The sequence below is a fragment of the Oryza sativa genome, chromosome 1 (assembly GCF_034140825.1).
Source record: "Oryza sativa Japonica Group chromosome 1, ASM3414082v1".
Classification (NCBI taxonomy): Eukaryota; Viridiplantae; Streptophyta; class Magnoliopsida; order Poales; family Poaceae; genus Oryza; species Oryza sativa.
Genome location: NC_089035.1, coordinates 21,663,177 through 21,802,246, shown reverse-complemented (window position 1 = coordinate 21,802,246; position 139,070 = coordinate 21,663,177). Strand labels below are relative to the sequence as shown.

The window sequence follows — 139,070 nt, the reverse complement described above, 5'->3', positions numbered from 1 at the left end:
CTACAGTGAAAAATAGATGATAATAAAGTTAAACGGAAGGAAAACCATGGAAAGGGTTACTTGTCCATTAGTCTTTCCTAAGAGGGAGTTGGTTCAGCTGAGAGATGTTGACATTAGTTACAGTTGAGCCTATGTTAATTAAGTATATTCTTTCCTTGTTGCCTCCAAATTGTGGTGGACCAATCCTGCCTTTTCTTATTCACAACAAGTTGCCAAAAGACGTCAAGATGGACGAAAATTTGGGCATTCTGTCCTTTTCAATGATGTACTAGCTGCTAGTGAAATCTTTGGTGCCAAAATCTTATCGTCACACTGTAACATTTCTTTAGAAAGGTAACCGAAGAAATTATAGCTAGCATCAATAATTCTCCTGAAGAATGAACATGCACGGTTACCTTCGGGACCCCAGCATAGACATCGCCACCCTGGGGATGGTTGATGATGACACCAGGCCTCGGATTCTCCGGGTTGTGCGCGATGTCATCGTACATGAAGACGATGATGTTCTCGTCCTTGAGCCCGCCCCTCTTCATGATCTGGTAGGCATGGCAGACATCCGCCTGCAAGTTTCAAAACCCCAAGAAACACAGGACATATGTTACTCAAGTATCAACCATGCCCAATTTCAAGAACCATCATGCTATTGCCAGCAGTAAATTACCAGTAATTACAGCAATAGTAAACTCAAATCATGCAGAAACAAGATTGGCCATGAACCTCAAATAGTGCAATAAATGAGAAATTATCGTCGTCGTACTGATCTAGCGAGGTTATCACTAGTAACAAAGAACCGTACATATCAGATGTCGCACGGGCTATACGTTAGTGGTCACGAACGCGTGCAGCGGACGCAACAGTCATGGCCCCCAGAAGTCAGCTGGAGTAAATATCAACCCCCACCCGCCCCCACCATTATTTTTTTTCCCATTTTGACAAAAAAAATAACATGGTAAAGTAGGGAGGAACACGCAAATGTCCAAAATCCATCCGCCGGATGAGCCGCGCACGTAGCATTTCCTCGACGAATTCTCTCTTCGCCGCAGTAATCTCAACTTAATTGTGGATTACACTCGTCATAAATCAGATTAGCGAGAGATTTATAACAGATGTTTGGGATTTGCGGCAACACGAAACGGCGCAGGATTTCTACTTCAGCGGCGATTGGGGCGCATCGGAGGAGATGGAACCAATCCCGCGAAACCAACCAAACCAAACCAACGAAGAGCGCACGCACGCGAAGGATCAAACCAAACCAAACCATACGTGCCGCCGCGCGCGGCGAGGAGCGTGGTTTTCGAGGGGTTGCGGGCGAGCAAAAGTCTCACCTGGTGGCGGTAGTTGTAGTAGCCGTTGGAGCCGGCGATGAGGACGGCCCACCTGGTGCCCTCGGCGGCCTCGGCAGCGTCGTCCGCCGCCGCGCCAGCCGCCACGGCGCGCTCCGACGGCAGGCGGAGGTTGCTGCCCTCCTCCTCCCACCGCGGCCGCGCCACCGCGACGGCGGCGAGGTGCGCGAAGAGGAGCAGCGCCGCGAGCGGGGGCAGGACGAGGCGGAGGCGAGCGCGCGCCGCCATGGCTTCGCGGCGAGTCGCGGCGCGGCGCTGTTCCGTGCGGAGGAAGAGAGGAGAATTGGTTCGTTCGCTTCGCTCGGGGGGTTTACTGGGAATTTGGGAAATTTGGTTCGTTCGCCTTCTCTCCAACGTCTCCTTTTTATTGCTGCCGTTCCGGCGCCGGAGGCCCTGGGGGTGGTGGGCCCCGCCAGCTGTAAATGATTGTTTTTGTTAGTGAAATAAAATATAAGAGATTTTCGCTCTATTTTTTTTCACGGGAAATGTATTTTTTTTGTCCCTGGAAAATTGCACCTTAATAGTTATTTTTCGCAGTAAGTAATGACTTTTCGAATTTAGTTATCGATCAATTATATTATAATTTGTGAAGGTGCTTTTGTGGAGCATACCTTTGGTGCAACAACACACAAGTTGGGCAAAGGCCAAGGCATGTCAAGTAAGCAGTGTATATGCATATTATTGGTACATACAATCATTTTTTTTTTCATAGTGGTATTGGAACTTTTAGGTTTTATAAAAGAGAGTTGAGTCTCCAACTTCATGGTATGCTTCTATTTTGATGTAATATTTATGCATGGTGAAACCAAGTTATTGTAATTTTAATAGTACAGTCGATTGCCAGCTGTATTTTTTGTCGATGTTATCTTAAAGATGTTTGTACAGCCAACTCATACAACAAATTAACTCTACCACCCTTTTCAATGTATTTATTGAGAGATTTGGCTATTTATACATTGATCGCTCCTTTCTTCGCCTCATCTTACATTTACAGTTGTTCTCTACGCTGGCACACAACGGTACGCACTTTAGCATTTCTCACCACCAGCATATGCCTCGACACTATCTCCATGATGTAACTGGCGCTTAGCCTCAACGCTACATTGCGATTGTCACCAATAAGGTCGATGAGACAATACCCTCGTATAGTGGGGCAACACCGAGCTCATAGTCACGCCATAGCCATAGACATATATAGCAACATGCATGTATCACGCGCCTTGCTACATTCACGTGGGCCCTATAACCGTGGAGAGATAGTTTCTACCGCTTCACTTACCTTGTAGCGCATGTATAATCCACTATCTTAGCTGCCATCTCACACACACTCTCTCTCATACTATACAAATAACTCATCAACGAACCAATGCGAATATATATATTATCATCGATAAAAAACCGCTTATTGTTTTTATTGTACATGCTCTCCTAACCACATCAAGTAGGTAAGCAAGGAGCTTAGCCATATACACGCTTCCTTCCCACCTCGATCTCACCCAACTCTAAACCCTTGGTAATTACAAATGATGATGATGTACGTACTCTTTCTAACAGCAGTCAGCAGCACACCTATACTACTACAGTGCTACCTACTTTTAAGGGGTTGTATATATATTATAGCAAAGATGCAAAAATATCTTAGCCGGTAAACAAAAAGGCCATTGCATCCAATTTCATATTTTGGAAACCGCTCTCTCTCTCTCTACTCCAAGGAATTTTTCTGTTGCAACGGAAGAGGTAGGAAGGGATGGCCCTGGACTAGATGAGCTGTACCGTGGCCACCCTGATTGCCTGCCCTCCAACTAATAATCCGTTTGGTCCGTCCTAGATTTCTTGTCCCTAAGCCAGCTTCCCTTTGTCCCTAATTAATCTGCGTGCGTCCTCCCCTCTCTCTCTCTCTCTGGTCCAGTGCTAGTACTGTGCTAGCCGATGTAGGGTTTAGGTGGGCCCCACGGGTCAGTGAGTAGAGGGACAACCAACGGCGACGACGATTCTGAGATTTCGCCCTCTCGCTGACCACTGCGGGCCCACGCGCAGCCGTACGTACAGCCAGCTGGCTGATTGCCAGCCGCCAGCTTTATACCTTGGCCGTTCGTTTGTTCGCGGTCGGATGGGAAGAAGAATATCTGACGTCCGTCCATTTAGCCAGCTCAGCGCGAACAAAATTTTTTTCTAAAATTTTGTTTATGGGCTAAGAAAGACAGATACAAATTTAGAATTTTTTTTGAAAGACTGATAGAACTAGTTTTATTTTAAAGAACACTTACATTACGACTCCTTTAAGCAGAGTTAAGAAAATATAGAAATAGAAAAATATAGTAATATGATACGAATGCAAGTGTAAAACAGGAAATAAAAACTACTAACTCCATCCCAACATATAACATATTTTGGGTAGATGTGACACATTCTATTACAATGTCCAGATTCATTATAGACTCCCTGTTCAGATTCATTTTGCTAGAATATGTCACATCTATCTAAAATCTATTAACTTAAAGAAATAGAAAAATGAGTCTCCACGTTCGCTCTCACGTCCTAGAAATTCTCATATTAATTGGAAAAAAGAAAAACAGGGTCCATATAAAAATACAATTTAGAAATAGTTGAAATTCGAAATTAAAAATAAAAAATATTGGAAGAGCAGACTATAGTCCATATAGAAATACAATTTAGAAATGACTGAAATTCGGAATTAAAAAAATAAAGAATTTGAGAAGAAGAGTATAAAGTCCATATAAAAATACAATTAAGAAATAATAGAAATTCGAAATTAAAAATAAGGAATATCAGAAGTAGAGTATATAGTTCATATAGGAATTTAAAACTAACTAAAATTCGGAATAAACATAATAAAATTAAAAGTAGAGTTTAGAGTCCATATAAAAATATAATTTACAAATAACTAAAATTCAAAATTAAAAAAAAACATGGGAAGAAGAGTCTAAAGCCAATATAGGAATACAATTTAGAAAGTAACTGAAATTCAAAATTAAAAAATAAAGAATGTTCAAAGATGAGTTTAGAGTCCACATAGAAATAAAATTAGACATAATAAAAATTCAGAATTGAAAATAAATATTGGAAGAAGATCCTAGAGTCTATATAGAAATACAATTTACAGACAATGAAAATTTGGAATTAAAAAAATATTGAAAGACGAGTCTACAGTCCATATAGGAATATAATTTAAAAATAACTAAAATTTGATATTGCAAATAGTTAATAACTAACATGTATATAAAATACAATATGAATATTTCACATTAGTAGTTTCGTAAAGTTAGTACAAAATTTAAAATTTTGTTGTCATTTTAATATATTTTAATAATAAATTGAGAATATATATATATATATATATATATATATATATATATATATATATATATATATATATATATATATTATTGTATGCGAGAAAATATAATGATACTAATCACGTAATCTGCGAGAGCCACCATGCTAGTTTCTTATACGTTAGGAGGGAGGGGTACCAAGAAAACTCTAAACCCGTGCTCACCTCTCTCATCAATTCTCTTCATTGGTAGCGCCTCATGCTAAGCTTAATTTTGATAATTATGTTAATTAAAAAAATAAATTTCGGGTAGCGTGTCACGCATAGCCAGTCATCAGTGTGCAACGCACCTAGTAGTAAGTTCTGGACTGTGGGGGGTGTAGATGGAACGACCGATTGATTGGCTGACTAGCTAAGCTAGCTGTCCCTGTGAGTCATCATCTGTTACAACTGATTAATTTTGTTACTACGTGTACGTATGCAACCGCATAATACAAATATATTACTACTAGTAGGTCGTAGAAACTAGCCACGAAATACACACCTGCAAGCTCCGCACCAAACGTACGTATACCTACCTAGCTACTTTGCCAATGTTATAACAGCTAGCCGTGGCGGACTTGCACCTATTCTTAATTTATTTTTGTACTAAAGCAGATGTATTTAATCAACCTGTAATAGTAGTACGTTGGAGGAAAGATGCAAACAACATACTCTTTTCATTTTAAAATATAAATATCGACATCGTCCTGTCATTTCCGCCGGCGCCGGAGCTATTTCTCCCGTCGCCGATGTTGTCCAATCTTCGCCAGCCCGCGCACTACAGCGGGTGAGTATCCAAGCACCATATACCCACATATGCATGCACGGGTTTGCACTAAAACGGGCTAGAGTTCGCCATGCACTAGCATGCCAAAGCTCACCGCCGACACTGATTTCGGTTATCACTGTACACGAGACCACCACCATTAGCTTCGCAATCCTCCACTCTACAAATCCTCTTTGGCCGCACCTCACGAAACCCCCACTCTACAAATCCTCTTTTGGCCGCACCTCACGAAACCCCGTTCACCGCTGGCGCCGATGACAAGCTTGCCGACCACCACTTCCTCTGCTCCTTCTCACGCCGAGTCATTGCCATGTAGGTCTAAGGGCATTCCTGACATTTCACATGATTTCTCTCTCCTCTTCAATCGGAAATTATTTAGTCAGCACGGTGTCCACTGGCAAAATACCATGATTATGAAGTGTCCCCCCAAAAAAAAGTTAGTATTTTGCGTTGTCTTAGGGTTAAAACCATATAATTTCAGCGTCCTGTAGCAAAATTTGTCTTCTAGTAGTAGAGTCAAAGTTTTCATCTAGGGTCCGTTTATCATAGATTTCACAATTCTTAGTTTAGATGGTTAATTTGTCGATGATAGCCGTGTTATAGTTTTCACTTTTTTCTTTAAAAAAAGATTAACCATTTTATTGTAAATGTTATTGTAAAGGCTGGCAAAATACCACGATTATAGATTGTTTTCTCCCAAAAGTTAGTTTTTGCGTTATCTTAGAGCTAAAACCACATAATTTTAGTGTCATGTAGTAAAATTTGCCTTATAGTACAATCAAAGTTTTCAACTGGGTATGTTTATCATAGATTTCACAATTCTTAGACTGCATGGTTTGGCAATGATAGACGTGTTATAGTTTTCACTTTTTTCTTTAAAAAAGATAAATCATTTTATTGTAAATGTTATTGTAAAGACTGGCAAAATACAACGATTATGAAGTGTTTTCTCTAAAAAGTTACTTTTTATGTTGTCTTAAGGCTAAAACCACATAATTTCAGTGTTCTGTAGCAAAATTTGTCTTATAGTAGATTCAAAGTTTTCATTTAGGGTCCGTTTATCATAGATTTCACAATTTTTAGTATGTATGGTTTGTCAATGATAGCCATGTTATAGTTTTCACTTTTTTCTTAAAAAAGATTAACTATTTTATTGTAAAGTTTTTAGGTCTGATCTTACATATGAATTAGATTATCTCTATTCTTCTCTCGAAATTTCACAAACTGGAACTGGAAGTACATCCAAGATAATGGCCTCAGTGATAGTTTCCTGTTCATCATGGCCATCCACTCAAGTATAGGGATGAAACCGGAGCGGATAGTTTCCGTCCGCTCCGGATAAAAACGAATACGGATACCTCTCGGATCGGATAATTCTCGGATAGTTCGGATACGGATACGAATACGGATATTTTCTCTCGGATACGAATACGAATATGGTATCAGGGTTTCCGTCGGATACGGATAATAATTCGGATATCCGGTGAACAGTGCTATTCGGATATCCGCAGAAGCCACAAGACATACCCCATTTCTTTATAACTCTATGACCTTCAATATACCTTTTTAGATTTTAATAGTAGTTCATCTCTTAACACTAGTCCACATTATTAATATTATTTAAAATTTTAAAAATATTTATAAATTATACTATATTTTATATAAAATGATCTAATTATATATGTTGATATTTGTTTCTATTAGAAGTTGAATTGGTTTTCGTGTTCCGAGAAAAATTTGTTTCCGTATTCGTGTCCGATCATATTCGATTCTTATTCGTATTCGAGATAGTCCGTATTTGTTTCCGTATTCGAGCCATCCGTATTCGTTTCCGTATCCGGCAAAAAATATGAAAACGAATATGGTATGAGCATTATCCGTCCGTATCCGCTCCGTTTTCATCCCTACTCAAGTACCCTTGTAAAACAGAGAGGGCAAATCAGAAATCCTCCATTCCTCCCCACTCCCACTCCCCACCATGACATGTGGGCCAGGGTAGCTGGCAGGTAGGTCCCATCTATCCGTGGAGAGAGTCCTCAGTGCGCTCGGCTGGGCTGAAATTTCTACCAAGTCCTCTTCGCGCAATGAATGAATGAACGAAGGAATTAAGGGTGAATCTTTGAGATTACTCCTCCCCTTTTGGATGGGGATCGAATTAGATAGGAGAATCTCAACTCTCGCAGCTCTCACAAACGTCACCCGCGACATCACTCCCCGAAACCAACCCATCCTTTTTGGCGACGGCGACTCGCATGGGGGTTCCTTGCACCCGTACGTGCAACCATCGCGTGGATCACTTGGTTTTGCTTGGCCGGCACGACCGTATTAATCACGTTCCTAGCCTCACTAGGAACTTGGGAAAGTAGGATCGAGTACCAAGTTCTGTGTGCAGTGTCTGGATCAACTATCAACGTTTTGAAAAGCTGGCGTATTAATTCATACGTATCCCATGATGCACACCTGTTACCAGTCGGGGACGCACAGATATATATAATGAAACTTGGGCTAAAAAAATGTTATTGCTGTGAAAAGTTAACAGTTAAATTTAAAGTAGCTAGAGTAAACTACATGGCTAGTCCTTAAATTTGTCACGAGATATTTTAGTACTTGAACTATTTAATCCATGGTTTACAAATTTAACAATGTGAGGTACAAAGTGCAATTGATAGAGCCAAAGCGTTGGCATGGCCATCCACCCTGGCAGAACCTTTTCATTTAGCCCATTCACTATAGTAAAATCGATCATTTAGTTGTATAGGCCACATCAGTGTCACACAACCATGGTGCGCCACCGATAAGGCACTGGATCTCCCACCAGACAATCTTTGTTATAGTTCAAATTTAACTTGAGGTTGTCTATACCTTAAAACTTGGAGGATCATAGGGATGAAGAGACCGGTCGACACGTTGACGCCATAGGTAAGAGGGGTCGAGACAACTTAAAGCAGTGGTGTAGCCAGCTAGGTGATACCGTGGTCTATGGACCACCTAAAAATTTGAAATTATAGTATATATGTTAGTTAATATAATAAAAATTGTATAGTGGACCACCCTTTAAATTGACATATTACATATAGATGAACCACCTTTACTTTAAATCTTAGCTACGCTACTGTCTTAAAAGACCGGTCGTATATTTACTCCTTAAAATATTCTCATATAGTCATTTTATTTTGATAATGAACGTTTTTTTTAACTCCGGTTCGGCTCATGCATATGCTATAGAGTTGGTTTGCGCTTGAAATAATCATAACTGTTAAGCAAGAGAAACCTAGAGGATGTACGTATTAGTAATAAGATGTTTTTGTTAGATGGATCTCCCTCCCCTTGAGCCCAACGGCTCAAGGGGGCCTTGACCCGCGCCCTGATCGGGGGCGCCCAGCCCAATGGCTGGTGGGCCCCCGTCACACTGTGCCATATAAAGAGGGGTGGAGGACGGGACGGCATAACGACACAAGGAACGAGGTTCGTCGCCGCCGCCACTCCACCCCATAAACCCTAACCGATCGAGGGGGCGCAGCCAGTGACGGGAAGTCCATCGCCGCGCCACGCCTCGTCGTCGACACCGTCGCTGCTGCAACCGCATCACCGCCATCGGAACCGAGCACATCGTCGCCGCCGTCCACGTCAAGTCCGCGACGACAACGACGATGGCCGGCCGGACTTCCTCTTCCTCAACAACGACTGGTCACAACCCTAAATCCTCTCACTCCCTCTTTGTTCATTCATCTATTGTTGTTCATCCATTGTAAATAGAACCACCCGACTAGATCTAAACCTAGGTGATCCAATAGACAACCCTATCAATGGTATCAGAGCCATCCTAGCGTTTAGTTTGGTTCGGGGATAGACATCCACAGAGAAGAAAGAAATCCAAAGAGAAAAGCAAACGATCCAACGGATCAAAAAGATCGAAACCCTAACCCTAATCTTACCTCGTCGCCGGCCGTCGATGACGCCGGCCACGGAGGGGGGAGGGGCAAAGAGGCACCGCCGAGGAGCCACTCGACGGCCGCGCGCGCACCCGCGGGTGCACGCGCGCGCCGGTGAGGGGGCCCGCGGCGGCGCCGCCATCTCCGTTTTTCGGCCGCCGCTCTCTCTCACACGGTGGGGGCTAGAGACGGTGGAGGGAGCGGAGAAGAGAAAAGGAAGAGGGCGCAAGGGCCGCTGGCGGCGGCGACGCCGCTCCGCTCGGCCACTCCGCCCGGCGGCGCGCTAGAGAAAAAGTGGGCGCGCGGCAGCGCGAGGTCGCCGGCCATGGCGCGGCGGCGCAAGGGTCGCCGGCGTAGATGACGCCACTCGGCGCGGCCGCACCCGCCCGCAAGAGAGAAGAGGCTAGGGTTTCGGCCGGCCGGCGGCTGGGGTCGGGTTTTTTTTTTGTCCCTCCGATCTCAGCGCCCGGCCGTCCGATCGAAACCCTAGCGATCGGACGGCCGACGGCGGCCGGGCCGAAAGCGGCCCAAGTGGGGAGCGCGCGGCGGCGGCTTTCCCGGCCCAGGCCCAGGTTGCGGCCTGGGGGAGGGGAGGGGGCGCTCGCCCGCGCGCAAGGTGGCCATGGACCGACCGGCAAAGGCCGGAAAAGTTCAATTTAGGTCCCTCGGGGCCGAAAGAAAAAGAAAAGAAGAGTTTAATAATAGGTCCTCTCAGAAGCTTTTTCAATTATGTATAATTATTGTGATTATTTCTAAGCAATTTGAACCAACGTGAAAATTGTTTAGAGAATAGATAAATGTGAGAAATGCTTCTGAACATGTATTTTGTATATTTTCATGCAAATTACAATAGAATTTTGAATTGTTTTTGCATGTTTTAGCTCTGTTTAAATTTGAACCAACGGGAGAATTTTACAGAGAGTAAATAACAGAGTTTTTGTTATTGTTTATACGAATTGTACATAGATCTTCCGCTGCAAATAGATGAAATTGATGAAAATTAGTGTTTCTAAAATTAAATTTCGAACCAACGGGAGATTTTAATTTTAGGAACATTAATTATGTGCTATGATGTTGTAATTTTTCTGACCAACGTTGATAATTGCAATGTTATAGTTATGGCTTTATGTGTCATGTCTATTTTCTGCCCAACGGTGATGTAGACTTAATACATAATAATTTTAATGTTAATTTTGTTCTCACAATACATGATTATCTCAGGTGGCTACTCCTTGATGGGTTACATTAAAGATATTCCGACCCTGAAAGGAGATAACTACGAAGAATGGAAAAGAGAACTCGACCTTGCCTTTATCTTGGGAGAGGTGGACTGGGTGTTGACTACCCCATGTCCTATAGAACCTGCTGAAATTTTCAGAGGTGAAAAAGAGTCAGATGCTAAATGGCAAAAGAGAGAGAGGGACAATGCTTGCCTCATCATGTCGTATGACATAGAGCATGCGAAATGGTCTTCAGCCAACAAGAATTGTTTGGCTGCGGTAAAGAACACGATTGAGCCAACCATATTGGGCTCAATCCCAGAGTATGACACTGTCTCTAAATACCTCGAAAGTATAAAGAGCCAGTTTACTGGTTCTTCAAAGTTTTATGCGACACAGCTGATAAAGCAGCTTGTTACAGAGAGGTACCATGGAGGTGGTGTAAAAGACCACATTCTTAGGATGAGCAACATGGCTTCCAAATTGAAGCAAAAAGATTTGGGCATCTCAGATGACTTTCTGGTCCATCTGGTTTTGTCCTCATTGCCAAAGAACTTTGACAACCTTGTTGTCAACTACAAAATAAGTACAGAGAATTGGAATATTGAAGAGCTCATCTCTAATTGTGTGCAAGAGGAGGAAAGACACAAAGAGACCAATGGTGACTCCATTAACCTTGTCAAAGATAACAAGGAAAAGAGCCACAGGTCACCCTCCTCAAAAGAAAAACAGCCTCAGCATCTGCCTCAGAAACAACAGTTTACAGTTGAGACAAGATCAGTGTCTACACTGTAAGAAGACAAGACATTCCAAGAAAGATCATCCTGACTTCCTGACAGTGATCATGGCAAAGAAAGGTGAGAACATTATTACATTTGTAAAGAATCTCATTATGATTGGTTATTCTAGATCCACATGGTGGATTTATTCTGGAGCAACTATTCATGTGTGTAATTGTTTAAAGGGATTCCATTCAATGAGGACTACGCAAAGAAGTGAAAGATCTATTAGAGTTGCCAATGGAGTTGAAGCAAAAGTTGAAGCTGTTGGAGATTTTCGCCTAGAACTCGCGAATGGCTTCACACTTTTACTTCCAGATGTTTTTATGTCCATTCTTTGCAAAGAAACTTGATAATAAGTGTATCCAAATTGGATTCTGATAGATATGAAATGGCAAATGTGAACTATGGTATAATAATGAATGTATTGGTCTTGTGTTGCAAGATCAGCTTTATTTGTTATCTCTTTCTGAGAATGTGAATGTTGTGTCCTCGTTGACAAAAGAAAAGAAAAGCGAACTTCTGATGTCTCATCGAAATTATGGCACTGTTGTTTATGCCATATTTCGAGGGGGAGAATTGAGAGACTGGTTAAGAATGTAGTTCTTCCTCCATTGGAGTTCTCAGTTTTAGAACGATGCATACAATGTATAGAATGCATCGGTGCCCAAAACACCGTATGAGCTATGGATCCTCCGTGTGTGGGGAAGTCCTGCAAAGGATAAAGTATTTAACCCAAAACAGTAAGCTGCCATTTTATTGGCTATTCTGAAAGATCAAAGGGTCATCGTTTCTACTGTCCAAACAGTTATACAAAGTTTGTAGAAACGAGACACGCCGTCTTCTTGGAAGACGAAATGATTAGGGGGAGCTCGGTAATTCGAGAAATTGATCTTGAGGAGAGGCGGGTGTCTGTACCCGCTCCGTCGACTCAGGAACCTTTCTTCTCTCTACCTGCTAATGTTGTGCCAGCAATGCATGCCGTTGCGGTACCAACACCTGTTGTTATCTCTCCTGTGGCAACAATGAATGAAAGTGAGGAACCTGTTCTACAGGATTCAACAGAAATTATTGCCACATCAGAGGAGGAGCTGCAACAGCCTCAAACAGATAATGTGCCAGAATAGGAGGCCCCTAGAAGGCCTGAAAGAGTCGCATATGGAGGATGATCCCATCTCATATGAAGAGGCCATGAGAAGCCATGAAAGATGAAATGAAATCAATGAAATTAAATGATGTCTGGGATTTAGAAGAAATTCCTAAAGGAGCCAAAACAGTAGGCTGTAAATGGGTCTACAAAACCAAATATGACTCCAGAGGGAATATAGAAAAGTTTAAAGTGTGACTTGTGGCAAGAGTTTTCACGCAAAGAGAAGGCATTGATTACAATGAGACTTTTCTCCAGTCTCTTGTAAAGATTCCTTTATGATTATAATGGCACTAGTGGCACATTATGATTTGGAATTACATCAGATGGATGTAAAAACGGAATTTCTAAATGGTGATTTGAAGAAAAAAAGTATACATGGCACAACCGAAAGGTTTCGTCATGAAATGAAACGAAAATATGGGATGCCGTATAAAGAGATCCATTTATGGGTTAAAGCAAAGCTTCGAGACAATGCTACTTAAAGTTTGATGGAACAATAAAGAAATTTGGGTTTTCAAGAGAATGTAGAGGACAACTGTATTGATTCAAAGTTAAGAATGGGAGACTCATTTTCCTAATTCTGTATGTAGATGACGTTCTACTGGCTAGTAGTGATGTCAATCTACTGCAGGAAATAAAGAAATTCTTGTCCTCAAACTTTGACATGAAAGACCTCGGTGAGGCTTCATATGTTTTGGGCGTAGAGATTCACCGAAATAGAACAAAGTATGCATTGGGATTTTCTCAAAAGGCATTGTCGGTGATATGGGACCGGGAGTATCATGACCAGAGGCTTGAGGCAGACACAATCGCCCACGTGGCCTGGCACCTTCGGGGACGTCGGGCCCGAGGGTGAGGTGTCCGCCCTCCTCCTGATTTCCCCCGAGGGGGGGTCGGGGTGCGCTTGCCCCGACCCCGAGGGCCGAGGTGCCCCGACCCCCTGAGGGGTTTGCACTATGTACGTAGGTTGGGTGAGCACAGCCGGGCTCACCTAACCGCATTTATTGCGCATCGGCTAAGCGTGTCACGCCGCACGGAGTGCAGTGCAGTGCACTCGATTATCCGGTCTGTGACCAGTCACAGACCGGTCAAATCGCAAGTTAGGTGGCGACAGGCGGTCTGACGCACGCCTTGCCCCATCACGTCAAGGTGTGAGCTTCTAAGCACTCGTCCCCAGCTGGAGCTAGCGTGTTACATCCCAGAGATGGCACGTTAACCCCGATCGATATATACCAGGCTTCATCCTAACCATTACAGGCAAGGTGTTACACAAAGAAGGGCAAACATGCATGTTGTTAAACTGACACGTGGTGGACAAGAATGACCGGTCTGGCACTGATCACGTCAGCAACGGGCAGCCACGATCCCACGTTGCGCCTGTCTCCGCCGGGAGTGGAGGTAGGTGTGGGCTGTCCCATCGGAGTGTCATTCGGACAGCAACCACACCAATCTCCGTCCATAAAGAGAAGAAAAGTCCAGTTTAGAAAGAGAAGGGGGCATGTGGTATCCCCTTGAAGTATAAAAGGAGGACCTTGCCCATAAAGAAGGGGTTGGTTGATTCTTGCCAGATTTAGAGCCTAGAGCGGGGGAGAAGTGGGCTCACACTTTGTAGCTCATTCATACACAAATCCACAAAAACACAGGAGTAGGGTATTACGCTTCGCAGCGGCCCGAACCTGTATACATCGCCATGTCTCATGTGTCTTGCCGGCGAGTAATCTTTCCACATACAGAGAGAGCTTGAGATCTCACCCTAAGCCCCCGGCCGAACCGGCAAAGGGGGGCCTGCGCGGTCTCCCGGTGAGGAGCCACGAGCTCCGTCATCTGGCGCGCCAGGTAGGGGGCTCAGCGTGTGTTTTCTGAGCTCTCAGACTCTTCCGTGTGCGCCAACTTTTTCTTGTTCAGCCTAATGGCCGAGCAAGGAAAAGCGCACGACCTCTCTCCAAGTGTGAGCGGCGACGACGGGGAGCCGAATCCACGCCGTCGAGCTCGTACTCCCCCACCTCCTCCGCGCCAAAGCCCTAAGCAGGGGGAGGCGCTTGAGAGGGTCGACAAATCCGTGGCATCACCAGTCGCAGGTGATGCAGGAGAACGGCGAGATGGGGAGCGTCGCCTCCTCGTCTACGGCGACGGCAGCACGCCTCAGGGTGCGCTTCAGGCTGCTGGCGCGCTCCTACGACACCCGCCTGTCGTCCATGACCCGGAGTCTCCAGCCCAACGATGGCTGGAAGACGTGGCCAACTTGGTCATGACGGCACAGCAGCGCCTGGGTGCTGGTGGACGGTCCGCCACCACCAAGACCTCCGGCGCCGCTACCACCGGCTCCGTGTCGTCAAGGCGGAGGGCGCGGCGAGCGGCGGCGGCTGCACGTCATTCGGTTGCTACTCCCTCGTCGACACCTTCGACTCGGGAGGATCAGCATGGGGAGCCGGATGCCCGCCTCAACATCGAGCGCCGGCGTAGTAGCCGGCGTACCCCCCGTGCAACGGAGGGTGCCTCCTCGTCCAGAGTGTCACCTCGACATGGACGTGAGGACCAGCCCTCCGTGCCTCCGGCTGGTGGTGTTGGCTGTAGAGCCTTTGTGGCGAGTCTTCGGAATGTCCGTTGGCCCCCAAGGTTCCGGCCCACCATCACCGAGAAGTACGATGGGAGCGTCAACCCCACCGAGTTTCTCCAGGTCTATACGACCGGGATCGAGGCCGCTGGGGGTGACGACAGGGTCATGGCGAACTTCTTTCCCATGGCCCTAAAAGGACAGGCGCGGGGTTGGCTAATGAACCTGCCACCCGCGTCGGTCCACTCCTGGGAAGATTTGTGCCAACAGTTCACCATGAACTTCCAAGGCACATATCCGCGCCCAGGCGAAGAAGCGGACTTGCATGCAGTACAGCGAGGCGATGATGAGTCGCTTCGCTCGTACATTCAGCGGTTTTGCCAAGTCCGCAATACTATACCATGCATCCCTGCACACGCGGTGATCTACGCGTTCAGGGGGGGCGTGCGGCACAACCGCATGCTCGAAAAGATCGCTTCCAAAGAGCCCCAGACTACCGCGGAGCTTTTTCAGCTCGCGGACCGAGTGGCTCGTAAGGAGGAAGCGTGGACATGGAACTCCTCCGGTTCCGGAGTGGCAGCTTCGGCCGCCCCCGGATCCGCCGCTCAGACAGGGCGGCGTGACAGGAGGAGGAAGAAGAGGTCGGACCGTTCCGGCGACGAGGGTCATGTCCTCGCCGTCGAGGGCGCTCCGCGGGCCACCCGAAAGGGGAGGCCTGCGAGCGACAAAAAGAAAGAGGCTGGTACTCCCAGCAAGGAGCGCCCCGCCGGCAGGTGGTGCTCCGTCCACAACACCTCCCTCCACGATCTCGTGGACTGTCGCGCAGTCAAAAATTTGGCTGAGCGAACGAGGAAGTGGGAGGAGGACAGGAGGCAGGAACGCCGTGAGGGCAAGTCCCCGGCGGTTCCTTCCGGCAAACGGCGAAGTGAGGCTAAGCAGAAGGCCCCCGCTGTTGACATTGATGATGGTGATGATGACCTAGGTTTCCAAGAACCTGGGGCCACCATTGCCACCGTCGATGGAGGAGCATGTGCTCACGTCTCTCGCCGGAGCTTCAAGGCTATGAAGCGAGAGCTTCTGGCCATGGCCCCTACCCATGAGGCGATGCGTCGGGCGCGGTGGTCGGAGGTCGCTCTCACTTTCGACCAGACCGACCACCCACCGTGCATTGCCCGGGGAGGGCAGGTTGCGATGGTGGTTTCCCCCACCATCTGCAACGTGAAGTTGGGACGTGTCCTCATAGATGGAGGAGCGGCTCTCAACATTCTTTCCCCCGCGGCCTTTGATGCTATCAAGGCCCCGGGGATGGTGCTCCAGCCGTCTCAACCGATCATCGGTGTGACGCCGGGGCACACGTGGCCATTAGGTCACATCGACCTACCGGTCACCTTCGGTGGACCCGCCAACTTCCGCACGGAGCGGGTGAACTTCGATGTGGCGGATCTCAGTCTGCCCTACAACGCGGTCCTAGGGAGACCCGCGTTGGTGAAGTTCATGGCGGCGGTCCACTACGCCTACCTCCAGATGAAGATGCCGGGCCCCGGTGGCCCCATCTCTGTCCATGGCGATCTTAAAGTCGCGCTCGCTTGCATGGAGCAGCGCGCTGACCGTCTCGCTGCTGCGTCCAAGCCCGAGGGTGGTGACGAGAGGCTTGGCCCCTCTGCCCCCACCGCCCCGAGGCAGCGGATGGCCACATGCGACGAGGTCCCGGTCAAGGAGGTTGCCTTGGGCGACGGCCCATCCAAGACCACACGGATCGGTGGTCTTCTGGATGGCAAATAGGAAGACGCGCTCGTCTCCTTCCTGCGGGCAAACGCTGACGTCTTCGCATGGAGACCAGCGGACATGCCCGGGGTCCCCAGGGAGGTGATTGAGCACCGTCTCGCCGTGCGGCCGGGCGCAAGGCCGGTCCGGCAGAAAGTGCGGCGGCAAGCCCCGGAACGTCAAGCCTTCATCCGCGAGGAGGTGGCTAGACTTTTGGAGGCCGGGTTCATCCGTGAGGTCATCCATCCGGAGTGGCTGGCGAACCCGGTGGTCGTTCCCAAGGCGAACGGCAAGCTTCGGATGTGCATCGACTACACCGACCTTAACAAGGCATGTCCTAAGGATCCTTACCCCCTGCCTCGCATAGATCAGATCGTCGACTCCACTGCGGGGTGCGACCTTTTGTGTTTTCTAGATGCATACTCTGGTTACCATCAGATTCGCATGGCTAGGGAGGATGAGGAAAAAACTGCGTTCATTACCCCCGTAGGAACCTATTGTTATACATCAATGCCCTTCGGGTTAAAGAATGCAGGTCCTACTTTTCAGCGTACTACTCGAATTTCTTTGGGTAGCCAAATAGGACGTAATGTTGAGGCGTATGTCGATGACTTGGTTGTAAAAACGCGCAACCAAGAAACTTTACTTTCAGATCTAGCGGAAACTTTTGAGAACCTCCGCTCCGCCCGCATAAAGCTGAACCCCGATAAGTGTGTGTTTGGTGTACCTGCGGGCAAGCTTCTCGGGTTCTTGGTCTCTGCCCGAGGCATTGAGGCCAACCCCGAGAAGATTCGAGCTATCGAGCGGATGCGCCCCCCCAGCAAACTTAGGGATGTGCAATGCGTCACCGGTTGCATGGCCGCCCTAAGTCGTTTCATATCAAGGCTGGGAGAGAAGGCGCTACCCTTGTTTAAGCTCCTCAAGCGCTCGGGGCCGTTTACTTGGACGGAGGAAGCTGAACATGCCCTCACTCAGTTAAAGGCATATCTCAGCTCTCCCCCGGTTCTAGTCGCCCCGGAGCCAAATGAGCCCCTGCTACTTTACTTAGCGGCGACCCCCCAAGTAGTTAGTGCAGCGTTGGTTGTGGAGCGCGATGAGGACAATCCTCATTCTGCGCACCCCCACTCTGTGCCGACTAGGCCCGGGAGCAGGCAGGGAGGAGAGGCCCCCGAGTCGAACGGTGGCCTAAGGCCCCCGACGACCGGAGTCGGCCCTCCGCCCGCTTGTCAGACGGTGCTAGGTGCCCCCGACCCTCAGGAGGGCCCCAAGGCCACTGCGGGAAGGCCGCACTTAACGCCCTTTGACCCCGAGGCTAACCCTGTGCTGACTCGACCCGGGAAAGAGCAGGGAGAAGAGGCCCCCGAGCCGAACGGAGGCCAGAGGCCCCTGACGACCGGAGTTGGCCCTTTGCCCGCTTGTCCGACGATGCCAGGAGCCCCCGACCCCCAGGACGGCCCCGAGGCCACCGAGGGAAGGCCGCCCCTTTCATCCTCCGACCCCGAGGTCATCGGCACAGAAGACAAGTGCGCCCCGAAAGGCCACTTGAACGAAGAACGCCCCGGGGATACGGCCCCTAGCAGAGAGGATCGGCCCCACCGAAGGGTGCAGCGGCCTGTCTACTTTGTTAGTGAGGCCCTCCGGGACGCTAAGACCCGATACCCTCAGGCCCAGAAGATGCTTTACGCTATTCTGATGGCCTCGAGGAAACTGCGCCATTATTTTCAGGCACATAGGGTCACTGTGGTTACGTCTTACCCCCTCGGTCAAATCTTGCATAATCGAGAGGGTACAGGACGGGTGGTAAAATGGGCAATCGAGCTTTCTGAATTCGATCTGCACTTTGAACCACGCCACGCTATCAAGAGCCAGGCCCTCGCCGATTTTGTGGCAGAGTGGACCCCGGCTCCAGAGACCGTCTCAATCCCCGAGGCCAGCACGAACCCCTCGCAGCTGCCTCACACCACCCACTGGGTAATGCAGTTCGATGGTTCTCTGTCCCTCCAGGGTGCCGGTGCGGGGGTCACGTTGACCTCCCCGACCGGAGACGTCCTTAGATATCTGGTCCACCTCGACTTTCGAGCGACCAATAATATGGCAGAGTACGAGGGACTCCTTGCCGGACTCAGGGTGGCAGCCGGACTGGGGATCCGCCGTCTCCTGGTGTTAGGCGATTCCCAGCTGGTCGTTAACCAGGTCTGTAAGGAGTACCGGTGCTCTGACCCGCAAATGGACGCCTATGTACGCCAAGTGCGGCGTATGGAGCGCCATTTTGACGGGATAGAGCTTCGGCATGTGCCCAGACGGGATAACATGATAGCTGACGAACTCTCACGGCTCGCGTCCTCGCGAGCCCAGACCCCACCGGGCGCCTTTGAAGAAAGGCTTACCCAGCCGTCGGCGCGACCCGACCCCTTAGGGGAGACGGATGCGCCTGACCGGCCCCCGAGGCCCGTCGGAGTCCAGGCCTCGGGACCCGAAGGGAGCGCTTCAAGCTCCCTTAGATTGATTGCTTGGATCTCTGAGATCCAAACATACCTCACAGATAAGACTCTACCTGAGGACCGCGAAGGGAGTGAACGCGTACAACGCATTTCCAAACGCTACGTGTTGGTAGAAGGGACCCTCTATCGGCGCGCGGCTAACGGAATCCTCCTGAAGTGCATTCCTCAGGAACAAGGCGTTGAGCTTCTTGCTGATATCCATGAGGGCGAGTGCGGAGCCCATTCCGCCTCGCGTACCCTGGTTGGCAAGGCCTTTCGTCAAGGATTTTATTGGCCGACAGCTCTCAATGACGCAGTCGATCTGGTCCGGCGATGCAGAGCGTGTCAGTTTCACGCCAAGCAAATCCATCAGCCGGCCCAGGCCCTGCAGATCATACCACTGTCATGGCCATTTGCTGTCTGGGGGCTTGATATCCTGGGACCGTTCAAACGGGCCCCGGGCGGGTTTGAGTATCTGTATGTTGCGATCGACAAGTTCACTAAGTGGCCCGAGGCTTATCCGGTTGTCAAGATCGATAAGCACTCTGCTCTTAAATTCATTAAGGGCATCACGGCCCGTTTTGGAGTACCTAACCGTATTATTACGGATAATGGCACCCAATTCACTAGTGAACTCTTCGGCGACTACTGCGAAGACATGGGCATCAAGCTCTGCTTCGCCTCACCTGCCCACCCCAGAAGCAATGGCCAAGTGGAGCGCGCCAATGCAGAAATCCTTAAAGGCCTCAAAACCAAGACCTTCAACATTCTCAAGAAGCACGGCGATTCATGGATCGAGGAGTTGCCAGCGGTGCTCTGGGCGAACCGAACCACACCAAGCCGAGCGACCGGGGAAACGCCTTTCTTCCTCGTCTACGGCGCAGAAGCGGTTCTCCCATCTGAGCTCACCCTGAGGTCTCCTCGGGCCACCATGTACTGCGAGGCTGATCAAGATCAGCTTCGTAGAGATGACCTCGACTACTTGGAAGAACGAAGGCGGCGCGCGGCCCTCCGAGCTGCGCGCTACCAGCAGAGCCTGCGGCGCTACCATCAGCGCCACGTCCGGGCCCGATCACTCTGCGTCGACGACCTCGTCCTACGCCGCGTCCAAACGCGTGCTGGACTGAGCAAGCTCTCACCAATGTGGGAGGGTCCGTATCGAGTGATCGGCGTCCCCCGGCCGGGCTCCGTACGGCTGGCCACGGGCGACGGCACTGAACTGCCGAACCCGTGGAACATCGAACACCTTCGTCGCTTCTACCCCTGAAGGGGGGGGTCGGGTGTCAGGTTTTGGCTCGGGCCAACCCCGCACCCCCCTCGGGTGTGCAGGGTTGGCCGGGGGCTACCACACATGCACAGCTTTACTTTTCTTATTTCAGCATTTCAATAAAAGAAGTTTCAATTTCCTAGAGGTTGTGTCTGTGCCGTTTTTCCTTCTGAAGAATCTTAACTTGAAATAAGGTCACTCGTGCTCAACCTTGCCCTCGGGGGCTCGGTTCGGTCAGCTAAAATCGCCAAACGGGGCCCAGAACCGAGCCGTGCCCCGGGGCGTGGTGAACTCCGGGGGGGAACCGGCAAAAACCCACAATCGGGTCACCCATACCCCTCGGTCACCACGTTCCCGGCCTGGCCAGTCTCGACATGCGGATCTCCCCAGGCACTAGCCCCGACCCGAGCCATTCGAGGACCGGGACTTGGGCACGAGCCCTTATTTCAAGCTAAGGCGCGAAAGGACCATGGCACAGATCATCCTCATCGTGTATGTATAGCAAAATAAAACTAACACAAAAATTTTTTTTTCGTCATTTCTGATTGCAGATTAAGTTAATTTATACAAAAAAGAGGCATGAAGGCCTTAGAAGAAAGAAAAAGAAAAGAAGATTGGCGGGGGCCTGGGGGCTCATTCCAATGCGCCCGGGTCGCCGGCCTCGTCGCCGCCGTCATCCTCATCGCTGGCGTCGCCCTCCTCGTCGGAGCTGGGGGCGAACGCGAGCAGAGGGGCCGACCCCTCGAAGCCGTCGACGATATGGTCGGCAGCATCCCGGACGCGCGCGCGCGCGTCGTCCTCGGTCCCGGGAGGGAACTCCTCCAGCGCCATCCAGGGAGAGAAATCGGGGTCCCGGGCCTGGTAACTCGCTAGCACGAGTTCGACCGCCCCCCGGGCGAGGTCCCTCGAGGATGACTTGATGGTCTTCTCGAGCTCCTCGGGGAGTCGTTCGAGGACCCAGGCCATCCTGTTGAGGTGCGGAGCGAGGCCTTCCAGGTTGCTAGGGCGCGTCCTCGTCTGGCCTTTCCAGAGGCCCGCTTGCCGACCGGCGCGATCCATGCGGGAGACCGAGTCCCAAAGCATGTCGGGCCCCATCTCGCCCGCCAAGCGGAGGGCCTCGGCCTCCCCGATGGAAGAATCCAGCGCGCGCTGCATGTCAGCGACGGTGTGTTCGGCAGCCGCGAGGCGAGCGGCTAAGTCGCTTTCGCCCGCAGCCGCCCCGCCGATAGGCGCCCTCGCGTCCAGCTCCTTTTCCCGCGCCTCGAGGTCAGCAGCCCGCTGCTCCAGTGCGGCTCTCTCGGCGCGGACGCATTCAAGATTGCGGCGCGCCTGCTCCTCCTGCGCCGCCTCGCGAAGGGACAGGCTGTCCGCCAGCCGTTTGGCCGTGGCCTCAGCCTCCTCGAGAGCTCGCTCCCGCTCCGCGAGTGCGTCCTCGCGGAGGCGGAGCGCGCACTCCTCCTCGGCGCAGGCGGCCTCGTGCGCCGCCAGCGTCGCCTCCCGGAGAGCAGCGGCGGCCTCGCGGTCCGTCAAGCCCCTCTCCACGGTGCCGGCGTGTTCTTCCAGCGCCATGGCACGGGACTCAAGGGCCTCCTCGCGCCGCCGAGACGCCGCTTCAGTCTCTGTTACCCGCCGCGCTCGGGCAGCGGCGGAGTCAAGAACCCCTTGGGCGGCGTCGAGCTTGTTCTTCAGCTCCGCCTCCCAGCTCCCGTGTTGAAGGCGGAGGGAGTCCTGCGCCTCAATCATCGCGGTGGTGGCGACAAGGGCGGCCTCTCGCTCCTCCTCCACCTCTCGGGCGATCTCCGCCAGCGCCGCCTTGCGGGCTTCAAGCTCCGAGATGTGGCGGCGGTGAGCCTTACGGCCCACCTCCACCATGGCGTCCACCGAGCGCCGCCCCTCCTCAACACGCGCCCATGCGGCCTCGAGCTCCGCTCGTTCTGCACGCAGGGCCTCCACTTGGGTGTTGAACCCATCCAGCACTGCGGTGTTTGCGGCGGCCAGGGCCTGCAGAAGGGGCTCGGCGCTCAGCGGGGCGACAGAAGATGAGGAGAAGAGCCGCCTTGGAGAAAAGGCAACGCGGCTTGGCCCCCCGGAGGATGCGCTGGGCTCGGGGATGTCCCCCGGGCCCGTTTGATCCTGGGCGTCGCCCGGTGAGGTAGGCCCAGGCGATGCGCCCGCGGCCTCGTCGCGAGCCGCCTCGGAGGATGTCGCCTGAGGGCCGCCCGAGGGAGTAGGCCCAAGCGACGCGCCAGCAGCAGCTGTCGCCTCAGCCTGGCGAGCCCGGGTGGCCTCCTCCCGGGCAGCTTCTTCGGCTTGGCGAGCCCGGGCGGCCTCCTCCCGAGCAGCTTCCTCCGCTTGGCGAACCCGGGCGGCCTCCCGGGCGGCCTCTTCAGCTTCCCGAAGGCGGGCTGCGGCTTCACGCCGGTCAGACTCTCGCCTCCGCTCCTCTGCGGCCACTGGATCTTCGGCCTCGGACTGGCCGGACTTGGGGTGGCGGGAGGAATGCGACGGGACATCGCTGAAGCAGAAGGAAAAGCCAGAAGACGAACAAAGTGAGCAAGAAAAAACTTCTTTTTGGAGAAAGATGGTTGCAATGAGAGTGAGACGAACCTGCGAGGGGGTCGGTTGAATGACCACCTTGGAGGGGAAATCAGGTTTCCCCGGCATGGTTCCGTCTCCCCCGTCTTGCGGAGCCGCTTCTTCTTGCGCACCCCCTCGGGCTGCGATGTCGGCGCGGCCCCCTCCGGGCGCCGACTGCTGGCACGCGCCGCCCCGCCCCCTCGGGGAGGAGATGGGGGAGGTGTTCCTCCCAGCTTCCTCTTCCCCCGGGCGTCGGCAGGGCGGCTGCTCCCCGAGCCCCCGACGCGGGGCCCAGAAGCACGACCCCCTCCTGGGGCAGGTTGTTCCCCTCGGCGGCGCTCGCCCGCGCCGTCGTGGCCCTTAGGGGCTCTCTCCTCTGAGGCCCCGACCCCCATCATAATGGTTAGAATGGAGACGCGGTCGGGATCGCTGCAGAGGGGGAGGATCTCCTGAGGAAGGCGAGACGCCTCCGCGGAGCTAAGATTCAGCACCCTTTGGACTACGATCTTGAAGTCCTCGGGAGCCCAATCCCATCTGGCTCCCTGGTGGGTCCGCATGTAGTCTTCAGGCCCAGTGTACTCCCAGGCGCTCCGGGCGCGCCGTTGGAGCGGCGCAATCCGGCGACGGAGGTAATCGCCGTACACCATGGCCCCGGTGAGCCCTTGGGATCGCAGGCCCGCCAGGCGGTCGAGGACGGCGTCGTACTCCTCCCCCAGATCTACCGGCGCCCGCCAGCTGGAGACCTGCGCCGGGGGCTGGCTTGGAAGTCGGAGGCGCGCTTCGTCGGCGAGGGGGGTGTAGAACCAGTCGCTCTTCCAGTCGTCCCACTTCTTGCGGAGGACGCAGGGGATGTAGCGGTTCAACACCGGCCCCCGCGGCTGGAAGTAGCAGCCGCCAACCACCGACGGCGGTGACACCGACTGCACGGTGAAGAACCACTGGAACAGCTGAAGAGAGGGGCGCACCCCAATGAACATCTCGCACAGGTGTGCGAAGATGGCCAATGTCATCACCGCATTGGGGGTGAGGTGCGCCATCTGGAGATCGTAGAACTCCAGGACATCCATGAAGAAATGAGAAAATGGCGGGACCAGCCCAGCCATTGCGAAGGGGAGGAAGAAGATGGACCACCCCGGGTAGTCTGGTGCCGGGCGCCCCTCGCCCAGCATCACTATCTCCCGACCGGTGGCGGACTCCGGCATGAAGCGGCGCGGCAGTCCGGCGTGCCTCTCGTTCACGATGCGGGAAGGCGGCAGTACACTGCCGTCGAGCAGAGCAGAGCCCCGTGCCATGGCGGTGGAGGAAGAGATGATTGGGAACGAGCGCGTGTGGCGAAAGTAGGGCGTAGCAGAGAAAGAGTTAGAGCTCAGGCGGCGAAGGCAAGAGGAACAATGGCGAAAGGAAGGGAGCAAATCCTTTCCTCGATGCTTTTATACCCTTGCCATCGCTGGGCCTGGCTCCTCGTTTCTCGCGCCCACTACCTCGCTCCCTCGTATCTCGCTATCTCGCTCCCTCGTTTCCCGTGCCCACGCTTCCACTAATCCCATTCGCCCGCTTACGGCGCATGAAGTGGATATGCGGTTGTGGCAATCGAAACGGATTGTATCGTGCGCGCGTTAATTACGCTCGCCAACCGAAGCGGCGTTACCGTATCTCCAAGCGAGACAAATCTGCTCACCCAGATTCGCGCGCTGCTCAAGTGATGTGGCGGTCTTGAATAGACCACCCATTATGGACAACCAAAGTTACCAATACCAATATGCATGGATTGAGACCGTTGGGTATTTTGCCCAACTATGGAGACCGGTCCCACCTGTCACCAGGCTTTAGGGGTGGCGTCACACCTGACCGCTCCCCTTGGGAAGGGAAATTGCTCTGGCATAACGCCGGGGGCTACTGTCGGTGATATGGGACCGGGAGTATCATGACCAGAGGCTTGAGGCAGACACAATCGCCCACGTGGCCTGGCACCTTCGGGGACGTCGGGCCCGAGGGTGAGGTGTCCGCCCTCCTCCTGATTTCCCCCGAGGGGGGGTCGGGGTGCGCTTGCCCCGACCCCGAGGGCCGAGGTGCCCCGACCCCCTGAGGGGTTTGCACTATGTACGTAGGTTGGGTGAGCACAGCCGGGCTCACCTAACCGCATTTATTGCGCATCGGCTAAGCGTGTCACGCCGCACGGAGTGCAGTGCAGTGCACTCGATTATCCGGTCTGTGACCAGTCACAGACCGGTCAAATCGCAAGTTAGGTGGCGACAGGCGGTCTGACGCACGCCTTGCCCCATCACGTCAAGGTGTGAGCTTCTAAGCACTCGTCCCCAGCTGGAGCTAGCGTGTTACATCCCAGAGATGGCACGTTAACCCCGATCGATATATACCAGGCTTCATCCTAACCATTACAGGCAAGGTGTTACACAAAGAAGGGCAAACATGCATGTTGTTAAACTGACACGTGGTGGACAAGAATGACCGGTCTGGCACTGATCACGTCAGCAACGGGCAGCCACGATCCCACGTTGCGCCTGTCTCCGCCGGGAGTGGAGGTAGGTGTGGGCTGTCCCATCGGAGTGTCATTCGGACAGCAACCACACCAATCTCCGTCCATAAAGAGAAGAAAAGTCCAGTTTAGAAAGAGAAGGGGGCATGTGGTATCCCCTTGAAGTATAAAAGGAGGACCTTGCCCATAAAGAAGGGGTTGGTTGATTCTTGCCAGATTTAGAGCCTAGAGCGGGGGAGAAGTGGGCTCACACTTTGTAGCTCATTCATACACAAATCCACAAAAACACAGGAGTAGGGTATTACGCTTCGCAGCGGCCCGAACCTGTATACATCGCCATGTCTCATGTGTCTTGCCGGCGAGTAATCTTTCCACATACAGAGAGAGCTTGAGATCTCACCCTAAGCCCCCGGCCGAACCGGCAAAGGGGGGCCTGCGCGGTCTCCCGGTGAGGAGCCACGAGCTCCGTCAGGCATATATATAGAAAAGGTGTTGAAGAAATTCAATATGTACATATGCAGTGCTACACCTGCTCCTATAGTCAAAGGCGAAAAGTATGGGGCATCACAATGTCCTAGAAATCAGTATGAGCTCAATGAAATAAAAATAAAGCCATATGCGTCAACTGTAGGAAGCCTACAGTACGCTCAAGTGTGCACACGACCTGACTTGGCATTTGTTACCGGGTTATTTGGCAGATTGCAAAGTAATCCAGGCCTAGAACACTGGAATTAGTAAAGATTATTTGCAAAGAACAAAAGCCTTATGCTGTCTTACAGAAAATCAGAATCGCTCCACATAGTGGGGTATTCGAATTCTGACTTTGCAAAAGATAATACAAAGTTAACATCGGGATACATGTTTACCCTGGCAGTAGGAGCTATTTCATGGAAAAGCTCAAAACAGACTACCACTGCAGGGTCTACCATGTATGCCGAGTTTATAGCATGCCATGAGGCTACGGGGCAGGTGAACTGGCTAATGAAGTTCATACCCGGTTTTAAAGGTGGTTGATAGTATTGAGAAACCACTAAAGTTATACTGCGATAAAGAACCCACAGTAATGTACTCTCACAACAATTAGTCAAGTGGTGCTGCCAAACACATTGACATAAAGTACTATGTTGTGAAAGACAAAGTCCAGGATCAAACAATCAGTCTCGAGCACATAAGAACAGAAAGGATGCTCGCGGATCCGCTCATGAAAGGCCTACCTCCCAACATGTTCAAGGAACATGTAGCATGCATGGGTTTTAAGGGAAGCCTTATGAATCCTGGACTATAGGGCCCAAAAGTTAAAGTATCTGTTTCTGAATAGAGATGTGTATAGTGGCTGTCGAATCCATCGGTAATTAACCGTGATGATGAAACATGCTCTATATGTAAATCTGTGATGGAATAGAAAAAGCTAAAGGAAATAGTGAGATCAAGGGGGAGAATGTTAGATGGATCTCCCTCCCCTTGAGCCCAACGGCTCAAGGGGGCCTTGACCCGCGCCCTGATCGGGGGCGCCCAGCCCAATGGCTGGTGGGCCCCCGTCACACTGTGCCATATAAAGAGGGGTGGAGGACGGGACGGCATAACGACACAAGGAACGAGGTTCGTCGCCGCCGCCACTCCACCCCATAAACCCTAACCGATCGAGGGGGCGCAGCCAGTGACGGGAAGTCCACCGCCGCGCCACGCCTCGTCGTCGACACCGTCGCTGCTGCAACCGCATCACCGCCATCGGAACCGAGCACATCGTTGCCGCCGTCCACGTCAAGCCCGCGACGACAACGACGATGGCCGGCCGGACTTCCTCTTCCTCAACAACGACTGGTCACAACCCTAAATCCTCTCACTCCCTCTTTGTTCATTCATCTATTGTTGTTCATCCATTGCAAATAGAACCACCCGACTAGATCTAAACCTAGGTGATCCAATAGACAACCCTATCAGTTTTTTTTTAATATAATGGATATTTCCCTGAGAAAATCAAGAAGATAATTGTCTCCATTTGAGAGTTGAAAGAATCATGGGTTTTGTGGTTATTTCACACGTAAAGGGTTGAACTGAACGTCTAGCTTTGAGTTACTGAAACTCTATTTTCTGAAAGAAAAGACAAATACTCGATTCTATCCTCAGCGCTTTCGCAATACTCTATTATTGAGTGCTATATGCCTTCAAGAAGCTATTAAGAACAAGATAGGAGTGATTCAATTGGAGGACGTATATACGATCGAGCTCTCTTGCGTGCTTTGTTCACTGACCTGCTTAGCATGATGGAATCACAACAGTGTTGCATAATCAAGCACGTCCTAGTAGTGTAATAATAATACCAATTGCTTAATTTCGTGACTAATTGGATGTTGCTGTCACAGGAAAAAGAAGAATTTCCAAGCTGAGATTCTCCCCAGGAGTAAATGCACACCCACCTGGTCCCACAGGTCAGCCACACAAAGAAGTGGATAGTATTTTCATCTCATCTCCGTGGATGGATGGTGTTTGCTTGTGAGATTCCTCCCACTTGATTACAGTGACCATTGTGACAGTGAACGGAGACCGTGACGGCAACTGAGAACGAAGGGTTGGATTGGATTCCTCCAACTTTTGAGATAGGCAGGCAAAGTGAGGAGGAGGAAGAAGAAGCCGACCTTGGAAAAGTTGGGAAGTGGACGAGCTGTCGTGCATGGGGCCCATGGCTGATTGCAATTGCCCTTGTTACCTGCTTTCGGCCTCTTTTGTTATTGGTTTGTTAATGCTAATCTTCTCTCTTTGTTTTGCCGTGCATACCTTCTACAGTTCTACTACTATGTGTTAGTATTTTCTTTTGGTGATTTGTACTACTTTGATAAAGATGTTTTTGCCTTAATAGTTTATCTTATCTCGTGATCAGGAAGTCACCACTGACCAATTGAAAAATGGATGGATTCTTTGATTTCTTTTCTTTTGATTATTTCAAAGCTGAGGAATTCACTAATGGGGGAGCAGATGGAACAATCTTCTCAAATAAAAAATACCAAAAAAGTATCTGCAGTATGGCTAGCCCTTTTATTTGGGAGTATGACTTTTGTCAAAACCATAATCACAAAAAAAATGTTCCTGATTGCGTAGGGGCATAGTGCAACTTAAGTTTATTTTCCCCCATCCGTACAAAGTCCAAACAGCATGAAATAGATTGTTTAGGGGGAAAAAAAACTACTACTAGAGGACAAGATAATGCCTGCAGCATTAGAAACCCAACATGATTATTGGAAGCTATTCTTGCCTGCTGACACAGAAATGATGGCCCACTCAAATAAATATGCCGATAATTTTCTACACAGAGAATTCGTCCTGATGAAACGAACTTATCTGTTGATGGCTGGGTGCAAAGAACTGGAAGGAAGCTGAGTAGAACAACTTGGAACAGCCACTGATTACCAGATGATCATAGCACAGAGAATCAGATAGAGGACAAATACACAGCACAAAATTTTATAGGTTACCTAGGTACTCCGTAGACAACAAGATTGTACTAACAAGCTAAAATACTACTAATACATATATGCAGGAATCTAATGTACATGTATCGAAATATATGTGGACTCAAATTGATAGGATAATTTTAATCAAAAGATCTTGTAACTGGCAGTTAGTGTGAGGACAATCATAGAGTAGCCTCTGTCGTTCAGCTTAGCAGCATGAAAAGAATATCTCACATTGAAAGGGACGTGTGAATTAGCAGATACTCTGGTCCAGTATTTCATCTGACAAAAAAAAAATCAGCTATTATTTTACATCGCTGCCTGCCAATTCTTGCCTTAGACGCATCTACGAAAATGATGTCTTAATGTATGAATTGGCCAAAACTGAGTTTTTTCAAGCAAAAGAACAAATTGACATCCAAGTTTACCTCGACAATGATACCCAATGATCCACACCCATGAAGTAATTTTAGTTTAAAACTCTCCATAATACATTTTACAGTACTATTAGAAGTTATAAGGTCACACACAATAAAAGGATCATTTCACATGGCAATCCCCTACAATAGCAGTGCTTTTAACTAGAAGGTGTTCCAAAATTTAATTTGCATAGCTAATCTAATTGTAACTAGAATCCTCTGGTTCTAAATAGGTTCAGTATCACATGCATTGCTGGACTCCAGATGAAGCTTAGGGTTCTTTCAGCAAAGCAAGGAGAAAACAGCATGTTATGAACATAATTTTCTAAAGAAAAGGATATCAGCTTATTGATCAATTGACTCATTCCTGATCATAAAATGAAAATAGGAAAAAATAGCAGTAACTGGACTTATTCTGCTCCAAACTCAAGATTTCTCACCGTACACCCTTTCCATACCTTAGTCTGCCTGTATGGATTGTTGAACCTTCAAAGCAACACCTTGCATTCTAAGTAAAACTGCTAGCTAGACAATGGCCACACTCATTATCTAATTGTTGGGTGTAGCATCCCATGACATGCTATTATAGATGAGTTAGTTTTTAATTAAGGCAATGCCAAAAGGACGTGTAATAATGTAAATATGTTTACTGTTAATCATATATGTTGGTTTTACAACAGAATGTGATTCTCCCTGACCCTTTATGGATTTTATGTGGCATGCATTGCATATTGTTAAAAAATGCTTCAACACTTGAAGTGTATACTTTTCATAGCAGGTTATACAAACATTTGAAAACATTTTTATTAAATAGTAGAAGGTTTGCATGGGCCATATACCAAAACAGTATTTGTGAACCCATGGTCCTTGTTCTGAACCAAGACTTGGTTTCATGATGACACCAAACCGAAGAAAACAAACTGCGACCATATTTGTCCAAACTGAAGTTCTACCTCTGACTCTGAGTTCCATTGAATATTTGCCAATCCATCTTATTCAGCGCCTTAGCAAATTGTTCCTTTCATGTTTCAAGGCACGTAAAAACAAGTATGTACAACCAACAAAATTTGAAATCTGCTCAGGTTTCCAGATCTATGTAGCATACTAGTTCCTTCAAGAAGGTTCATAGTGTTAACTGCACAAAACACCAAACTCAATATACACTTTCTCTGATGTTGCTGTAAAGAAATGCAATGAGAACTTACTTGTATGCCTGTTTGCAGTCTTGAGCAAGACTTGCCTACCACTTACTAGTCCCATCTGCAGCTCTTGTGGAATCTCACCCTGAATAGCCTGACTAAAATGGACAAGCTCAAGCTCAGGCATTACAACATAACATGGGTGCTTTACACCACATGCATACGAAATACCAGATCTGTAATTCTGATGAATCTTGATTGGATCCTGGGACACATGAGGATGAGGGTGAATAACTTGTTACCTGATGATCTAACCGATCCCTACGAACATGTTAACACTGATCATCAACAATGGTTTACTAAAGAATATTCTTGGATGAATCTGAACAATTTACATATATTGAATTCTACCTTATCAACTATTTTTGGTGCCTTTGACTTGTGATCCTTGATGCTCCCTGCTGCTTGGAAAGGATTTCAGCTATAAGTTGCTTTTGGCCAAAGAGTTGGGCATTTCTCAAAAGCAAGTTCCTTGATGATGAGTCCACAGAATAGCCTTGACCAGTCATCCAGTCCAAGAGGCAAAGCAGTAGCTGCTTCTTATCAGGTTTCTGAATGTATCGCTGAATTGCTTTCCCAAAGATATCCTGCGTGTGTAATGGTTGTGTCCACCATTTGAAGGGGTAAGTACGTAAGTTAGCACACCATCCAGCAAAAAATGGAAAAGGACAAAGAACAAAGAAAGGAAAATATCATGAACTAAAAATATGTGGTGTGCAAATGAACTCTTTTAGCTAGCTTATGGCAATCACTTTTTTTTTTGCATCCCTCTGTCCTAGTCAGCTCTAAAAACAAAATTACCAGTTTGAACATCCAGAAATCTGGGGTTTCAACTTCAACTCCAAACTATAACAAAGTGCAAGCAAAGAACAGTCACCTGGCTAATACGCCATCCTGAACGGTGTACTGCTTTCATAACATCGTTAATCAAATTTATGTTGCCTGATGCCATGAAAGATCTAGCAAAATTCCCCAGCGAGCGTCGAGATATGAACTCGGAATTGTCCTGTTCAAATAGCATTCATAGTGAACAAGGTAACAACAGAGATGTCAACACTGAATTGCATAAGTATAGTACCTTAACAACTACGTATGCATCCTTGAGAAGTCCAGCTGGAACTAAGATACATAAAACCTTCTCATGAAGAGATTTACACACTGTTCTCTTTCCATATCTCAACATATTATACACAGAAAATGCTTCAGAAGGAAAACCCGCTTCTCCTAGCTGCATCATTATCTCAGAACAAAGCTCCTGGAGAAGATGTATAGCAATTTTGGTTACTGATATAAACTGTCTATTACTGAAAGTTGATGCAAAGCATGTTGCAAGGAAATGTGCAACTCTCACCCACTCTATTCTGCACATATGTAATAATAGGTAGTCCAAATTCCAATCAGCGGAAATTACCAAGGATGTAAATATGTAGTAACCATGGTTTAATCTAGCATAGAGTTAAGCAGCGATATATTAAATCGGTCAAATACACAACAAGCAACATACCTCATTCAATTGATGGCCCTTTGTATGCATATCTTGAATTGTCTTGTATGCTAGGTGATAGACCTTTGCCATGCAGAAGTACCTTATTAAGGTATTAAATGTGATAGCATCAGGCGATATGTTCGATTCATCCATTTTCCTAAGCATGATCATTACACTTTCCATATCATTGGTGCTGCAGTAAGCACGAAGTGATGTATTAAGCATAACCAGATCATATGTTGCATTCTTGGCCTCAAATTCTTTTGCAAGTTGTTTTGACTCTTCACGATAGCCACCTCGATGTAATGCTGATATCATGATACTGAATGCATAGCCATCTGCAGAAATAAGAAGATAAGCTCCTTAGGCAAGGACAACAAGACACAAATTCTGGGTAATAGCAGGCAGCAGCACTAGAAAATACTCCAGGGAAAAAAAATCAACATACTACTCCCACCAGTTTCATAAACAGGTTGTTTTATCATGCCAGTCAACACAAGTTAATTTTGAGCATAAAAATCATTAAAAAAATAAATGTTAGGTATATGAAAATAGCATAATCAAGTTTTTCAAAACTAGAGATTTCATTATATTTCACTTATGTAACTTCTTTTTTTAATGAGTAAATTTCACAAAACTACATGTTTTATGGTTCAAATTGCAGAAAACCACACACATTTTGACACTTAGCACTTAAGTACATATATTTTGGTAGTTTAGTTTCACAAAACCACACTATCGATGAATGGATTCACCGGTGAGATGACATGGTTGTTCCATCGACGTGGCATACTATTAATTTCGTGCGATGGCTGGTAATAGGATGTCATGTCCTCGTCCTAGGTGAAACAGCCACGTCATCTCGCAGGTGAATCCATTTATCGATAGTGTGGTTTTGTGAAACTACACAACCAAAATATATGTACTTAAGTGCCAAGTGTCAAAATGTGTGTGGTTTTCTGCAACTTGAACCACAAAACATGTAGTTTTGTGAAATTTACTCTTTTTTAATTGATATTTACTCTTTTTTAATTTATGCTAAAGAGCTAGGTGCTCAAAGTTGTGTAATGTTGACTTTGAAAAGCCTAACACAAATCATTTTTTAGACTGGAATGAGCATGCTACAAAAGATTCTTTGTTTACTAAAAGGCTACATAACAAAATTAGAAATAAATGTAACCATAAAATAAATCTTCTGTTACAAAGCACACAATAGATTTTGCACACTAATTTGCATACAGTAAACAGATAATGTGTTGTTAGGAACCAGATATTGAACATCATTATATGCCATCAATAGGAAGCCAATTCCATGATTTTCCATCGACAAAACACATTTCTATTCCAATCATTGACAAGCCAACTTCATTCCTTCCACACCATTGCCTCCGTGTTCCTCCCATTAGAGTGACATTGGTGGAAAAGATCAACTTGCCCTGCTCAACATTGTAAAATCATGCTAGTAGCAGCAGAAACACTAATATTCCCTTTCAGAATTCAAATTTTATTGCAATCCAATCTTTTTAAAATAGAACTCAAATTTTAAATCCTACAATCCAAATTTTAAAATCAGGTTGAACCTGAACAAATATTAAAAATTTTGAAAATAAACTTTTATATTTGTGTATTCTAACATTTTAAATTTCGAATTATAAGGTTTGGTAATTTTAATTTTCAAGTTTTCAGGTATTCATTTTAATTACAGTAATTTATATTCCAAAAATCGGAATGGTGAGCAAGGTAAAATTGGTCATTTTGCAACCTAATGGCAATGGCATGGATGGAATGAAGCTGGTTTGTCAGTAGCATCAACGGAAGATGTGCTATGTCAATGGAAAATCGTGGAATTAGCTCCATGAACTTTCCCAATTACAACAAAAAATCAGAATAGTATCAATAGAGGCACATCAATTTGTTACATTGTTAGATACCTTACCAGATTTGACACCTTTTTCTTTCATATCATTAAATAGAATCATGGCTTCCCATATCTTCCGTTCTTTGACAAGGCCATCAATCAATATGCAGTAAGGCATCTGGGCATAGTATTAAAGGATTAAGGGATTATGACAAGACAGAATAAAGTTCAATTAAAGGAGCCATTCATACATGCATATGAAGCAGCTGTTTTGTGTGAGACCAAATATTTTACCTCATCCTGTGCGAAGCCTGAAGCTTCCAGTTCAGTTAGCAGTTCCCTTGCCTTCTCAAAGAGACCACCTTTAGAATACACCTTTAACAAAGTGGTGAGTATAACCTGCAAATTTAATTTAATTTACAAATTAGAATGGCAACAGTAGCAGAACATTTTCGGTGAACAACCAAAGAGCAATATATGCAAGTTCAGTAAAGAAACAACCAATCAAGATAACATGTAGTTATAGTTGATATGTGGAGACTTAAGAGGCTTTTTAAAAAAAAAATTTATCCTGGAGCACTACATTCCACCTTAACCCAAGCTATCGAAAGCTCTATTCAATACATCACGTGCCAAGCGGCAAGTAAACATGGTACCACAACTTTGATGGAATTTGATGTGCAAGCTTTCTCTACTTAGTGTGAGAATGTTCTTTCCAACCATGGCATTTGTTTAGTGCTTATTGATGGCTATCATAGGGCAGTATTTGTTTTTCATATACATCGACAGGCATCATTCACAGACATTACGCGGTGAAGTTAGAAGGCACTACCGCACTAGTACCAAATAAATTATGCAGCTGGAGAAACCAACTTTTGCACCAAAACACCAACACCATATACTATGCAAGCTACAACCTGTATGTGCTATCTAGCATTTCAAGTCATCCATAGCAACAAACTATCCAACCTGTGGTGTAGGTATGCATTATATCTAATGAGAAATCAATTCTACTGCCATAACCAAAAAGTGAAATAACAAGACTGGGGTCTCCTGCAAATCATAAAACTCAGCAACAGAGTTAATTAATACTCCCTCTGTTCTACATTATAAGACGTTTTGGCCTCTCCATTCTTCGTCTAGATTCACTAACATCCATATGCATTTAGACACATATGAAGTACATATATGAATCCATGCATAAATCTATTAGAAAACAAAATGTCTTATAATGTGAAACAGAGGAAGTAAATAACAAGAATAAGAAGCAAACCTTGTTCGGTGTTAACCCTGAGGACCTCAAATCTTTCATCAACAGATCAGCCTTTTCATAATTAGCATTTTCTGAATATGCATTCAACAGAGAGCTATAATGGAATAGATTAGGCTTGTGTCCTTCGTCCTTCATTTTCTGAAAATATTCCTCAGCCTTCTCGCAGCAGTTATGTGACGCGCATATAGCCAGGAGAGTGCCATATATTACACTATCCATCTGAAAACCACGGGAATTCAGCTCATTAACTAATTCCATGGCCTTAGTGTAACCCTGCTTCAACTTCATGCACCCTGACAGAAGCTAGAAGTGACAAGAGAAACAATTGAAATGCTACACCAACCAAAGTACCAAACTAAATGCTAATCAGAGAAAAAGAAAAGGTCATAGTCCCATACGGTACTGTAGGTGAACAGATCGGGTGATAGACCTTCTCGTATCATCTCATCATAAAGCTTGAAGCTGCTATCGAACCTCCCGTTCTTCACCAAGCACCCGAGGACCGAGTTACAAACGGAGACATGGATCCTTGTCGGGTTTTCTCGGATAGCACCGTACACTTGCAGCGCTCGGGCAGGGTTGCGGCTCAACCCAAGGTACTTGAAGTAACTGCTGTAAGACGCAATGTTGAGCATGTCGTGCTCCTGCATCCACCCGAAGACCTGAAACAAAGTTCAGACTACTCATGCCTCACTAGTCCCATCAATCTCCACTCGCCTGATTGAACTTGACAACCACTGAAGACTACCTTAGATAGCTCATCCCAGCGCCTGGTTTCACCGTAGTGGCGCAGGATTATGTTGCAGTCCTGTGTCTGCAGCACATCCTCGAACCTGTACAGCATCAAAGGTCAGAATTCGCAGAACTAACAACTCCAAATCGAGCAACAATAATCCTACCCCAACACCTCAGTTTCTCTTGTTCCTCCCTCTGAATCCACGTTTCGATATATCCAATTCGCGCGAATTACTACTACGAAGACGAAAATGTAGAATGCTCCGATAGAGCTACGGAGAAGCATATAGTGGGCGGCGCACCTGGTGAGTGCGGCGACGGGGTCGGGGGCGGCCTTGACCTCCGCGACGGCGCTGCGCCGAGGCGACGGCCGCGGTGGCGGCCTCGAGGCCTGCGGGGCTTCCAGCGCCCGGGGGGCGGCGCGGGCGCAGGAGATGTTCCGTCGGGAGCAGCACGCCGCCGCCGCCGCCGCCGCTGGCGTTGGATGAGGAGGAGGGGAGAGGAAGCGGGAGGCGGGGAGCGGCAGCGACGCGGCGGCCTCCATCTCGCCGCCGGCGGGGCGCTGCTGTGTTCGCGGCGCGACGCGTCTCGTCCGTTGGGAATTGGGATAGGGCCCCGAGGCGGAGGGAATCGGGGGATTGTTTTCCCCTTCTGGGCTTGCTTGTATTTGGGAAGCGCGGGACTGGGCTTATGGAGGGATACCGGGCCCGATCCACGTGGAATATTTCCCCGGCCCGACCTTAATAATATTGGTATAAAGACAACAGTTTTTGCTACAGCATATAAGAGTATTTGCCAATATTTTTTTCTCCCAAAAATTCGATGGATATAAATATAGTGCAATCGTAATGTAATTACATCGTAACTTGTATATAACTACAATATACAAGTTGAATGCAACTTTCAAAAATTTTGTGATATCATGCTATTTTCGCCAAGCGGAGGTCTAAGAGACCAAATCCTCTCGCTTGTGTGCGTGCTGTGACTTTTTTCATCTCCTCTTGCATGAATCTTTAAGCAAATTTAAAGATTTCAAAATTACATAAAAGTTATATACCAGTTACGTTGTAATTATGTGTAAGTTATAATATAATTACAACTATTATTGTATTGTATTTACATTTTACAAATGTTTAGAAGAAAATTTATCAACAAATGTATAGATATTCTAAAAACCCCAAATGCTGATTTTCACGGAGGGCGAGAGCTGGGCGATTTTAGGGTTTATGGCCGGATCCAATATGCTTGATCTGTGTTGATCCGCTCGTGATTGGTTTGGTTTGTTTTCTTGAGTTGATTACCGCTACGTATTGTATACGGGAGCGGATCTAATTCTGTTTTTGACTGGGACTTGACCTGTGGTCTTGGGCCTGGTATCGACGTTTTCCTGTTGACTCTCCGGCTGCAAACCCTAGTTTGTTGCAACTCGTCTTGACGGTGGTGGTCTGTTTTCTTCCACAAACTTTTCTCTTCCTGACGGTGGGGGCGACTAAGGGGATTCCAGTGAGGTTTCTGCCTGCCCGAAGCCGTCGGGAAGTTTAGGGTTTTGGAGGTACATACTGCGGCGGCTGTTCTGAGTTTGGATCAATGGCATCGAAGGAGAATAGATCCGAGGCTATGGTTTCGGGGGCTGACGGGATAAACCAAGGCGAAAACTTGGATCCAATTGGTGAGGGCTTGGATGATCATCATGGCAACCTAGATCAGGGTTTGTCGAGCGCCATGGTGCTTTTCAAAAAGAAGCTAACTGATGGTGAAGAGGAAGATGACGATGTCTTGGATGTGGACCTTGGTGAAGAGGTGGAGGAGATGAAATCTAAGTGGCTGATCATTGCTCGCTTCTACTCAGGACAAAGGTACAATGTCAAAGGCTTGTTTGAGGAGATGAGTATTGCTTGGAACCTGACACAACAGAGAAAGACTCGGTTCTTTGGGGGATAATAGATTCTTGGTTGAGTTTGCTTGCGAAGCTGACTACAACCGAGTTGTGTATGGGGGCCCTTGGAAACATAAGGGTGATGCTCTTCTTGTTGTCCCGTATGATGGCCTTGCTAGACCTTCTGAAATCTGTATTGAATCGCTCCCTCTGTGGTTACGGATATACGATCTTCCTGAGATTATGATGACTACTGGTTTCGCTAGGAGTTTGGGTGGAAAGATCGGGGAGGTACTGGAGGTAGGAGGAGCTATACACGACTTCCTGCGGGTTAAAGTTGCTTTTCCGCTATCCTCTCCTTTAAAACCTCTGTTGAGGATTTGGATTAAGGATAAAGGTGTTATGTCTTTTCCAGTGAAGTATGAAAATGTGCCTTTTTTCTGTTTCTCGTGTGGACGAATTGGTCATGCAGAGCGGGAATGCCCGGAGGTGGGATCGTCTAGCGCTCAGGTGCGCTTTGGGAAGGAGCTTCGAGCTTCACCGTTAAAGAGGAAACTTCAGAGTTTTGCTCCCTCTTCAATCTCTACCCCAAAAGCTGCCAAGGTGCTGAATTTTAGTGGTGCCCAACGGGAGAAGGTTCTTACTGCCTCTAGTTCTTCTAAAGCTTCTGTGCTTAGTAATCCAAAGTTGAACAGCGGTGGCGCGACTATGTTCTTGGTTGGGGAGAAAGCGGATCAGGAAGAGAAGGCGGCCAGTGTTGAGGCAGAAGCCTCGTTGTATCCATTGCCGAAGGGAATCACCGCAGCTCTAGAGGAAGGTGTCTCTCAGATGAAGATGCAGTTAGACGATGGTGAGCTGAACTTGGCAGCTCGGGGGCCATGCAGTAGAGAGCGAGTGTCCATGAGTTCAGATTATGGGCTGTCGGGGGAGGAAACACCGCAACATAGTGCCGGGATTGTCTCTGGTGTGGTGAACCAAGATGTAAAGTCCCCTGGCGGGCAATCCAAAAAGAAGCAATGGGTGCCAACTAGGGAGACTGATCGTGCAGTTAAAGCTAAGAGCCTATCCATAGGCAGGGATATTGGCAAACCAAGGAAGATAACTGTCAGATTATCAGCAGATGCAGTAGAAGCGTACGAACGGGAGGCCAAATCCTAGAGATCGAGTTCCGAACGGTCTGGTGGAAATCCTCCTACAGGAGTCCCGGCTAGTGTTGACACTGATATGGTGATGGATAATGGTGTGAAGAAGGAACTGTATGCAGATTCGGGAACAGCTACCCTGGTGGGCGCTCACGGCGAGCCCCACCAGGAACAATGAATGCTCTAGCCTGGAACTGGTCCGTCTTGTGCGGATGTACAGCCCGAGGCTGGTGTTTCTCTCAGCAACCAGACAAGATCAGGAGAGAGTTCAGGGTCTCAGATGGAGGCTAGGTTTGAAGAATTGCCTGGCCTTGAAAGGAGAAGGATCAGGTGGTGGAGTGGCACTTATCTGGGATGAAACTTTATCTGTTCATCTTTTGTCTATGAGCTGCAGGTATATTGATGTTTTAATAAGTGAAGCAAACAGCGGTTTCCAATGGAGGGGCACCTTTGTGTATGGGGAACCAAGGATGCAGGACCGCCACCTTCCAATGCTCCCTAGTTGGTGATGGGTGATTTCAACGAAACAATGTGGTCTTTCGAGCATTTTTCGGCACGACAGCGCCCTGAGCCTCAGACGAGGGATTTCCGTGATGTGCTGTCCCAGTGTGATTTACACGATATTGGTTTTGTCGGCCTGCCGTGGACATACGATAATAAGCAAAAAGGGGACCGAAATGTTCGGGTGCGACTAGATCGGGCAGTAGCCTCTCCTAGTTGGTCTGACCACTTTTCGGGTGCCAAGTTGACGCATTTAGTGTCTTCGAGGTCCGACCACTGTCCTATACTGCTTCGGGTGGAGAGAGAGAAATACCGACCTGTCAAATGTTTCCGCTATGAAATCATGTGGGAACGAGAGGATTCTTTGGGGGAGGCTATTAAGCTGGCCTGGGAGCAGGAAGGTACCGCTTTGAATCTTGGGGAGTGGAGTGTCAGGGTTTTTGGTTCTGTGTCGCAGGAGATAAAGGAGATCAAAGCTAAGGTGGAGGAACTATCAAGTTTGGATCCAATTAACCATGACGGTGAGATTAGGAAGTTGTATGCCCGCTTAGATGAGCTGTTGTATAGGGAAGAAATGATGTGGCTCCAACGATCGCGGGTGTCTTGGTTAAAGGAGGGAGACCGCAACACAAAGTTTTTTCACCGCCAGGCAGCTTGGAGAGCGAAGAAGAATAAGATCAATTGTCTTAAAGATGAGGATAGTAGATATGTCGAGAACAAAGGAGATATGGAAAAGTTAACGAGGGATTTCTTTCAAAAGTTATATGCAAGAGATGAGGGAGTGGATCCTGGTGAGTTAGTGGACTTGTTTGATGTCCGGGTTGATGCAAGTATGAACTTGGAGCTTTGTAAACCTTTTTCGGATGAAGAAATTTCGGATGCACTCTTCCAGATTGGACCTCTAAAGGCGCCGGGCCCGGTGGTTTTCCGGCTAGATTCTTTCAACGCAATTGGGGAGTTTTGAAGCAAGAGGTTATAGGTGTTGTCCGTAGTTTTTTCTCCGAAGTGGTGATGCCAGTTGGTGTCAACAATACCTCCATCATCTTGATTCCAAAGATCCCTCAACCGGAGCAGCTGAAGGATTTTTGGCCGATCAGCTTATGCAACGTCATATACAAAGTGGTTTCTAAGTGCTTGGTTAATAGGATGAGACCCTCTTACATGATATCATCTCACCAAACCAGAGTGCCTTTATTCCGGATAGAATGATCACGGACAATGCGTTGATTGCTTTTGAGTGCATCCATAACATTCAACGGGAATCGTCGATGGGGAAACAATTTTGTGCTTATAAACTTGACCTAAGTAAGGCCTACGATCGTGTCGACTGGGAATTCCTAAGGTGTGTCCGGATTAAAGTCGGCTTCTGTGAAACCTGGGTGAGATGGATAATGACCTGTGTTACAATGGTGAAGTATTCCGTCTCTCTCAATGGTAATCTGCTGGAACCGTTTTCGCCAACCCGGGGCCTACGGCAGGGAGACCCATTATCGCCATACTTGTTTCTTTTTGTAGCTGAAGGCCTCTCGACGATTCTGAACCATGAAGTGGTTGCTGGGCGACTTGAGGAACTGAAAGTTTGTCGAAGGGCGCCGGGGGTTTCCCATTTACTCTTTGCTGATGATAGCCTGTTGTTTGTCAAAGCATGCCCGCAGCAGGTTACTGTGGTCAAACAAGCTTTGTCGTTGTTTCAGCGCTGCACCGGATAGCTTCTGAGCCCAACGAAGTGCTCTTTGCTAACAAGTGCTCACTGTCCTAGTGATGTGATCGAGGAAATCAAACTGATCTTTCAGGTTGAATCTGCTACCTTCGAGAGTAATTATTTGGGTCTCCCTACTCTAGAGGGGAGAATGACGGCAGACAAATTTAAAACAATCAAGGAACGCTTGATCAAAAGACTGAATAGCTGGGCAGAAAAGTTCATGTCGTCGGGAGCGAAGGATATTCTTATCAAGTTCGTGGCGCAGGCAATACCTACCTATGTGATGGGGGTTTTCAAACTTTCGGTGTCATCCTGCGAAGCTTACACTAAACTGGTGAGAGACTTTTGGTGGGGTGACGAGGAGGATAAGAGGAAGGTACATTGGACAGCCTGGGATAATTTGGTTCTCCCTAAGTGCATGGGTGGACTCGGATTTAGAGATGTCAGAATTTTCAATCAGGCGCTACTGGGGAGACAAGCCTGGAGATTAATTCAGTTCCCGGAGAGTCTATGTGCTCGCATTCTAAAGGCCAAATACTTTCCAAACTGCGATCTGATTGATGCAGTGTTCCCAGCTGATACATCGCAGACATGGAAAGGAATTGAACATGGACCGCAACTTTTAAAGGAAGGACTGATCTGGCGCATTGCTGATGGCAAGAGGGTCAAATTCTGGAAGGACCGTTGGATCCCAAGGGAGTCCTCTTTTAGGGTGTCAGGTATGAAAAGTCGATGTCGGCTCCGATGGGCATCACAATTCATCATCCCTGAGGGGAATTGTTGGGACGAACAGCTAATCAGGCGGGTCTGTCATCCTTTTGATGCCGATGAAATGTTAAAGATTAAGTTGCCCCAATTTCCTACTGATGATTTTCTGGCATGGCACTTTGAGAAGTATGGAATGTACACAGTTAGGAGTGGATACCGTGCTGCTCTGATGAAGCAAATCAATACGGACTGTGTCTCTTTTAGCTCGGCTAACTCTGGTAAAAGGCTACTCTGGCGAGCCTTATGAACTGCTCCTGTACCACCAAAGATCAGAATTTTTGCTTGGAGACTAGCCCGTAATTGTCTGGCAACTCAGCTGAACCGGTTGAAGAGGAAGATGGTGAGGGATGGTAAATGCAGCCTGTGTGGTGTGGAAGATGAGGATGGTTTTCATGCCGTTGTTTCTTGTACTCGATCTACAGCCCTGCGTACTGAGCTTCGCTGTGTCTGAAATTTGCCGGATGAGCAACAGTTGTGAAATGATGGTCCAGACTGGCTTCTGATTCTGCTTGATAGACTAAGCCCTGAAGAGCGAGCAAAGCTCCTCCTTGTCCTGTGGAGCTCCTGGTTCTTAAGGAATGACAGCTTGTTTGGTTCAGGTTCATCGACTGTCCATGGCTCTGTCTTGTTCTTGCAGAGCCTGTGGGAATCCATTAGTACCACAAAGGTCAATCCTGTTACTGATATAAAAGGGAAAGGCCCCCAGATGGGTACTAAATCTGCTACTACGGTTGCCCGGAGTAGTCCCAGTGATTTGGTGCGCTGGGAAGCACCGCCGCAAGGATGGGCTAAAATTAATGTTGATGGAGCTTTCGTGCAGCAAATCGGAGAAGCAGGTACTGGAATTGTCATCCGTGATCATGTGGGTGATGTCCTCCTGACTTCATGGAATGGGATCCGAAGCTGTCAGTCGCCTGAGGAAGCTGAAGCTCAAGCGTGCAGGGATGGGCTACGGCTAGCAGCAGACTGGATTCAGATGCCGGTGATCCTAGAATCAGATTGTGCGAATGTGGTGGCTAGCCTTACGTCGGGAGCTAAGAACAGATCGCCTTTGTGGCAGGTCTTCCAGGAAATCAAGTCGATTCTTCCACTTCTTCCTGCTTTTAAGTTTAATAGGATTAATAGGGGAGCTAACGAAGTTGCTCATTGCCTTAGCCAGTTGGCTAGGCGCCTGAAGCAATCTTCGGTGTGGCGTATCTGTGCGCCTGAGTGTGTTAAGGAGAGCTTAGCCAAAGACTGTATCCCTCCTAATCTTTAATTAATAAAGCTCCCCGTTTTCCTCGAAAAAAAAAAACAAATGTATAGATAGACCCGATTCTTGCATTCCTGCTGAATTATTGCCTATCAGTTTGCACCCCCAATGTGCAGCCGTCAGATGCGTGAAGATTGTTTATTAGCTGCATATAATGTTGTCATGTTCCATTTCTTAATCGAAATCAGTAATGCCTGCATCAGTGATGAAAAAAGATACTACTCCCTCCCTAAAAAAACTCAATCTAGGAGGGGTCACTATAAATCTGGACTACCCTTTATCTAGGTAAGTTTTTTTTGGACAGAGTTTTTTTGACAGAGAGTACTCCTTATGTCCTGAAATACGAGAGATTATGATCGGACGAGACGTAATCAGGGTTGCATTTACCGCGGTAAACCGCGCGGTTACCGCGGTTACCGCGCTTACCGCGGGGGTACGGTAAGGGGTAAACCGCGGTAACCGCGTCAAATTCAAATAAATTTGAAAAATAATTTGAATTTTTGATAAATTTTGTACGGTTTGTCGCGGTTTGTCACGGTTACCGCGGTTACCGTGCGGTAACCGTGCTTACCGCCGGGGCGCGGTAACCGCGGCCCCGGCGGTAAATGAAACCCTGGACGTAATATGTTGAGATGGATGGAGTAATTGCAAAGGGCCCTGCCAGGATGCCAGAAATTCAGGTTCGCACAACTTGAGCATGAAGCTGAGGGCCTGTTTACCTCAATTTTTACACCATCAAGTATTAAACATAGTTTTAAAAAATAACTAATTACACAGATTGCGACTATTTTGTGAGACAAATCTTTTAAACCTAATTGCTCCATAATTTGACAATGTGGTGCTACAGTAATCATGTGCTAATGACAGATTAATTAGGCTTAATAAATTCATCTCGCAGTTTACTGACCGATACTGTAATTAGTTTTTTTATTAGTGCGCGAACACCACATGCAACACCCTATATAATATCCGATGTGACACGCCAAAATTTTACACCCCTAGATCTAAACACTCCTTGAAGTAGGATCATGTTTTGATGGTGCAGGATGTGCAAATGAGACTGACGGTGCCAGTAGTTGATGAATCAGACCATATGGATGCCGTTGAGGATGGGGATAGGAATTGCACCCCTGAAGCACTCTGGTGTCATTGACAAGCAACACAAAGGGCAAAAGGTGACCTAAGGGAAATAAGCCGAAGAAAAATTCTAGATATCCAAAAAGTCTTAACTCAAGGCAGAAAGATTTCTGGGGCTCTGCTGGTAATAGAGTGGTTAATCCTGTCACAGAGAAGAGATTGCTCAAATGATGGATGCTACATTAACCAAAATAATTCCATTCAAAGATGAAACCTGTGAATCTCCATTGTTTAGCAGTAAACTAGAAGTAGATGAACTCTAAGCTATACCGGGAGTTAATGAAAAGTGCAAACCTATTACATGTATAGATACAACTAGCCATATTCTCCACACTACAAGGCCTTGTAGTTATACATGTAGCTCCTCAAGGTGTTGATATCTTGCATTGACTCCAGCATAGAGTGGTCCACATAGAGGCTCAATGCAGAAGCACTGCCCAACAATATAGATAAAACGAACAATGTTATTAACAAGAAATGATCCTCTTGGTCTGTGAAAAACAGATAGAAGGAAGCAAGAAAGCATACATCAAAGGGCCAAACGGGAGCCATGCTACATCCCATCGAATTCTCGGTAACCTGTAGCACAAGAGTAAAACCAATCAACCAATCAAATTACAAGTTCTAGCCGTTGATGGTTGGTTAGTACTGTTTATGTGGTCATGCATAAAAGACCATTATCATAAAATGGTAATAACAATGCACAAAGCAAATAGTTACTAGTAGATAATGTGATACCTCAAGAGGTAGTATGTCCAGAAGAGGGCTACTAGTATGCTGACATAGAATGAATACCACATCCACTTCTTCCAGGAGTGAAGTAATCCTTTAATTGAGAATAAACATGCTAGGGCAGCTATCCAATCTGCAATATTCAAGGTAAGGTATTAATCATATCACAAGGGAAGTAATTTTGATTTAGCAGGACAAATTTTATGCCTGTAAGTTCCACATTCTTTTATTTGTTTTGGTATAAAGTAAAACAAGAATTACAGAGGGAATGAGTTTAGATGATGATTAACCAACAGGATCAATAAATGCATCTTGTGTAATACTATCATGCTATAAGTGACATGTTCCCTAAAACTCCGAGTAGAAAATGTTTGCAGACTGCTAAGTCATTGGAAAAGAAAATAGTATGATAAAACAAACAAGAGCAAATTGTAGTTTGCGCATTGCCTTTGTTGCAATTTGGACCACCCCAAACTTATCTTTTCAGCACATCAACGACCTCGAGCGTTTTGGCTCCAACGTGCCAATGAACTCTCACCCATGCACAAGGCATATTTTTGCCATAGGAGTGGTTAGACATGAGAAGAGAAGAGAGTTGGGGTGGTCCAAAGTGCAAAAAAATATAGCAAAGGCAAACTTGCATTTGAAGTTGCTAACTTGAGCAAATAAGAAAGACACAGCTGGCTCAGTGCCATCAGCTATTTCAATCCAAGTAACATGTAGACATTTCATTATCTGTACTTGTATCTAAAACTTCCACCCTCTCTCTCTATTTTTTTTTTACTTTTGTAACAGAGAGAACCTCTGGTTCATTTATTGTGTGCAATGCAAATATGATGTAAGCATAATTACCTGCAACTACGACCATCGGTGATGACAAATCTTCCATGAAATAAGCATGATACCGCTGTACATTAGAGAAGCATGTGTCAAACAACATGACAGAAGCACAGCGCAATGCAATCGCTAGACAGTCATTACAAAGAAAATCATTAATACATGGTATAGCAGATAGCACCAGTTGTGAAGGTGTAATAGTTAGAGTTGTAGTGCTGAATGTCGCAGAATTCAGGCATCGCTGAAATACATTATCCAGCAATGTATGACACATGGATATAAATAAATGCATTCACATGCATATGAAGGACCCCCCCCCCCCCTCCCCCCTCCCCCCTTATTTTTCAACTGCTGGTAAATTGGCAATCCTCAAGGAAACAATTTTGTAACTAATCCAACGCAACCGAACTACGGCATGTGTGCTACCATATGCCAATTCCGAATCTTATGCCAATCAATATCAAGCAATAACAATGAGCTCAACCAAGTGATGTCTAAGCAAAGCGCCATGAAATGGGGAATGGGGGTGACGGACAGTAAGTAAACCAACCAGTTCCCACGGGGCCGCCGCATGGTGAAAGCCGGAGTAGACGAGGAAGGCCGCGTAGCCGAGGAGGAACCCGGCGAAGACGCGCTGCACAACACAACACAAAGGGAACAACAGGCCATGGCCGGGTCCGGGCGTGAGCAGGGAGGACCACCAAACCGAATCGAATCGACGAAACAAAACCCTAAGCCGAACGAGATCGGGGATCGGCAGTGGGCGCGCACCCTCCACCGGCGGCTCTGCTGCGCCTGCTTCTGCTCCAGCGACCGGACCATCTCCTCCTGGTCTGCGCGCAGTCCACGAACGGGGGTGATGACAACGAGAGAGGGTTGGGGAAGGAGAACGGCGCGCGCGTGAGATGGTGCACACCTTGGATGTCCATCGGGATGAGGTCGTCGCCGTCTTCCGCGCCGTCGCCGCCGCCGCCGCCGCGGCGCTTCCACCACCTCCTCGTCGCCGCCGTCGTCGTCGTCGTCATCCGCTCCGATCCTGGGTTGGAGGTCCGAGGTTTCTGATTTGGAATGTGATTTTTGTGAAGTTGGCGTTTCCTTCTCTTGGAAGAGATATTGTCCGGTCGACAATTCAGGTCGACTTTGGCTCAAACGAATTCATATCAATTTTAGAGGATTTTAATTCTATAGAAATTTTTCTAATATAATTTTTTAAATCCTATAAAATTTCTATGGAATACCTCTTATCGTGCAAGTTTTAGGGGAAATTTAACATCAGGTAAAATTCATGGAAAGAATCAAGTGATTTTTTTATCTCTCATCAAATTCCTTTGTTTTTCCTATGGTAATTCTCTGTTTTACACATGTATTTCTATCTGAATCCGTTTTTCACTTGTATTCCTATCTGAATCCTACCCTTTTTTTATTTCTTTGATTTTTTTATTCCTGTGATTCAAAATAGCCCTCAATATACACACCGTGGCAAACAGTAATGGTCTATTCTCCTTTTTTTCCCCTCTTTTAATAATTGATTAATGGAAAATAGCTGCTTCTAATGCATGTTTTGTTGTGTTCACAATATAGACCACCAAGACAGTTTGTCATGCACATATTTTATTTTTTTCCCAGTGTACTACTAATGCACTCCATCAATAGAAAAATAGAGTTTTATTTTTATTTTTCCGATTACACGGAACAAGCACACGCACACATATCACATACCCACGAGTATCCTTGATCCCAAATCCTATTAAAAACACATCTGCATGTGTATAATATTGTCCCTAATATTTATGAGCACTCTGATTTAACCAGAATCCTACTGGAAGCCCACCTACGTAATATTCATGGGCCCTCCTTGATCTCACAAATAAGAGTATGTTCGGATAATCCCCTTCACAAGGTGTAAAATTATTTCCAATTCAATCCCCTCCAATTCCTCGCTCTTTGGATTATCCAGACAAGACAAGCCTTTAAGGGGGCAGAAATTGAGATATGCAAACGCATAGACAACCCAACATACCGCCGTAACTTTCCATTAATATTGAGTTTGTTTCAGCTCACTGCTCTCAACAAAAAACTCATCCGCTGCCTTACTGCCCAATCAGGCACATATAAAGGCAAAATTGGAAAAAGAATTGCCTCACTGTAATGTCGATTAATACACATGCCCTTTTTCCCATTCGGTGATGTTTGCTTCAAGAATTAACGCTCAAGAGGGGTTGAAAGGGCAAGACTTTCGAAATACTTCATGGCGCATCCCCTTCGTGTATCTCTCCCTCTTCAAATAGATCATCATAAGCAACAAGAACACGAATCCTGTCTGCTAATGGTTTGCGTTCAGCTTTGTTATTATCAGGTACATGTGGTGACTTCTCCGCGTCAATTAACCGCTCAGGATCATCCGATACTTCCTTTTCACCATGTGGTTCAATATCCTCGTCAATTAGCGCACTTCCCTGTGAGCTTGCATCTTCATTTCTGCTTGTTTGCGGCCTGCCTTGTTTGTACCTGAATTGCTTCTGAAAGGAGAAAGCAGGTAAATCAATTAATTAGTAATTAAACAGTGGTAGTGGTACAAAGACGTAAACTTGTGATGAATTATTAACAGCTCATAATACAAAAAATACCATCAATAACAATTTACGTAAAGGAGGTTTAGAAATGACTCATGATCAACATAGTTGGCTTGGATAATATAAGTTTGATGGTTATATTTATTTTACGTAAAGGATAGTAATGAAAGCACTAAAAGCATCCAAATGGAAGGAATGTTAAGAAAAACAAGCATGTTCATGACAGTGTCATACCTCAAGCTCCCTTCCCTTCGCCATAATTTCCTTATATGCCTTTGGCTCCCGTGACTTCAAGATGTTCCACAGGATTCCACCACCGGTGCGGAAGCGACTTCCATCAGCAACAATCTGGCCTCCACACTTCTGGATGGCCTCAACCTGGAACCCAATGGCTTTAATAATAATAGATAACAACTTCAGAAAAGTAAAACTAAGAATATTACATACTATTCACCACAACTGTGATTTAACATCACCTACACCAATTTATCCATAACTCGAATGATTTTTGGGCAATCTAGACATTTCATGTTTTTCTTACATACAATCTGAATTATATAACATATACATAACTATGAACAGAAACTTAACTGCAACTGGATTTGCCACCAATCAAGTACGCAGATTGCAAATATTATTCAGACTCTTCTGAGAAACGCCAAACTTCTCAAGTACACTTAACAAACTAATCCATGTAACTGCAAAGAATCAGGGCAGTGATATTTGTAAGAGTAGTGGGCAAACAGATGTCCTATGTAAGGCCATTTGGCCAATACCTACCAATCTAGGAGTATCATGGAGGCATGATGGGACATTTGAGAGGTTTAGACAGTAGCTTACACCAAAATAATGTTGCACCAAGTTTTAACTAGTCTAAACATTGATCAGTATACTTATTTAACTATTCCGTGTAAAAATTGCATACCTCTCTAACAAGATCACTGATAGCAGAAACACCAAGGCAGCCAACAGCATTCCAAACAAGATAGGACTTCTTCTCCTTCAAGCGCTTGCAAGTTTCATTAACAAATCTGCCAGAACCATGCAGGATAAGCAGTTAGGACAAGAAACAGAAACCATGACAGTAAGAAGCAAATGCAATTCTCTCAGCAAGAAATAATCATAAGAGAAGCCAAAACTCATGTATCTTAGCAAGCCTAGCCCTCTTAAAACTCCAGTTTTTTATAGCCCTCTTACAATTTTTAAAACAAGGGATAGACGTTTTCTCGCACAAAATGCAAGTATCAGTCTGAATCTATTTTATATCAACTAAATTAAAACAGAAAACTGCAGTAGTAGGGGGCATAATTGAGTTAACGTCAGTAGGAAGTCTCTTTCTCGCACAAAAAAATTCACATTAACTATCATAGATACAATTGTGGCACAAGTCGATTTGGGTTTACTGCTCCCGACGATTGTGGACAAGCCAAAGTTAAAAGAGCTCATAAGCATCAACCCAAACTAAACCCTAGGTTAGCAGAAAAACGAGGGTTTATACCTGTTAATGTCGGCGATCTTGGGCGGCCCGTCGGGCTTCCCCTTGTTCTTCGTCCTCGCGGATTTCTTCCTCTTCTTCTTCTTCTTGTTCTTGTTCTTCCCCGCCTGCCCCACGCCGCCATCGCCTTCTCCTCCTCCTCCTCCTCCTCCGGTGGCGGCGGCAGTGGGGGCGGTGATGGCTACAGGATCCTCCTGCGCCTGCGCCTCCTCTACGGCGTCGTCCGCGTCCGCCATCTCGACGTCATCGCCGTCGTAGTCTAGGGCTTCCTCGTCGAGCACCGCGTCCAGGACGCTGTCCCCTCCCTCCATGCCGGCGCGGGATCCTCCACCACCACCACCACCACGATGGGGCGCCCCGCTAGGGCACGAGGTGACCCACACACGCTCTCGGTGACCGTCTCCTCCCGTCCTCTCCTCGCCGCCGGGCGTAGGGCGAACAACGATGGCGATGAAGGAGAGCGCAGCGGAAGCGGCGGCGATGGATGGAGGGGGGAGGAGGCGCAGCGCAGAGTATGGAGGCTTTGCTCCACCTTTGGTTAGGCCTTGTGGGCCTGCTACTGGGCTGCTCGACCCTGATATGGACTATGGAGCAGGATACCGACTTCAAGATTTAAGCTGGTTCCAACTCCCTACTCTTGTTTTCCACACACACGCTTTTCAAACTAACGGTGCGTTTTTTATAAAAAGTTTTTATACGAAAGTTGCTTTAAAAAATCATATTATCTATTTTTGAAAAAAATTAACAAATACTTAATTAATCACGTGCTAATGGACCGCTTCGTTTTTCATGCGCGGTGTTTGGGTTGGGAAGTGGCTCTAGCAAACACGCCTAATAGGATATACATCTCCCGCTCCAAGATTCATTTTACATAGTATGTCAAAAATAAAATATTCATTTTACTTAGAGTTAGAGCTCAAGCAAACAATTCAAATTCATCAAAAATTAAAGCAGAATGGAGTGGATCGCTCCCAAAAAAAAATTATACTGTCGAGTTGGAGCGGCGAAAATGTGGCTCCACGGCTCCACTCCGAAAATAAATAGTGCTACGCATCACTTTTCATCAAAATTACATGAAAACCCCTTTTCCCACCATGAATTTGCTCAGTGGCCGCTGGCATCGATTGACAGCACAGGCGTCTCTCCGATGGAGGTGGTGACATAAAGATTTGGAGGTGGTGACATAAAGAAAAGAAATCACAGCTTAGTGACAAAAGTTATGGGCGGAGGGGGTAAAAAGTGTCAACAGGTGACGGTAGAAAAATAAAGAGCGATTCGCACTTTGGACCTACATTTATTACCTAAGTTGTATATTGGACTAGGTGATATCAAATCTTTTCATTTTAGACCATATTTGTTACCACGCTTTGCACCTTGGACTAGTGAGTCCACACCCCAATAACATGGTCCTTACATTAGTTCATCCTCCTCTAGTCCTTGTACCTGATTCAAGGCTGCTCCTGCAGCCTCTCCATTGGCCCAGCTTATATTTTCCTGGCGTTGGTGAGATCTTTCAAATTCCCTGGGTGAATGAGCAAAAGCCCCCGGGTTAATGAGCAAAGCACAAAGATCTCTCATTTTCCAATTTTTGCTTCCAGCCTACAGTGAACAAGCAAAGACAGACATCTCATTTTTCATTTTTGTTTCCAGCTAGTAATGAGCTCGATTTGCTCTGTGTCACGGTCACCCTGCTCAGATCATATGCTGGCTCTTGGAGACGAAAGACATGAGATCTGGAGTAGAACGGGCCTAAACTGAAAAGTTATGCAAAGATAACTAGTCTAAAGTGAAAATTATAGTTCAATCCTAATCCAATATGCAACCATGGTAATAAAAACTGGCCCAACATGTAATTCACTCACAAAAAAATGTTGCTTTATCAATATAAATAACTAAGGTTAAGAAATAGGCTACGCTGAAAAAGGTCGCTAAAATCAATTACAAAATTAAGTTCCAAAATTTAAATTTTAGCTGTAGCTAATAAACCAAATGCAGAATGATACTTTATCAGCCATAAAAGCCGATAAGAACAAATATTAAGACAAGTAGAGCTTTACTGTATGCAACAAATTAGTATAGGCACTAAAGGCCATGAAAATGAATACATCTTTTACGGCAAATTAAGCGCACATGTCCAAGATAGCCAGACATTCTACGGAATATCACTGTGCAAGTACATGGTCAGACATTGTGCTAATCAATACACTCAAATGAGAGCCAAAACTGTAACATCATGATCATTGATACAAGTTCTGAACAAACGCATTTTTTAGAAGTATGAATAACATCCAGTAGTGTCTGAAAGCAAGAAAATCTTTGTTGATTCCTCATCTAGCTCAGATAGCATCTCCCTGTCAAGAGAAGACCCAAATAAAAATAAAATCAGATTATAGTTTTGCACGTGTTAGAGAAAGGGGATTGCTAGAGCCTAGAGGTAGAGACGGACCTTTGAATTTGGATTATTTGATTTGGAGTCGAGCAACTTGTTTGCTATCCAGCTTGAAAGGAAGGAAATCGATTCCACCCATGTAAGGCTGCAATGCTTTTGGAACTTCGACACCATTCTCCTTCTGGAAGTTCTCCAAAATACAGCAAAGGGTCCTCTCAGTGGCAGTCAATGTTGAGTTCAACATATGAACGAATTGCTTGGATTGCTCATCATTCTGCAATTTGAACATCAAATCAGTGGCAATAACAGATGACTTTTAAGATAATTTGATCTACCAGCATCCAAGTGAAAAGATACCTTTTTCTGGCCATAACCTATACCAAGTCTCCTTGCTTGAAAATCTGTGCAATTTGAGCAGGACACTAATTCCCTATAGGTTTTTGATGCAGGGAACCATGCTTCTAAATCATACTTCTTAGCTGCAGCATCATTAAGAGCACCAGACACAATGGAGACAAGTTGGTACGGTAGGCCAATCTGTATAATAGACAATGAAGAAATGATTAGACATCAAAAGACAGTTCCGCATGTAACAAGGTGCTTAAGATGTGTGAAGCTTCCGATGTCTACCTCCTTGTAGAAATCTTCTGAATTTTTTATCATTTCTTCATGCATCTCCCAGGATTCATTGTCATTTGGACTTGTAACACAGAATTGCTCAATCTTTTCGAATTGGTGGACTCTGAAGATACCAGCCGTGTCCCTTCCATGTGAACCAGCTTCTTTCCGGAAGCAGGTGGAATATCCAGCATATCTAAATTGGCAAAACTATCATCAAACTGCTAGCGCACATCAACCAAACCAAACTACCTAAATTTAGACATTACCCACCTAATTGGCAATTCAGCAGGATAAATTCGATCACCTAGATGATACGCACACAGCGGTTGCTCGGATGTAGCGATGAGATACTTTTCCTCTCCATCGCCTGTTAGCTGTCAAATGCAACTATTTGTTATGAACTTGTTACATTAAAGAAAAAAAACTGACCTCATACCACTGAAATTACACTTGATCAGACTGAATGTATCATTTCCGGACTGCTTAACTATAATTACTGCAAATTCGTGAACATAGAACAGCAAAAGAATATATAAAACATAATTTAATTCATGAAAACATTAGAAACCACAACCACGATTCTCAATACCAATGATGTATAAAACCAGAGTTTCATTTGACTTGCCTTGTAAAGCTCTTCGTCAAATTGGGCCAACTGGGCACATTTTCCCATGGTTTCCTTTCTCATGAAAAAAGGAGTTTGCATTGGCTTGAAGCCTCGCTTTCTCAGAAAAGCGAGTCCAAAATTTATCAATGCCAAGTTCAGTAGGACACCTTCATCCTTTAAATAGTAACCCCTTCCACCTGCTACATCAGCACCTGCAAAAATTGGATAGGCAGTAAGTAACCTATAAATTTGAGAGACCAGGAAAAAATGGCAACAGTGGGATTCTGTGAATAGATCAAAGATCATTTTTAATTTTAATCAAAGAGTGAGCAATTATCCATATTTCTAAATGTTGGTATTCTACTATTCTCCCATCCTTGGAGAGGTATATACCTCCCTATTGTTCTAGTGACAAAAAAAAATAAATTGATTAAACTGATTAGAAGATAAATTCATGATTGGTAATGACAAAGCATTTCTGATTCTTGGGAAGAGTACATAGAGGTATATATACCACATATTGTTAATTACTCCCTCCATCCCAGTTTAGAGGGCACATATTACTTTTTTGTTAACATCCCAAAACACAGGACATGCTGGGGCTTTCAGCCAAAAGTGCCCGGCTAATTTGCATGCATGCATGCGAGCGAGGAGGTATTGGTCGAATTAGTTGCGTGTGCAATCTGACCCCGGTTAAATTGACCTATTGGTTTCATGCATGAGGAAAGGAAGTGCTTGAACTATCTAGATTTAATAGGGGTAGATCAGGAAGAAAATAAACTGCATGCAAGCTTCTTGGTCTTAGCAAAATACTATGTGTGCCCTGTAAATTGGGACAGGGGGAGTACGAGGTATATACCTCCACCTTGCAGATAATATACCTCCCGACTAACACATGTACATGTTACAAAATAAAAATTCAAGAATATTTACAAAGATGAGTTTTCAACCTTTATTCCAACTTTTAGCATTAATTTTGGTAACCCTGTTGTATATATCAAGTATGAGGTATATACCTCTCCAAGGATGGTAGAAAACCTCTCCTAAATAACAATTCATTCTAAGATTTTGGGCTTTTATACTCTAAACAGAAAATAGAAGTATATCTCAAGGGAAATGCACAGACAAGCAATCGACTATATCTTCAGATACTCCATATTATGTTAACTGGAAATGATAACAAAAGAAGAACAAAATCACAAGCAACTATAATGGAACCTCCAGCAGAAACAAGCTATTCTGGTAACTATCATCAAGGAAAGTATTATGCTTTGAACTTTGAAAAAACCAAAACCAAGCAACCATTTTAGAATAAAAATAATTCAAATGAGAGAGAATTATTTTACCATATACCTTTCTCCAAAGCTACTATGTCAAGCATCTTACAAAGATCCACGTGATTCTTCAAATTACCCTCCAGCCTCCTCTCTCCCCATGTCCGTACAATTAAATTGTTAGCCTACAAAGAAAGAATCAATCTCTATATCTAGATATATAATTTCAGAGGAATTCAGGGCATCTGTTTCGAATTTCTACAATTGGACATAGAAAAACCACAATCGATGAACCTAGCATATCTCAATCAACGCAATGTTGTTCGTGTTACTAAGCCATACTAAAATGGAATAGCAAAAACTTTTTAATCCACACAACTATAGGGTTTGCGCTGAACAGCTGTTCTACTGTCTCTGCATTATAAACAAGTGCCGGGAAACCTGCAAATCTAACAAACTTAACAGACCAAAAACTGTGCTAATGATCAATAGTCACGAAATCTAAGCATTCCACTTTTCAACACACCTCGTCATCGCTGACAGGGACGGATTCATGCACAATGTTTCCAATCGTCACGAGCTTGGCATCGAGCGTGCCCTTGGCCTCCTGCACCTCCGTCTCCTTGGCAGCCAACCTCTTCTTAATCTCTTCCGTGCTCTGAATCAGAGCCGACGCGTCCTCCTTTTTCTGCACAGCGGCATGCTCACCGTCTCACACGCAAATAAAAAAAAACCGCAATGTGGCCACGAAAATGGATCGGATCGAGAAGAACGTACAGCCTTGAGCTTGCCGATTTCCTTGCTGGTTTTGTTGAGCTCCTGCCGGATTTTGTCGAGCTCGAATTGCCCTGCGGCGAACAAGCATAACTAGTGGTCAGGGAAGGGACGGCGGATTCGCAAGGGGTTCGATCCCGCCCGGGTGAGTGAGAAGCCCCCTCTCTCTTACTCTGGCGCCACTGGTCGTCGAGGGCGATGACCTCGTCGACGAGCTCGACGGAGGCGGAGCGGTTGCGCTGCGACCTGCGGATCAGCTCCGGGTCGCCGCCCTTCTCCGTGCGGAAGAGGTTGATGTCGAGCATCTTCGAAGGCGTGCGGCGGCGGCGGCGGCGGCGAGCAGAGAGGGAAGGGTAGACGAGGAGGGTTTTGCAGCTTGTGCGGCTTTCTAGGGCTGCACACGGTTTTGACTTTTACGAGGCGGAGGCGCTCGGAGACGGCGGCGCGAGGCGATGGCGACGGCGCGAGGGGGAGGAGGCGGGAGAGGGATAGGGAGCGGCGCGGGGCTAGGGTTTGGGTGGGGATTTTCTTTTTCTTTTTTTAATACCGGCTAGAGGAAAATGAAGAAAAATAATTCCACGTCCATTCATAGGGTATGTTTACTTCACACTAAAATTAGTTTGGTTGAAATTAAAACGATGTGACGGAAAAGTTAGAAGTTTATGTGTAGAAAAATTTTAATGTGATAGAAAAGCGGAAGTTTGAAGAAAAAATTTGGAACTAAACTTGGCCATAGAATACTACTCCCTTCGCACTTTTTCTTCAAACTTTCAACTTTTCCATCATATCAAAACTTTCCTACACACATAAACTTCAACTTTTTTCTTCAAACTTTCAATTTTAGTCAAACTTTCAATTTTGGCGTGAAACTAAACACACCCTAAATACCTATGATTTGGCCTCAACCCTCCATGTAGGAGATTCTTCTCCACGTGCACATATATTGTTTCCCCCGATGCTCTTCATTACCCTGTGATAAACAGATGGCTTTTATCAGAAAGCATGCGAAAAGCATAAGAGAGAGGAAGGTTGACGATGATGACTTGGGAAGTGCTGTCGAGCTCCATGTCGTCCCCGCCCTGCCCCGAGCTAGATAGAGCCCACAAACAGACCGGCGAGGGGGAAAGGCACGGCGGCGGCTGGAGTGGGGACAACATCGTCGGATTGAGGAGAGATGAGGTCTCGTGACTCGGGTTGGCAGCGACCTTCGCGAGGAAGACAAGGTCACACGGCTTTGGTCGGCAACGACCTCCGCAAGGAAGACGCGAAGGAGGCGAACCGGCGGCGGAGGCGGTGGCGGTGCGTGAGAAGAGGGGAGGCCAAGTCTGTTACACCAAGCTCCATGTCCGTTGCCACCCCGAGCGCTAAGTCCGCTGCCGCTAAGCTTCCATGTCCGTCTCTGCCGAGGCGGGTAGGAGGGGGGGTGCCGGCGGGAGGAGGAAAAGGTGAGGTGGCGCCAGCGCCGATGGAGGGAGGATGGGAGAGGTGGTGCAGATGACGGCGTAGCCACCAATGGAGGTCGCGAGGAGGAGAGAGGAGAGGGGATCGGGTAGGGATGGTTGGGAAAGGGGGATGGGTTGGGAAAGGCAAAAAAGAGAAGATGAAAAAGTGTCTGCTAGTGGGACGGTGAGTTGTTTTATAGGAGTTTTATCCAATGTAGCATCTGGGTTCGATTTTGCACCATGACACATTGTGAATGGTCTAAGGAGTCCACGTATCTGATATTTTTTATATTTATTCTGTTTCTAAGATTATTATTGAAGTAGCTTGGGATAAGGTTTATAAGTTACTTCCTTCATCTCAAAATATAAGAACCATAATACCGTATGGGACATTTCTTAGGCTGTCCAGATTCGTAGTACTAGAAAATGTTCTATCTTATACTTGGGTTTTATATTTTGGGATGAAGGTAACAGTACTTCCTCTATCCCATAATATTAGACATGGTCAAACATGGTATGGTCTCTAAAACTAATTTTTGACTCATAATTTCTTATATATTATAAGTTTTGTAGCAACGAAATTATAACTATCTAAAAGTAAATTCAAATATCAATCCAATAATATTATTTTTAGAAAAAAATAATTTATATTATATTAATTATTGATTAATGTTTTAAATTTGAATCTTAAAATATATGCATGCCTTATATTACGGGGTGTAGAAAAGATGGCAAACATCAATTTGATCAATAACAATGACGTGTGGATATTCGTTCTCCATTTTTATTGCCCATGCCCATACATAAGAGTCTTAAGCAGATGTTTACATGCACTTGTAAAACACACATGTACACAACTGCGCCACTCGCCATCTGATCATCATGGCATTTTGTTTTCATGCATAATGTTGGTGTGCTCATCAATCGTGGCAATACATCTACCGCAGGATCAGAAGGGAAATAATACCGCCACAGGCCTCCAGCAGTAGCATGAACCCACTGCCCTACCTGATCCTACTACCACATGCTCCACCATTAACTGCCGGGACTGCATAGTTGAAGACTTGAAGCTGTCCTGGACTCTAGGAGGTTTAAATTAAACAGTTGTGACAATATCCAAAATAACCCTCATTGCCGTAACCCTTATCTCCGTAGGGAGCGTATCCTATGCACACAGGCCCTCGCGTGTACACACTGTGTACACCAACTAAAAATTATCACAAAAAATTCTAGGAAAATTCATACATGTACTTTTAATAGTATTACATCTACGTGCAAAGTCGCATCTTCAAATTCATTCTACATAGAGAATAACAAAAAAGATAAAATTCTGACAAAATTGCAACCTTAAAACTGTCAGATTTTTTTTTGTTACGGCTAAAATATAATGAATTTGACGTTAAGATTTTAACCCTAGGTGTAATACAATTGAAAGTATGTGTATGATTTTTTCTAGATTTTTTGGTGACATTTTTTAGTTGGTGTTCACGTGTGTACACGTGAGGGCCTGTGTGCATAGGATATGTTGCCATCTCCGTAACCCTTATCTCTAGTGTACTCTAGTCTTTTTTTTTTACCTCACCCCTTAATCTCCATAAAAAAACACCCGACATTGCTATATTTCGAGACGTTTTTATACCTCACCCCTTAATCTCTGAAGTAGCTATATTTTGAGACGGATAGAGTAGTTGGCAATTATTTTTTAATTTGAGAGTTTATATGCCCAAATGTATGTTAGAAGTGCTTAGGTATGTTTGGATAAAATATATTTTTGAAATTTCATAACAACTTTGGATGGAGATAAACTTTACATAAAAGGTTGTACGGCTCGATGAGAGCTACAACTACAAAGGTTGATGCCATTTTCATCTGAAATCACTTATTAGAATGTCAAGTTCTCAAACTATTAACTATTGAGAGTCTAGTATAGTATGCCAGCAAGAAGTGTCTTACACAGTGAGACGATAAGGATATTACATATGGAGAGAGGGTATACTGGATTTGAATCCCATGCACCATGCGTATTTCACAAGATTGCGTATTCACCTAAACGACTACGAATTCAATCTTGCAAGCACCAATTTCTCCGTGTTTACTCTTTCTTTACCTCGTGAAAACAGGCAATCACACGCCCTGCTTCTGTCTACAGCATGGTTACCCAGGTAGTCAGGTTACGACGGTAGACACTCGCATTTCGTTACCGCCTTGCAAAGTGAATTCACGTTCAAACTGAACAAAATTAGCAAGTATCACATTACCATTGAACTGAACGCAATATGGACATGAAGTACAGACAGTTAAGACTACGGTAAAATTGCACAAGCCATCAACTTTTGACGATGTAGTCAGTATCGACAGGTACACGAGTTCTGCACTCAGAAGTCAAGCTACTACTGGTCTCCAAGAGCTGGATTGTTTTATTAGTAGAGCTGAAGGTCATCACAGCTGATAGCAGCATCCAACACCGATCTGCTTTCCATGCTCTTCACCGAAGAAAAAATTGCATGTAGAGTTATTACATTGCCATAGCCTCAAAAGGAACAGTACGAGTTTGAGTGATTTGGGGCGTTGTCGACTAAGATTTATCTCACCTGACATGCCTACTCAACATGCGAGAAACCACCTCCAGTCTCAGACTTAGTTCTGCATCACAGAGGGAGATATAAGAGCTGCCTGATATTGGAAGCGGGAGATGCTAAAGAATAATGACAATGAGTTCAACAAGACATTTGCATGGAAACAGAGTGTTAGCACTCAGGAATTGGATGAATTAACTTCAAGTACTAAATAAAAGTAACTCCCTATTCATTTCGTAAAAAGTTTATTCATTTCGTAAAAAGTTTTTGAAGACAAAAACTCCTGGTTATAATTTAGAATCAGAAAGGAGCTACAAGTATCAATGAAAACATTGGTTAAGTATGTAATGCTGTTCAATTAGCAATTCAAGCTTTCAAACTGGAACAATGCTAGGAACATAAAAAATCTTGATATATTTATTGGGAGGATGGGAACTACATTAGTTAAATCACAACCTTCAGACTCGTTAAAAAGAAAAGGAGACCAAAGCGATGATGCAACTATTAGAGTGATACACTGGCAAAAACGTTGCTGTGTGAAGCATATAACAATATGCAGCCCTTTCATAATTTCACTATTTTAGAAATGGTAGAAATAACAAATAGTCTCTTTTTAAAAAAAATAAATGACATGAGTAGTTTCAAATCATAATAACTTACTTGTGATCAGATGGATTAGGCATTATTTCATACACAATTGTGGCCACAACATCCCTTTTGTTCTGCAATTGGCAGAATTTTGAAATCAAAGCATCAGCACGATATCCAATTACCTTTTTAAACTAAATAAGCAAGGCTTTGGTACCTGAGTAGCTTCACCACGCAACCCAATGTAATATATCTTAGTTGTGTCACCTCCAAAGTTCTCAGGGAAATGTAGAGTTAGGTTAGCCACACCCTGGAACCTTGAATACCTGGAAAAAGCAGCAAAATCATATAAAAGATAGGGCAAAAGTTAAGCCAAGCTGCTACGCGTTGAGCATACATAAAGCTTAGCAGTTAAAAAAAAAAGCAAGAAAGCAAAGCAATCTGGTGCATAACTCTACTACCTTATTTGCAAAGTGTGAAATTTCACTACCGTCAGTGCAAAATAACTCTACTAGTATCGGTTCACATTACCATCAATGAAAGCATATAATGAATTTCAGAGTGCCTAGCACCAGAGTATTGCGTATACCCACTAAATTTTGCCCGCCTAATGGAACAATATTCAGAAACACACTTTTTTAGCTTGAAAATTACAATTTGACTGAACGATTCATGAATGTTAGCAAGACCAGCATACTAGACCAGAACAAACGGGAAATGGAAAAACCTTGTTTGGTACTCAAGAACTCCCTGCAAATTCTCTGCCAGCTCCCATTCCTAATCAAACAAATACCACCTCAAATTACAGCTGATATCTTCTTATTATGGCATGGATAAGACGAGAAGAAAATTAAAAACCACACCTGCACAGGTTGCATATTTTGAGCATCATTGAAGTCAATGCCTTCTCGGTTGATAAACCTGTAACATATGTCAAGGTATTCTTAATAAATTTTGTACCATTACATTCTGTTAAGAGGGACAAATAGATGAGTCAAGTAACAGAAAAGATAGAGCTCTGAGACTAACGCTCTCATTCTAGAAGGGCTTGTTCCATCTGCACCACCAACAACAGAGATGCTCTTGATCTTGACGTCTGATGTAAACCTACAACCAAAGGGTACAAAGGATTACACAGATTTATAAATTCTGGATAGGCATTATAAACAGAATAGAAGGGGTAAAAACCCAAGTCTTACCTCATACACAAGTCTACACAGCAAGCTATGGAGAGCAAAAATAGATGTATCAACAAAACTAAATGTATCTGGACATGAACTTTCTGCAAAAGTAGAGCACAAGAAGCACTGACAAGCATATTGAATGATCGTTATCTCTGCTTTTTCTAATTCGGACCGAGCACTACTTGTTTTTTCCAGGATAATATCCTAATGGAAGGGGGAAAATGTTTTGGATGGGTCTATAGCATCCAGTTTACCTATTGAGGACTACCCTTTCACAGCATATATACAATTCATGGTGTGCAAAAGCTGGCTTGCAGTTGGCGCAAGCATGTTTAAAGAGCATTGAAGCTTTCGCACAAACAATTGATAGAAGGATGTGCAAAAATAATCCAAAGGAAGCGCAAACAGACTGATAAATGACTGCTGGGAATATCTATCAATTCAACATGCACAAGATCTAGCCTGGAGTGAGAGCTGAGTACAATAACACTAACCAACAGGCCTGGAGTGAGAGCTGAGTACAATAACACTAACCAACAAGATGGATGTCTATTTCCTTCACAGACATCTTTTTAACTTAATGGCTGCTGGGTATATCAATCAATTCAACATGCACAAGCTATACCTTGTAGTGAGAGCTGAGAACAATAACACAAACAAAGGATGAAAACTAAAAGTCCATATGCTACATGTTCTTACTAATGAAACATCAAACAGTTTTGGTCTAAACACTACTGCAGTCCTGCATTCAGAAGATGATTGTACGAAAATAGTTCAGGATGTGGTTGTGTGTTCCTTTCGAGCTTGTACACAAAGCACCAATTGATTGGAGTAAGAAAAACAGTGGGGAAAACACAGATATATGATATATCTAATTAGCAAGTGGCATACTTACGGGATGAAAACAAGTAACTCAGGGTCACCCTCATTACTCTCCAGAAAACCCTGGTGCAATAAGGTTTCTCGTAAGAATGCAGCGCAGAGATATGAAAGGAGTGTCAAGAAACAGGATCTATGTTGAAATCAATACCATGGGCCAAAATTTCCAGCTCGCTACTACACAGCTTGCAGAATTAAATAATTTTGAAAAAAAAAACAGAATTAAATGATGAAACCTTATACAAGCAGAACGCCGATATTGAAGGTCTCATGCAGAAGAAAGGGTTTGTTTTCTCCATATCATACTATAATATACATATCAAAATATTTTTATACCCACCCTGCTGGCCTTCTAACACTACATTCCTGCTTGCTTAATCATTTATGAACATATAGCCTTTTTTTTCCTTCCCTAACTATTTTATATCTATTTTATACTGTCTTTCTATGTGGAAAGAAGTGCAGAACTGACTAGTATCTAGTATTTAGGAGGACAGCTAGTTTCCTTCATTGAATTTTAACACAAGAAAAGAAGTATATCATTCTCACTGAGGCGCAGCAATCAACACTTAAAAGTAATGTGGTACCGCAGCTAAACTATAAACACCTTAAGCTCATGCCATCTTTGGGATATGACCCGAGAGGACAATATATGTTAGAACACACCAACATGTGTCAACGAAACAGAAGGGTTGCAACTAGAGTACTAGACAACTCCTACTGGCAGCTGAGTGGCAGTTATCTAGAAAAAAAACGCTGGACACCAACGAGGAACTTGGTGTCAATCAATTAAGAAGAAATGTCAGCATGCGCACGAACCGAACACAGGACTTGGGGTTAAGTCACATCTGCCACTGCACTAGCAAGTGCTTCTCACAGTTTATGTAGAAACATTTGCTAAAATCCAGTCAGCGAGATCGCTGGCCTTCCCAACTACTATTTTTTCAAGATAATACACTCATTCCAAAAAGAATAATACTACATTTGAGTTTATGAGGGTTATGTTCTAAAAATGTTTTTGGCAGCTTGTTGTTACAGATTTAAAACCCTGAAACAAGCAAGATTCTTCATCTCCCGCATCTCTTAGTGAAACCCTACGCTTCGCCGATTACTGCTGACATGGGTAGGCAGAGACATTGCTACTGCTACATTACTACATACCCCAGAGGTGTCGAGGCGCTGCTCCCAGGGCTTGAAGACCGACTTGACGCTCCCCGCCACAGATTCGTTCAGAGCCACCACCTGTATATATGTATATGATGATGCAGCAGTATAAGGGCAAACACCATCAAAAAAACACACAAAAAAAATCAAACCCATTGCCCTAACATGCCATCTCTAGATTTCGTCTTTTGTTTTTCATCCGCACGATTAAACGCGGAATATATAGATGAACTAATAGGGAATCAACATCAACAGCAATTTCAAAGAGGAACATCAAACGAAGTGAGTGATACGGGGGCCAATCCATCTGATCAACCAGGCGAGCGAGGGGCAGAGAGAGAGAGGGACCTTGGGGACGTCGATGTGGTTGAAGAGCGACCAGTCGGCGGCGCAGTTGTGATCCTCGCAGCTGTGGTCGTGCAGGCACGCCATCCTCTCCCCTCCTTCTCCCCCACTTCCCCTTCCTTTCTCTCTCCCTCCCTCCCTCCCTCTGAAATCTGAATGACGCTGGCGATGGTGGTGGTGTTTGATTCGCTCTTCACTCCCTAGTCGCGGATTAGCAGGAGGCGGATATATAGCAGCGGCCTGTTGTTTCCTTTGCTTTGCCTCTGGTTTTTATCGCATCTCTCTCCTGTTTCTCTTGGTCTAGTCTATCCGTGTAACGCCTTTTTCGGCATCGTGACGAGTGTTCTAGAGGGATTCTTCAATGTCTCGTCACATCTTCTCCTCTTCCCTTGAGAAATCTCTCGCCCATATATACTAGGAGTATCCAAAAAAAAAGAAAAAAAAACTCGCAAGGGTGCCAAATCACACGTTTGGTCGGTGCTGCTCGTGGGACGGTGGGGTAAAAAGGCCCTGCGCCTGCTTCGATCGCCACGTCTCCCCTTTTCGATCCAAATCATGGAGTACTATTCATCAGGATAAGTCCATTATCATCCATCGTATCAACAACAGAAAGAAAAAAAATAAAGCAGAAATCTAACTTTGGACTCAAAGAGCACATGGAACAGAACACGGAAAGAATAGGGGTGAAGGTAACAAATACAGTGCATACAAATGTCTGCATCCTTACTCCTATATTCTTTTATCATTCTGGGTTTTCCCACAAACACACATCCAAAGCTCACCAAGAAACAAAACCGCTACTACTTCAGCTAATAGCATGCAACCTGCCGTTTCCTACTTGCAGTCTAGAGGATCAAATGAAATGGGAGGTGTCAATATACATCAGTGGCTGTTACGGGGCACGTATGCTGCGACAAAAGAATCGTATGGTGTTGTGTTACAGGCTTAGCGCACGCATGCGGCAATGAATCTGTTAGCTACCAATTTCTGTATACTTTCTTCTGTGACGGACAATCACCACATCCACTCTCAGATAGGAAGCAGCATCCCAGGAGGAAACCAAAATCTTGTCGTCAGCTCATGTACCTGGAGTCAAGCAGATGATTGTCTTGACAGATCCATTTTTGGATCTTACTAAAACAGTCGAGAGCGTGATAGACGTGCTATGATCTCAATGTGCTACGTGAGTATCTCCACAAACTGACCGCTAACACTATTGCGCCAGCCATGCCAGCCAAAATCTGCAGGAAAGACGGATCTCAAAATGGTGAGGTGAGGAAGAGCCATGGGTAAAGACTAAATTGAAGCAAATGGCATGATAAATGAATGTCTAACCTTTGCGTCTCTGCTAAATCCACCAGGGCTCCAAGTAAGCAGTGCCTTAAACGAGTTCCAGCAGGATGACTTCGGCATAAGAATAACTACAGTGAACTGTTTTCTGCAAGGGAAAGGCACAACTCTTTGCAAGGCCATTTGCATCGATTGTGGTGTCAAAGCCTCTCTAACCTTTAGACGTCCCTCATCTTGGATCTGTAGAAATAAAAGTAATGGATGTACTCAGCAACTCAATGGGGGCAATTTCAAACACTAATAATGACAGACTGACAAATACGGGCCAAGAACGCAACTAAAGACCTACAAGCATATGGGTGTGCTAATATGTATATCTTTAATGCAAGGATGTGCTAATATATTTATCACCACTTAAACGACAAGTCAGTAAGTAACTGGAGAAGTCATAAATTAAGCAGCATTGAACCATACAAAAAGTATCACACTGATACCTCAAAGGTGGATCCAACATCTCCAGAATAAACCCTTGATTGATAGCTCCGCAGAACTCGATCCAGCCAGTAGTAATTTTCCTGTGGTTTCTCAAAGATTAGAACACTATGCACTATATTGGCACGAATTTGATAAAGATAAACTTCACTAAACCTGTAATCCATTTTCATGAGCTCTTTGTTCAATTTCAAGGATAGTTAATACGTCTTCTTCAGAAGGGCCTTCATTTTGTAGAAATGATATCTCTTCCAGCACAAAGTCAACCTGAAGAAATTCGAAGTGACTCAAGATTGAAACTGCTTACAACAAAATAGCATACAGGTTAACCAGAGGATATAGAGCATACAAGTTTGGATGACATGTCTGGATCGCATGAAAAATTCACACTTATATCTCCACGAATATCTCCACTTCTTGAAGGTTTGTTGCCACCTAAGAAGACACCTACATTGACTGAGTAAACCTGCAAAACAAAAGGATGTATTTAATGGACAAAAAATGTTACACAAAGTTACGGGAATGGTCAATCCAGACAGTGTGCAGGATCAAGGCACTCTACCTGTCCATATTTGAAACGAAGCACTTGCATGATTTTCGTCTCCAGAAGTTTACTTAGAAACCCAACATAGTGAATATCCTCTGTCTATAGATACAGCAGAACACATATTTAAGGTGGTGGGTAGTATTTCCATGGTACTTTATAAAGAATTTTCTATGAATGGGTACATACCATTGTTGTGCTCTTTAAAACCACAGGAAATCCTAGTTGCACAAAGCATTGAGCTTCAACCATAGGGCTGCGAACAACTTCTCTGGAAAAATGACACACTTTATAGTAAGACTATAATAGATCATAAGGCAACTTTTTTTATCGAACATGCGGGAGAGCTGCGTATCATTGCATTAAAGAAGGGTAAAACCCATACGGCACACACCCAACTTTATATCTAAAAAAGAAAACTGTATGGTTTCTTAGTCCTGCATACACATGAAGGACATAAAACGAATGCAGGCAAACTAGTGCAAAAGGGGCAGTAGCAAACCTAATAATAGTCTCCGGAAACTTGAATGGCAATCCTTTTAGATCATCACGAGTAAGTGGCAGAACTGCATTCCCTACGTTAGGTATTCCACCCTACAAAGTAGACTCAACCAGCATTACAACTGTTATTCGTCACCTCTGAACAATAATAGAAGGCACAGAACATACCAAGTACTGCAGAATCAGTGGAACTGAGATAGATGGGTCTATGTTTCCAACTATTACAACAGTAAAAGCTGATGGATCCTTGAAGCAATTGTTGAAATATTCACACGCTCTTATTGGATCCACCTTCTTCAAGTCACTTATTCTAATTGGCTGCAAAAGGAACTCTAGTAAACTTCTAGGCAGTAATATGAAGACCGCAATGGAACTTATTGGTGTTTTTCTGTTAAGATACCTTAAAGAAGTATGAATTCCCGTAATTTATCTCCCGTGCACGATTTGCAAATGCAGTGTAAGGATCTCTTTCTTGAGCATAGATAGCTTCCTCTGCCATTTGCATTACTATTTTTACTTCTTCCTCTCTTGGCTCCACCTTTGTTGTAAATAATTGGTAGACAAGCTGTATTTAAGAAGGCAGCCAAACATAAGAATAGGTCCACATTTTGCAAATACATGAAATTGTTGTTATGCCTGATATGGTGCAATTAGGATAATATTGCAGTATTGCACTGATATTGTTTTTATGCCTGTATTGATTAGGATAAGAGTCCAAAGACCAAGGAATAGGGCACTCGCCTAGTCGCCCTCACTTAGGGTCAGCAAGGTTTCTCCCTATCAAACCAAGAGAGGCTCTGAAGCTTATTGAACAAACTTTATATACATTACTTGATTTGTAATGGTGCCCCTACGAAAATAATCTCTAAGATAATAATAATAAAAAAAAAACCCATCTCTATCTTCCTACCATATCTTATCTCTTCCTAACTAAGGCCCCATTCTAACTTCATAAAGATACAGATTTTTCCTCGTTTTCCGTTAGCGCGCTTTTTAAACTGCTAAACGGTGTATTTTATGCGAAAACTTTCTATATAGAAGTTACTTTAAAATATCAAATAAATCTATTTTTCAAGTTTGTAATAATTAAAACTTAATTAATCACGTGTTAATGGCTTTCTCGTTTTGCGTGCCCACTTTTAATCTTCATCTATAGAAGATTCGAACGGGGCCTAAATGGTCTCTGATGTTTATTGGATTCCTCCCTAATATTTCACTTAGCCTGCCATAGTTGTACAGGATAGCCCAATGCTAGTGCGCCATAACACAATCAGCATGTTTTGTCTGTTAAAATATTCATATTTAAGAAAGCTTTTTGCGGACCTGCAAAGCAGTTTCAAGATCTGAAGGTGAGCAGTCCCCAGAAAATGATCTCATGTATGCCCCAACTTTTGTACCGACTTCAGCTCTCTTGCCAGCAAGCATGTCCATCAGGACAGATGGTCTGTAGCCAAAAATGCCAATCTCTCCTGCTATTGTTGAACCCATTGAACATGAGGTATATTCATCTTCAGACAATTCAGACAGACCACCATAGGCAAACCCAGTAAAAACAACCTGCAAATAGTTCAGCATTGAAAAGAGCATGAAATGAATCACCAGACGATTTGACATTACAGCTGCAACACAAAAACTGCTATCTCATATAGTTAATGATTTAAATGACACAGGACAAAGGTGGTTGACTGGTTATTGTCATGAAAGGTAACACAGTACTGTAATTCCAATGTAAGCATCTATGCAGTACTGTTGTAGTGTTCATACGCTCAAATGGTAAATTGGCACTAAACTACTGATGTATTTCTTCATGGTTGTAGCTGACTTCGGTTTTTCCCTTCATCCCTCAATTTTGCTTTCATATATAGCAACACCGATCAGAAAAAGAATAGCTCCAGATTCAAAGAAAATTGATAAACTGTCAACTGTTAGCTAAAAAGTGCAGCAGTGGTTCAATGTCCAAAGAAACATAGATACGAAGGAGAGCTAGACAGATAGTGCGTCAGAAATGCACAAGCTAGTTTGGTGTAGATGCCTATTGCCATCCCTTGTATGTGTCAAGACATGAAAATCATTGACTCTTGAAATATCTATATCTATACTACTATTAAAAGACAGTAGGGGTGGTGGTGAGTCCGCCACCATCACCACCATCGTCATGCAACATGTGGACCATGATATAGTACAACACATGTAAATGCTATGCTTGCTCTTTGTATTAGCGTAGACAGTCTATAGTCTAGTCTACGCAACTCTTTCATTTTCTAACCATGGCATTTTTTGTTTTGCTTTTTAAGATGAAAGATCTTGTTCAATTAAAAATATTTTTAACAAGGACTTAATTTTGCTATTTTTAATAATCCGTTGCAACGCATGGGCATTTGGCTAGTTTACTATAAAGACTGAAAATGGATAGGACAAAATCAAAACAGTTAGCCATGTGTTCCTCACAATCCTACAATACTGAGCTAATATTCACTAGATCTGTACCTTGCATGTGCCCTAACCTAATACACTTGTCGTGAAGTGCAGCTTGATTTAGTAATGTAACTAACATTAGAGAGTATTCTCAAAAGGAAAATGAGAAATGCTGGAGAAAGTGTTATAACCTAAGAAGATCAAGATAGGAAGGCCTGCAAGTAACAAAACAGCATTGGATCAGTAAATAGGTAAATGCTAATAACCTGATCATCAAGAAAGTCAGTACACTTGTAGCAAATTCGCATGCCATTCGAAAGTATCATCTCTGTAGCACCAATTCCTGGGTGCTCCACTTTATCAAGAATACTCCTGCAATGGCATTTGCAGAGTACAAGGGTAAGAATAGTGATATAACGAAATGTTGATAACAGGAACAACATAATATACTATGATTTCAACAAAACTAGTTACAGAAGACAGTCAATCATGAGACAGCTAATACCCTGGCTCTGGACTTTGGCTGACAATTTCTTCAGGGATTTGCTCTTCATCCCATGGAGGAATAGCGTTGTCTTGTTCAAGAGTGTTGACTTTCAATACAACTGCTTTCAAATCCTCCAAAGAAGCATGGGCATGAGGTTCAACTACCTTGATAACACAGCTGCTTATTGTTGAAAAGTTTGCTGCAAACTTTACCACTTCCGCAGAAGAAATATCTAGTTGAGAGTAAACAGAGATTAATACTTAGATAATTTAATAACTATGGCGACATGAATCATGCAAGGAGGCCCAAGATTTTGTAATAACTAATAAAGGAAAGGTAATTCAGAATTCAAATTAGAAATATGAGCTCCAAATAAAAACTAGGTCTCGGTAAAACTTATACATACGGGGTAGAAGAGTCTTCTGCAACTGTGCTTCATATTCAATCCCGACAACAGGATCTTCATGAAGAAAATGCTGCAATGAATGGGACAGTTAACGTTAGTGCTTCTGATAAGTTGTAGGAGATGAACATCATGCTTTAGTTGAGATGTTGGACATACTTGTAGACACATTAGTATTTATTACAGCAATTCATATTAAAACATGACATGGGAAAATAACAGTACAGAAAATGAGATACAACATTATAATCTGAACTAAGCCCCCCTTTGGTGTAGCTACTACACAGAAAAAGGTTATTATGCTGCCAAATGAAAAGGCCTGCAGCAGCTTATGAGTAACCAGAAGCTAATATTACGCTGAGAAGCAAAAGGTGTCTTCCACCAGTTTCTCCACAAGCAGAAGCTGTGCAAAAAGGGTCCTAAGAAATGAATAACAACTTCAGAACACATAGCATTAGGCTAAACCTGGTGGAAAAAAGAATCATGATATGCAAATGATAGAAAGCTATTAAGCCATATACTGGAGTAGTGGTAAGCTAGAAAATTGCACGAACCTGCAAGAATTCATCCCGAAGGGTTGTTGACTGCATCTGATCACGTTCCAAATATGCAGACTCGATATCTGACATCATTAAAGCACGTGCAATGGATATCTCACGTTCAGAAAATCCATGGAGCCGAACCCTAGCAACCTTTTCTTTCACAGGAAAAGGAAAACTTGTCTGAATCTCTTGGAATTGAAATCCCAATAAATCTCAAGATTGAGAAAATGGTTGTTTCCCAACAATAACAAAATGTATGCTTTCGCAAGATGCGCTAATCATTGAGTACACCAAGATATATGTGAATCAAGTAAGAGTGATGCACTTGCATATTGTTGTGATGGAATTTCACATTTCATTGTACTACATTGAATCAACTGGTGGCACTCTAGATCTGCTGTCATTATGCTATAACAAAGTCATGTTTCTCCTTAAATAAATGTAACCTTGAGGAACCTGACCTTTGCATAAATGTAGTACGAGTATTGACTAGAAAATCGTTTTCTCATTTTTCCTTCAGAGACCAAAGTTTTAAAGTACCTCAAGCAGCATAGACTCAAGAGCCTCGACTGTTCCCCTTTCGCGACAACTGGATGTCATAATATATGCCTTCACTGGTCGTACAAGAGCATCTGCAGCTGAAGAGCAAGAGAAGTATGGAGGATCATTCCTGCGAGATATTTTGAACAGCCTTTGGTTCAAAGCACAATGAAACATTGACTCTGCCAGAGAATCCCGATAATCCGTCACCGTTTTAATTCTATCAGCAGGCATCTTGCAGCTAACAACAACAGCTGACTGTTTTGGGGTATAGGAGAAACAGAAAAAAGAAGTGTATTAATGAAAACATTCAGTCACTAGCAAAATATATTCAACACATTTGAAGCACTATAAAGTACCAACCCCTGCAGCTTCAGATTCCACAAAGCATGAAAACCGAGGTTCAACATGCGATGGTACTGGAAAATCTGGTATAACTGGTGGAGGACATGAAGGTGGGGCTTTCTGGCCAAAGTGCTCCTTTATCATTTCAACAACAGCCTGCAGTAAATAATGATGCACAAAAGAAAGTCAACATACAGATAGATTGTGATTTGAGCATGCTAAGTTAGAGCAAATACAAACCTGTGTATCTGGGAAGTCCCCTACAGCAAAGACAGCCATGTTGCTTAGATGGTACCACTTATGGTAAAAGTGCCTAACAGTCTCATGAGGAACAGTCCGTATCACCTTCTCAGTACCTATAGGCAGGCGTTCTGCATACTGAGACAAAGGACATTAACAAGCAATACCATTTAGATACTTGCAGTTCCAAATACAACAACACTGATAGGAAGATATAAGCCACAACTTATTACCCCACCAATAAAACCGAGCATAAGAGGAGTAAATTACTTGAGCTAGACTTGAACATAAGTTACATAACATAACTTTTTTTCATGCATATAGGAGATTGATGTAACAATTATACGAGGACTTTGACCAATACCTTGGAGCCTTCGAACAACAATGCCCAATGGGAATCCTGCATCCTCCCAGTAGCATTACGTCCACCCCTATACTCCTCCAATACAGCACCCCTCTCTTTCTCCAAATCCTCCGCCGACACACGAACCTTTCACCACCATTACCAAGCATCAGTCGCACCAGTGTCAAACCATGAACAAACGGCACAGCCATTGCCGTGAACAAGCGGGAAGCACATTCTCACCTCAGAGCTGAACTCGGCCAGGACTGAGATGGCCTGGGAGAGCAGGCCGGGTTTGTCGACGGGGACAAGCAGCTCGTAGATGGTCTCGTCGGAGGAGGTGAGCGCGTTCTGGCAGGCGCCGAACTCGGCCCCGATGCTCTCGAGGAACTTGACGATGTCGTGGTTGGTGTAGCGCGACGTGGCGCTGAAGGCGAGGTGCTCGACGATGTGCGCCACCCCGCGCTCGTCCTCCTCCTCCACCACCGACCTGCGCGCGCGCGCGCGCGTGCGTCAAGCCCGCACACGACGCGAAATCAGAAAGCAAACTCGCGAAATCGTTGGGGGCAGCGAGCGAGGGAGTACTGACCCGACCTTGACGGCGAGGGAGAGGGCGGCGCGCATGCGGGGCTTGGGGTTGGAGCGGACGTAGTAGGCGAGGCCGTTGGCGAGGCGGCCGTACGCGACGCCGACGGGCTCCGCGGGGAGCGGCTCGTCCATGGAGACGCTGACCATCTTCAGCGACCGGAACCCGACGCCCCGGCGCAGCCTCCTCCCCGGGGCGGGGGCGCCGCCGCCGCCGCCGCCTCCCCCGGCCGGCGGCTCGGTCGCCGGCGGGAGCAGATCCATGGCCGCACTCGAGCTCGCGCACGCGGCGGTGGGGGGAGGAGAGAGGGATCGGGTTGCGATGCTGGGGTCCGGGAGGGGGGGTCGGTCGGCCGCGTGCGACTGTGCGAGGCGGATGCGATGCGGTGCGATACGTGACAAATCCGCAGTGCGGTGACGTAGGCACGGAGATTTGCTTTTTCTGTTTTTTTCTTCTTTTGTGGCTTTTCGGTGGGCTGGTGGATTGGCCCGGATCGGGTTAGGGTGGGCCGGAGAGGACGGGAGCTGGTTGGGCCAAAAGGGGAAAAGGGAGTAAAGCGTCGCGCCGCGCCGCTGGAGGTCCGGCAGGGAGGCTTTTAAGCCTCTCACAGTGCAAGCATCCACTATGAGGTACCACAGGGTAACACGTAGGATGAAGAGCTGCAAAGACATTTTCTCCACAGTGCAAGCATCGATAGTGGGACCCACATATACTACTTTACCAATCCCCTCGTCATCATAGCAGCATCCTCCCTCCCCTCCTCACATCACTAATCACGCCCTCACTTCCCCCAACTCCACTCGGCGCCGACGCCCCTCCTCCCTCCGCCGGCGCCGAGTGGCCTCAGGGACCGATCGGCCTCGGGGCCCTCCGTCTGCGATGGCCTCGGGGCCGACCGGCGGAGCTGGCGGCAGCCTCAGGGACGAGCGGCGGTGGCAGCCTCGGGGCCGAGCGGCGGCGGCGGCGGCGGTGGCGGCGGCGGCGGCGGCGGAGGCGGCCTCGGGGCCGACCGGCGGCGACGGCGGCGGCCTCAGGGACAAGCGGCGGCGGCCTCGGGGACGAGCGGCGGAGCTTGGCGTCGACCTTGATTTGTGTTGCCGCGATTTGTGTTGGCGATTTTTCCAAATCCCCTCGGGGCCGAGCGGCGAGCGGCCATTTTGTTGCCGCGATTTGTGTTCCTTGATTTGTTGCCGCGATTTTGGTGGGCGTGTTCCTTGATTTGTTGCCGCGATTTTGGTGGGTTGTTCCTTGATTTGTTGCCGTGATTTTTTGGTGGGTGATTTTGGGGAAAACCCTTCCACACGGGCGGCGCGAGGGCACGAACGGGCGGGGCGCACGGGGCAACGCGCTCTACAGCGCTCGTTTCCTCGCCTCGCGTGGGCCCGCGGCAAGGAGGAATCGTGCTTCTCTCCGTGGAAGCAAGCATCCTTGCTTGGGCGCGGAACCTAGCGCCACGCAAGCTTGATTCCGACGTGGCGCCCCATAGCACTGATCCACGGTGTTGCACTATAAAGGGCCTTAGGGCATTAGCATTGCAGGCTACCCCATATGAGACACGTAGGATCTATTTGGGAGCTTAAAATTATGAGAAACTGATATATATAGTAGTTGGTAGTTAGTTTCCGAGAATATGGAAAAGTAGGGTTTTCTAGCTTCTAGCTTTTAGTTCATTTTCTGGATTTTACAACTGCAACTTCTTAGAATCTGAACCCAAAGATGGACTGCTTAGGCGTCGGAGTGGGATGTTCCTCTAGAGAGAATCATACTCTCCTTTGAGTGTTCGGCCAAGGTGCGGGTTCCGAGCTCGTGTTTAGATCGCACGAAAGAAATGTAGGTAGGTGGTTTACATAGGTTCAGGCTGTCGGAAGTGTAATACCATACTCATGTAATCTTGCTATGGATGATGAAACTTACAATGTATGTGTTGGGTGGATATTGTTCTAAGTGGGAGAGGATGAACCCTTGTTCATTGCCTTTGTGATTGTTGGTCTAACTTGGGCTAATTGGGCTAAACATATCCAGTTGAACCCAACCAAATTGAACCGAACCGAACCCTTTTCTTAGTGGCATTGGTCCTCCTTTCATATGCCAAGGGGTTACCACAGTGTGCATGCAAGTGTGCATGTGTAGGACCCCGCTCACAAGGGTTGGTATGCTCAATCCTGTCATCGTCCTTCCAAAAATAATGGGTGGATGTGATGGGTTCACCTATCGGCTGACATGTGGAGCAGGGTAGCAAAAGTCTTCATCCCGACTATCAATGGGCCCACCTCTCAGCCTCCGATGCTGATAGGGGGTGTGTTAGGTGAGTACGGACTACGGAACACACGCCATGTCGCCAATCTTTTCCCTTGAGGCGACGTGGGCAAGCGAGGGAGGCATGCTCTGCCACGTCGCTCATGATCTATCCACATGAAATATATCACACGTATTTGATGCGGAATGATAAGGCAATGCTGCACACAGGGACTGGTCAAATCTACTTAATGAAGTAGATTCACTCGGGGAGGCATCAGTGCCCAAGGTAGACCTTGGGTTCCTAGCCCAATTGCAGTAGTCGTTGTGACTCCAAGCTAACACTAGCTAAAGCCCCGAGCTGACGTTGATGTCGGGTCACCTTCTTTGGCTCGAGGCATCGCTTGGATCCCTTCGTTGGCTCTTGCTTTAACTATTTTGGGCTCCACAATGCCCCGAGCAGCCAATGGAGTGGGAGCCCTCATTCCTACTTTACCAACAATAGGGTTAAGACTTGTAAATGAAAACTCACAAAAACATACATGCATATGTGTTAACAGTCCCAAACAAAACTGACCCACAACGACATGAAACCTCCCATGAACCAATCCACTCTTGCATGAGACCGACTACCCAACTAGACTAACTACCTTATTGATAATAGAAACAAGACAACTATGTACATACTTCTATACTCCTTTTAAAAGGCTTCAATGGTGGTGGTGAATGGTCAATGGTCAGTCTGTCACCGCCCATGACCGCCACCATGTGGAACCCCTAAACACTGACGTTGCAGGTGTACCAACAATAGTGGGTGATGTGGCAATGATTCTAGATCCTAGCTCCGCCTCGGCCACGCCCAGACACGACCAACCCTGCATCCATTGGCTCCAACCTAGACCTCGACCTCTTCTCATCCATAGGAAGAAAGCATTGCAACCGCCGATTTGTGAGTTGGGGATGGCTTCAGGATATCCTCCTCATCCCCTCCGGCGCTGTCCTTCCCCTTGACACTGCCTTTGATGCTCGGCTCTAGCGGTCTTCCTTGGCGCTGGCCTTAGTAAGAGGGCATGCAACCTGTCTCCTCTATGCTGGTAGGAGGGCATGCGGCCTGTCTCCTCTATGCTTCTCTGACCCAAGCACAAAATCATCGTAGTGGTTGCGTCCAGCCGAACCGAGAGGAGAAAGAATAAGAAGACGATGATGGATATCATCACATCTTAAAAGTGGCAAATAGTTAAATGCCACGATTTGGGAGACCCATTTTCTTCTTTTATTTCTTTTTCTGTTTAGGATGCTAGTAAGCATGACAGAGGACAAAACCACCGTCAAAAACTATCTTGGTTGAGGAAACCTCTTTGTCTCGTTTTGCGGTTAAGAGGTTATAATTGACGCTATTGTTGAGGGAGGACAGTTGGACTTTTTCCTATATCCTACAGCATGCTCGTGCATCAGAAAATGGCGCACCGCCAGGCCCACCCAGCGATAAGTGATAACTCCGCCATTTTCGCAGCCTCGCTCCACGCCGTTCCGTTTCCTCATCCAAACTACACGCACTACCTCAACGCCGACGACGACTCACCCCGGCCGGGTTTCGTCTCGCCGGCGGCGGCGCGAGGCCCGCGAGCTCGAGCTCGAGCTCGGCAGCGGAAGCTTCGGGTAGTAGTAGCAGCGGCCGTTAAGACTTCTCTCCTGCCGCCGGCAGCGGCACACAGCGGAGATGCTCCCGGCCCTTCTCCCCGGCTGCCTCGCCGCGCCCCCGCCCCCGCCGCCGCTTGTCACCACCAGCAGCACCGCATCCCCTAGCGCGCACCTCAGAACGCTCCGGCTCCCCTCTGGCCTTGCGGTATCCCGACGCGCGGGCTTCGGGGAGGCCGCGCGTGCAGCGGCCACCGAGCGAGGCGCCATCGAGGAGGAGGAGGAGGAGGAGGAGGGGTTCCCGGAGTGGGGGAACGGCGACGAGGATGAGTACGACCACGACCCGGAGATCGGCGACATAATGGGGGAGTACTTCGACGACCCCAACAAAGCCCAGTCTCGCGTGAGTGCCCGCCTGCTCTTTTGCCCCTCCTTACCCTTTACTCTTTGCCCTTCTTCATCTGAAATCTGGGAAAATCTTCCGATTTTTGGGTTTGCAGATGGAGGAGAGGATAAAGAAGAAGCGGCACAAGATCGTGCAGGCCAAGACCGGCTCACCCAACCCCATGAAGGTCGTCTTCAACAAGTAATGCTGCTCTCGCCGATGGCATGTATAGAATATAGTGATGCAATTAGTTAGCTAGAAATACAGTATTTTAGCTGACAGTATTTGGGAGTCTCCCCTTGATTGTGTAATTAACTTGTGGTTGTTGCCTGGCGCTAGGTTTGACTTCTCCAATTCGTACATATGGTTCGAGTTCTACCATGCTTTACTGCCAAAAGATGTGACCTTAATTTGCGATGTAAGTTGTTTTTCTTCCCTGCTGGAAGATAGTATGCGACATGCTTTTCAAAAACAAGTATGAATATTGAATCAGATATATTCAGAAATTTAGTCGCGATACCTCAATTTTCTTCTATTTCTCTTTATTGTGTTTGTAGGCTCTGCGGTCATGGCATATAGTTGGGCGCCTGGGCGGGTGCAATTCTATGAATATGCAGGTAAACTTATGTGGCTCCCAGCATATTAATTCGTAGTGTTCATTCCTATAGTTGTCAATAGCAAACACAAACAGAATATAGCAGCTAGCCTCTGTCTTTCTCTTACATATTGTGGTAATTTTAGTACTTTGAGGGGGAACTAGAGGATTTCCTTCTGGAAAAAGTACTTCGAATGGACTTTTATATATTTTTTTAAATAGAATTAAAAACATCTGTTTCTCTTACAGCTATCACAGTTGCCTTTAGACTGTCAAAGACCAACTTATGATGCTCTTGAAGGAGCGAATACCACACCAACATCCTTTTACAATATTGGTGATCTTGAGATTCAAGATAATATAGCACGTGTATGGTATGTACTCTTACCCTTTTGGCCCTCTTTTACTTTCAATAACATGCAAGGTAGCACAAGCTTATTGAACATGAGCAACGGTACCAGCTCCCCTTTAATGATTTATACCACTGGGTCTCACATCATTCTTGATTGCTATCATTATTATCAACTTTCTGTATATGCAAGTTTATGCAAAAGAAAACCATGAGATGCAGATAGAGCATTATAATTTATCAACACAAAACCGTGTGATCTGTGATTTAGTAGTTGTGATAGTGATACACTAGCTGTTGTGACTTCTGACAAGGACTAAAAAGTTGACAATTACTACCATTCAACACAGTATTTATGGAAACCTATGATTTTCTATAGGGTAGTAACACTTTCTATATTATTATACCAATATAACTTTATACAGTATCTAGTGGAACACTGGTACTGATTATGCTCGGGTTCTTTTGGTTTTGGCGCATGTGTCAATAATCTTCTAGTTTTCCTTCAAGTAGAGAGCATTGTACATAATATACTTGGTCAAGTTAAATCTCATTGAAATCGACCATGACTCTTTACTTTCATCTTATTGTTTTCAACAGGGTAGACATTGGTATTCACGAACCGTTGCTTTTGGACATCCTGCTTAATGCATTAACGACCATAAATTCAGAGTAAGAACCTGAAACTTCAGATTGTCAGGATTTTGTCACCAAACACATGGAGATGTAATTTCAAGTTGCCAGGATCAGGTTGCTAGGATGGTGGAGTTGGATACTTAGATATGCTTTATATTATGCGTTTTTCCCTGTCTTGATGTTTGGAGCGCCTCGTAATGGTGGTGTCCGAGTTACTAAACGGTGTATGTTGAACTAATTGAAATGGAGCAAACGGCAATAGTTTTTACCTCGTTACCTAGGAGTACAGGGCCAATGCATGATTTGCCTCAATATTCCACATTGGCATTTACATTGTTCTATGATGGATTTACATTTTCATTTATTGAAATGGAACAACTGCAATTTATGTTTTGCAGAGAAGGCTTTAGCCATGGTATGGTTGTTCTTAAATTACCTTGAGCAACCATTCAGTTTATTTTAGAAAAAAAAAACTAATTTGAAGTTATGTTGCATAGGTTCTGCAACACTGAATCAACTTTTCTTCGATGTTATTTTCTGTTCATTCTGGATTTAATTTTAGATAATGGAAGATAAGCCCTCCAGCCTCTGAATTAAAGATGCACACAGTCACCTCATTATGGGCTTCTATCAGTGTGTTTTGCACTGCCTGAAAGTAATACTTATGGGTGCTATACTGAATTGATGAATGAAACAACTATAATACACCACTTCACAGTGTATTCTGTATTAATTGATTTTTTTCGCCAATAATATGGCGCTCATGATGGTATCATCTTACTAAAGAAGTGGTTGTTTAAAGTCTTGTTTTGTCTTCACTCCTCTGATACTAAAATCAATCCACCTAACTGTTAGATCCAAAATTGTTCTACCGTAACTAATTCTTTTAGATAATGGAAAAGCTATTGCATAATAACTAATTATTTGGATACTGATCTTGATGGAGTGTAGGATTGAAATGAGTGGATGCAATCCATGTACGATAGGCATTTAGCATTTGCTAGTCCTGCACTTGTCTGAAGCGTGTGTCACTAGTGGAAGAAATATGTTTGTAATCTCCATGACATGATAATCGATATTTCATTCAGGAAGGGAATCTAAATTGAAGTAAAACCACATTCTATTGTTACATCTTTTTAGTTGGGGATTATTTTTCCCAGAATCACACTGTTTCCTTTCTGAATCTCTACTTTAAAAAGCGTATATTTTTGTATTCACTTATTGAACAATACAATCTCATTTAATTTTTGTTTCGTTTCTGCAGTCATGTGGGCATTAAGCAAGTGCAGTTTGGAGGGAGTGAATTTCAGAACTGGAGCGAGGACTTGAAAACGGAAGAAGCTGGATATAGTGTCCACAAAATTTAGAAAGCCTAGTCCTATTATAGCAGAAGCAGCCGCTATCCTGCTGAGGTGCTGATATAGTGCTATAGCACGGATCCAATGTAGCTTCCTGAATCATCCACCTCACAAGGGCTTCAACCGCTATGATCTTGCAGTTCTAACTGAGAAGAAAAGCGACGACACCATCCTTAAGCCTGAAAAGTTTGTTGCCATTTTCCTGCAAAGAACCTTTGCTTGGAAAAGGTTGCCTATTATTATGCAAAGAAGCCAGCCCATCAAGATGCAAATAGATCCTAAGATGAGTGAAGGTGCGCATGATTTCTTCAATCTCATCTACTTGGAATATAGGCAACAAAGTACGGTGATTGATAAGATATAATGGCTTAGTGGTGCACGAGTCACTCACAGACCCTGATTGAACAATATGAAAAGCCAGCCAGCCTTGTGAAGTTGTGAGACTCAACTCAATGAAGCAGCATATGTGTTTATTATTAAACTATTTAAGCAAGGGTTAATTTGGAGAGTTGTTACAGAAATTTTGCTTCGATTAATCAAGACTTCAAGAGAGTTCAGAAGTAGTATAACATTTTTCACTGTGGTACACAGATTATTGTCATAGGCGATGTTTGTAGGATTTTTCACATAAATTTTCGAAAGATCGATTTTCACAGAAGTTCTTTTTAAAAGAAACAGAGCAGAGAAATCCCATTTCATTACTGAAAAAGATCATGGCGCATAAGTTTTTTTTTTCCTGTGAGAAAGAGAGCGGAGCTCTCCCCTTTCATTACTGAAACGATTATTTGATTTTCACACAAGTAAGTTTAACTCTTGCAGTAATTAAAAGAAGTTCTTATGTTATGACAATTGTGGCTTTAATGAACTCACGGAATTGCCTTAATTCTCGAGGATATGTTTCACTTTTGAATGTATGTCCCTTCATTTGAGTTTTCAAATTCAATTTGTTTGGATTTTGTTTCATGTAAATATGTTTAACAGGGAAATATTTTGGTAGTACACCTATTAGATTGGTATATATTGATAACTCCCCACTCTGCAAAAGCTCAAAATAAACCATACATTAACTTTTGGACAGAAGATAGAAAGAAAGCGAAACACGACATAGTCCAGGCATGAAAGAATGAATGAATTTTATTCAAAAAAGAACAAATTGAATTGTGGCGCCACGGTAAAAGGTCAAAGAAGAAAAAGAAAGAAAGAAAGAAGAAGACGAAAGAAAGAAAGAAAGAAAGAAAGAAGAAGAAGAAGAAGAAGAAGAAGAAGAAGAATAGAAGATCATCAGAATTTACAAGAACCCGACCGAGAGAGGTGAGCTGCGTGCCTGCGTGAGGACAACAAGCTTAAGTTGCAGGCACGATCTCGTCGTTGTTGGCTTCGCCGAGATCGGACTTGGACGGGAAGGTGGCCGACCTCGCGGTGGCGGCGCCGCCGCCGCCGCCGCCTTCGGCGTGGCCGTCGCGGCCACGGGTCGACGACATGGCCCGACGGGAGGAGGAGGACCTGGCCGCCGCCCTCGGCGAGCCGAAGCTGATCTGGCGCGCGTACGCAACGACGGCCTTCGCCCACTTCTTGATCTGGCTCTTGAGCTTACCGGCGTCGGCGTCCCTCAGCGACCCCGGCCCCACGCTGAACTCCAGCCCGGAGAAGCACCGCGCGTACGACCGCGCTCCCCCCTTCGCCGCCGCGCCGTCCTCCTTCGACGGCGCCATCTCCTTCTTCCCCACCGACATCGACTCCGACGACTCAAAAATGGCCCGGTTCAAAAATGTTTCTCTGGGGCCTATGCCATGGTCGTATATATATGCAGGGTGTTGGTCTCTTGGAGGAAGCTAGCGCGCGCGCGCGTGCGTGTGGCCGCGTGGGTAGGCAAGGCGAGCAAGCAAGAGTGGGAGAGACGAGGAGGAAGCTAGAGGAAGACGTCAAGACTCAAGTGTCAAGACCACGCCGTGCTTGGTCGCCACGGTTTTTCCCCTCTCCTCTCAGTTTTTTTTTTAAGCAATTCCATAGTACTCCTCAAGGTCTCAAGGTATGATAAGTACTAAAAATTTAGTGTAGATATTAAAAAGTATCAAATTTACAATAGAAAAAATGGTACCTCCTCAAGAACCGTAAATCGCTCTTGTTTTTAATTGAATCCATGTCACTATAAATATATCATTTAGATATATGCCACTGCTATTCACGATATCAGCAACGTGTCACTTGAATCTAGGGAAATTAGAAACATACCACCCTGTTGCGTTTTCCGTCAAAACCCTCGAGACGTTCGAGTTCGACCTACATGTCAGTTCCATCTTCATCCATCATCCATCTTCTTTCTTCCCCACGCACAGTTGAGGTTAACGGAGAATCTTTTTTATGGAAAATACGACGGAGTGGCGCGGTTTTAGTTTTCCCAAATTATAGTGGTACGTAGCCGATATCATGAATAGTAGTAGAATTTATCTAAAATGGTATATTTGTAGTGGCATCGATCCAATTAACTCTTTTTTTCCTAGCGAGCGAGCGGTGTCGTTGTTCCGGTCTCATCTTTTCACTTAGGCTTATAAGTCAAAATTTAAATCTTCAACCTTAAATTTGAAGTCGGTTTTTGGGGTTTTTTCGTTGTAGTTTATTTTTCAGCCTTTGCGTTTAGATCGCTAAGAACATACACGTATATATTATTCACAAATTATTTTTTATTTGTAAATATACCGATTGGTTTTTTTTTTCCGTTGAATGAGCCAAACAATGATGTAATGTGTGCTAGTGTAGTGTCACTGTTCCCTGGGTTGAGGGTTTTGAGGGAAAGGAATGTACGCGTATGGCGTCTCAACTTGAAATGTTTTCGATCGGCGACTGGATCAAGCATCTGCAGTAAATACCGGACTAGCGTAGCCCGTTTGCCGTGTCACCAGGATCATCACGTACGTATGCGAAGAGATAACCTGGACATGGCACGACAGTGAGAGAAACGTCTTCACAGGAAATATGCAGCGACAATATTACGAAGGCAAAATTGATTTCTTCCATAGTTCCATAGTAGGATCAAAAGTTCACGTTTCCAATTCTGTAACACAGAAAAAATACATCCGTTACTTTTTCTACCACTTCATGAAAGAGAGATGTGAAGACGGCCTTTGTCATGGAGGTGGAGCTGGTATTGGCATTGCTGGATTTTTTCTTCAGTTTTTGGTTATTGTGAGAACTTATTTTACAATAGATCACAAAAAAAACTTATTATAGGAATGAAGCTTTTCCACGACGCCAATGTCATTGACGCCATGGTCCAATATAACGGTGCCAATGATATTGGTACGGTCCCCTAGCCTCCTCGGAGAAGCTAAGTCATTTATATGAATAGGAACGACACTAAGGGCATCCACAATGTAAAGCAAAAGTAGTCTATAGGCAATATTATATTCCATTCAACTACCTATTACCATTGTGTAACTAATCTATATGGAGAAAATAACAAAAGGTATCCATAAGCATATGGACTACCTATATGGAATAAATAATACTATCTATCTCTATTTCTTTCATATCTTCTAATGCTACCTTGTATCTATATACATTGTGGAAATTGCTATAGTTAAAGTCTCTTTATGTGGGTCCCATCTATATGGATCACTTTTGCCATATACATTGGTGATGCTCTAATGTCATTGGCATAGAGAATAATTTATAAAAAAATAATGAAAAATGACTTGTTTGTAATAAAAAAATATTTACAAATAGTTCACTTTTGAAATTTTGATTACAAATTGGTCCTCGGCCTCCATGACATTGATGTCACCCCATTTATATTGATATAAGTGAATTAGCTTCTCCGAGGAAACTAGTGGGACAACGTCAATGTCCTTGATGCCATCATATTAAACCACTGCGCCAATAGTGTTAGTGCCGTGAAAAAGATCCATTTTGGGAATACGTTTTTTCAGGGGTATGTTTGTAAAATAAGTTTTAAAAAGATTTAAAATGTAAAAAAATCTAGACTGGCCTCTCGCTTAGGTATGGTGGTCAGCAAGAGCAATGCATGTCGATGGAAGAAGCAGTGGCATAGGTGCTGGATGAGACCTGCACGGAGGCATTCTCCTTCCTAATACTATAATAGTAGTATATGCTAGGCAAAATGCCACGAAAGCTTTCGAAAAATTGAACCGTGAATTTTCGGTGTTATAAACCAAAATCAGAATTTTTGGTGTTTTACCACTAATTTTGCCTGTTATATATAAAGTGCTTCTCACGGAGTACTACCTCCATCCCAAAATAAGTGCAACCGTGAAAATCCATGTCTGATGTTTGACCGTCCATCTTATTTGAAAAATTTATAATTTTTTTTTAAAATAGTCACACATAAAGTGCTATTCATGTTTTATCATCTAATAACAATAAAAATACTAATCATAATTGTTTTTTCCAATAAGACGAACGATTAACCATTGAATATGAACAGTGTAAAACTGCACTTATTTTAGGACGAAGAGAGTATATTTTTAAATAGATGTCGTTTTATAAATAAATAAATAACCAAGATATACTATGAGTACTCAAGGTGGTCGAAGGGACGTGGGACCCGGGAAGTAGTTTGCAGGAATGAACAAGTGACATCTCCATAGGAATTTACAAGTCAGCTGCCGCCGCCCAGCTAGCATAATCTTACAGGTCAAGGGATTGACATGGTTAGGCTCTTTTCTTCCGGAAATGGCCTAACCATCGCATTTAAAAACATACTACTACGTACTACCATCACCAAAAGTTGGAACGTACCGTTGTTTGATCCTTTGAGAATCTTGCGTACAATAACGAAACACAGGACATTTCTGAAGGATAAATGTCCACCACTTGAAATCCAAAAGCGAAAGCAAACCTACATTTCTGTTCGGAAGGATTTCCCACACTTCGCAAACAAGTAAATCCATTTTTTTCGGCAACAAAATGAACTGTCTTACAGCGATACAGCGATACTAGTATTCTATAAGAAACTGAAACATCAAAATTGGTGGTTGCTGCGCCTGCTGGTGCCAGATGTTATGTGGAGAAATTTCACCGAGTATCAACGACTATTCAGATAGCCAACAAGTTGACCTTGACCACATGCCTGCGCCTTTGACCTTCCTGTGAGATGAACACGTTTTTGTTTTGTTTTGTTTTTTTGCTGTTTGTGCTAGCAGGGTTCGTCAGGAGCATCCGAAGTTAACTGTCTGGAAGTGCTAATTTTAGCTGATAATAAGATTTCTTCTTCTTAGACTTGGATATCTATCCATCAGTTCATTTACCTTTTGGATTTCTTCAACTCTTTGGGCGTCTCCAGCTTCTAGTTACTTCGTCTCCTTACACCTCTTGCAGAAAACTCACATTCGAAAGTGTCTTAAGATTTGACGAAGTCACTAAGAATATCGTGCTGTAAATAAATATATTTTCTATCACTAATACAAGAATAATTAGCACATGTCAAATCCTAGAGTTGAACCCGGGTGACCTGGTTTCACCAAAATAAAAAATAAAAAAACTATTACAATCCTTCTCTTTTTGGGTATTGGAGCAATCGAGACAGAGGAGGCCTTGGCTGGAAATAGAGGGGGGGTATCTCGGCCCGGCCCGGCCCAACTGCGGGAATCTGGGAGGTGGGTGGGCCCCACGGCGGAGACTCCGAAACCCGCAAGCAACCAACCACCCACCAACCCGGGTGGTTCGTGTCGTGGCATTCATGGCTGGCCGCGGCCGCTGCCTCTACTAGACTACCACTGCTGCCGCCCTGGACTCCACGAGACGTGCCCCACTCGACAACCCAAACCCCAACCCCCGCTACGTCTCCTCTCCCCCTTTTTTATTCCCACTCCACCCCCCCTTTCCCCCCCTCCCCTCCTCGTGCTCCGCTTTCTCCCCCCAAATTCCTCGCCGCCCTCGGTCGTCGCCGCCGCCTCCGCCGCCTCGCCTCCCGGAGATTCGCCGCCTTCGCCGCCGCCGCCATGAATCCCGAGTAGTAAGTCTCCCCTTCTTCTTCTTCTTCTTCTTCTCCTGTAGTTCCGTCTGGAGTATTCGCTGTCGGCGGCGGTGGGTGGAGTCGGGGTCGAGCGGAGCGAAGCGCGCGGACCCGATCTCGCCGTCGAGCCGCCGATTCGCCTCCCCGAGCCGTGGATTCCGGCGGCGGCGCTAGTCCGCCCCCCCGCTTGCTTCTCGTTGAACGGGGTTGCTTGTGGAGGTGGGTGGTGGTAGTTAGTCGTTACCTGTCGTCTGGTCCCCGCCTCCCCCACGCCGGGAGGGCGGGAGGGAGTAGCAGATTCTCTCGGATGCGCTTTTCCGCGCTTCGTCCGCCATGAGTGTTTCTATTGCTTCGTTGGGGGTTTGTTGCGTGCCGTTGGCTGCTTGGCTTGCTGTGGTGCACTTACTGATTTGATGTGATGTGCTGTGATGTGATGCTTGGGTGATTCTGCAGTGACTACCTCTTCAAGCTTCTGCTCATCGGAGACTCGGGCGTCGGGAAGTCTTGCCTGCTTCTGAGGTTTGCGGTGAGGATCGCTTCCTTACCCTGTATTGAGATTTCTTTTTTTTTCTTTTTAGATTATAATTTAAGGTTTTGTTTATTTGAATGCATCTCGTATGGCAAGTCCCCGGGCAAAGTGGCCAGAAGCCTGTGAACTTTCAAGACACCAATTTAGTTCATTGGAAAGATAAGAGGATACTTAAAATTTGACTAGAGAGTATCACCTAATTGGTTTTATTCAAGGCATATGTATGATGCATGTTTGCGAATAATGACTTGGCATCGGCAACGGTGACAAAGTAGACATTGATTGCTTTATTGCTTGGGGTATGTTCATTGATCCAAGATAAAAACAATGCCGTGGGAGATTTGTAATGGACTTGAATTTGCATGACAAGTTCCTCCGTAGGGTGCCCTGATAATGTTATTTGCTGTTTGGCCAATGATAAAATCTTACGTAGAATCATAGAAATAATCATAAGAGTTTATCTGAATTTTGTTCTGCTTTGGGTAGTTTCCGTGAACAATTTGGAAAAAAGATTGAGGTGTTTTGGTCATTTTGTCAAGGTCTGTGGCATCTCAAGTTACTATACTTTCGGGACAAGCTTGTCGATACTGATTTAGTTAGTAGTAGTGACTCGCCTAAAACGAGTTAAGATCTGGAGAGTTTCTGTTTTCAATGTCCTCATTTTCCAACATTACATCTGACAGAAATGCAACCAGTAATGATGATCAAGTGGGAGAGCGTTTACTTCTAGAATCATGTGCTATGGCAGCTGTATTCATAGTCTGCATCATATTTTTGTTTGGTAGCTCCTCCTGGCCTTGATTAAAGGATCTATCTTCTCATTTCTTTTGCAGGACGATTCATATCTGGAGAGCTATATCAGTACCATCGGTGTTGATTTTGTAAGTTCAATTTTTCCATGTGCATAAGTTTGCACAAATGAGCCTTTTTTTTTTCTCCTTAATAGCCTTTTCACTCCATGTTTGACCTGCTAGAAAATCCGCACTGTTGAGCAAGATGGGAAGACAATAAAGCTGCAAATTGTAAGTAAACCATTCTAGTGAAGGCTGTAACATTTTTCCAGACTGCTAAGAAACTTCAGCTCTGATATGTCAACTTGTTCTCCTTCAGTGGGATACTGCTGGCCAAGAGCGATTTAGGACCATTACAAGCAGCTACTACCGTGGTGCCCACGGGATCATTGTGAGCACTCTTCACATATGTCACTATCCATCTCCCATGGATTAATATTACCCCGTGCTTGCTAATTATGTAATGTATGTTATGTAGGTTGTTTATGATGTGACTGATCAGGAGAGCTTCAACAATGTCAAGCAGTGGCTGAATGAAATTGATAGGTATGCTAGTGAAAATGTGAACAAGCTCTTGGTGGGGAACAAGTGTGATCTAGCTGAGAACAGAGTGGTTTCTTATGAGGCTGGCAAGGTATTTTTTTGCTTTGTGTTTCCATTACCCTCGCATAAATATCTTTTGACTTCCTTGTGGATTATACCTTGTTCAACTGGCATACATATGTTTTAATCATTGACAGGCCCTTGCTGATGAGATTGGAATACCATTCCTGGAGACCAGTGCGAAGGATGCAACAAATGTGGAGAAGGCATTCATGACCATGGCAGGAGAGATAAAGAACAGGTGACATTCCCTCTAGATATTTGAAGGCTTATTCTAGGAAATTGCTATTTTGTGCTTAATCATCATGACCTCCTGATATATAGTTACATAAGGAAAGAATTCATAGAAATGAACATACTATTGCTGGACCATCATTATTGGTATTAGCATTCACTTGCATTACCTGACACCTTGTTCTTTGTTTGAATAGGATGGCAAGCCAACCGGCTACAAATGCAAGCAAGCCTGCAACCGTGCAAATGCGAGGCCAACCTGTTGCCCAGCAAAGCAGCTGCTGCTCTTGATTATCAATCTAGATCACAATAGTGTGCTTGTTTGTGCACCAAGCAACACTTAATTGGTTGCTCTATCCCTGTAAATTAAGTCTATTAGTACTATCAAAAAGCTTGATGTGTTCTGTGTCGGATATTATTGGAAAAAGTCTGTCCCCTAACTGTAACGAAGCGGCAGATGCTGTGGGCCTGTTTTAACTGCCTGTTCATATTTCTATGTTTCAAGTGGCATCGATGTTCGACTTTATTCGATTAATGGTTCCACTTGCAAACTGTGCTACGAAATGCTGACGGAGTGCAATCTTGTCATACCAGGCGCGCACTGCCTCCGTAGTAAGATATTTTACTGTAGAAATTTATGTGGAATTATCCGATGTTTTACGTCCTTTAGAAATTTGCGTGCAATTGGGACGACGTTTTGCATTGAATTTGTTGATACTAACACCAAACTCAAATTATGACGTTTCTACGGGATCAAAATGTGATTAGCCTAACATGCTAGTTCTACTCGAGTTCTGGCCGCAGGATGTACAAGCAGAACCACATTTTTGTTTGCAAGAGCAAGACGGTACATCGACACAATGCATACTCCTGGATGCTCAAAACTTTCACAGCTTGTTTCCAGCAACAAACCTGAAGCATGAACTACCCTTCACAGCATATATGAGCAAAAAGAACACTCAGGCCGCGTTACCACGATCGGATGCAATCAGTATATTCAAGGTGCTTATTTTCCTCCCACTGTGGGATGCTTCAACTGAAACCAAGGCGGATAATCGCAATTACACGGTTACAAGCACATAGCTGATATGAACATGGCAGGCATTAATATTTTTTTTATAAAAATTATAAGGCTGCTAATGTACATGCAAAACTAGCAATATGTCTCTCTGTTCACAGGCTATCTCCAAGCGCAGGCTTGGCAGCCCACACCTCATGTAGGGTTCTCTGATCTCACTGGAAAACTTAAAGCTTCGTTGATCCTACTGAAAACAAGTCGGAGCGGGATGCACGCGATTGTAGGCCCACTAATCTTGCCAACTACGGGCTTCCTGCTTGCACCATCTCTACGACTGCTGGCGAAAGATGAGAGCCTACGCATTTTCCTCGGTGAAGTTGCTGATTTCTTTGTGTGTGGCCGCCGTGACTTGTCCGTATCATGCTCTGAGATCTTTTTCTTACCGCTGGGCTTTGGTCTTGATGCAGGTCTCGATGAATGTGACGATCTTGCTTGCCTTGGTTCCGCAGGTTCGCTCCTCTTTAGCAAGTTGTTAAGACTGCTAGTTGCTGGGCGCAGATCATTTCGGCTCGCCGCAGAACTACTATCTTTTAAAACCTCCACAGTTATAGGGTAACCGACAATGGGCTTACCATTCCATTTACTCATGAGAGAAACAAGAGGCACACGATGGCCCTTGTAGCTTCCTTGAGCAGCCAATTCTACATCATATACCTTATAGTCTGTCCGTGCATTCTTGATTGGCTTTACCACATGGGGACTGGAAGGTTCTAGACCAGATTTCTGTTCAGGTGGTATCACTTGAAGTGGCTCATAATACGGGGAAGATGGTGCGCCCTTTTCTGATTGTGAGCGGTTGCTTATAGTTTCAGATGATTCATCATGCTCAGGTCCACTTCCATAATACTGTTGCTCCAAAGTACTGGCACAACCATCAGCAGGAACTATTGCAAGTTGCATATTGTTCTTAAGTGCAGGGGGCTTACAGAAAGCACTGCTCACCCTGGCATCCACCTCAACAGCATCAGTGTCTAATGCTTGCCCTTTTACTGTTCTTCCATGTTGTGCCAACAAAGTCCTATCCTTGTGGTTTTCTTGTGTTCTTTGACTAACAAAGCTCATGCTTTTCTTCTTAGAACTTCTGTGACCATGAGGTGAAGGTATGACCAGTTCAGTATATTCAGCAGTTTGCTTCCTGGGTTTTGAGATCTGGCCCTTGACTGATGCACATGATTCATATTTATGCAGATGATCTGAAAAAGATACAGCTGACAAGAATTAAACAATTGCTCCCTATGATAGTTCAAAGAGTGAGAGACATCAATTGCACACACTCATTTGGATGAGAATGAAAGAATTAATAATCTGCTATCAGATTAAATTGACAACCTTTATAGATTGATATATGTATGTCAGAAATCTATAAGAACTCTGCTGTACAAGAAACTTAGCAATGAGTCATCTGAAAACCCATAGTCTACTCAATTAAAATGCACAGAGAAGTGTTCAAAGAGCTTCATGACCAAAATTATTGTTCTTGTAAATCTAATTACCTGACCTATGAAATGGGGTCATCATTGCTTAGTGCAGCATGCTTAAAATCATATCGCAACTAAAATCAGGAAAATAATCCTAAGAGTTTACCTTCTTCGAGGGCATCTTCCTCCATAACAAGGGGGGTATCAAAATATTCATCGCCATCAGAGCAGTCATTATTGAGAAACCCAGGCATGCATGAGACCTCCGCTTCCTTTACTGGAATTACCTTGGCAACACCATCATGATTTGCGCATGATGCATCTAATAAAGTTTCCACACTTGAGGTCCCTGAGCTGTATGAATAATTATTTACATCCAATGGGAAACCAAATTTCCCCCTACTTGGTTCAAATGCATTGGACATTTTGCCTCCTGAGTACTGGGCAGAAGAATGCCCTGAAGGATCCCAGTGGCTATATGCTGGAACTGCCACAGCTGAATCTTTACATAACTTCGATAAAGGGCGACGTCTGTCTTTCTTCCTTGAATTTTCATAAGCTTGGCCAATATTGGAACGCTTCCTTTTTGTTGCCGAATGAGACTGCGGATCACCTTTTATCCCATTGGTACCAGACAAGCTATAACCAAAGCTTGCACTCTCAAGAAGTGGTAGATCCCGGTGCCCATTTAGGACGTATGAACTGTGTTTCTTTGATCCAATCTCCGTAAGGTCTCTCATACGTTGGGATCCTTGAACTGTGTCATCCTCAAAATCATTTGATGCCTTATGTTTCTTCCTTGATGATGAAGCATACCTAGTGCTTGAAGAGGACACATTCTGTGGCTGTTTATATAATGTTAAGGCCTGAGACAAACCTTTAGCTGACTCCTCTTCAATATCATACAGATCCCTTGCAGTGCGAGACGATTTTTTATTGAGCTCATTTATGTTTTTGGACTTTGCACAATAGCTGTTTTGGGATTCAAATAATAGGCCACTAGTATCATGTTCATCAGTATCATCTTCATTTGGAAAGCGAGCCCTTTCAAGTTCAAGAGCATGCATGATAGCATCTTCCCTGCGGACATACTTTCCTTCATTGTAGGCCCTCTTATGCTGGCGAGCTTGAGCCTTTGCTTTTTCTATACATTCCTCATACTCTCCACATCGAAATGGCTTCACACGCTTAGACTTCTCAAGATTATACCAGTCACTGTTGCAAAGTTAATTAAAAATAGTGGGTAAGATTAAAAAAACAATAGTCAGATTTAGGGTACAGAAAATACATCACATACACAATTCATGCTAAACAAAACTATAGTTAAATATAGTGAATAGAAATAAAACATCTCTTCTGAAGTAACACATTCAGAAAAGGCACATAATAGCATTAGTTTATGGACATGCTGAACAGTTAGAAGAAAATCCATCTAAACCTACTAGAAGTGATGACATCCATACAACCTAAAGTCATCGATTCATCATACAACCTAAAAACATTGATTCCCCATATAAATGAATCTTCGCTCTTAAGTCCAAAGCAAGCTTCAGGAAAAAAAGAAAAAATCAGGGGAAGATTCACAGACTTCATACCATATCTGTAAGATATAAAAATACCATCAAGAGAGCACAAGAATTCAATCGAAAATTTACCTCCTAATTTTCAAGAGAAGCATGACACAAGTTGTCTTTGGTGTATACTGATAAAAGCTATAATCGTGTCACACTAATCGATATGTCCATTACCTCGCCCAATTCCCATATCTCATCATGCAGAAAAACAGGGGCTGAGCAAAAATAAAATAAAATCCATTGACGATTATAGTCTAGAATACACTACACCACCGTAGATAACAACAACTACCGCTAACTGCAAACACACCAAACATCCCATGGCACTAGCAGCCTTGCTGAGCTTAAGGCATATACTAAAAATTCAGAAAGCCACCCAGGACAAGCACAATACACTATCTTCCAGTTCTTCCCAAATCAAGAACCACATCACAGTGTTCTTTGCCCAAATTCAGAGTGGGACACGAAACAGAGGTAGGTCTAAATGGCCATAAGACCAAGAACAGACTACAGCATGGATCATCTAAGCATGCAGGAACTCTTAACAAAGAGAAAGGAACAGAAGCAAAGCAATCAGAAGAAAAAGAGACAGGGGATTGGAGGACGACGAAGGAGGGAGGAGGTGTGTGTGTACGGACATGCTGCCGTCGGGGCGGCCGAGGAGCTTGATGGGCGTGCCGGAGGAGCGCGGCGGGACGACGCAGTTCTCCGGGAGCTCGTCGGCGCTGAGGATCTGGCCGGGCCACCAGGATCCGTTGCGGCGGCGCACCCACACGAGCGCCCCGACCTCCGCGTCCCGCCCCGTCACGCCGTCGGGCCACTCGCTGTCCGCCGCTCCCGCGCCGCAGCTCCCCATCCCCGCCGCCTCCTCTCCTCTCTCTCCCCAACCCCCCTCCTCCCACCTCCTCCACTGATCAATCCAAGAACGCCCCCTTTTCCCGGTCCAAGAACTCAAAACCACACAACCCCCCGGAATGAATCGGGAGACAGCGCGAGATTCTCCCTCCTCCCCGACCCCGACCGCGAGCGCCTGCGGCGGCTGCTGCTCCTCCTCCGCCGAGGCGGGAGGTCTCCGTGCTTGTGTGGAGGAGGGGGGGGAGTGGGGGAGGAGGAAGTGGAAAAGGGCAAAGGAGGAGGAGGAGGAGGTGGAGGTGGAAGAAGGTAGAAGGGTGGGGGTTTGGGGGCGTGCGTGTGTGTTGATTGGGCCGCTTCCTCGGCTGGGCCCAAAAGCCCATTAGGGTAGCTTTGCTCTGCCGCGGTTGAGAGATGTGGAGATTATCCTGGCCGTCCGATTAGTTATGGACGTCTTCCCTGTAATTCTGGATGTTCCTTCTAAAGGAAAGACATGGCGAATTAGGTATCTGACAAACGCGCTCCGACGCATAATGATAAGGGCCAGGTTAGGGTTTATTCTAAGCACTTTGGTTAGCGATGTAACAGATTATCCTGGCCGTCCGATTAGTTTTATGGACGTTTTCCCCGGAATCCTGGATGTTCCTTCTATAGGAAAGATATGGCGAATTAGGTATCTGGAAAACGTGCTCCAACGCACAATGATAAGGGCCAGGTTAGGGTTTATTCTAAGCACTTTGGTTAGTGAAGTAACTATGTTCTCCGATCAATAGAACTAGTCGACTAGCATTCCCTTAAAAAAAAGGCCAAGTTAGGGTTAGGGTTAAGGTTCGGGGATGGGGTTGGGAAGGAGGGTGGCGCTGTGGAGGGAAGTGGGGAGGGATGGTCTAGGAGGGTTGTGGGTGGGTGGTGAGGTGGCAGTGGCGTCGTCGGTGCCACGGGGTTAGGAGGTGACAGTGGGCCAATATTGGTGGCATGGGACAAGTGAGGAGAAATGGAGGGAGGAGGCTGACGGGGCAGGGACACTGGGACACGCTAGCATGTTGATGCCTTTCGGTGCCAGTGAGACCGAGCGGTTTCACGGTGGGGGTGATGGTGGAGACAATTATTGACTTGGTGGTGAAGCTTGCTGGAGGGAGGCTGCTCGTCCAAGACTTCTCGCGTCGTCGTGTTTACGGATGGACAAAGCTGTTGAGAGCGAGAGAAAGAAGATAAGATAGAGAGAGAGGAAGATATGGGGAGGAGGCTAATATGCTGTTGGGTTGTCGAAAAGCGTTCACGGGCTGCGAACGCTAACCCATTAGCCTACATAACAATGGGTTTTACGCACGGATTGATTCATCCAGTCAGTTTTCTCTTAACTTATGGTTTGTTGACTGAGATATGCCATTATTTTGAGAAAGGCGTAAGATAAAGGCCTATTTGGCAAGGTTCAAACTTCTCAATCTAACTCCAGGAGCAAATTCTGAAGTGGAGCTGTTGAGCAACCCAAAACCCGCTTCACCTTTATAGTTCATTTTTTCATATCACTCTAACCAACTTCACTCCCATTTTGGTGGAGCTGAAACCATTTGTTTCTGAGTTGGAGTTGAAGCCCTACCAAATAGGCTCTAAATATTTATAGAAAATATGTAGTATAAACCATATATGTAGTGCAAACTTGAAAACTAAGGTAAGATCCAAAATGCAGTAATCTAGGAGTAAAAGTTTTATTCATGTTGAAGTGGATAAATCTCAGACGTTAATTTTGGATATTGTAGTAGTTTTCAGGTATGCACTGTCTATGTGGTTTGCACTATATATTGTAAGATTTGCTTTTATGTTTGTTTGGTTTAGTCTTAGACATATTCAACAACCTCATAATATAATTTTTTTTGTTGAAATGAGTGCGTGTATTTCAAATGTTGTTACAACAAGAGTTTTATGAAGAACAAGACAACATTCACGTTACAAATGGAACATGAGTTAGAAAACTAGTAGTACACAAACACATCAATGGTTAGTAAAATAGGATAACATCCCACTAGTCCTCACACATAAGAACAGGTAATGTTGAAGTCATAAAAAAAAACTACATATGTTTAGACTTTCGACTCCAACCATAAATCATCAGCTGATAACATCGGCAACCATCTCGATTTTCTCGGTTTTTCAAAAAAAAATTTTGCCTCCTCGGAATAGGTGACTCGTATTTTTATTCTGCACAGAAGCTCCTCGATTGGGCAGGTTAACCGACGATGTTAGGTTTCTCAATCATCGGGACTGTTCATGGATGCTTGCGCCATGCCTAGTGTCCGGTTTAGTTGACTAGATGTGGATAGCCCCAGCGTGCATGCGTGCCATAGAGAGCTTTGCATTTTTTTTCATATATGCGCGTGATACAATGAAATAGCAAAGCAATGCTCCCACCACTTGCACTTTGTCGTAATGTTTACAAGATAACTCTAATTTGTGCGTGAAATGTAATGTGAACAACAGAAAATTCGATTTATAAGGACAATGTTGTAATCATAACGATATGAGGGCATTCTCAAAATAAAAAAAAACCGTCCAATCATATCCTTAGCCGGTTGCCTACTCATCCACGCAACACCTTCATTCCATCTGCCACTCGATGTCCTCCTCCTGTCCCCACCACCGCCCTCCTTCCTCCTCCTCCTCCCCCCTATCAAGGCTTGTCGGCCGAGCCGCCCCCATGCACATGACGCTAATCGGTAGATCGGGCCAATGGGGAAAGATCTGGTATTTTCAATAAGGCTCAGAGGAGGATCAAGGCGTGGTGATGTCCCAACTTGTGGCGAAGGAGAGGCGCCGCGGCTGACACTCTCTCTCCGAAAGAGGAGGAACACGGGTAACGGGGAGGTGGTAGGTGGAGGAAGCACGGAAGGAAATGAGGTCGACAATGGGATGCTCTAGCCGAATGAAGGGGGCGCCGCCACCATTGCCATCACTGTGCTGTTGCTGCGGCTTCTGGCTCTCATGTGTATTATGTCATCGCGACTCCTTTGGTCTCCCTTATGCTAGTGGCAAAGCCATAAATTTTTAAAGAACTAGTTGATACCCCGCACTTTGTTGTGGGATATATATAGATAAATGCATGTTATATATATTATATAAATGGTATATGTATATGTTTAAATAATGTAGATAATGATTTGACAATGCTTGCATATTGAGTTCTTAAAATACAACAAAATTGTAAATGACATATCATGTTTGTGTGATATTTAAAATACTCTAGATAATTATTGCTAGTGGGTGATGATGCCGCACACTTACATGTGATTTTTTTTTGAGGGAGCAGGCAGGGAGTTCCAGCAATTCATTATAGAAGAAGAGAATTGATCTAGTTTATAAGGGAAACCGAACCCAAAAACCTTACAACGACATGGTTAATTTGTGGAAAACCGGCGAAAACAACAAGCTAAAACTAAAAACTAAGTATATCTGTCCATCAAGGAAAAAACTCCTAAAACGATGCCTTCAAGAAGGACATGCCGACCGAACGGCGACATCACCCGATCATACGAATCTAGGTTTTCACCCGGAGAAACCCCTTGATGTGGAGATAAGGAGGGCTCCAGTAGCAACGCCTTCAAGAAGGTGAACGACGCCCGAGAGCGTTGTCATTGCTAGCATTGGCAAGCCGGGCAAGGATTTCACCTCGGAGTCTCATCCAAACAAAGCAACCGCAATGGAAGCCACCAAATGCCACCTACACACCAAAGGTACCTGTTCTATGCACACAACCACCTGTACACCGTTGACGACTTGCTTAGCCACCACGCTAGACCGGTGGAGCTCGTCGGTGCCACCCGGACTCCACTACCGTCGGTCCGCACTGGCCTCACGCTAGAAAGCGCGGAGCCGCTAGAGAGGCGCCGGATCTGGGCTTATGTGGCCAGATCCGGCTGTCCCCGCGCAGCCCTCGCCACCGGACCGAGACGAGGAGGCCGCCGATGCCAGGTGGGGAGGAGGCAGGACACTGGATGCCCCAGATCTGGAGGAAAGGAGGGATGGAGAGAAGAGAGGGATGAAGAAGGGGAGAGGAAGAGGGAGGGAGGCGCCGGCGCCACCGGCACCGCCTTCGCTGGTGGCGGCAACAAGAGCGGAACGCGATTGGGGAGCCCCGCGCACTCAGGCAGTCGCCTCCGTGTCGCCCAAGGCAAGCGGCACGGGAGTCACGGGAGGAGGAAAAGCCCATGTGATTTAAAATACTCTAGATAATAATTGCTAGTGTGTGATGACGTGACACACTTGCATGTTGATCTTTAGAAGTTGGTGGTCATCATCTTTATAGTAAGATCGGATAGGGTTAAGATAGGATTCAACTATTGAAATGTCAGTTTTCTATAAAATTTGCATGGTGATTTAACAAAATGTAAACAAGAATTTTGAGGCAGTCCTAGGGCTCAAGCACCAGCTATCCTAGGCATGCCTCCTTCTCTTGTCTTATTTTAGTAAATTATAAGGTTTCTTCCAACTAAAATATTTAGAGGATCATGTCCATTTATTATGTGGTCTAGGATTTTGTTTATGAGGTTCTCAATAAAGATCAGGGATTGTATCTATATCAAATTGCCAAAGATCCAATTGGTCACTAAAGATTTTGGGCCTAGGATGCTCAACTATTTGGTGGTGATGTTTTAGTAGTTTGATAGAGAAATGATGTCGGAGAGGCTCTTCGGACCTCCTATTATATTTGAGATATGAAGTGAATAATTCAAGTCATCAAACAAACATAATGAAATATCCGACGCCTCGAGAGAAGAATATTAGAGACATTGCTAGGCATTTAGCCTGCCAGTCAACTTCAGCGTGGGATGTGCCCGTCAAACCACTCGAAGGCGGCGACCAGATGTGTCACACATTCAGGAGACTTGACAAAAAATGGCTACAGATCTACAACATCTCAAATATTCTTAACTCATACTCATATGAATCTAGTTCCCAGGATGTGCACTAGATTCACACTTTCATCTTAAGCATGGATATACATAGCAAAATACATCTAAAACAAATAAAATTTAGATTACAACTACTTAATAGATACATGGGCCGACCGGCCAAATATAGCTATATTAGAGAACAGCGGAAGCTTGACTACCCAATCCTCAAGCACACCGACTAGGGGTTTACCTATTAAGTTTAAATCCTAGAAGAAGCAGTCGAAGCCCGCATCACTCAAATTAAACTAAGTCTATTCCTGTAAAACATAAATTAGACAAAACATGGCAAGACTCAGTACATTAATCAAATTAATGTACTGGCAAGAGCACTATAAAACCTACATACATGAAAGCTCTATGTCAAAGGAAGGCTATTTGTAGTCTCAATTTTCAGCATAAAGCCAATTTTAGTTCACAAACCATTTACAACGTAATTTAAGCAAAACATTTTAGCAATATGTAAAGCATATTAATCATAGCATGATTTCAACATAAATAGATAGACATCATTCCCTTAAAACACAACGAGAAGTAAGGCAATCATATCACATATACCAATCTCATCATCATCTCAAAACATTTAGTTTCAAAAGCATTTAGAAATCACAAAATTATGCCCATAGCACATCATCATGTCGCTCATGACCGTGAGCACGATACGTGTTCCTCCATCCTAAACCATACACGTTATATGACCTAGAACCGTTAAGTGGCGGGCCCACGCCTTAAACTTAACGCCGTGGTGGCGGACACAACGGGAACCCACCACGTGGTACAATATCGTTGTATTGGACACACTTAGACACCCATGCCATGAGCAGAATAGTACACTCGTCCCCTCACGGAAATCACACATGTAGGGAATTTATCATCCTATGATCACACACACACATGGGTAGTTCCTCTAGGCAGCCCACAATACACTCATGGCCTCTACCTATACTACAACGGCCTCCCGAATGCAAGATTAGATAAGTGCTTAACTTAATAGGATAAGGTCCCCCCATAAAGACACATGTGGATGTATGGTAAACATAGTGGGTGATATGATGTTCGGTCCTTAATCGACTCAAGTGAACACTCCCCCTATCGGTATGCAACTACTACCATATGCATATCACTTGCCGCCTAAGTCTAAAATCACATTTTATTTCACAAATAATCGGAGAATCACCTCTGAACATAATGTTTAAAAAGGAGTTCCAAATAGTATATCAAGTGACTCATAACCATGTTTTATTTATCACTAAGCAAGGCTAAGCATTTGCACTTTATAAAAGCATAGTATAGTCATATGAGCACAATTAAAGTACTCTAAGTAACCCTAAGGTTCAAAACAGCAAGGGGTGATTTTCAAAAGGGGATTCATGCATCTTTTAAAGGTACAACTACAATCTATAGTTTTGAAAGTACCGATACTTAGAAATACACGTGCAACTTTACAATCAAAACATTTAGCCCGAAAACATAGGATTCAATATGTTCAAAGGAAGGGCAACACTTGCCTTGGTTGATATAAAACCTCCTTGAGATCAGCTATAAGACCAATCACCTCACCGATAACGAATTCACCGTCTAAAAGAAATAACAGTAACGATAAATACCAAAACATGTAAAAATCTAAAATGCTCAAGAATGCATGAGTTTACTAGTGTGGTTAGGTACTGGTCTAAGATGAATTTAGATGAAAGAATTTATATTTTATCACTTTGCATTTGAGAGTTATTAATTTTCAAAGATTAATACTAGCACTAGATTAATTAAGCTCTAATAGTCCTTAGGTGCAGTTTAGGTCCATGATTTATGAATTGTTGACTTGCTGCAGTGAAGGGGATGTTCTCAGGAGTTCAACAAAGTTGGTTTCACAATTTTTAAAGTTAGCATGATTTTCCTATGAGTTTTATAGTTTGCTTGTTTCATTATAGACCATATTAGTTATTTAAAATTTTAGAAATGTTTTAGTTATGGTTTCACCTAGAGATTAGTCTATAGATCGAAAGTGCATACCTCTGTGAAACTAACAAAATTTTAGTTTTGCCCATTTAGAGTTAAAATGAATTACTTATGGATTTTATAGTCTCTAGTTTGCACTATAGTAGTAAATTTTATTAAATAAACATTTGGTGACATATTTATTACAGAGAGTGCTAAGTTTTAGTTCATGACAAATGAGAGTATGATTTTGTGAACATTCTGGAACTTAATTCACTTCAAAAAGAGTTCAGGTGAATTTTCTATAAATTTTATAATTTGGAGGTTGCTCTATGTTCATTGTTTATTATATGAATTTTTAGAGCTATTTCTTCCACTGTAAGTGCCAAGTTTTATGTTTCTAAATTAAAGTCATAAGTTTGTGAGTTCACAGAAATTTGATTCATCCAGATTGGAGTTAAAATGGATTTTATATGCATTTTACAAGTTTTGGGCAAGTTTTCAATTGTAAAACTTGGCACTTACAGCCAATTGTTTTGATCCTATTATATCAAAACATGCATATATTCGAATCTTTTGACATATTTCTAACAAATTTGACATATGTTTCACATTTGACATAACTTTGATAGATTTGGCTTCAATTGATAAATTTGAATCAATTTAATAGAATTTTGATAAAATAAAATGAACAAAATTTGACACAAATTTGGTACACCAATTTTGCTCTTGTGGTGGTAAGAAAGCAGAACCAACAAATCAGAAGAGGAAGCCGAGAACAACACCACCATTGTCTCTCTCCCCACGCTTATCCTGCTAATCCCTCCATGCCGCCACCTCCCTCCCTCCACACGTCGGCGCCATCGTCGCTGCCTCCAACCCTCCGCACGCCTGCGCCGCCCCCTCCTCCCTCCGTGGGCCGGTGCCAGTGCTGCCGTCCCCGTCTCTCCGCATGTCGATAGCTCCACTGGCCCTTCCTCCCTCAGCACGTAGGCGTCGTCACCGCCCCTCCCCCCTCTGTGCGCTAAATCCAGCCCCACCGCCCCTCCCTACACCGCTGTTCACGCCGAGAGAGGAGAGAGAGAGAGAGATAAGAGTTGGGCAGGAGGTAGGAGATGGATAAGATTGAAGGAAGGGTATTTGGTTAGCGTGAATAATAAATGTATTTTTTCTTTTTTCTAAATGAAACCCTAACGGTGTAGTTTAAATAGGGTGAAACGATAGGTTCGATTCAGAAAAACAGGGTCAATTAAGCAAACTAGAAAAAATTAAGGTCTGATTGATAATTAGCCTTCGAAACATAGTAAAATAAGCAATTATCCCAAAGTTTTTTAACATTTTAATAAAAATTGTTTAAAAAATTATCGTTATTCGCTTGTAACCGATCAGTAATTATGGCGTTGTAGGTATTTGACAAAACATGTTTTCTTGGTAACTAGATGATTCCCCGTAAGTTGCTGCGTGAATTGCTATAGAACTTATGTTTGCAAATTTGATGATAAGAAATTTAGAATGTATTGGGTATATATAAAAATGCTAGCTATAACTTAAGTCAAAATACAAATACAAAACATTATACAACCCCATCGTTTGGCTGATAAGAGGAAAAAGCGAAACGGCATATTTGCAAATGAAAAATAATTTGTGAATAAAACCTTTATATACATGTTCTTAACTAGCTAAAAGCAAACGCTAAAAGATAAACTATGAATCCTAAAATCAACTCCAAATTTAAAGTTGAAAACTCAAATTTTGGCTGATAAGTATAATTATAAGTGAAAAGATGAGGTTGATAATTTTTAGAAAAAACTTAACATATAAGAAAAAAAGATATTATGATAATATGTTGATACCGTGAATGATCGATTATTGAACTGCCTTATGATCAAAACAGAACATGTCATATAGTTCATTTTTCTTTAATGTAATTTAGAGACACAACTATAAATGTATAGGCTATCCTATATAGTATGTGATATGTTCATTATGCTATTCACAAAATTAAAAAGAAGACCGTTTAGGTTCATTCATAGCATTTGGTGGCCTATTGTTTGCTTGATTAATTGAAGGTTGCATGGTTGTGCATGATGAGAAGAAGTAAATACATGAATAAAACATGAGAAATCCGAGAGAAACAAAATAAAGTGACTTTGGGATGATCTTAGACATTAAGTGTAAATCCAATGGACGTAAATAATTAACGTAATGTGAAAGCACCACATGAGAGAAGATACTTAATAACTAAACTAAGGGTGTGTTTGCATACGCTGGTTCCCAACCCTACCACGGAAAACGGAGCAGTGCATTAGCATATGATTAATTAAGTATTTGCTTTTTTTTCAAAAATGGATTAATATGATTTTTAAGCAATTTTTTATAGAAACTTTTTGCAAAAAAATACACCGTTTAATAGTTTGAAAAGCGTGCGCGCGGAAAACGAGGAAGATGTGTTGGGAAAAAGGGGTGCCAAACACACCCTAAGAGCAGGTGCAATAGCAGGCTATAAACCGGCTATAAACATATTTTGAAGAGGTAAAGGAAGAGAGAGAAGAGCAGCGGGCTACAGATCTGTAGCTAGCTGCAGCACGGACTTTAAGACGTAATATGTATATGACAGGTGGGACCAGGTATTAATAGTATAGTAACTAACTACTGTATGAATTGGCTATTACATTGGTTATAGATGATTTGGGGCTAGTAGTGGGCTATACTATTAAACTTGCTCTAAGTGGGATTTATTGTATAGGTTACTAGAAAAATGTCCGTGCGTTGCGATGGGTGAATGCTATTTTAATCATATTATTGTTAATTTTTTTTCTAAAAAGTACATCCTCCATTTCAAAATTATGACGCCTTTGACTTTTCGCACAACGTTTGACCATTTATCTTATTAAAAAAATTATATAAATATCATAAATTTTGTTGTGAATTGTTGTATCATCAAATAAAATATAATCTGAACATATACTTTTTCATATTTATATTAATTTTTTAAATAAGACGAATGGTCAAACATTGTGGGAATAGACAACGGCGTTATACATTTTGATAGTATTGATATCTAGTTTGAAACTTTTATTAGGATGATGGTCATATCTTGTGTGTTGCTTTCTTATGACTTGGCAAGAGTTCTGAAGCAATTAGGAGTCTAACTCTTCTCCTAAGTTAACATGCGAGTTTTTTAAAATGATTTCTTATATCACTTTTTATGTATTTCTAAAAGCAAACGAACTTGAAAACCGAGTCAAATACAAATGACGCACCAAAATATCGGCGGAAACATCTTCAATTTTTATGTTTGACATAGATAAATTAAAATCGGGAAGAGTGCTACTACTAATGGTGTATATTTTTTCTTTTTTATTAATGTGGTATAATAATTCCTAGTCTTTGGAGTGAACATGCTGGTTTTTAGCTATATTTGTAACAACGTTTGTTATATTTTAGCACGAAGGAGTTTTTTTTAATTGCAATCTGAAATAAATAACACGCTCAAATATTTTTTTAGTTAAACAGAGAAAACTTTTTGGCAGCAACTGAAAAATTACTCTCGCAATATGTATGTATGCATGTATATGTGTTGACACCAAGGCTGACTCGGTTTTCGTCAAGGTGTTCTGTAATTGCAATGCATATTGATACTGAGACTGACTCGGTTTTCGTCAAGGTGTTCTGTAATTGCCGTGACAAACGTGAAAAAACCCTGTAGCTAGCTTCATATGTTTGAGTTAAATACAAATAGTGTTTCGTGATACCATAACTTATTCCATAAATCTATATCTTTATAAAACCAACTCAAATACGGGTAACGTACCAAAATCTTAACGAAAATATATTCAATTTTTATAATAGTAGTGATAGAGATATACAGGGGAGATAAAAAAAAAAGGTTTTCGTGACCACATCAGTACATCACACACGCGTTATTTGGGGTTCCGGCCCAATACGTGGCCCAATCCATCGGCATCGGATCGAACTCCCCCCTCTACCTCCTCCTCGTCTTCCGGCGACGCACGCCGCCGCCGCCGCCGCCGCCGCCTGCCCTCCCTACTGACGTCTCGTCTCCTCCTCCAGAGCAGAGCAGGAGAGCTGAGCCAGGAAGCCACCGATCATGGCTGGTACGAACCCCAAATCCTCGACCTCCTCCTCCTCCTCCGCCGCGCGCGCTTTTCCTCGTTTTTGTATGATTGCTCACCTCGTCGTGTGTCTGTGTGCCCCTGCGTATGGCGGCGGCGGTGGCGCCGGAGAAGATTACGAGCAGGAGCAGGAGATGGAGGTGGAGGCCCTGCAGGCCATCCTCATGGACGACATCAAGGGTTCTCTCTCTTTTTCTTTTTCTTTTTTTAATCTTCCCCCTGCACAATACTAGTTCTTTGCTTGCTCTATAGCTTGTTGCTTGCGGAATTTAACCTGGGAATTGGGAATTTGATGATGATGATGATGATGATGATGCAGAGATCGACCCCAGCGAGAGCGGGCTCAGCACCACGGCTCGCTGCTTCCAGATCGTGCTCTCCCCTCAGGTTTGTGCCGGGGATCCTACCATATGTATCACTTCCTCGATTCTTCATTCAGTTATGACCTAAAGTATAGTTGGCAATAGGAACTCTTGGAATTGAAGAGATGTTGCAGTTTCGTCAGTTGTCTTATGATTAGTTTGGTGAAATTAACGATCTTTTCCTTTTCACTTGGTTAGGATGATGATTTCGATGAGTCGGCTTATGTGCCAGGTAAAGAATAATTTTATCATAATCAATATTATATTAAAATAAGAGAAAAGGAACATTTAGATGTTCTGTATTTCTTGATTTATTCAATTATTATTGTAATTGTGTCATCCATCCTTGCTTTGCAGTCCAACTGGCTCTGATTTTTGCACACACCGAAAAATATCCGGATGAGCCTCCGCTTTTGAATGTCAAAAGGTTCTGTTTTTTAACTTGGTGATCCAGCATTGGTTGGAAGCAAGCTTAGCGCCATTAAATTTCATGGTATCTTTATGCAAGATGTGTGCTTATATGCTTTCCAACTCTTACAGTTGAATTGCAAAACTTCCATGCAGTGTACGAGGAATGAAATCAGAAGATCTTGCATCCTTGAAAGAAAAGCTTGAGCAAGAGGTATGCAAGTACTTGGCTCAAGTTTGTTGTCAATCTAACTGTCAACTGTGTGCAAAACAACTTACTTCCTCTGTCCCTAAAAGAGTGTAGTTTTAGCTTAAGAATTTATCCCTAAAAGAGTGTAGTTTTAGCTTAAGAATTTATCCCTAAAAGAGTGTAATTTTAGAGTGGTCCATTAGACCTCTTAAATATTACATCCTTTTCTTCTCGTTCTAACCATTGAATCAATAGTACTCCGTCCTCCTCGTTTTTTCCCCCTTCTCGTTTTCTCCACATATTTTGAAGGACGTGGTAGTCTTTTAAACTCTTTTTGGGACGGAGGGAGTATGCGCTAAGTTCATCTGAAGATAAAAGTTTCAGAATGAGTCAAATAAACTTGGGCAGTTATTGTATTTTTTTTACTATTTACTACTACAAACTACTTTTATTACCTGCTTCTACTGCCACTGTCATGCCTGTATATAGGATTTGTAAAATGCTCACTGTGGCTTCACGAATATTCATTCAGATATTATGTTGATATTGAATATATTGTGCTTAAATTGAATAGACGATGTTCGGAGTCTATTCTTGTCTATCAGGTATATTCATTAAAAATCACCTGATATGCCTTGTCATGCTCTGTTTATTATCCCCATGGTTTAGGCAACTGAAAATCTCGGCATGGCTATGGTCTATACTCTTGTCACATCGGCACAAGATTGGTTAAGTGAGAAATATGGACAGAATGCTGGAGATGGGGAATCTGAAGAAAATGAGGCAGAAGAAGAGGAGGTATAGCTAACTTATTCCCTTTGGCAAGTTTAATGGTTTCTTTTTTGTGACCATCTGTGATAAGAAGATGAAATGAATATTTGGCCAAGCTTCAGACTGACTTATTTGCACATGATTAATTATTTTCCAATTAAGAGTACATATATTTCATCACACACTGGAGCTAGTCTAGGATGCATTTCTCAGAGCGGTAGTTATGCTTGTCGTACTGACTGCTGAGCCACTTCATGATCAAATTCCACGGTTACTGTTATTTTCTGTATTATATAATCTAAGATCGTTAGCCATTTATTATTCTGCCCCTCTGCAGTATGTATCTTTCCCATGCAATGTACTTTATAATGGAACATTTATAGGTCATTGTGCCCCATGGTGAAGCTGTTACTGTAGAGAGCTTTCTGGCTTGGAGAGATCGTTTTGAAGCTGAATTGGCGCTACAGCGTGCCAAGTAAGATTCTTTATTTAGCTTTCCCTTGATGTCATCATGGAGTCATCTTCACAAATGGCAGGCTTTCTTATAGCATTTGATCTTGAAATTTCAAGTGCCAAAACATGTTCTCATAAACAAATTTTTTTTCATGTGCAGGCTTATGCCAGAGTCAGCTCTTACAGCTCCGAAGGAAAAGAAACTCTCAGGAAGACAGTATTTTGAAAGTGGAAGGCATACAATGGTACTTAATCCTACTCCCTCTGTCCCTAAATATAAGGGATTTTGGTTGGATGGTCTAGATTCGTAGTACTAAGATACGTCACATCCAACCAAAATCCTTTATATTTAGGAACGGAGGGAGTATATTAGATTTTTTAAATACTGTATGTATTGCATGTTTTCCCCTTTTCCAGTTAAGGGCATGCATAGCCACCAGTATATTTTGTTTATATTATTTTTGTTATGATCTTTGAATCTTTGTACGATTGTAAGTCTCACATATTTGAAATTTTCTTTCCAGAAAGGAGCAAGTACCACTGCTGACGAAGAGGAGGAAGAAGAGGAAGACATCGACTTTGATGAAGACTTCGATGGTAAATTTTCACTTACTTCGAGGATATTCTTTCTTGCCTACAACAATTTGTGTAGTTTGGAAGCGAAACTTACCTTACAATAACCTGGTTTCATAATCTGTACAGATGACGAAGAGGACATGCTTGAGCATTACTTAGCAGAACAGTCAGGCAAGTCGGCCGCTTAAGGCTTCAAAACCATAGAAGAGAGCAAAAATGTTTTAGGGAAGCACAATGTGGTTATATAATATTATAGGTGAAGCCTACCATTTTGTGCGTTTTCCCATGAATTGGTTTGCCTGCTGATGAATACCTTCGAGAGGTTATCATCAATCTGATTTGAGTGTATTAAAGATGAACATACAGCGGCTGCGTAATTTACTTCGTTATGTAATCTATTGTGTTTTTGGTCGGTTTGAACCCACATTTACCTTCTTGCTGTGAATGCTGCATCATTAAGCAAGTCTGCAAATTTGACGCTCGAGTTCAAACAAAACAAAAGCATGTAGAAGTTTGGTTTGCTTTTATCTTGAGGATGATTGGTTTATAGCTCGTGAAGCAACCAGAGTTCTGCTGATCCATTCAAGGCATAGATATGTTTGTGTATGATTAACTCCTGATAAATTACTTTCATTCAGATGACACCATCTAGATACAAAAAGAATTGCTTCTATTTCCTCCTCCCATTGGCATTGATGTTGGTAAGAGTGGGCAATACATAGTTCAAAAAGAAAAAAAAAAGAAAGAATGGATAATACATCGGTGATCTACGAGACTACATACAACAACAAAGGGCTCTTCTATATTGTTCTACGATGGGCCCAAGCTTCGCTTCCTACCAGGGGAAAGCTTTCAACACTAAATTGATTTGAGGGCATGTATAAACAAAAACCTATGCTCCCGTGAGATCATGCCTGCAGGACTGCAACAATCGCCATTTCTGCTTATTGAGCAGCCTCACTAGACACATCCTTGATCAGTCATGGCTTGTGCAATATTAAGAAACGCACATATGTTTGCACCATGCACCAACGACCTGCATAGAGAGATCGATCAGCTTCTGGGTTGAAACCAGGCGGAAACAAAGGAAGACATCCTCAGAGCACAAGAAGAAAACTAACTCTGGGTTCTCTTTCATGATTCCATAATCTTGAGCAGCTTTGATAGATCTGTCATATGTTTGTTTCACCGCATCCTGTTTATTTTTTTAAAAAGAAGACTTTCAGCAGGTCTTCTAGTTAGTAAATACGAGTAGCTTGCCAACAAGCAGGAGCAGCAGATTATACCTGTATTTTGTTCTCAAAATCCTCCACTGACCACTGCATCAAACTGAACTCAGGGTTCAGTTCGAGTTCTCCAACTGCTACCTGTCATACGAGAGAAACAAAGGCATGATCAAAAGAGGGACCATGACCAAGCTCAGCTGGAATATACATCAATCTAACTTAGAAAGCAGTGCGCCCAAATTAATTTATAACAGCAGAAAAACGAGCAACACAATTCATCTAGGATCATGTAGTTTTGACCACAGAAGGATTGATAAGAACATTTGCATTACCCCACCAGCGGCAGTTGCCTTTGCGGGAGCAACAACTACTTTTGCTGTTCGTAGGATATCAACTGCTTGAGCAGTGCAAGGCATATTTGAACCTTCAGTAGGACCAAAAATAAATCAGTAGATGATATGGAACGAAGTGATCAAAAGGACAAATTCAAAATTCCGTACATTCTATAAGAACACGGCAGCCAGAGTTAATTATTGCAAGAGCCTCCGCCTGGTCAATCTCATTTTGTGATGCACAAGGGAATGCAACGTCACACTTCTCACTCCAGGGCTTTGCATCATCTATATATTTGGCATTTGGATATGATTTCAAGTATTCCCTGTTTGGTTAAATGGAATAGTATGTCAAAATCTAAACCTTTATGAACTAAGGATAAGTTAAGGCATCTACCCACTTGAGGCTCCTTTGCTGAGCCTTGATGTTCCTTAGAACTGAATATTTCATGTAATCAAACCCTTCCGTGTCTAACAAATAACCCTTCGAATCTGCAATAATTTATGATAGTTTTCATTGATTAGAATTGCCATTGTACAAGTAGACCAAATTATTCTTATTAGGATTGGTTTACGATGTGACAGCCAGTAAGAGAAAAATAATTTATGATAGCTCTCGTTGATTAGAATTGCTTGTACAAGTAGACGAATTATTCTTGTACAAGTAGACGAATTATTCTTATTTAGGATTGGGTTACAATGTGACAACCGGTAAGGGAAAAACCAAGGGTAATGTTACAGGAACAAGAACAGAAACCATTATATATGTCATTAAATAAATAAGGCCATTAGAATTCTGGGAAATCAAACATGAGCTAGGTTAAGTAAAAAGCAGTAATAAGATGTGAATCATTGCATCTTGGGGGCAGACAAACCCATAAGGTTTAGTCATGATAAATGTACAAAATTAATTGGTGAAATCATGGTAGTAAACTAGGTCATGCTCCTGCCTATCATACTACCTTATGTTATTTCCTAGCAAGATAATCCATGTTAAGGTTTCAATCTGTATATGGTATACCTGAAACTGTAACAGGAATAGCTTCACATGACAGAAGCTTTTCCAATACATGCATTGCTATCTTTCCAGAACCACTTATCACACATCTGCAGAAGCCATGCACATTAGGAAGTCCCAAATGGTTACAAAACTATATACAAATAAACTAAATAGATCTATGTTAAAACCTTAATCCTTTGAGTTCCTTGTTCATATCAGCAAGCACTACACGTGCAAAGAATACCTGCAACAGGTTATAAAATTACTCTTTTCAACAGGAACAATTGTCTAGTTGACATATGCAGCAAAAAGGGTAAGTTGTGAAAGAATGATAGTAGCAAGCAACATGATATACAATAGTTTCTGCTCACAGGAAATGTTAAGGCACCACTTTACCAGTCCGTATCCAGTAGCTTCTGTTCGGAAACTAGAACCAGACCAGAAGATTTTAGGCCCTGTAAAATTCCCCTGCACAAGCATAGCAATGAAATCTACAGAATAAGAGAAAAGACTGACAAAAAAATATAAAGCAAACTGCAAACCAATAGCCTTAAAGTAGGGCTGCGTTCTGCAGCTGGTGAACAAGAGAAGATTTCTCTCGTTCTCTGTGCGCACGCTTCCCGAACTACTAAATGGTGTATTTTACCAAGAATGAAGAGAAATGTCCAGATACAGGACAGATGAACCAAGCTATAACAAACTATTGAGCAATACCACCTTTTGGTTCCTCAATCCCTGTAGTATGATCTGAACTTGACTACATTCAGATATCATGGAACTAATATTTGATTCCACAGTTGCACAGCATGATAATATAGCACTACCCAGTAGGACGTCATGATGAACATGAAAAGAAGTTTAAGATAATGTTATAATGCTCTCTAACTAGGGAAGGTTAGTCACTAATTTCCCTTTGGTTAATGGTCCTTAGTTTTCAATTAGTCAGAATCAGAATACCCAAAATAAAAGGCAACGGCAGAAGATGACAAACAGTATTTCGAATAACATATCATTGCAGAACAACTATTATACCTGAAAATGACCAGAAAGGCGTCTATACTGCCCAAAAAGATAACCCATTTCTCTTGGACCCACACCAACATCTTCAGCAGGAAAATCCTGCAGTAAGATTTTAAGCAAAATCATCTGATTTAGATCAAAACAATTTGATTCCATTTTTCTAATATAGAAAAATGTCATAATCTAAAAAAAATGATATTATATCTGATAGGAATACCTGATCAGGCCCCAAATATCTATACAGCTCATCCATGAAACTTTGACAAAAACGCATTATCTGAAATAGAACATTTTCAGATTTATGTGCAGTAAAATACTATTTTCCAAAGGAAACAAAATGTGACACAAATACCTCACTTTCACTTTTACCCTTGGGATCAAAATCACTCCCTCCAGCAGCTCCTCCAAGTTTATATTGTGACAAAGCATTTTTTAGAGTCTGTATCAAAGGAAATAAGTTTATAATGCTTTATAAAAGCTTCATGCCGGTTTCTAATTTCCACATCAATTTAAAGCACTCTACTTTCAATTATAGTGCTCAATAATGAAATCCTAAATAAACATATAGCACAGCAAGCATCCTAATTTTATATAACTTTGTTTGATTGTGTTCTATTGGAAAAAAAAAGATACAATTTTGGGCAGAAGTTCACAGACAAAAAAAAGAAACAGTGCAGATCCCCCAAGTATCAAAAGAAAAAAAATGTAAGGCTATCATGAGTAAAATCATGCCACTGGATTAGGAATCCAATGTGGAATGATGGAAAGTAAAAAAAAAAACATTACAATATGACAGTATCTACTTAGGTTCAGGTAGTTGCATTTCTCAGTTCTTGAGTCGTGTTTGTGTGCATGGCATCCACCATGGTATTCATTTAATCAAATGGAGTGTAATGCGGAAACAGAAAAACTGAAATTTCATACAAAAAGCACAAATGACATACATGATGAAAAGACAGGTAGCAGCAGCAGACTATTTGCATGATAATATATTTGAACCAAGTAATATATTACCTGCTCAAAAGCTAGAAATTTTGCTACGCTCAAAGTCATGGAAGGGTGGAAACGAAGACCACCTCTGCATGGACCTAACGCTTGACTGAACTGCACACGGAAGCCTCGATTTACATGTGCTTCACCTCTATCATCAACCCATGGCACTCTGAAGATAAAGCATCTCTCAGGTTCCAACAAACGCTCCAAAATTTGGACATGTCTGAAACATCACAATCAGAAATCATGTTATACTTGAGTCTTAGGCAAACTGTTTCTCAGGGAGGGGAGGAGGGAAGGAGAGTTACTGGGAGTTCTTCACCAAAACTGGTTCCAAGGAATGAACCACCTCTTGGATAGACTGTATAAACTCAGCTTCATGAGGGTCCTTCTTTAGGATAGATTCAAGTATAGAGGCTGCAGTTTTCGACAGAGCTGAAAAATGTAGATGCCACAATTCAGATATAACCTTGAAAGTTAAGGTAAGTACTTTTATAAATATATGGTTAACTTCTTCCAAATTAATAGAAAATGGAGTGCATTCGCTGATAAAGGAGTTAAAATGCAAGGGAATGCCAAGCATCTTCAGTTTAGTGGAGAACTGGAAATTGCTTCAACTTATTATTTACACTATATTCCTTTTCTTGCACGGAGCACAGACACACTTTACCTCCATGAACTGTCAGGATGGGATGAAGTGACGAATATCAAAGTCATAGATAAATGTAACAACATATGCCCAAACTATGCATCAAAAGTCATGTTATCTATTTCACCCAGTACATTTTTCACTGTTAAAATCAGTAAAATGACATTTTGCCAAACAACTAAACACCACCATAGTACTAATTGTAAGCACGGATTTGGTACACATCCCCTATTCTTATAGAAGACCACAGGCGAACTCGCAGCATAATCACAGGGCTTGAGGCAACAACACCAACCTTTGACATATACCGGCCTCTCGATCTCAGGGGGCTGCGCGTTCTCCTTGGACGCCGTCTGCAACCGCAGCGCCTCCTTGTGCAGCAAGCTGTTGTTGTGCTCCTCCAGCGCGCTCATCTGCATGTTCCTGCTCCCCTCGTTCCCGTAGGGATTCCGGCGGTGCTTCCGCCCGTACTCCTTGCACACGGTGCAGAAGATCCTGCTGGTGTTGTCGTGCACGGCGACGTAGGCCCACTTGTAGGTGTCCGCCCACTCCTCCCTCCATTTCTTCACCACCTTCTTCTTCTTCTTGGTTTGCCCCGGCAGCCGTAGCAGCCCGTCGTGCTCCTCCACCTGCGGCGGCGTCGGCTGCGGCTGCCCCTCGGCGACGGGCTGCGAGCACGGGATGAGGAGGCTCTTGTGGTCGTCCGCGGGGTCGTGCGCGCCGGGGGTGACGCCGACGAGGGCCGCGCCGGGGAAGGAGGGGTCGTCGCCCGGGCCGATCTCGAGGTCGATCTCCTCGCCGAGGCCGCGCACCACCAGGTGGTGCTGGTGCTGGTGCTGGTGCTGCCGCAATAGGTTGAGCTCGTCCATGGCCTGGTGGCCCGAGCTCACCCGCACGTGCGCCGCCGCGCCATGAGGGGGACCACGCCCTGGAGGAGACTCGCACCAGCCCGCGGCGGCGCAAATCCCCGCCCTCCGGATTTGGGCTCTAGGGTTTGGTTGGGTGGGGAATCAGGCACCGCGCGCCACCTCCGCGGCTGCGCCGGCTAAGGTCTTCGATCGAGCAAGGCCTCGATCTGGGGGGGCGCAGAGAACGGCGTGGGGAGGGACCTCCCCGGCGGCGGCGGCGGCGGCGGCGGCGAGGTGGCCGGCGACGGCGAGGGGGAATCAACTAGCGCGGCAGCCGGAGATTGTGTCGCGGAGGGGTAGTGAAGAAATGGAGGCAGTTTCCGACAAGGCAGAAGAACGGTCAATACGGAGACAGAGAGATGGAGATAATTGGAGCCGTTGATTTTGATCTCACGGAGCTGTAAGCACGAATCATAAAGCGTTCGTTTTATACTGAACGGACCCGATTATTTGTTGATCCTAAACCACAACTCACAAACTGTAGACCAATTTGGCAGAAGTACACTTGATGTTATAAACCGCCACATCATCCTACATTCCTATTATTATGGGGCGCCATTTTTAATGATGACATATTGGAGATAACAATATCGAAGCCTTGGTATGACGTAAAGACTTAGAATTGGCATATCTATAACTTCGTTGGGCATATATATACTGTATCGGAAGTAGCACGCCTCACTCAAGGACAACGGACAACGAGGATGGGGGGAGAAATTGCAACGACGACAAGAGATTGTGTGGCGGAGGGGCTAATGCTTTTCCAACAAAGCAAAAACAAATAATCACGATATAAACAAGTTCCACCTAATAGGAGTCATTGTACATGGACAATTTAGATTGCATGAAACTGTACTGATGAATCATCCTGTGCCTGTTTGTTTCAAACAAAACCAACCATTTGCAATAGATACATATTCGTTGACCTAAAAAATAGATAGTTGGATATGGGGTGAACCGTGGACCCATGATCAAACTTGGATGTTGAAAATCGCTTACTCTACCCAGCATTCGTACTATTTGGGAGCCTCACTTTTGACAATGGCACATCGAAAACAACAATACTAGATATGACGTAAGGACTTAATATTGTGTATCCACAACTTCATTGACCACGTTCATGCTACCCTAGAAGTAGTGCTTCCTATTCTATGATGGTGGCCAAGCTGGAGCTTGTGTCTTGGAGGGGCTAGTATTCTTCTAATACAATAGAAATAAACGGTCAGGACATAGACAAGATATTGATCAAGCTAATCAGAGTAGTTGGTTTTACTTGAACAATTGGGATCACATGGAGACGTACTAGCGAATAGAGAATCAATTTATATTGAACAAACCCAATCATTTGCAATAGATACGTGTTCATTTATTCTAAACCACAATCCACAAGTTAAACACTTGGACATGGGTGAACCATGTACCCCCATAGTCAACTTGGATGTTGGAGACCTCTTACATCATCCAATATTCCTACTATTACACAACTTCGCTTTTGATGATGGTGCAACAGGGAAGGGAACATCTAGGTCTAGGTAGGAAATAAGGACAACATCGGTGTATGAACAACTTCGTTGGCCATGCCTTGTTGCACTGGAAGTAGTGCTCCTTACTCTATGCTGACGACCAACAATGGTGATTGGTGAGGGGGAAACTGCTACGATAGCTAGAGCTTGTGTCTCGGAGGGGCCAATGCTCTTCTAACATAGTGGAAACAAATGGTCACAATGATCGAACTAATCAGAGTCGTTGATTTTACTCGAACGATTAGGATCGCATGGAGCCATGCGGAGTGTCAACTTATATTGAACAAACTCGATCATTCATAATAGATACATGTTCATTAATTGCTTCTAAACCACGGCTCACAAGTTGGACAATTGGACATGGGTTGAACCGTGGACCCCATGGTCAACTTGGATATTGGAGACCCTTACGTCATCTGGTATTCCTACTATTACATGACTTTGCTTTTGACGATGGTGCATCGGAGATAGACGGAAAAGTCTAGGGATAGACGGAAAAGTCTAGGTAGGACATAAGGACCCAACACCTGTGTATGAACAACTTCACCGGTCACCACTGTGTTGCACCAGAAGGAGTGCTCCTCACTATGCACTGCTTGATCAAGGGTGCAAGGGTGAGGGGAAATTGCCACAACGGTCGAAGCTTGTGTCGTGGAGGGGCTACCGCTCTTTCAACAAGTCAGAACCATTGATTTTACTCGGACAATTGAGATCATATAGAGCGATATTACAAATCATAAATCATCCATTTACATTAGACGGCCTGGATCATTCTCAACCATAGAGATCACCACCGTTCATTCTGTTCAGGACAATCTACATATTAAACCACATCTACGAGGGACATGGGAATCAACCATGGTCAACTTGGAAGGTGGACTGCTTACGTGGTATGACATTGCTATCACATATACGGTTCATAATTCTTATGTTTTGAACAAGATTAATGTTAAACTTTTGTAATTTCGACTATTTTAACTTCAAAAATATTTACTTTAAAGAAATTAGACCAACGTATATAGATTTGTTTTTTTAAAAGTACGATAATAAAAGTAAACATATATTTTATTTATTTTATATTATAATAGAAAATAAGGTTAAAAATCTATTTTGTAAACCGTGTCGATATCCAAAACGAATTATGAAACCACAGGAGTACATCACTTTTGATAATGGCGCATCAGACATGGAAGAATATGTAGCGTTTGGAGCGATCAAATTGCCATGGCCCTGTTTAGATAATGGTGCATGCCTAAACAATCGAAGAGAACTAAAAAATATATATGGCTCTGTTTATATTTCATGTCACTTTTCTTGTCCCTCGAATGTAATTTTAGTGGCTCTTATCATTTCTCTCATTCTCTAGGGGAAAACACAATTACACAATGGATTATTCTAACTTAAAATGAAACAAATTAGTAATTAAAAAAACAAAATCACATATGCGAGTATTCAAACTAGATACAACCGTGCAAGTGTAAAAATCTAGCTGCTGCTTCGTCTTGAAGGAAGCACAACATGAGTCACACGAGTATTATTCAACACCAAAATGTTTGATGTTTCCGTGGATGGCGCAGAGACATGACACATCACCGGTCAACACACCGTTCCGTCCAGAGTCCAGACTCTAAACATAATATCACTTCCAAATACGCCATCCGTTTTATATCATAAGTTTAAGTTTAATTAAATTTATAGAAAAAAGAATAACAATATGTACGATATCAAATTGGTTTCGTTAAATTTAACATTAAATATATTTTGATAATATGTTTATTTTATACGGAATGAAAATACGAAATGAAGGTATAATTATATTTTTTTATAAACTTATTTAAACTTTAAAAAGTTTGACTAAAAAAATCAAATAACTTATAAAATCATACAGAGGGACTATATATGCAGCCACTGATTCTCGTTTCTCCTTATCACCAAGGTAAAGGTCAGCAGCAAAGAACTCAAAACCAACGTGCGTGATCGGTGTACGTGTACTCGTTGGACTGCAGGTGAAGAGATCACCGATCGATGGCTGCCGCCGGAGATGGAGCAGGAGGCGGCGGCGAGCAGCTGACGGTGCTCGGCGCGTGGGGGAGCCCGTTCCTGGTCCGGGTGCGCCTGGCGCTCAACCTCAAGGGGCTCAGCTACGAGTACGTGGAGGTGGACCTCGCCGGCAAGAGCGACCTCCTCCTCGCCGCCAACCCCGTCCACGCCAAGGTCCCCGTCCTCCTCCACGCCGGGAGGCCCGTCTGCGAGTCCATGCTCATCGTCGAGTACCTCGACGAGGCCTTCCCTTCCTCCTCCTCCTCCGCCGCCGCGGCCACCACGATCCTCCCCGCCGCCGACGACCCCTACGCCCGCGCCGTCGCCCGCTTCTGGGCCGCCTTCGTCGACGGCGAGCTGCTGAGCGGGTGGATGGGGATCTACGACGGCGGGAAGACCGGGGAGGAGAGGGCGGCGGCGCTGGCGCGGACGCGCGCGGCGCTGGACGCGCTGGAGGGCGCGCTCCGGGAGCGCGCGGGCGGGCGGTGGTTCGGCGGCGAGCGCGTGGGGCTCGTCGACGTGGCGCTCGGCGGGTTCGTGCCGGCGATGCTGGCGTCGGAGCCGACGACCGGGGTCAGGATCGTGGACGCGGACAGGACGCCGCTGCTGGCGGCGTGGGTGGAGCGGTTCTGCGCGCTGGAGGAGGCCAAGGCGGCGATGCCGCCGCTCGAACGCCTCATCGCGGCGGGCAAGAAGAGGTACGCCGATCTGCAGGCGGCGGCGGCGGCGAGCGAGTGAGGTGGCCGGCCATGTGTCCGTCGCTGCTCTGTTTAGCTGAAGAAAAGTCTGGCATATATAAACAATAAATTCCGTAGAAACTGCTATGAAAATAATGTTATTTGTTGGTTTATCTACATATTTTAGTTTTGTAACTACGTATGTACTGGGTGTTTCGTTGGATCTTTGGTACGGCGTCCGTATCTTAATCTGATTCTGTCTAAAAGTTACATAGTGCTCCTCCACCGATTTCGGTTCGTCTCCTCATTTTAGTCGGTTTCGCACGTGTTGGGCCTGTGTAGGTCGCTCTCCCGCGCGTGTGACATTGGATCGATACGCTCTTCCGCGTGCGTGACATTGGACCGACACTTGCTGCGTCCGTTTCCAATTGGTCCATTTCCAACGCATCGCTCCATGTTTAACCGGACACGACCGCATCAACAGCTACTTCCTTGGTCCTATCAAGCAACGATTACATAGTCCCAAGGCAAATTATTCTATTCAATACACTTTAGTTCTAAATAAATAATAATAATATCATAAAAACCATTATATATCGCGCTGGACACAAGTCGCTAACTACGGGCCCTGCTTGCGCGCGGTGGGGTGGTGGCTTGGTTCTTGGCGGCTTGATGGCCGTCGTGCCGCTAAGGGCAGGATCCACTAGTAGCTGCCTGAGGAAGCTCCGGATCTGATGGTGTTTGTTCATGTAGGTGTGGTGGTGCCCAGCGAGGCTCACTTGTATCTGGAGAGTGACACGGCAGTGGTGATGCTGATGGTGGTGGCGACAATGACCAGTAGCGGACGGCCAAGCGGTGCCAGCGGCGTCTGATAATGGTTTGCCGGTGCGATAGTGGTGATGGCACCGGTGGTGCCCGTTGGTGTTCTGAACACTGACATCGTGCGCCCTCACTGCCATCGCACCTTCGTTGCACATAACTGGAGCGCTAGGCCGACCTGCAACAACCGCCTCCACTGCCACCTCCCTTTGTGGTGGCGGCGAGTAGCGGTGGTGTTGGGTAGTGGTTATGGGATAAGTCCTTTGTCCCTTCCTCTATTCACCGGTGGTGAGGGTTGGTGGCCACGGACAGTGGTTGGGGCTAGCCCTCCCTCGTGACAGCGGGTCAGTTGATGTGCACGGCAACAGTGGTGGATGCTTGGTTCGTGCACGACAGTTTGTGACAACGGCGATGGAGGCTCTCGGTAGCGGCGTCTTAGGGCAGCGATGACTTGGCGAGCTCCGTCACCCGGTTCTGACCATGGCCAAGTGAGGACAGGGAAGGTGGTCGTCGGTGATGGTGAGATGATTGTCAGCTTGCCTGATGTAGATAAGGACGATGACTGTGAACACTCTTCGATGGTAGTACCCTAGAGGTGGTAGCTACCCAGTGAGCGTCGGCACCAAGGTCTAGCTGCGGATAGATATCGACGATTGTGGAGCATCTCCGGCAAGCTCATGACAGTAAAGGTAGGTACATGTCATGCTGGACAGCTCCGTGATGACCACGAACAACAAGCAGCCGATGGTGGTTGTGTTCCATAGAGACGAAGATGGTGGTTGTGATAACAGGCAGTTTGGACTAGTTTCGATTCTCATCTTCTCCTCTCATGCTGCGTTGGAAAGAGTAAGTCATTGATAAAGGTTAAAGCTAAGTCTTCTAGTTTTTTTTTTGTGTGTGTTTGTGTATTCCTCTGTGTGAGGTTTGTAGTTAAAGGACTCGTGTAGGTTTTGGTTGTGTATATGCTATGTGAATATAGAGGCCAGATTAATAAAAGATCCAATATCTAAAAAATTGAATCCTAAAGCGATTCAATGTTCTGGAATTTATAAGATATGTAAGGTGATTTTTATGTAAAATACTACTCCCTCCGTTTCACAATGAATGTGGGGAATGCTAGAATGACTTACATTGTGAAACGGAGGAAGTATATAGGCAGTCCTTTTGTTTTTCTACCTACTTGAAACGGCACCACATTCGTGCGTTCTAATCTCTTCTTTTATAAGACTAATACCCACTAATAATCTAAAGCTCAACATGCAAGCATAGTATTTAACTATTTATTAGCACTCCTAAAACCTACATGCAAATATGTCACATGAACTAATTAAGCACACAAAGTTCAACATACAACATGCAAGTATATACTCCCTCCTTCCCTAAATATTTGACGCCGTTGACTTTTTTAAACATGTTTGGCTGTTCGTCTTATTCAAAAACTTTTGTGAAATATGTAAAACTATATGTATACATTAAAGTATATTTAACAATGAATCAAATGATAGGAAAAGAATTAATAATTACTTCAAATTTTTGAATAAGACGAACGGTCTAACATGTCTAAAAAAGTCAACGGCGTCAAAAATTTTGGGATGGAGGGAGTAGTAATTATATCTACAATTTATTTCATTCTAAAATTAAACATACACATGGTAAATCATCATTCTCAAATTATTTTTATAATATTTGAATTCAAATCATTTGATCATTTCTTCAACATTTCTTCAATATCTCTAGTGCTTATGAGGACAATTGCCCCTCTTCTGCTTCCCTTACAAATTAGGAAAAAGTACACCGAAGGTCCCTTAACTTGTCATCGAGTTATAAAATCATTCCCCAACCACAAAACCAGATATCCGGCATCACTTAACTAATCAAATCCGGTCACAATAGGTCCTTCGGTGGTTTTGACACCGGTTTTGTACTACGTGGCGGCTGAATCAGCATGAGACCCACGTGGCCCCACATGTCAGGATGCCACGTCATCTCTCTTACCCCTCCTCTCCATTACTCCTCTCTCTTCTCTTCTCTTCTCTCGGACGCGAATGGCGTCTGCGTCGCCGCCGCTAGTGAAGCGGCCCTACGCGGGTGGGCGCCGCGGCATTGGGCACGCAGGCGGAGGCGGGGCCGGGCACCACGGCGGTGGCCGCAGAGGTAGAGGCGGGAGTCCGGCGGTCGGCGACGGGCGATGAGGCGGCGGTTGGGGGAGGAGGCCGGTGGGGCAAAGCGGGAGAGGAAGCGGTTGGGATGATGCCGATGGCGCCGCGGTTGATGAGGTCGACGACGGGCTCTAGCTTCCACAAGTCCTCGCCGCCCCACTTGTCGGTGGAAGCTCGCCAAGCATGCGGTTATGGCACAGTGCCCCGGTGCGGCGGGCGTGGCGGAGCGGTGGATGGCGCCGTCCTCGATGTGGCACTAGTCTGGGCTTGCCTCTGAGTTGCGGTGGCGGCCTCCGCCGCGGCCAGCATCCTCGCGCTCCTCGGCGCACCCCTCCCCTGCACCTGCGCTCGCCCCCACCTCCCCTGCCTCCTCGACTTCCTCTCCGACTACCCCTCCTCTACCCTCTCCCGTCTCGTCGAGTATTGTTGGTATTTCTTAACGACATTACTAGAAATATATTTTCCAGCAATGGCGCAGAAATACTTCTGGTATATTATGGTTACAGAGTTCATCCCCAATCGCACGGATATACCATTGTAGCATTTCACCCGAGAGTATTCCAAGGATATCGTATTTATTTTATCCCGTGGGAAGATCATGTATAGAGAACTCAACTAATAATTTATATATTACTTGTGATAACCATATTCTAAGCAGTGGTTAAGATAATCCAAGGGTAGAGTGACACACAAGCATTTAACTACTCATCCTCATAATATATCATCTAAGCTAAATCGAAAGAAAAGAGAAAGGAAATCTATTCATATACTTCTAGTATACATAGTATATATACATTCTAGTTAACTGATATACTAGCTAATACCCTCTATTCGATGCCCTCCTGGTACTTCGAGAAGCCACCCCTGACTGCCGAGTTCCTTACGACAGCCCGTCATGACCATATAACCGGGGCTAAATACGGAGGAATATCCTCCCCAGGAAATTAACTTAGGATTATATATAGGCGCGGAGGAATACACGTAGTGAGCTGTCACCATCAGCAGCCCACCTCTCATTCGCAATATATAACCCCAAATAATGATATCCCGTAATCTAGACACTACGTCTAAACTACCAGATACTACCCTAATATCATCGTCACGACATAGAGCAATTGCATAAGCAAACATTATACCCGCACCAAAGCATCTGCTAGATAAGCTAGCCGTATATTCAGTATAACATGAACATAATGTAAAATAGGTGAAAGTATTTCAATACCATAAATGTATATAGAAGAGTATTCTAATAAAAGTACAAAGCTTACAAAAGAGGAGAAAAGCTACTACAGCCATACCCGAACTCTTCCGAAGGCTTCCGGACTCCTGACTCCTATTCTAATTCTATTCCACTAGCTAGATACTACTAAACTAAACTTGAGAGAAATGAGAGAGCTATTGCTTAAGGTGTGTGTTGAAGTGAAGAGAGTGAGCTCCTTATATAGAGGTAGTTATGATGGTTGTGGAAGGGGAATTATCCGAAGTGCCCTCCAACCATTATTGGGATGCAATCCTGGACGTCCATGCCAAAACCTGGATTCAACGGCGCCAGGATTGGGTTCGGCCGAACCTGGGGCTGGCCCAATCCAGCCCAATTTCGGCTGGTGGCCTCCTCTATTGCTCTATTCCGTAGACTTGTGAATTTTGGCCCAATTCATCGTGTCAATTCTGAGTTCTTGGCCTATTCACACACAAGTCAAGTCTGGTTCTCGATTTCGTCCGATTGATTTATCGTCTGAGTTGATGTCGATTCTCCTCTACTTTATGATCATTCTCTGCAAAAGGTTAGTAAACCTAATACTAGTGGAATATTATTATTCTAACATACTTATGCATTGCAAGCATCACTAGTTCTCTCCTATTTTAGTAATATTGACGGTTGAAACTGATCGATAACGACCGTCAACAAGTATGAGTGCAAGGCCAGCCATGGGCAAGTACATGCGCCAAGCCAAGGTGGTGGCCGCCGCAGTCATGGAGCTCGCCGCCGTTGCCCCCGCGCCGCTCGGGGTGCGCACCCGCACCCGCTCCCTCGCGCTGCAGAAGAGGCAAGGAGGAGAGTACCTCGAGCTCAGGAGCCGCAGGCTCGAGAAGCTTCCTCCTCCCCCGCCGCCGCCGCCGAGGAGGAGGGCACCGGTTACGACCCCTGATGCGCCGGCGGCGGAGAGCGCGGAGGCGGAGGGTTCATTCGGGGGGGGGGGAGAACGTCCTCGAGCTGGAGGCCATGGAAAGGTGGGGATTTTTTTCCTCTCTCTTTCTGTTTTTTTTCTTATTGTGCGATTCTTTTTTTTTCTTTTTTCATGGGTTTCTTGGTTGGATTGATCGGGGAATCGCATGATTAGGGTTCAGGGTTTAAGCACCGTACGGGAGTTCTTGGGGTTCGATGTTTCTATCCAGTTTTTGCATCGAAAATTTTTGGGGGATTTTTTGGTGCTATTGTGGCGGCGTGCAGGTCCAGTCCTGTCTGGCGGATCAAGCGCCCGGCATCACCGGTGGCGTGCTTGATCCGCCGGCGGCGAAGCACGCCACCGGCACTGTTGCGGACAGGAGGCCGCCGCTTCACAAGGACAAGCCAACCGGTGGCGCCAAGAAACCCCACACCTCCAGCGGCGGCGGCAGGATGTGCGGGAGCGTCAACTCCTGCATTGGGTACCGGCACCAAGTGAGCTGCCACCGCGCCGACGCCAAATTCACCACGCCCGCCGTGCCTTTCGGCGACATCCTCCTCACCTGCCGGCTGGCTTGCCAAGGAGGAGAGAAGTGAGAGAGAGAGAGAGGAGGAAGGGGGAAGAGGGGAAAGAGAGAATGTGATGACGTGGCATCCTGACATGTGGGACCCACATAAGGTCCCACGCTGATTCAGCCGCCACGTCAGATAAAACCTGGGTCAAACCCACTGAGGGATCTAAAGTGAACGTTTTGTAAGATGAGACACGTTATATATCTGGTTCTGCGGTTGGAGGACTATTTTGTATCTCAATGACAAGTTGAGGGACCATCGGTGTACTTTTTCCTACAAATTACAATCGTCTAGATGCAGGCCCAAGTATAATGATGTGCAGAGAGAGCACTAAGTTCCTCGGACCTTGAGGTTTCTGCAGGCTGCAGCCCAGCCTCGCCCTGGCCTAGCGATGTTAGCACGGCCCAAGTGGTGCCCTTGGCTGCAGCAGATCGGAGCAAACATATACAGAAACTTAAGGAAAGAGCTGCATAGCTTAGAAAATAGAATGGACATTAGCGGGAAGAATCGAACCCATGTTTTGTTTAGTATATACTTCCTCCGTTCCTCCGTTTCACAATGTAAGTCATTCTAGCATTTTCCACATTTATATTAATGTTAATGAATCTAGATAGATATATATGTTGTCTAGATTCATTAACATCAATATAAATATGAGAAATGCTAGAATGACTTACATTGTAAAACGGAGAGAGTACGAGTTACATATACTACTTATAATACTAGTTATAATGTACTTTACATTTGACTCAAATTTTTAAAAGTTGTATAGATACACCCTAAATATTTGGTGATTTATTTGCCCGAAAGTGAATATCATCTCCTTCCATGCATGCATCTACTTTCATGGATGCAATGTTCTGTCTAACGTAAAATCTAAAGCGAGAGGCCTCTCGTTTCAGTTGTATCGCGCGACGCGCCTACCTGAGTGAGGATATATGATATATATGATATGGTTTAATTACTGATGATTGGGTAAAGAATATTAAGGATCTTCATATAACATGGTCTGTTAGTAGAAACTCATTTACTAGTATGATCTTTATTTTAGATAACATTAATAAATCACCATATAGGAACTTCTTTCGGTACTGTTATATGATCCCTGTCTAGAAACTCTATATATGACATGAACAACAAGAAAACGCTGTTTAGATAATTAATCATATGGTAAATTTAGCCAGAAATGCATTGGTTAAGTGCAGCAAGAAAATGGTGTTGGGACTGCGCAAAAAACACTTTTAGTGTGCAAACTACAATTCACCAACCGGCAAACATATTTCACACAATCAACCCTTCATCTTGGCATGAACTTTGAGGATAGTTTCAACTGGCAAATCAGTAGCGGAATAACAATAAACACATGCACACAAGACACAGTGATTTACGTGGAAAAACCTCCTCGGTGTGAGGAGTAAAAAACCACGGGACCAACGGTCCACTCCAAGCTTCCACTATAATCAACAATAGGTACAAATGTAGTCTTCTCTATAATATCTAAAGACACATCACAACAGCTACAACATCAAGTTACATGGCATTATCAACATCTCAACCATCAAAGCTAACAAGAGGTATATCAACTAACAAGTAGAGAAATAGCAGATTCTGTCCTTTTCGGTTCTCAGCTGAGATCTCCAAACCACAGTTGCACGAAACTTGGCAGAAATGATGGTCTATGATTCCCTTCCAAGCTGTCAAAAAACAGCCTAATCGGACACCGTTTGACCCCTTAAACCGACACTTTATTAACTATTGCACAATCTGTAATTTAGTGACTCGAGCTGACAAACCACCACTCAAATCCGACGCTCTACTCAACTAATCCTCATCCAAACTGACCAGATTGAAGTGCTCAAAGTGAGAAACAAACTCACCAAGTTTGGTGCCAATCCAACCACGTTTGAGCCTCCAATCGTTGACTTGATGAAGATCGGGTAAGAGCCCCCAAGCTGAACAAGTTGCACTTCTTCTCCACTCTCCTCTCCCTCTCTCTTGTGTTTGCTGGTTGTTTCTTCACCTCAAAGACTGCTGCTCGCTCTCCCTCCAATGGAGGCTAGGGTTTTTCTTCCCATTCCTAAAGGATGAGGTAATCTCAACCGTTGATCAACACTTGGATCAATGGCTCACATTTGTTGGACTTTTTGGGCTGCAAATGGGCTGAGAACAAAAGGTCCATGTGGAGGGAATTTAGCCAACAAATGGTATGGTACCATAAATTTTATAGATTATGATTACATGAATAACTGATTCCATTAATTCAGTAAATGGATAGAGCTGGATTGGACAGGGAGGGAGGATGGCTGAAAATGAATCGGAAACGAATGGAAACTAGCTCTACCATATCCGTTTTCATATTTTTACGGAATCAAAATTAAAATCAAAAACCACGGATATAAAAGTGGAATCGAATATAGGTACAAAACGAATACGAAACGGAACAAATGAATAACAAATATTTGATACAAATAAAACCCCTCAAATTAAGCTTCCCCATCAACGAGGAGATACACACTGGCACTGCCAAGTTCTAGTAACGATGCGGCTTCGATACGTAATGAGACCTGTGTCCAGCCATAGTATTTTCCGCATCGTCGCTACTAAAAACGATTTTTCTTTCATGCGGTTGAAAAGGGGTTTTTACGTGCGGATCTCCTATCCGTCCGCATCGAAGGGTCTGCAAAATTCCGGTGCTAGTCAATTAAGAACAAGAAAACTGATCAAAACGAGCCTTACCGTCCAGATAATGTACACATGCATGTATATAGTACTCGATCCGTGTCGTCAATCATATCCTATATGAATGCTGCTAATCATGCATTATTAGTTATTGCGAAAAATCCACGAGATAATATCTGGATGACCTACGCAAATTAACTAACAAACTGACTCCTGTCGTGATCGTGATCGATCGAGGGGATGATCAGTAGGCCAGCCACAAACTGGTCGATATTCCGGCCGGATCATCAAAGATCCGATCTTACCTCGAATGCTTGATGATGCATGGTCGGTTTAATTATTAGCTTGATGCTGAAATGCACAGTACTGTAGAAAAACACTTTGGTACCGATTGAAAAACCTACATATAGGTACCGGATTTCACAGTCAACACCAACTCAATGACACTGATGACTCTAGATTATTAATGTCAATTTTACAACCGGCACCATTGACACGCACAAGAGGCAAAAAAAAAAGAAGAAGAAGAAGAAGGCTTAATGCATTGGCTCGATATAATTCGAACCAATGCGTTGAGTTGCTCTCCACAGCCCCAAATTACAATTGAACAAAAACAAACTCCTGCTCATGCTATAACTTATGTACAGGCTGAATCACAAATTCAATAAAAAAAATGAACTGCTATCACAACTAAATCACAAATCCAAAAAGATGAACTTCTCGCTATTGAAGAGTTGGGGCGGCAATGACGAGGAAAGAAAAAAGGAACACAACGAGGTATCCGAATCTGACGATCGTCGAGCTTGAGACGGCGCCGTCACATCACCCTAGCCCTAGGGAGGAGGGGGGGAGGGGGGGCGTGCCTACTTGCTGTACACGGCGAGGTACCCAGATCTTAACGATGGCCCTACAACAGCACCCTCGCCGATGGTAGCATATGCTTCTCCTTCCCCTTCTCCTCTTCCTCCCACCCCTCACCTTCCACTTCCCGCACGGTGAGCGACGCAAACGCCGTGGCACTGTGCCCACGATCCGCATAGGGGCTGTCAGGAGTCATGGCGGACACGCACACCACAATGTCCACTCGCAAGTTTAGGTTTGAGTCATGAGAGAAAGAGCATGCGTGAAGGGAGGAGAAGGTGAGATCGACATGGCTCAACAGTTCACTGCTGGAGAAAGGGACTTTAGTCCCGGTTTGCAACCGTTTTTAGTGCAACTAGGAAGCACAATCCGCCCATCTTTAGTCCCGGTTGAAATAACTGAGACTAAAGATACATACCAAGGCAAAAAAAAAAAAAAGGTGTGCAACCAGGACGCACAAGTCGCCCATCTTTAGTCCCGGTTAAAATAATCGGGACTAAAGATGCATACCACATAAAAAAAATGTGTAGGATGTGGGATTCAAACTCAATACTCTCACTTTAGCCCTCACGCGCATTACCATCCCACCTAATACACACATCTAACTTGAATAGAGATGCTTTATTTTTAAACTAACCCTAAAGATATCTTTAGTCCAGATTGGTGTCACCAACCGGGACTAAAAATTGGTGTTACCAACTGGGACTAAAAAGTTAGTATAACCAATTGGTAACACCAAGCTGGACTAAAGATCTTTGGAGGCCTGACATGGCCTGACAGCTATTGAATCATGGCTAAAAATGATCTTTAGTCCTAGTTTTTATTCGAACCGGGACAAATATGATTTTTGCCATCTGAGTAAAGATCAGTTCTCCAGTAGTGGTTTGTGGTGCCGGTTTATTAATAAAAAAAAAGACACTTCTAAAGTTATGATGATATGCATGTGTCTGCTTTTCCAAAGAAAAACGGCACATATAATATGTAATATTATAGGTGCCGGTTTTTATTAAGCACAACGTTTATATTTCTTCCAAAACAACATTCCGCGAGCGTGCTGCTCTCTGGTGGAAAAGCCAATTCCAGAATTTCCAGCACCTATAGTATCATTATTTTTTTTCGTTTGTGTAAGTAGTGGCGCATGCGCAGACCGTCTACTCACCATTGATTTTCTTTTCCCCTCACCGCGTGGCCTCCGCGTCTGTTGGAATCATTCCATGTCAATGTCTCATGGTACGTACGGTACGAATAATTAATCGTACTATACGTGGCTAATGTTAATTGCGTGAGCTCGTGCGCAAGCATGCTAGCTCTACAACAACGACTGTGTTGACCGATTAGGGACTCGATCATGCATGTCTGACTCTGGTCGACTTTGTTTTTCTTAAAAATGTAGTGTATATAATTACGGCTCGATTATTCCGGTGTCATGAGGGCATGCCGCACTTTGGTTCTAGGCGACTCCATATAAATATATAATCCTCCGCCTTAATTAATTATGTCCACAAATTAAAAGAGAGGAAAAAAAGGTCTGGGATGATATGGTCCAAGCAATGTACAAAAGGTACTCGATCCCTCCAAAATATCAACTATTTCTCTCAAGTTTTTCATGGGAATTAAGAAGAGAGATAAAAACATTATATCGCCATTTATTAATTGTTCCTATTGAAGAGAAGAGGGTGAGGACAGCAGAGATAAGGGGTGTTTTAAATATTTCACTAGGGATCGTAACGATATCGTTCTTGTAGAACTAATATAGTAATAATTTTATCAACGGTTACCGTTTTAAAATATTTGTATTCCAAGTTTCTATTAGTTAGTGTCTTATTAAAGTTGTTACTAAATAGTTAAAAATTCCCCAACTATTTTCATTCGTTTCCATAAAAATAATAAAAAAATGATACTGTTTCAGATCTTTTTCCTTCCTACTACAAACACTGTTTGTTACTCTAGAAGCCGCTATAGCCTATCAGCTCATGCCTCCCCGAGCTCTGAAACGACGTCCCTTGAGAGAAGGGAGACTGGCTAGCTAGCTTGCCTGTCTGTCTTGCCACATGCTTTGCTTGCTGCATAGATGAATTCAGGGTATGATCGATACCGATAGATCTCTGGAAGCCTATCATGCATGCCATGCACCAGCAGATTTGATCCGAAGTTCCGAACAAATTTAGCCCCACCCGACACGAACTGATCGAATGAATGATTACACATCCTACGTTACGTACCGTGCTAGCTCGTGATCAGATTACTGTCGACCATGCGTGGACACACACACACACACACACACAATATATATATATATATATATATATATATATATATATATATATATATATATATATATATATATATATATATATATATATATATATATATATATATATATATATATATATATATATATATATATATATATATATATATATATATATATATATATTCGTCTAAAAATATAAACACTTTTAGCATAATACCAAGTCAAATATTCGTAACTTTGACTATTAATAGCAAAAAAAAATTAAAAAGATCAATCATGTAAAATTGATATTACTAGATTTATCATTAAATAAACTATCATAATATATAACTCTTTTTATTTAAAACATTTTACTTTTATATATATCGTTGGTCAAAGTAACATCTCGAAGACTATGTCGAAGTCTAAAAATACTTACTCCCTCCGTTTCACAATGTAAGTCATTCTAGTATTTCCCACATTTATATTAATGTTAATGAATTTAGATAGATATATATGTCTAGATTCATTAACATCAATATAAATATAGAAAATGCTAAAATGACTTATATTGTGAATCGGAGGAGATATATTTTAGGACGGAGGGAGTACTGTATACATGCATGCAGCTAATAAGCTACAGGACTAGCTAGCTGGCTAACACAAGTATACAACCACTTTGCATTGGTGTGCACGGATCGACTAATTAATTCCTTAATCAGAAAAGAACAAATCGTTAATAATTAACGATGGCCTAATATCAAGCAAAATGACAGATGACACTTAGGGTCTTTTTGGAGGAGTTTCTAACAGCAGGAGATTCTTCTAGAAGCTATTACCGCTAGAAACTCAGTCCAGAATTTTACTTAGATTATGAAAAATAGTAGTTGTAGAATTCAGAAAATAAATTAAAAGCTCTTCTCCAGATTGTTACCAGCTGTTTTTTAAATCTTTAAACTTCCTAAACATAGCCTTAGTTGCCTGGCAGGCAGGCATGCATATATGTCTGGTAGAGATCGATCGGATCGGCTAACGGGATTATGTTCTTGACGCTGAAATGCGACCACCCATATATACATACACACACAACACACATGCATGCATATGCAAGAATGCATGCCGCGCGTATTGCTTCTTTAAATTCTTTCTGCTCACACCGTTAATTTGGTAGCGAATTCGAATCTCACGTGGTGAATTTCAAAAAAAAAAAAAGGAACTTCAAAAAAAGAGAATCTCACGTGGTGCCCATGCATGCTTCTATAAGTTTGTTTTTCGCCAAGCCTAAACCATTCACACATATATATGTGCTCGTGGCTGTGCTGTCTGCCTGTGTCTATCTTGGAAATCTTTTTATTTGTTCCCTGTTGATGGTTGGTGCTCACACTTGAAAAAATTATTGAAATGAGAAATTATTATATATGGCATATATAATATATACAAACTATGATATGAACCAGAGAGTAGCATAATATATATGTGTTGGACCAAACTCATCACTTAACATAATCACATCAGCTGAACTGCTTTGCAATGGCTGTACACTATTTTATAACTTAGTTATGACATGTACTCCCTCCGTTCCAAAATAAGTACTCCCTCCGTACTCTTAAAGAAAATCGTTTAGGACAGCGACACAGTCTCCAAAACACAACTTTGACTTCTTGTTTCTATAAAAATATTTATTGAAAAGTGATATATGTATACTTTTATGAAAGTATTTTTCAAGACAAATCTATTCATATAATTTTTACATTTTTAAACTCAACAACTTAAAAGTTATTCATGATTTATATTCCCAAGGTTTGACTTAAACATTGTTCTAAACGACTTCTTTTATAAGTACGGAGGGGTATAGTTTTATATTGTTCTTATCCGACATTTGACCGTTTATCTTATTTACTTTTTTTATAATTAGTATTTTTGTTGTTATTAGATGATAAAATATGAATAATACTTTATGTGTGATTATTATTTTTAATTTCTTCACAAATTTTTCAAATAAGACGGACGGTCAAACGATATGTATACCCACGGCTGCACTAATTTTAGGACGGAGGTAGTATTAATTAGTTAATCAAGTCGTACTAGGGACCACACATTAATTATGTGACCGTTGATATCCCATACTCTAGTTCAAGTTGTGTGTAAGCAACAAACAGAGAGAAGCTGAACACTACAATAACTAGCTGCCTGCATCAATTATTGGGTCAAGATATTAGACGACTCGCACTTTGGGTACGGCGTGGTCGTACAGACAAATGTATTTTTGATGATCTGATGTTGGATGCTCTGGCAAAGTGGGGCAACTTACAAAAGGAACAAAATAATGGCAGGCTACAGTACTTAGATATATAGAGTACAAACTAGTTATTTAATATACAATTCACATATTATCGTCTGTATAATCTTTCAGGAGATATATATATATATATAAATGCACATCTTATTCTATGTTTTGCCATTAACAAATATCAACTATAGAAAAATATCATCATACAAACAAATTTATCTAAGAAATACCATCGCCATCAGTTAACCCTATCCATTTTTTCTAAATACCCAAAGTGCCCTCACATAACAAACCAAATCACAAACTTGGGCCGATGGACAGTGGCCTTGTGGTTGCAGTTGGTTCCGTAGCCAGCAGCGTCCTTGGCCATCTCAAGGCAGAGGGAACGAAGGAGCTATTGGGCTAGAGATCACATTGCCGACTTCCCGTGTAGATGGGCGGCAACAGAGCTCATCAGAACCTGGTGAAGCTTCGGAAGGAGGAGAAGGGCCCTTCCTAGGATAGCGACTACTCTCCTAGGTTATGCAGTGACACAACTACAAAAGTTGTGGCATAGATTCGATAGTTGAAATCTTGCAGCTGCGACATCGAGGTCTCACGGTGATGGTGGATCTAGCACCATCAGCGGTGGTATCGCAGCAGTGTAAATGAACAAGACAGCGAAGTGGAGAGAGAGAAGGAAATGTCATTGCTACTGTGCCACTGCCATGTTCAAGCAGGCCAAGGGGCAGAGGACCTGAGTGGCATCGCTCATGCTCGACGGCTGCAGGCGGGCTCCATCGATGTCATGGTGAGCTTTATCCCCAAGCATTGCACTCCAGCACTTCGCCTTGCAGCCAAAGCCATAGCACGCCGGCCCCATCATCTCTAGGCCACCGTTGTTGTGGATCGGTCGGCAACCTCCTCTCCGCCACACCAACCATGTCATCCCTAGGCCATTGGCATTGCCTGGTGAAAGTGTATCTAGTCTCCGAAGCGAGTTTTGGTGGGCTATTGACAAAATGGTTAAGGAACCAATGATTTATCAAGAAGTGTGAAGATAATTAGTCCTAGGGTGTTTACTCTTACATGGAGTCACCCTGTAAATAGAATGCAAAGCGTCGTGAGGACTCGAAGTGTTATTTATTTATTTATTTTGTATCTTTTGGTCTTGAGTTTAGAAAAGTCGTACTACCAGAGGATACCAAATGGTTTCTTGCATCTATATCAAAGTTCCCGAAGTTCAATCCTTCTAGATGAGAGATACAGTTGTGTCAACGGATTGTGTGGGCCAGAAGTTCCTAGTGGTTTGGGCCGGAACTTCCGAGCCCCTATTTTTCAGCCAATGCCTAAGTGCTAACAAGTTCTTGGCACTTATGGCTAGAACTTTGGGGCATATTTCAAGTTCAATTATGTGAGTAACAGCTACATTACATAAGGGAGTGGGTATATAATCTCACCTTCCTCTCTAGTGCAACTTTGGCCATTCCACTTTTGTTTTTCTGTCTCCTAGCTTCTTGTAGGGTTTCTTGAGCTCTCAAGGTGATTTGAGAGTGCTTGCATGGATGGTGGTGAGGATTTATGTTTCTGAGCGAGCTAGGAGAACTTGAGAACTTGGGGATCATCATCGGTCAACTGCTTTGTGCTTATTGCTCTTGGAGACTGACCTCCTAGATGATTAGGAATAATCCGCGAGCTTCCTCAAGGTGTGGATTGCTTCCTCAAGGTGTGGATTTTCTGTGGCAAGTTTTTGAGGGTGGACCTCATCTTCAAAAGGAAAAGAGGTAACTTTGAATGAATTTCGAGGTGGTTGCTAGGAAGTTATCTTTGTAGAGCAAGCTTCACCGGTGGTTGGAACTCGTTGTTAAAGCTATGATCTTGGTGGTCGCTTAAAATCGAGGGAAACCTAGGTGGTTGCTTGGAGGCTAAATACTTCTTCCTAGTTGTTTGTCAAGTGAGGCAAGGAGTTAATTGAGACCTAGCTCTCTGGAGCTGCTCAATGAGAGTAGATCCCTGTAATCTGAATTTCGGAAAAAAAAATCATTGTCTCCCCATGTTTTTGGTCCATCTTGTATGTGTGTTGATTTAAATGAGCTAACCGTGGCCTGCTTCTATTCGGTAACTATCACACCATGAAGTTTCCCTTTCCTAGCCTTAATGCATTTAATAAATCACCAAACGAAATTGTTTAAGTTAACCTAGAATGAATCCCTAATTAAAAACTCTATCTAATAAGTGGAAATGGCTTGGTGTGATTTTTCTTGAGTTTCCCTTGCCAAAATATATTAACTGGTTCTTGCCAATAACCGAAAATATTTTTTAATAGTTTTGTATAAACAAAGAAAACCAGATACATGCCCTAAGTTTTATAAACACATTTAGAGACCTCTTTAAGATTGGAGGAAATTTGAAATATTTGAAATAAATTATGCTAAAATAGTTTTTTAAATTTCCTGCATTCCCAAGAACTGATGGAGCCGGCTTCCGGGTAGGTCGGACGATTGCCCAGGCGGCCAGGCTCTACCGTTGCTGTCTTCACTACTGACAGCAATAGATGCCAATAAAAATTATTTAACCGAAAATGCTTGTCGAAACATGAATTCGGCAATAATAAAACGGGGTAGCGCACGAGACCTAAAAGTGGATGGATGTGGAGACAAAGGATTTAGACAGGTTCAGGCCCTCTCGATGAGAGGTAATACCCTACTCCTGTTTGGGGATTTGAATCCGCCGGGTGTAGTATAGATCTGACGATCAGGTTGTCTCATGCCCCCTAGAGGGCCTCCTGCCCACCTTATATAGGGTGGGGGGCAGGATTACAAGATAGAAACCTTAACCAACACGGTATCGGCTTCCTAAATCTACTTTACAATATTATCAAATCAGGACTTTAGGCCGCTCCATAATATAAAAGGAAACGTAATACCCAAGTCATGATCTGTTACATATTCCATACATATATGTTATCCCCTATTACTAGTCGGATAACCATGCCGTGTGGGTATGGGGTACCCATAATCTCCACAGTAGCCCCTGAGACCTTCACAGTCAGAAAGATAATCTTCTCTCGAACTAGATTACTCCAAAGCCGAGTGCTTCAATCATCTTCGCCATGATCTCCCGAGTACTTTTTCTAAATCAGAAGACTGTGGAGGGCTGAAAAAATAAAGTCAGGTGCATCGACTAGATGCACCGAGTGGTTTCGATAATTGTAGTCAACCAAGCGACTTAATATTAATATGTAGCATATGCGGTGTGAATCCCTGAATAATATGATCCAAGTGATATACCGACTGCTTTGTAAAATATGATGAGTGTAACCTAAAGTTGGCTACATCATTGAAAATTCACATAGCAAAATAGCTATAAGGAAGCTTGTATGTTGTGAATAAAGAAATTTCCAAAGTATTGGGCATACGCCATGCGCACACTGCTTTAACAGATGTGCTTAAGTCCCTAGAAGACACATGGTTCCACCACACCTGGAAATATATGGCATATGTGGTATAAAATCCGAGTAAATAAACTCATAAAGGATTTACCAACCGCCTGAAAAATGATCACAATATATAATCAGCCTAAGCCATAATATTGGTCAATAAAAATGCACACTTACGTGGCAAAAAGCAATGATATTGTATCCAATCAATTGCTTAAAAACCCAAACAGCACCATGACTATATAAAAAAGTCAGCGGGCCAGCTATATAAAGCTTTACTGTTTGACACCTTTTAAGATGCATTGTACCAACTCCTAAAAAGTTGAGTAACTGCGGTATAAAAGGATTTTAAGGTATTGGGCACTTGATCACGCGCACTTTGGCCTAAGCAAAAAGTGCCTAAGTCCCTAAAAGAACGTGACAGGCCACACCTAAAAATATGGGCTGCAGACATATTAGGCCTAGGCCAAAAAATATGCCTTCGACACCCTTTAAAGGATGACGCATGTAACATGCTCCCGAGTAATAAATCTTCCGGGTAATATAGACCAAGTGTAGCTCATATGAATAGCTTCTGATCTGAATGATTATCCCTTATGGGATACTCTAAAATAAATATAATAATTGAATCCCGACTGGCGCAAGTATTCGGTTGATAGCCCTTACGGGGAATAATAATTGGTCCAGTCTTTGAGCATAGAAAATAGACTCATGACTTTGAATCCATGTGGGATGTATCCGGAACAAGTCCAAATTGGAGATATAATCCTCACGCTTGAGTTGATGAGCCCCTGAGCATATAGCTTGTCCTTCTGTCATAGTCAAAATTGTATATTGGCAATAGCTGACGCAGTCGGCATGGAGATGAAATGACCAACATGAAGACGAAATTGCTCATCAGAAGTAACGGAAGATGTCAGTGGTAGTAAAAACAGTGACACCAATCAAAGGTAATGAAGTTGCATAACCATGGAGGCGAAGAAACCAGTCGGCAACAGTCAGGTCAGCCAGCAATGAAGATGAAAGCGCCCAGCGATAAAGTTGTGTAGCCATGGCAGCGAAATAATCAGTCGGTGACAGACGATGCAGTTGGTGAAGAAGATGAAGATGCCCATTAGTGGCAACATAATAAGCCATCCATGAAGGCGAGGATACCGGTCGGTGGTGACGAAAGCAAGCCGACGGTGAAGATGTAGACACGCATCAAAGGCGATGACGAAATCCACCAATCATGAAGATGAAGAAAATAGTCGGCGGCGACAAACGCAACCGACATGATGAAGAAGACGATGTCGGTGATCCAGCCAATAGCAGTGTAGCAACCAATGATAATGACAAAGACGCTCATCAGCATTTGCATAGTAGGTCAACCGTGAAGGTGAAATAATAAGTCGGCGAAAACATAATCATCCATTAGCAACAGCGGAGATGTCAGGGGCGATGAAGCAAAGGTGCTGGTGATGATGTCAGTGACAATAATCCATCAAATTAATGTTATAGCTGTTGTAGATGCTTCACTTGGAGGAGAGTTGATGTTGTTGTCCAACTCGTTCAAACCGAAATATTTGAAGTAGAATGTCTGTTCCGAAGCAAAGATGAAGATAATGACTCCTGGAGTTGACTCATTGGCTGATGAATTGATTTCTTCAGCTTGACATAAAATTTGTCAAATTTTGAGCCTTATATTTGTGTAGCCCCCGACTCTTTGGTTAGTTGGGAAACAACTGAACATAGAGTCGAGAATTATAGCTTCTTGTCGTCGAGTAGTCATTGCTTGATTGAAGATATAAGTAGAAATCCTGAATATTGGAGAGCCTCTTGTTGTAGTAAAATAACATGGCATCGCATGCCGAGATGTCGAGGCTCACAAAGACGTCGTGGTTGGTGAAGTAGTAAAACTTGCGAAGTAGCAGCAATAGAGTTTGCCAGTGCCGAAGATAATAAAGATGAAGTTGCTCCACCATGATGACAAAGTTGCATCGCCGTGATGAAGTGAACACGAGTCGGCGGCAACAGAAGCAAACTGGTAGCGAAGACGCGCAGTTGTGAAGATAAAAGCACTAGTCGGCGGCGGCATAACCAGTCGGCAACGGAAGACGATGATGTCCATCAGTAGTGGTAACTGTATAAACCAGACGTAGAGGTGAGAGCACTAGTCAGCAGCAGACGAGACGACCGGCGGTGAAGAAGATAAGGCCAATCAACACTGGCAGAATCATGCAGCCATGGAAGTGAAGAAACCAGTCGGCAGCCATGGCAAACGTAGGCAGCTTGTGTTGAAGATACTGATGCCTATTAGTAGTGACAGCGATGTAGCCAGCCGTGAAGAAGGTAGCATCAGTTGGCGTTATAACAGGCCAGCCGTGCAGGCGGTGACACCAGTCAGCTGCGGATGCGGCGGCCGGTCGGTGAAGACGTAGACGCCCAACAACGGCAGCATAATAAGTCTGCCGTGCAGGCGGAAGCACCAATCGGTAGCGGCGAAGGCAAGCCGGTCGGTGAAGACGCGCCCCAGCCGTGCAGGCGGAAACACCAGTCGGCGGCGGCGAAGGCGAGCCGGTCGGTGAAGACGTAGGCGCCCAACAGCGGCGGCATAATAGGCCAGCTGTGCAGGCGGAAGCACCAATCGGCAGCGGCGAAGGCAAGCCGGTCGGTGAAGACGTAGACGCCCAACAACGGCGGCATAAAGGCCAGCCGTGCAGGCGAGGACACCAGTCGGCGGCGGCAAAGGCGAGCCGGTCGGTGAAGACGTAGGCGCCCAACAGCGGCGGCATAATAGGCCAGCCGTGCAGGCGTGGACACCAGTCGGCGGCGACGAAGGCGAGCCGGTCGGTGAAGACGTAGGCGCCCAACAGCGGCGGCATAATAGGCCAGCCGTGCAGGCGTGGACACCAGTCGGCGGCGAAGTAGGCGAGCCGGTCGGTGAAGACGTAGGCGCCCAACAACGGCGGCATAATAGGCCAGCCGTGCAGGCGAGGACACCAGTCGGCGGCGGCAAAGGCGAGCCGGTCGGTGAAGACGTAGGCGCCCAACAGCGGCGGCATAATAGGCCAACCGTGCAGGCGAGAACACCAGTCGGCGGCGGACGAGGCGGCCGGTGGTGATGTTCTGACTGATCCATTCCTAGAGCGTAAGAGATAAGCTTAAAGCCATGAATCCCTTTTATGCATATCTGGATCTGGATCCTGCAGAACAAACATATAGGATGAGTAGTATCTGATATAAATATAATACTCGAGAAAAAATCAAGTATTTTAAAATATTTATAAATATGTATTTCTCCTCTTGTCAATTTTGATTTCCCCGAGCAGATGACTCATTACGTTTAAACGCTCTGCCCAACTAGTCATAGCCACCAAGCACTGGGAGTCGGCCTAAGCACTTCCCAAACATGCATATGAGTGACATGAGTTCTTCATTAATGGAACAAAGTTTCACGGATCGGAGTTTACTACTCGGGTACTTTTGCAATTATTAAGAGCAGAAAATAAATTTATCTCATCTCTATGCTTTTGATTTATTCCGAATAATACTTAGCACCTTGCGTTACTCGGTCCATCCAACGAGCCCCCGGGTGCTAGGAATCGGCCCAAAGGCAACCATCCATTGGCAAACCAAACGGAAAGCATAGGAAGATAGAACTCCATAACTCGATAGGTACTTTTGTACTCAGATTATGTCGCAAGCAATCAAGATGAATATTATAAAAAATATGATATAACATCTGTAGCCCCCGACTCACTACTCAATGGAAGACCAATTGGTGTAGTGAGGCAGAGGAAAAGGAAAAATATCATATAAAGAATAAAATAAATGACGACTTAGCTTTGTAATATTCCCCTTGGTGATGGCAGAAGTAGCCAATGTGGGAACGAAGCAGTCCATCAATGGTGACAAAAACACCAGTCGGCGCCAGTGGAACCAAGCCAGTGGTGTAGATGATGAAGCCCATTAACAGCGGCGAAGTCCGTCAACCGTATAGGCAAAAACACCAGTCGGCAGCGGCGAAGGCCAGCCGGTCGGCGAAGACGTGGACGCCCAACAACGGCGGCATGATAGGCCAGCCGTGCAGGCGAGGACACCAGTCGGCGGCGACGAAGGCAAGCCGGCGGTGAAGTCGTAGACGCCCAACAGCGGCGGCATAATAGGCCAGCCGTGTAGGCGGAGGCACCACTCGGCGGCGACGGAGGCAGGCCGGCGGTGAAGTCGTAGACGCCCAACAGCGGCGGCATAATAGGCCAGCCGTGTAGGCGGAAACACCAGTCGACGGCAGCGAAGGTGAGCCAACGGTGAGGATGTAGACGCCCAACAGCGGCGGCATAATAGGCCAGCCGTGTAGGCGGAGGCACCACTCGGCGGCGACGGAGGCAGGCCGGCGGTGAAGTCGTAGACACCCAACAGCGGCGGCATAATAGGCCAGCCGTGTAGGCGGAGGCACCACTCGGCGGCGACGGAGGCGGGCCGGCGGTGAAGTCATAGACGCCCAACAGCGGCGGCATAATAGGCCAGCCGTGTAGGCGGAGGCACCACTCGGCGGCGACGGAGGCAGGCCGGCGGTGAAGTCGTAGACGCCCAACAGCGGCGGCATAATAGGCCAGCCGTGTAGGCGGAAACACCAGTCGGCGGCGACGGAGGCAGGCCGGCGGTGAAGTCGTAGACGCCCAACAGCGGCGGCATAATAGGCCAGCCGTGTAGGCGGAAACACCAGTCGACGGTAGCGAAGGTGAGCCAACGGTGAGGATGTAGACGCCCAACAGCGGCGGCATAATAGGCCAGCCGTGTAGGCGGAGG

The 139,070-nt window shown here is 44.4% G+C and overlaps 14 protein-coding genes, 1 long non-coding RNA gene and 1 pseudogene across 32 annotated transcripts in view; 5 read left to right on the top strand and 11 right to left on the bottom strand.

Moving 5' to 3' along the window:
• The window catches only part of LOC4324683 (vacuolar-processing enzyme), a 4,517-nt gene extending 2,837 nt beyond the window's left edge, over positions 1–1,680 (bottom strand). Inside the window, exons 1-2 of the mRNA XM_015763836.2 lie at positions 1,326–1,680; positions 396–560 (exon numbers count right to left, since the gene is read on the bottom strand). Of these exons, the coding sequence (XP_015619322.1) occupies positions 396–560; positions 1,326–1,571 (411 nt within the window). The 5' untranslated portion in view covers positions 1,572–1,680. The remainder of the gene's footprint in view (positions 1–395; positions 561–1,325) is intronic.
• Positions 1,681–10,579: 8,899 nt separating this feature from the next.
• LOC136356353 (uncharacterized) lies at positions 10,580–11,462 on the top strand (annotated as a pseudogene).
• A 17,598-nt stretch (positions 11,463–29,060) lies between these two features.
• LOC4324682 (pentatricopeptide repeat-containing protein At1g10910, chloroplastic) lies at positions 29,061–36,766 on the bottom strand. 13 transcript variants are annotated; one of them, XM_066305880.1, is made up of 13 exons: positions 36,406–36,766; positions 36,117–36,201; positions 35,767–36,030; positions 35,369–35,671; positions 34,390–34,494; positions 34,174–34,273; positions 32,256–32,575; positions 31,830–32,006; positions 31,629–31,757; positions 31,103–31,338; positions 30,994–31,012; positions 30,758–30,849; positions 29,061–29,415 (listed from the first exon to the last, which is right to left on the bottom strand). In XM_066305880.1, exons 1-10 carry the CDS (start codon positions 36,645–36,647, stop codon positions 31,111–31,113), a joined length of 1,953 nt encoding a protein of 650 aa, XP_066161977.1. In that variant the 5' UTR covers positions 36,648–36,766; the 3' UTR covers positions 29,061–29,415; positions 30,758–30,849; positions 30,994–31,012; positions 31,103–31,110. The 13 variants fall into 13 exon arrangements, with proteins under 13 accessions (XP_066161977.1, XP_066161981.1, XP_066161986.1 ...); XM_066305884.1 differs by having other exon boundaries at positions 30,758–30,845; XM_066305889.1 differs by having other exon boundaries at positions 35,369–35,587.
• A 7,897-nt stretch (positions 36,767–44,663) lies between these two features.
• On the bottom strand, positions 44,664–47,131 carry LOC4324681 (uncharacterized). Its single transcript, XM_015774576.3, has 7 exons — positions 46,967–47,131; positions 46,822–46,883; positions 46,601–46,684; positions 46,066–46,120; positions 45,220–45,346; positions 45,010–45,060; positions 44,664–44,914 (listed from the first exon to the last, which is right to left on the bottom strand). The coding sequence occupies exons 1-7, from the start codon at positions 47,073–47,075 to the stop codon at positions 44,815–44,817; spliced, it is 588 nt and encodes a 195-aa protein (XP_015630062.1). The 5' UTR covers positions 47,076–47,131; the 3' UTR covers positions 44,664–44,814.
• Positions 47,132–48,055: 924 nt separating this feature from the next.
• LOC4324680 (uncharacterized) lies at positions 48,056–50,625 on the bottom strand. The gene is made up of 4 exons (XM_015771925.3): positions 50,122–50,625; positions 49,549–49,654; positions 48,858–49,001; positions 48,056–48,569 (listed from the first exon to the last, which is right to left on the bottom strand). The coding sequence occupies exons 1-4, from the start codon at positions 50,427–50,429 to the stop codon at positions 48,297–48,299; spliced, it is 831 nt and encodes a 276-aa protein (XP_015627411.1). The 5' UTR covers positions 50,430–50,625; the 3' UTR covers positions 48,056–48,296.
• Positions 50,626–52,154: 1,529 nt separating this feature from the next.
• On the bottom strand, positions 52,155–56,243 carry LOC4324679 (serine--tRNA ligase). Its single transcript, XM_015766953.3, has 10 exons — positions 55,956–56,243; positions 55,787–55,857; positions 55,536–55,697; positions 55,089–55,194; positions 53,754–53,947; positions 53,399–53,502; positions 53,138–53,321; positions 52,865–53,044; positions 52,565–52,781; positions 52,155–52,469 (listed from the first exon to the last, which is right to left on the bottom strand). Exons 1-9 carry the CDS (start codon positions 56,086–56,088, stop codon positions 52,578–52,580), a joined length of 1,338 nt encoding a protein of 445 aa, XP_015622439.1. The 5' UTR covers positions 56,089–56,243; the 3' UTR covers positions 52,155–52,469; positions 52,565–52,577.
• Positions 56,244–59,455: 3,212 nt separating this feature from the next.
• LOC4324678 (uncharacterized) lies at positions 59,456–64,163 on the bottom strand. 2 transcript variants are annotated; one of them, XM_026026523.2, is made up of 10 exons: positions 63,965–64,163; positions 63,614–63,694; positions 61,589–62,518; positions 61,419–61,496; positions 61,253–61,310; positions 61,117–61,166; positions 60,607–60,715; positions 60,462–60,523; positions 59,817–59,868; positions 59,456–59,708 (listed from the first exon to the last, which is right to left on the bottom strand). In XM_026026523.2, the coding sequence occupies exons 3-9, from the start codon at positions 61,705–61,707 to the stop codon at positions 59,826–59,828; spliced, it is 519 nt and encodes a 172-aa protein (XP_025882308.1). In that variant the 5' UTR covers positions 61,708–62,518; positions 63,614–63,694; positions 63,965–64,163; the 3' UTR covers positions 59,456–59,708; positions 59,817–59,825. The 2 variants fall into 2 exon arrangements, with proteins under 2 accessions (XP_025882308.1, XP_015615828.1); XM_015760342.3 differs by having other exon boundaries at positions 62,469–62,518.
• Positions 64,164–64,620: 457 nt separating this feature from the next.
• Positions 64,621–72,982, bottom strand: LOC4324677 (zinc protease PQQL-like). Of its 3 annotated transcripts, XM_015760316.3 has the most exons (22): positions 72,693–72,982; positions 72,347–72,593; positions 72,125–72,250; positions 71,761–71,898; positions 71,539–71,676; positions 71,176–71,433; positions 70,648–70,785; positions 70,450–70,512; positions 70,097–70,166; positions 69,709–69,922; positions 69,470–69,575; positions 68,112–68,345; positions 67,189–67,353; positions 66,957–67,106; positions 66,790–66,881; positions 66,477–66,558; positions 66,306–66,389; positions 66,093–66,209; positions 65,900–66,010; positions 65,746–65,826; positions 65,297–65,491; positions 64,621–65,202 (listed from the first exon to the last, which is right to left on the bottom strand). In XM_015760316.3, the coding sequence occupies exons 1-22, from the start codon at positions 72,950–72,952 to the stop codon at positions 65,125–65,127; spliced, it is 3,147 nt and encodes a 1,048-aa protein (XP_015615802.1). In that variant the 5' UTR covers positions 72,953–72,982; the 3' UTR covers positions 64,621–65,124. The 3 variants fall into 3 exon arrangements, with proteins under 3 accessions (XP_015615802.1, XP_015615812.1, XP_066166204.1); XM_015760326.3 differs by lacking the exon at positions 70,450–70,512; XM_066310107.1 differs by lacking the exon at positions 70,450–70,512 and having other exon boundaries at positions 72,698–72,982.
• Positions 72,983–76,446: 3,464 nt separating this feature from the next.
• On the top strand, positions 76,447–80,448 carry LOC4324676 (uncharacterized). The gene is made up of 7 exons (XM_015766770.3): positions 76,447–76,965; positions 77,063–77,148; positions 77,287–77,365; positions 77,505–77,564; positions 77,792–77,916; positions 78,492–78,563; positions 79,792–80,448. Exons 1-7 carry the CDS (start codon positions 76,645–76,647, stop codon positions 79,892–79,894), a joined length of 846 nt encoding a protein of 281 aa, XP_015622256.1. The 5' UTR covers positions 76,447–76,644; the 3' UTR covers positions 79,895–80,448.
• Positions 80,449–81,001: 553 nt separating this feature from the next.
• On the bottom strand, positions 81,002–81,660 carry LOC9267897 (uncharacterized). The gene has a single exon (XM_015766780.3). It carries the CDS (start codon positions 81,616–81,618, stop codon positions 81,229–81,231), a length of 390 nt encoding a protein of 129 aa, XP_015622266.1. The 5' UTR covers positions 81,619–81,660; the 3' UTR covers positions 81,002–81,228.
• Positions 81,661–85,732: 4,072 nt separating this feature from the next.
• On the top strand, positions 85,733–88,577 carry LOC4324675 (ras-related protein RIC1-like). Its single transcript, NM_001428146.1, has 8 exons — positions 85,733–85,856; positions 86,310–86,382; positions 87,219–87,266; positions 87,360–87,407; positions 87,496–87,567; positions 87,655–87,810; positions 87,917–88,020; positions 88,211–88,577. Exons 1-8 carry the CDS (start codon positions 85,843–85,845, stop codon positions 88,302–88,304), a joined length of 609 nt encoding a protein of 202 aa, NP_001415075.1. The 5' UTR covers positions 85,733–85,842; the 3' UTR covers positions 88,305–88,577.
• Positions 88,578–89,007: 430 nt separating this feature from the next.
• Positions 89,008–93,209, bottom strand: LOC4324674 (uncharacterized protein At1g51745). Its single transcript, XM_015761811.3, has 3 exons — positions 92,722–93,209; positions 90,676–91,724; positions 89,008–90,284 (listed from the first exon to the last, which is right to left on the bottom strand). Exons 1-3 carry the CDS (start codon positions 92,937–92,939, stop codon positions 89,227–89,229), a joined length of 2,325 nt encoding a protein of 774 aa, XP_015617297.1. The 5' UTR covers positions 92,940–93,209; the 3' UTR covers positions 89,008–89,226.
• Positions 93,210–103,775: 10,566 nt separating this feature from the next.
• On the top strand, positions 103,776–107,136 carry LOC4324673 (uncharacterized). The gene is made up of 11 exons (XM_015764042.3): positions 103,776–103,934; positions 104,067–104,132; positions 104,272–104,339; positions 104,513–104,546; positions 104,672–104,741; positions 104,879–104,936; positions 105,582–105,710; positions 106,067–106,158; positions 106,297–106,381; positions 106,661–106,733; positions 106,839–107,136. Exons 1-11 carry the CDS (start codon positions 103,928–103,930, stop codon positions 106,898–106,900), a joined length of 744 nt encoding a protein of 247 aa, XP_015619528.1. The 5' UTR covers positions 103,776–103,927; the 3' UTR covers positions 106,901–107,136.
• A 229-nt stretch (positions 107,137–107,365) lies between these two features.
• Positions 107,366–113,155, bottom strand: LOC4324672 (uncharacterized). 3 transcript variants are annotated; one of them, XR_001542021.3, is made up of 15 exons: positions 112,228–113,155; positions 111,592–111,718; positions 111,305–111,506; positions 110,643–110,729; positions 110,508–110,567; positions 110,303–110,389; positions 109,667–109,738; positions 109,459–109,514; positions 109,292–109,377; positions 108,668–108,762; positions 108,439–108,596; positions 108,271–108,362; positions 107,999–108,079; positions 107,834–107,907; positions 107,366–107,748 (listed from the first exon to the last, which is right to left on the bottom strand). XR_001542021.3 is itself a non-coding variant. In XM_015764015.3 (15 exons), the coding sequence occupies exons 1-15, from the start codon at positions 112,799–112,801 to the stop codon at positions 107,673–107,675; spliced, it is 1,923 nt and encodes a 640-aa protein (XP_015619501.1). In that variant the 5' UTR covers positions 112,802–113,155; the 3' UTR covers positions 107,366–107,672. The 3 variants fall into 3 exon arrangements, 2 of the variants coding, with proteins under 2 accessions (XP_015619501.1, XP_015619494.1); XM_015764015.3 differs by having other exon boundaries at positions 108,672–108,762; XM_015764008.3 differs by having other exon boundaries at positions 107,366–107,907; positions 108,672–108,762.
• Positions 113,156–116,290: 3,135 nt separating this feature from the next.
• Positions 116,291–117,354, top strand: LOC4324574 (probable glutathione S-transferase GSTU6). The gene has a single exon (XM_015764028.3). The coding sequence runs from the start codon at positions 116,389–116,391 to the stop codon at positions 117,139–117,141; it is 753 nt and encodes a 250-aa protein (XP_015619514.1). The 5' UTR covers positions 116,291–116,388; the 3' UTR covers positions 117,142–117,354.
• Positions 117,355–124,100: 6,746 nt separating this feature from the next.
• Positions 124,101–124,835, bottom strand: LOC136354852 (uncharacterized). The gene is made up of 2 exons (XR_010738706.1): positions 124,676–124,835; positions 124,101–124,492 (listed from the first exon to the last, which is right to left on the bottom strand). It is a non-coding gene; the product is annotated as an uncharacterized lncRNA (long non-coding RNA).
• Between the last annotated feature and the right edge of the window lie 14,235 nt (positions 124,836–139,070).

Excerpts from the sequence above, each read along its gene's own strand:
- LOC4324682 (XM_066305853.1), bottom strand. The coding sequence starts at position 36,647 with ATGGAGGCCGCCGCGTCGCTGCCGCTCCCCGCCTCCCGCTTCCTCTCC. Across the intron at positions 34,495-35,368 it reads CAGGGTTAACACCGAACAAG|GTTATACTCACCACTTTGTT; the intron begins GTTTGCTTCTTA and ends TTAAATTTGCAG. Across the intron at positions 34,274-34,389 it reads CAGGCTTCGCACAGGATGAG|ATGCCTTACTGCATATTGAT; the intron begins GTAAAATATTTG and ends TACTATGCCCAG.
- LOC4324677 (XM_015760316.3), bottom strand. The coding sequence starts at position 72,952 with ATGGATCTGCTCCCGCCGGCGACCGAGCCGCCGGCCGGGGGAGGCGGC. Across the intron at positions 69,576-69,708 it reads AGCCAAAGTCCAGAGCCAGG|GAGTATTCTTGATAAAGTGG; the intron begins GTATTAGCTGTC and ends ATGCCATTGCAG. Across the intron at positions 65,827-65,899 it reads CTCATGAAAATGGATTACAG|GAAAATTACTACTGGCTGGA; the intron begins GTTTAGTGAAGT and ends GAGAAACCACAG.
- LOC4324674 (XM_015761811.3), bottom strand. The coding sequence starts at position 92,939 with ATGGGGAGCTGCGGCGCGGGAGCGGCGGACAGCGAGTGGCCCGACGGC. Across the intron at positions 91,725-92,721 it reads GGCCGCCCCGACGGCAGCAT|TGACTGGTATAATCTTGAGA; the intron begins GTCCGTACACAC and ends ACTTTGCAACAG. Across the intron at positions 90,285-90,675 it reads GGAAGATGCCCTCGAAGAAG|ATCATCTGCATAAATATGAA; the intron begins GTAAACTCTTAG and ends TATCTTTTTCAG.
- LOC4324675 (NM_001428146.1), top strand. Across the intron at positions 87,811-87,916 it reads TTTCTTATGAGGCTGGCAAG|GCCCTTGCTGATGAGATTGG; the intron begins GTATTTTTTTGC and ends AATCATTGACAG. Across the intron at positions 88,021-88,210 it reads GCAGGAGAGATAAAGAACAG|GATGGCAAGCCAACCGGCTA; the intron begins GTGACATTCCCT and ends TTGTTTGAATAG.
- LOC4324672 (XM_015764008.3), bottom strand. The coding sequence starts at position 112,801 with ATGGACGAGCTCAACCTATTGCGGCAGCACCAGCACCAGCACCAGCAC. Across the intron at positions 110,568-110,642 it reads AGGGTAAAAGTGAAAGTGAG|ATAATGCGTTTTTGTCAAAG; the intron begins GTATTTGTGTCA and ends GTTCTATTTCAG. Across the intron at positions 108,597-108,671 it reads GCTCAGCAAAGGAGCCTCAA|GGAATACTTGAAATCATATC; the intron begins GTGGGTAGATGC and ends TTAACCAAACAG.
- LOC4324679 (XM_015766953.3), bottom strand. The coding sequence starts at position 56,088 with ATGCTCGACATCAACCTCTTCCGCACGGAGAAGGGCGGCGACCCGGAG. Across the intron at positions 55,698-55,786 it reads AAATCGGCAAGCTCAAGGCT|AAAAAGGAGGACGCGTCGGC; the intron begins GTACGTTCTTCT and ends GCCGCTGTGCAG. Across the intron at positions 53,503-53,753 it reads TTGACGAAGAGCTTTACAAG|CTAACAGGCGATGGAGAGGA; the intron begins GCAAGTCAAATG and ends TGCATTTGACAG.
- LOC4324673 (XM_015764042.3), top strand. Across the intron at positions 105,711-106,066 it reads ATGAGGCAGAAGAAGAGGAG|GTCATTGTGCCCCATGGTGA; the intron begins GTATAGCTAACT and ends GAACATTTATAG. Across the intron at positions 106,734-106,838 it reads CTTTGATGAAGACTTCGATG|ATGACGAAGAGGACATGCTT; the intron begins GTAAATTTTCAC and ends TAATCTGTACAG.
- LOC4324681 (XM_015774576.3), bottom strand. The coding sequence starts at position 47,075 with ATGACGACGACGACGACGGCGGCGACGAGGAGGTGGTGGAAGCGCCGC. Across the intron at positions 45,061-45,219 it reads TGGACATACTACCTCTTGAG|GTTACCGAGAATTCGATGGG; the intron begins GTATCACATTAT and ends CTTGTGCTACAG. Across the intron at positions 44,915-45,009 it reads CTCCCGTTTGGCCCTTTGAT|TGCTTCTGCATTGAGCCTCT; the intron begins GTATGCTTTCTT and ends ATTGTTGGGCAG.
- LOC4324676 (XM_015766770.3), top strand. The coding sequence starts at position 76,645 with ATGCTCCCGGCCCTTCTCCCCGGCTGCCTCGCCGCGCCCCCGCCCCCG. Across the intron at positions 77,149-77,286 it reads ATGAAGGTCGTCTTCAACAA|GTTTGACTTCTCCAATTCGT; the intron begins GTAATGCTGCTC and ends GCCTGGCGCTAG. Across the intron at positions 77,366-77,504 it reads ATGTGACCTTAATTTGCGAT|GCTCTGCGGTCATGGCATAT; the intron begins GTAAGTTGTTTT and ends TTGTGTTTGTAG.
- LOC4324678 (XM_015760342.3), bottom strand. The coding sequence starts at position 64,048 with ATGGCGTGCCTGCACGACCACAGCTGCGAGGATCACAACTGCGCCGCC. Across the intron at positions 63,695-63,964 it reads ACCACATCGACGTCCCCAAG|GTGGTGGCTCTGAACGAATC; the intron begins GTCCCTCTCTCT and ends ACATATATACAG. Across the intron at positions 61,311-61,418 it reads AGCCCTTCTAGAATGAGAGC|GTTTATCAACCGAGAAGGCA; the intron begins GTTAGTCTCAGA and ends CATATGTTACAG.
- LOC4324680 (XM_015771925.3), bottom strand. The coding sequence starts at position 50,429 with ATGGAGGGAGGGGACAGCGTCCTGGACGCGGTGCTCGACGAGGAAGCC. Across the intron at positions 49,002-49,548 it reads TCAGTGATCTTGTTAGAGAG|GTTGAGGCCATCCAGAAGTG; the intron begins GTATGCAATTTT and ends ATTGGGTTCCAG. Across the intron at positions 48,570-48,857 it reads CGAAGGGAAGGGAGCTTGAG|AAGCAATTCAGGTACAAACA; the intron begins GTATGACACTGT and ends TTCTCCTTTCAG.
- LOC4324574 (XM_015764028.3), top strand. The coding sequence starts at position 116,389 with ATGGCTGCCGCCGGAGATGGAGCAGGAGGCGGCGGCGAGCAGCTGACG.
- LOC9267897 (XM_015766780.3), bottom strand. The coding sequence starts at position 81,618 with ATGTCGGTGGGGAAGAAGGAGATGGCGCCGTCGAAGGAGGACGGCGCG.